We start from the raw sequence: 144,179 nt of genomic DNA, 5'->3' as shown, positions 1-144,179 counted from the left end.
TTTATAAAGTAAAAATATCGGGATTATCAACTGCGAAAATTCAAGGAAAACTGCGGATCAATCATCAATATCAAAGAATGGAATAAATCATTGTTATTATCATTAAAAACACAAGTATTGTTTGGGTAAAAGTGGAAGAAGTTCTGAATGAAAGAAATATGCAAGAGTCTTTAGTTATGAATTTAACCCTTATACCTGTGAATATAGCGAAGAACGAGCAACGAGCTCTGGTACGTGTACGAAAATGAGGCAGTTTCAATTGATAGATACCTCGCGCCCACCCGAATTATCATTTTAATATTTTCAAGTAAGGACAAAAGCACAATTTATTATATTTTATTTTGTCTCACTTGACAAGAATTTTATTAAGTTGATCATTTTTCCTAAGCCCCCCCCCCCATCTCTCTATCTCTCTCTTACTTAAAAAAAATATGCTACACTGTACGTTGCAATGCACATTCGTGCTCAAATGTCAAATTGATTTTGACAAATATTTCTGATTATTTTTACGTCTATCTTAATGAAAGACATCTACGTGGAAATAAACCTTTTATACTATTTAGAAGCGTTCAGGTGTCAACACGAGGTACATGATGTACCTTTTCTACAAGTGGTGGTTGTTCAATGCATTTATCTCGACTCCTATCGGATGTTTTTTAATTGCGTGTAATCCAAACAACCGCGCTCGTAAATTTTTAAGTCATACATGTGCATCTGTAGATTCTTGGCGCTAATTACTAGACTATCTTTATTTCACATGCATCATTTATACTCTTGTATTAAGAAATTAAATGCTATGCGTCTTGAGTCAAAATACATCTAATTACATGTAGCACACCGAGATGACTTTTAAGATATCTTTAGAATACAAATCATTATAGACCATGAGCCAGTAACACATTACCTCCCCTCTCTAGGGATTTCTCTACACTATGATTTTTTGAAAGTGTGTATAAAATAGAGGTAAATAAAGGTTGTTTGATAAATTTATGTTGGGGCGTTTTCAAGATATGGCCATTTGAATTTATAAAATTTTTGGTAAATTCAACATGGCTGTTACGGTGTTCCTTACCGCATTAAAGACGACACATTGTAAACACAAACAACGGGATAGGGACTTCCCAGAGAAGACATTTGTGAGAAATACCGTTAAATACGTATAAAAAATAGAAGACAGTGTATCATAGAAAGTGGTACATATTTTTAAATGTCTACAAATTCATGTCATACGAAATTATACAGTGTATATTGCATTCCCAAAATAACATATACCTATTAGCATGTTCAATACTAAATAAACAGTATGAAAAAATGGTTCATTCCTAGATACTATAATCCATAGACCTTATCTTTATATGATATATATGCAATCTTGAGTTAATAAACATAACTTTCAACATAAAAATCCACATTTCCATGTCTTCGCACGATATATCTAATGTATGGAAGCCCATAAATGTATATAATCAATAAAAAGGAAGCACATGGATTATTTTTTAGTATAGAATGCAAAAATGGGGCAAACCCTGATAAATAATGGTTCGACTATTGAGAATCGGACATATTACAAACAATAAACTAATTTATCAATAATTTAGATTAATGAATTATATTAATCTACAATTGTAAAATAGATAAATGTATTGTCATACGTAATATTGAACACCTTTTCAATATTCAGCTTACTTACAAAGATGTCACATAAGACAGAGTCCCAAGAATAATAAAGGCATAGATTGTTTACTAGCTTAAATGGTGCCTTACATGGTTTATATCGCTGGTGTTATAATATTTTACAAATATTAGTTATAGAAGGAAAACTTGAGCATTGACGAAGTTGCACCGAGTCAAGTGAACTGTAAGACTAAGAGACGTTTACTCAACCTGTATTCACTATCGACACTTTTCCCCGCCCATAAATGTCTGTTCTGTAACAAAGGAACTCAAGTGCAAGGGAAAAAACACAAACTGGTAAAATGTGTGACAAAAACAGTAAAAGCCATTTTAAAACTCTGAATAGAATAAAAGTGACTACAACACAATAAATTAGTTGGTTGATTGTATATTGTTTAACATACCACTTGCGAATTTTCACTCATATGGAAGAGTCACCATTGCCGGTGAGGGGCTGCAAAATTTAGGCCTATACTCGGCGCTTACGGCCATTGAGCAAGGAGGGATCTTCATCATACCACACCTGCTGTGGAACGAGACCTCGGTTTCTGCGATCTCATCCAAAGGACCGCCCCATTTAGTCGCCTATTATGATAAGCAAAGGGGTACTGAGGACCTATTCTAACCTGGATTCCCACTGGACAATTGTTTTCTTGCCCCATTATTCGCCTCTTACGACCAGCAAAAGGCACCGAGGACCTATCCCTTTTAACCCAGATACCCACGGGACAACTACAAGTAAAGTTCAGTATATTGATTTGGTTGCTAAAAGGGGAATGCTTTATCCAACCTGTAGAAAAACGTACACTAAGTCCGATGATCAAAACAGGTCGGAACCTAAAATTGATATAATTCTTGAGCAACATGGAAAGGCATTTGACTTTATCCGATTATATAGAGATAATCATCGTGTAGAATTATGTGGTTGAGAGTATGACAATACTTAGAGAGAGATACGTGTCATTTATCCCGATTCATATAACAGTGATTACAAAACTTGAAACCTAAATCAAAAAGACAAAGAAAATTTGGTAGTAAAATTGAATTTCGGAAAACTCCAAAGGCGAACTAATATAATCTGCATGTGTTGCTACTGCAATTGCGTTAGCCCTTTCTGCTATGATAATCAAAAGGCAGATTTCTGACTGTCACAAAATTGCCATGCAATAACTTAACATGGCCACCTCTCCATCATCTCTGAATACATGTGTATATAATATATCATTGCATCTCTCTCAAGTCGTATCAGACAACCCATCTTATTTTCAATAGAAAAAAGGTTTCCCAAATCGTTCTCTCAGGACATATGTGTTTCAGATGTGGATGACAAATGCATATTACCCAAGCACCTCACGTTTAAAATGACTGCGCCATCTGACGAGAAGTACTAAGTTAATTACACTATCAAACATGTTATGTCACTGTAGATTGATTGATTGTATCTAGCTTAACGTCCCTCTCAAGAATTTTTCACTCATATGGAGACGTCACCAATACCGGTGAAGGGCTTCAAGTTTAGACCTTTACTCGGCGCTTACGGCCATTTAGCAGTGAGGGTTCTTTAGCGTGCCACAGCTACTGCGACACGGTACATCCATTTTTAAGGTCATCTCCGAGGACTTGTAACATTCACACCTGATGTCGAGCGTTTGGCAATGGAACTGTCACTACCTGATTTAACCACTTAGGTTTGTCGCGACCGGTTGTAGAAGTTCCTCATAGACTCAAGAGTTTGAAACTACTATTTGCAATGCGATTACAAATTCTGGATTAATATTGCATGCAAGAATATCTCTTCCAAATGAATCAGTAATTCATATACCTCGCCTTAATGTCAAACAACTTGATATATAAATAAGGGTTTAAGTTTTTCAATGCAAAATAACATTTTTGCAAATGTCCATATTGTGTTTCTAAGATTCTCGAACTTTTTCCAATTTTAAACAATACTTTAATTACAGATTTCATGAGTTTGCCCCAAAACTTGAAAAGGTCCCCTTGATTAATGTCAAACAATCTTATTCACAATTAAAGGGTTACATACTTTCAAAAAATAACTGTTTTCAAATGTCCATATATGATCTGAAGAACTTTTCCATTTTTCGGCGATTTTTAGAGAGAAAAAATCATGTTTTAGCCCCAGAAGTCGTAAACATCCCCAATTATTCATGTCAAACATCTTGTCAATCAAAGGGGTACATAAGTTCACACAATACTTGCTTATAAATGTCAATGACATCTGTATCGGATGTGAAGAGTTTTTCTCCAGTTTTCGGTTATTATTTTTACAAATTTTTGGTTTTTGCCCCCAAAATCGAAAAGGTCTCAATGTTAACAATCTGATTTAAAGCTAAAGGGTTACAGGCTTTCAGAAAATAATTGTTTTCAAATGTCCATGTCATTTAAATAGGATCTGAAGGAATTTTCCTATTTTTCGTCGATTTTTAAAGAAAAATTGATATTTTAGCCCCAAAACTCGTAATTGCCTTCACATATTTATGTCAAACAACTTTAAAAATAAACAAAAGGTTTCATTCGTACACAAAATACTTGTTTGCAAATATCAATTACATCTATATCGAATCTGAAGAATTTTTCCAGTTTTTGGCTACCATTTTTACAAATTTCATGTTTTTTGCCCCAAAACTCGTAAACGCCCACACGTAGAAATGTCAAACAACTTAATTTATAATCTAGGGACTATGTACTTTCAAAAACTACTTGTTTGCAAAAATACCTAGGGGGTCCCCCATTACCTTTATTAGCCCATGGTCTATTAGAATTCCGAAAACTTGAATACGTTTTTTGTACTATATAGATATCGACGAGTGTCAGAATGCATCATCGTGTGAACACAACTGTACTAATACGGATGGGGGGTTCTACTGTACCTGTAGGACAGGGTTTGATCTACATAATACCAGTGTTTGTGTAGATATAGACGAATGCACCACAGCTTCATGTCACAATTGCAGTAACTTCCCTGGAGGGTTTAATTGTTCGTGTGACGAAGGATACTCTCTAAATCTGACTATTATTGCTGAATGCAACAGTATGTATAGAACTGATTTCACTCATTTGTATAGCGTTTTTGAAATGAATGATTGGTTATTTACTGTAACTGTTTTCTATCCAACAGAATATGGAGATACAATGAAATAACACCGAATAAAACTTACTGATATTAATTTCGCTCATTCCAGATATCGATGAATGTCTAGACGGTAGTAACAACTGTTCTGAGAATGCTACTTGCACAGATACCGAGGGAAGTTATGCTTGTAACTGCCTCAAAGGATTCAAAGGTGATGGATACACATGCATAGGTATGATCTTACATTTTTATGCGACTGATTATAACATCATATATAGTCCATGATTTATGTTACACGGTTAAAGTAAAATATTTTGTATGATTTTCTTCAACTTTGGATTTGATGTAAATTTCTTGGGATTTGATGTAACATTTTGTTGTTTTTGTTGAGTTTACACTTAAAGTGTAAACAATTCCCGGTATTGTTTTCTGACTATATAATGGGTTGGTTTGTTGTATAATGTAAATTGTATATATACTGTAGTATATTGTTTAACGTCCCATTCGAGAATATTTCACTCCTATTGAAACGGCACCATTGCCGGTGACATGAAGTCTATGTTCTTATGGTCTCCTCATAAAGGCCGCCCCATTTAGTCGCTTCTAACAAGCAAGGGGCAATGTAGATCTATTCTATCCCGAATTTCCATGGAACTTGTATAATTAGTTCTGGCATTTAAATTTAAATCGGATTTTTTATATTTTTTTTAATTTCTCAAAGATCATGAATTAATGCATTAAGGTAATTCCACTCTTCTAGAATCATAGGCTCAATCTTATATTTGATTGTTGATTCTTCAAATAATATATCTTAATAACAAATAACAATGATAAAATAAGTATGTTGCGGTATTGATAACGATTTTATCAAATAGTACACATTCATCCACCATCAAGGTCAGAAAATTGCAATTTTCCTTAAAAAGCATTATCAAAATTTCATAAAAACTGGTAATAACGATATAATGGTATTCAGAACAATTTCATGAAATTATTTCTTTAAAACATATACAAAATATTTGTGAAGAATATAGGAAATATATCGCATAATGGACTTGATAAATGATTTAATAAAAACAGAGTTATTGTCCTTGGATTAAATATTTTGAAACATATAGCTGATTATTCATATATAACTAAGACTTTTGAAATATTTTATGGTTAACAATATTGTTAAAGATTCCAACAACATTTTTCTTCCTGTCATGCATAAATCTTATTAAATCATTGGCTTTGCAAAAAATTATGACATCACAGTTATACGAGATGTATATCATTTACACCTCCATTTATGGGATGGTTTCTGAAGTAATCGAATACCGTTTAGATACAACCCTTTATTATTGGGCTGATTACAAGTGAGCCCGACTTCTATGTTTCAAACCCCACAGTATCATCGTACCACATTGTAGTACTAGCCTGTTATTGTGTCGCTCTCAAGTCCTTGTATTGTATTTTTGATGGGTGACATAATTTTCAGGCAATCAAATCGTGGATCACCTTTTAAGGTTTCACAATCATCAATGATTGTTAAATGATATTCTTTAGAGACCTGAAACAAGATATTTCATTGTGTGTTGGTTTTGTGTCCTTTTGAGAGAGATTTGTCACTCATGCGAAAACTTGACCAATTGTAAGAACAGCACCGCAAATTTATACCTATGCTTAGCGCTCACCACCGTAGCAAAGAGGGTTCTTTACCGTACCGACGCCTGCCGAGACACAGGACCTTAATTTTCAGGGCCATAACCAAGTGACCATCGATTGTCTCTTCCAACCTGTACCCTGTATAGCTTGTGAATTGGACTCGACACAAACACCCCAAATACAGCATGTAATATCTGTGTTTTGAAAGTCAAGGTTGCTAACGAGAACTTGCATGCTTTTCTGAGGAAAAGTTGTTGAATCAATGTTTTCAGGTGCAAGTACTACGAATTATGTTGAACTTTTTATAATGCGTATTAAACTTCCCATACTTGTTTTGTGATCAGACTCATCAACAGATGGTTGTAGAAAATAATACATACGAGTGTAACAAGAAGGGAGACAATGCAACGGACCACAGGTGTCAACACGAGGTACATGATGTACCTGTTTTACCTCTGTTGGTTGTTCAATGCATTTATCTCGACCCTTTTCGGAGATGTTTTTTAATTGTGTGTAATCCAAACGACTGCGCTCGTAAATTTTGAAGTCATGCACGTGCATCTGTAAATTCTTGGCGCTAATTACTAGACTAAATGTATCTTTATTTCACATGCATGATTTATACTCTGGTTTAAAGAAATTAAATACTATGCATCTTGAGTCAATATATATATATATATATATATATATATATATATATATATATAAAGCACAGAAATAGCAATGAACTCTTAAATGAACATAACTGCCCTAAGGGAATAAATAATTAATATAAAGCACATAAAATTTCACTTTATATGGATATCCACTTCCGCCCCTACCCGGGGTTGAACTCACGACCTGCGGAACCAAATCTCCTAGCAGCATGTAACCAGCGCGCTAGACCGCTCGACTATCAATAGACCGCGCGCTGGTTACATGCTGCTAGGAAATTTGGTTCCGCAGGTCGTAAGTTCAACCCCAGGTAGGGGCGGAAGTGGGTATCCATATAAAGTGAAATTTTATGTGCTTTATATTAATTATTTATTCACTTAGGGCAGTTATGTTCATTTAAGAGTTCATTGCTATTTCTGTGCTTTATATAGAATATTTCGAATGCAGTGTGTATCATGTATGATCCTCTTAAATTTACGTTAAATAACTGTATCCCATTTCCATTATCAATGACCGCGTAGCGTGTGACAGCGTGGCGAGAATTCCATCGTCATCGAAAGCAAGTTTTTAGACTTGCCTTGATGGTCGAGCGGTCTAGCGCGCTGGTTACATGCTGCTAGGAGATTTGGTTCCGGGTAGGGGCGGAAGTGGGTATCCATATAAAGTGAAATTTTCTGTGCTTTATATATATATATATATATATATATATATATATATATATATATATAATTACATGTAGCATAACGAGATGACGCACCGATATTGATAATAAATGAAAACGTCAAGAATTATAAATATTATGAAATATATGTTTCTAGTTTTGATGTATACATGTATATGTAGATGCAATACTGTAAACAGTGTACATATGAGCTTTTCTTTTGTTTGTCCATCATTGTTACGTGCATTGGTGTGAAATTTACGATCATTTTCGTGAGAAGTATACATCTATTACTTGCACAAAAATGAACATGTGCATTCATATATATATTCTCTAGCTGATTATAAAGTAAGTACAATCCAAGGGAAAAATCCGAAATATATCGAATGAATAGACCAGTTTGGGTTCACCGTGCGCTCACTGTTCACTTTGCGTTCACGGTGCGTTCACCGTTCACCAAATCGCGTTCACCGTTCGCTCTGTTTGTTCACCGTTCCCTTACCGTGCCTTTACCGTTCGTTCACCGTTCGCTCTGCGTGCGTTCACCGTTCGCTCACCGCGCGCTCACTGTTCAAGTGGAAAAGTAGAACGTTCAGGGACTGAAACATCATCAAGAATGTAGTAAAATAACACAAAAAGTAAAAATTTGTTATCTTTTAATTAATTTATGTTAGTTTATTAACACTACTAACAAACAAAAACACATATCAGTATTGTACTGTGTGCATACAAAATAAAACCCACGCATTCCCATCTTTACGACTTTAAAAAGTATGAAGACCCAATCGCGGTTACCACGAGAGTATATCCCTAAGTGCAAACTATTTTCGGGTACGCTGTTTCTGGCTGTCTGATCAGATTTGCATCGAAGTTCAAATGAGGATTTTGATAATTTTGAATTTCCTCAAAGTACCTGAATTTATGCACTAATTGGAATGTATAATTTGAGAAATATTATTAAATTTATTATCCTGATGTGGGATACGGAAACTGAGCCTCTGGAACAAAGTCTCGTCCTGGATTACGAATCTTGTTCCCTCGGTAGAATTTCTCTATTCCTCACCTGTTTTAATGAAGGATTATATTACTCTTGAATAGGTCACTTTATGATATCATTATGACAGGTTTCCTGAAATCATTTTTTATACCTTCAGCATGTGAACACATGACATATGGCACCCAGTGTTCTGAAGAATGCTTATGTGTAGAGGAAAACACTAGTGGTTGTGATGACGTCACTGGAATATGCACTTGTAAACAGAATTGGAAAGGAAGTGCATGTGAAATACACAAGGATGACTGTATGAATGGAACTGCTATGTGTAACTCGAGTGTAGAGGATTGCGTAAGGGAAGACGGAACTAACAGCTATTTTTGTTCTTGTCTGTATGGAAGGAACGTAACTGCTGATGGAACGTGTTTGTGTAAGTACTTGCCCTATATATTATATATATGTTTTATATAGTTCTTGCATTTATATGTGTATTGTCTGCTATAAACGAATTCTTTGTTTTAATTTTAGCCCCAGTACCACCATACGTCACCAGTAAGTTGGAATCAGTGTAAATCCACATTTCCCAACTAAAGTATTTACTTTACATAGAACATGCTATGCATAGTTTTCTCTTATTAGCAATGCAAAAATCAGACCAGGTTGTTTTGAATTTGTATATTGATGAATTCTTAAATAATAGCAAATCATAAAACAAGTAAGTTATTTTCACTTTCTCAAATAACATCGTACTGTGCGTGCATGGTTTTGTCTCTGATTAGTTTTGAAATCAAAGTCATATCACTATTCAAGTCAAATTTTATTGAATTTGTACTTTAAAAACTTCTACAACACTGTAAAATTACGTATACTATTCAATATATTTTTAAGACGCTGGAGAGACAAAGTTTAAAGCTGAAACTACTTTGGTGATTGACGTAACAAAAGAGGAGTTTGAAAGTAAAGCTGAAAATATAACAGAAAATGTACTGAAGTTGGTAGGTAGTTTAAGATTAAATTGAAAACAATTGAAATCAAGTTTATGTTAAATAATCATAAGATCAAGCTAAATTTCCATTGGTTTTTGAAATTTGTCAATGGCCAATGCAAAAGTACTAACTGGTGACATATGTGGCTAAAGAAACTGGAACATAATAGTCCATCCTGTGGTCACGAACGTCTTATAAATGCTTCCACGATTTTTTCCCCAGCTGACAGATCATTTTGAGAGCAAAATACGAGGATTTAAAACACTGCTGATTTTATTTATACGGTAAGAAAACCATTATTCTTTAATTAAGGTGCAATATTTAGTTTTCAATGGTCATTACAGTCATGTTTAGGAAATTAATTTACATCAGATTCAAACGTGAACTACATTATTTCAGTTTATGTAAACTGTTGTTGAAAATAAAGTTTTAGGCAGTGCTTGTGGTATATACCGGAATGACATTTCTGTTTGATTTGGTATATGGTGTGGCGTTTGGTATTGTGTTTACCTTAACATTTCTTTAGAGTGTTGTATAACATATGATGTGTCGTTTTCTTTAAAATCTGGTGTAACGTTTGGTATGATGTTTGTTACATAACATTTGGTATGATTTATTGATTGTATGGGGTGTAACGCTGCTTTGGCAATATTTCAGCCATTGTACGGCGGTTACATAAATGAAATATGATCGATTTTGAAGAGTTTTCATTTTCCCTTACGGCTCGCAGTGAGCCTGCTCTTTATAACTGCAAAAATGTAGCCCTATCCGAATTTTTTATTCTGACGTTTTTTGGGATAGGGCTACAACTCCATAGGATCTCCGTAATGGTGCAAAATAATTTTATGAATAATCGATAATAAACTCGTGTATTAGTCCCAATTGTTCTTTACACCAAAAGAAGTACCAACTTTGTGCTCGGGCATGTCTAATAAAGGTCTTTTTCATTAAATATCATGTACAGCATGCAAAATTCTTCGTCTGATCCGCCATGATTGTTGTCGCGCGATCTCGTAGGTGGATCTACATGTACTGAAAAATCTAAACATTGACGATCAGCGCGAAAATGTAGTTAATCGAGCCATTTCGACAAATAAAGGAAAATCATATGGTTGCAGAAAGAATTTACACTCTGCTGTTCGGTTTTTAACTTGATATTGAATTCAAACCTTTATAATACCGACGAAATAGCTTTCTCCTCCGTACTCGTCCATTGGAGGTAAATACTACTGTATATGACATATGCAACTGTCCTGACAATCGGAAGTTGAAACTTCAGTACATCAAACATGGCACACAAACATGAATCAAGAAATTGGAATTTATCGAAATTGTTGAAAACGGTAGAATAGGGCCTCACAAATCGTAAGTTGCAGGGTGTAAATTCATATATTCACAAAGAAACATAGAATATCATCTTATTTACGTAAAGAAAGTCAGCAAATGTTTAGAATGATTGAAAATGTTGCGGGAGTGAATCACACCTGCCTTTGCACCATTACGGAGATCCTAATGAGTTGTAGCCCTCCCCCCCCAAAAAAAATCGGAGAGGGCAGCTAGCTCTTCATCGAATCTTTTACGTGCCAAGGGGGTTTGCGATCTTTGACACTGGGCAGACTTTTAACGTTGCATCAGACGAAGATATATTTATACCCCCCGAACGAAGTTCTGGGGGGTATATAGGAATCACTCTGTCTGTCTGTCTGTCCTTCTGTCTGTATGTGCAGATTCGTGTCCGGGCCATAATTTCTTTGTTCTTTGACATAGACATACCATATTTGGCACACAGGTGGATCACCATGAGACGATGTGTCGAGTACCTTCATAACCTCTATATGACCTTAACCCTTGACTTCAAGGTCAAAATTAAAGGGTTTTTTTTTACAATGGATCCGTGTCCGGGCAATAACTTCTTTGTTCTTTGACATAGGCATACCATATTTGACACATGAGTGTATCACCATGACACGATGTGTCGGGTACCTTCATCATCTATATGATCTTGAACTTTGACCTCAAGGTGAAAATTTATTATAGGGTTTTGACATAGTCATACCATAAGACATGGGTGTATCGCCATGAGACTATGTGTCATGTACATTCATGACCTCTTTATGACCTTGACCTTTGATCACACAAATTATAGGTTTATACCATGGATTTGTGTTCGGACTATATCTTCCATATTCTTCTACAAAGGCATATCATATTTTTACACTCAGGAAAGAGGTAATTTATACCTATTAACAACACCCTTTAAGAGATTGGTGTAAGCGGGGGTATTCTTAGTGAGCATTGCTCAGAGTACATCTTGTTACGTTAGACATAAGTTAACAGGAAAGGATATAACAGTTAATGTACGTTAGCTGTTATATCATAATGTAAGCAATTATATCATAATAATATTAAATTTTTGTGTGAAAATCGCATCAAAAAATACATAATAATGTAAATACTGATGTTTGTAGAAATTTCTTTCATTGATTAGACATTACGGAAGTGTCTATTTCGCATCGGCGAAAAATCAACACATTCTACATTCTTCTGTGTTGTACAGTTAATGATGGACAGTGAAACGATATAGTGAAAAATTGATAACTAAGAACCCGACCTCTTAAGCAACTTTAACTAATGAAAGGTGAAGATAACGAAAGGTGAAAATAACGAACAGTGATCAATCTCATAATTCCTATGAGCAATAAAAATTACCGAGTTGGACAAACAGAGACCCTATGATATACCAGAGGTGGGATCAGGTGCCTAGGAGGAGTAATTATCCCCTGTCGACCGGTCACACCTGTGGTGAGCCCTATATCTTGATAAGGAAGCGGAGTTATCCATAGTCAAAATCAGTATGCCAAGAAAGGCCTAGCAATCGGTATGAAACACGTCAGACAGCATTTGACCCAATGATAGGTTGTATTGGCAAACTAGATCGTTATAACGACCACAAAATTTGCGAAATACTGACTTTAAACGAGACTGTTGAAACCCTGTATTATCACCTTGTTTGTCAGTAGCTTACCTCGATTTAAAACTGATCATACGCAGATTAAGAGGAGTGTTACTGACAAATTAATCGTTTTTACAGGTGTTTCAACAGTTTCGCCGAAAATCAGCATTCCATAAACTACATGAACGTTATAATGATTTAACAAATGTAAGCCATCACTTGGTAAAATGCACTCTGACATGAATCGTACCAATTGTTTGGCCATTCTTTACATTCTGATTTTGACTATACAGAATGATCCGTTTACGTGATAAAGATAGAGGTTTATGGCAGATATGACTGGTCAACAGGGGATATTTACTCTTCCTAGATACCTGATGTGTCCAGAAGGCGGTGTTTTTGCCAAAAGTTGTATTCTTTAAAGGAATTATCAGATTGATCACTGTTTCTTATCTCCACTTGTTAATGGCAGTCTATTATGGCAAGTTTTGCCATTATACCTTTTTGATGTAGACTCGGAAGCCTGAGAGTTGAATACGAAATAGTCCTTCATAAAAACATTTCTATGGAGGAGCAGACCGCTGAATACATAAAGGCAACAAGAGAGTTGTTCGATACATCATTCCAGATAAAAGCATTGGGGGGAAATGCTACAGTTTCCTCTATAACCATTAAAAAAGAAAACCAAGGTGGTGGGTATAGCAATTTCCCTGTTGTAATTTGCAAGCTTTGTAAATTGAAATGCTAAGGTAATGAAGAAATATACTTTCTGCACAATAAATATACAGTAATGAAAGGAATGTTTCGAAATATTTTATAGAAAGTATATTCATCAATACTCAAAGTATTAAACTGTACGTACATGTAAGGTGTATGCTATGTATATAAACATATACATATATGTATGGTATGTTCTAATTCGAAAGATTTCTTCTCCATATGGAATAAATTATTTGTGAAATGTGGTGTGTGTTATTTGCAAAATAATGTTTTCTATAAATAACACTAGGTAAGGTAAGACTGATTAATTGTTATTTTGCGTGCATATACGAGGGTTGTCCCAAAAGTCCGTTATCTAACGTCACGGAGAAATAAAACTTTGACAACATGAGCAAACAATTTCCAATCAAAAGATGTAAAAAGACTCAATATCAATTGACATAAAATAGGGGGAAAGTTAGGTTTTTCATCATGAAGAAGCATAAAGCGGCGCAATGTATAAACAAGCAAATCTAAATAATTGAAAAGGACATGTACCTTTCAAATTACTAAAAGTTAGATCGTCGTGAAAAATACCAGATATATTGTAAAATAATTACTAGCTTTCATTGATCAGATACATTGTGTTGTAGATCTTGTATTAAACACATCAAGCAGTTGGTGCGAGTTTGCAGATCATCTGTCTCTATGTTATGAAGGAACGCAATGTGATGAAACTTCGGCTTCTTGTGTGTAAGTTTTTAACACTAAATACATTTATAGTAAAAAATGCAAAGACGTTACTTTATATCCATTCAATATTAATAAAATTTAATAAGTATGATGGATCTCAGTTATATTCTTATCTTTTCGAATCAGGGCAATGGCGGTAAAAGGTACGATGAGGACACTTCATTCAATATTCTCTCTCTCTCTCTCTCTCTCTCTCTCTCTCTCTCTCTCTCTCTCTATATATATATATATATATATATATATACAGTACGCGCAAAATGGTCGCCGTAGACAACAGAAATTACCCTAGGTTGTTTCCTTTCTCAATTTGTCGGTATCTAATATCAACACCAAAACATATGTCAAACAAGATGGCTGCAAGATGAAAAGACCTGTCAACAGAGCAAACGCAGACGATAATCAAATTGACCGAGAGTGGTTTTAGTAACTGGTGATTTTCATAAATTATTGGGAGTAAGTCCAAACCCCGTCCAGAAGGTCGTCAATCGAAATGCTGAAAGTGATTCTGTGGAAAACTAAGACAGACCGGAAATGTCGCCCGCTTCGGTCTATGGTCTGGAAGTGTCTGTCTTTAATGGTGTTGGAACATTGACGGGTGTCGAAGGAAATATAATTTCTGATAAATATTTCGGTCTTAAGTGATAATCTGTTGCCCCTTGTCGCCAAGGAGTTTCCTGCATGTTCCTGGAAACTACATGAGGATAATTGTCCGTTCCATCAATTTAGACAAAAAGTGGAAACCACCGACCAATATCCCCACACTAACATACCTGGTCCAGTTAATCATATAGCATTGATATTATAGAAAACGCAAGGAGAAAATCATAATTTAACTGGAGCACCGAAGAGACGGAATCAAAACTTGACAATACTTTATTCGTGATGTGAATGGAATATGAACCTCTATCGATTCGGAGACGATGCAAAATTATACAGATCGATATTCACACGACTGCTAAGAATTTACGATCAAAACTTTAGTTTTGCTTGTGGAATTTATTTACAGCAGTCATTTTGCCGTGCGTACTGTTATGGACTACTATCTATCTATTTATATATATATATATATATATATATATATATATATATATATATAATATGATATTTGAAATTCTCGAAATATTTTATTACTGGAAACTGTTTAGTTCGGGAGGAGATGTATGTCTTAGATTTAATACTTCAAATTCTGTGATTTAAAATGTGATGGAGTTTGCCAATTCTGCTTTAATCATACATTTGATGTGTATTGTGCACACTTCCAGATTCTTTCGCTCTCATCATTGGATTAGGCATTGGTATACCCTTATCACTGGCGGTAATACTAGTACTCATCATAGTGTGTGTTTACGGCAAAAGAAAGTCAGAAAACAGAGATTGGAATGATTTAAATGAAAATGATGGGTAAACTATTACTTTAATTCTCAGCTTCCCTTACGTTAACATATAACAATTTTTTTTCTCTCCTGACCTCTTTTCCGGTATATTTCTGTGAACAAGCACATGTATCGTACTTCAAAGTAAATATCAATAAGCACTATTTTCAGACGAACTGTAATTGATGATATTAGATTTTAAGCTTGTTAAACAGGTTCGCACCTGACATTTGAAATAATGTCAAATTTTTGGAAAGTGTACTGTTAATTTCTACGTTGAAGGAGAATTATGAAACTGAAAAGAGACACTGGGGTTCTAATCTTGTTATTGAACTACAGTGTTCTAAACATGGCTTTTTTGCACTTAAAATTTATTTAATTAAACTTCATTGTCTGTTGATGTCGACACAGTATAAGCAACAGAAATCAATCATTACATAAAACAGATACATAATCATGTCGTCTAACAATATAGATTAAAAAAAGTTTAATACAAGTAATGAAAATAAATAATGACCTTTTTGCACTTGATATACGAAAATATCATGACATCAAATTTGAGAGTTTAAAAATACATATTAGGAGTTAATGTCAATTTCTAAAATCAAGAACCCTAAAACTCCATAACATTGTTATTTCCAGATCTCTCAATGCTAGCGACTTTTTTCGATCAAGGATACCTGTGCGTTATGGTAACTGGGGTCAACAAAATACTTACTTTACCTGGGGTGCGGAATCTGGTCGCCGTAATGGTTGGTATCAGCAGAATGTACCTTCAAATGCAGGTATAAGTAACAACACAATGCTAAGTAAATGACAGTATTCACCACAAATAGTCAGTGTACTTCGGTTTGAAGAAAATAACACTTTGTATTAACGTTTGAAGTTTTCCTTTTATTAAATGCCTTTGTCATGTTCCTGTACTTCAAACAGATCCACATAAAGGGGATTTCCTGCGTTCATTTGTACTATTGAATAAGTCGGTGAGTGTTTTACTTTTAAGTCTAATTCATATTTTCAAATACATTTGGCATATGATGAATACATGCTTGTCTAACCCATAAATGTTCCATTGTCACAGTTTGAAATAAAGCGACCCGTTGCAGAAATGAGACCAAATCCTTTGTTCGTAAGTTTCATAACAATGCAATTTTCTGTTTCGATACAGATGGTATATATATATATATATATATATATATATATATATATATATAATTTACTTCTTATTGTATCCTTGTCTCTGATTGGTCAATTTTCAATTGAGGAACGCAAGTTATTTTGTGTAACCTGGTTTGGTACGGAACACACACCCTTGACAACGAGATGCCGCAACTATTTTTTCTCCCTCTACATTTACATCGCAGTGCTTGTTTTCAGCCTTCTATGGAATAAAAAGTCAACGTGTACAATAAGATACTTCAGTTGGATACACATACTGTTTTCTCATTCTCAATTAGCATCTACTTGTACGCAAATCACTGTTTTAAATCATCTTTCTCTGTATGATAGTCAATCAATAGATGAAAACAAAGATATTTTATTCGACTTAATGATTTTAAATTGTCCTGTTGATTTTGAAATAAATTTCTCACTGGGGGAAGGGGGGGGGGTTGTTTCATTGCTTGATCCGCCTTTCAACAAAGCAAACCAAAAAAATCATACGTCACATTTTATCACATGACGGCAGTCACATTGACATATGGATTGTGATTTGTCACTTCCATATCCATAGTTTCTTGTGTTGGATTTACTATTTGCAACACCGTTACATGCACGGGTTAGTTTTCAGGTAGTAGAAATTTTCACAGAGTTAAAGGCCGCGTATTATTGCATTTTCTGCTATTTGAAAACTTACTTTGGGTAAACCTAAACAATGCAATTTTCCGTATTTTCTCAATCTGTCGAAGATGAGCGACTTCAAAGTCGATCTCTAAAGGGCAGCGAAATACACATCTACACATATTTTCTACCGTGACAAACTTCACCTTAGGTATAATATTTCAATAAATAGGCTAGGCTCTCTAGAACTAAGATTAAAGATGGCGACCTACACAGCTAAATGCTTCGTCGTTGTTGCTAAGTAATCATTGCTCGGCTCAGTTGATTTGTATTTTTCCGAGTTTATGTACATTTTGATAAACGAAGGTTAGTATCTTTGTTTTTCCTGCAATAAATTATAAGGAATTACTTTAACTCTGGGGCAAATTATACGATTATAACCTGGTTTGGGTCAGTTTACGCTCTTTTATAATCCACTCTTATAATTTCCACCAAAATTAGTCATTCTATATATCAATCAGTTGTGACGTAATTGAATCAGTGACGAAAATTAAATATTTGAATTAATGATTCTTTACAGTCTGAGAATGATCAATGCACAGCTTGAATAACCAAGGAATGCAAGCAAGAAAATTGACACGTGTGCGATCAAATTGTATATTTTAACTTTTATATATAAGAAGTATCTCATTATCTGTATATCAATAAACGGAATAAACGTTTGATGAATAATTATATGGTTATTATTTGTACCTTTTACTGGACGCACGTAGAGAGATTGGGAAAACATCACTTTCCTAGCATTTCTGGGTGTCAATGTCCTACCTCAGAGAAATACCAGTAGAGAACCCACTTTTTGATAGCAAAGTGTCCAGAAACCATACCTTTGAATAACTATAACAAAACTGTACAACAGTGGTCCATATATATTGGTCCTCTCGCTTCAAAGTGCATCTGTCATATTCATTGCACATGGAAACCTTCTAGTTGAAAATGGAGTTCATATCCAGTTCTCGAAATCTTTAATAAACTGAATGAATATGGTGAAAAGCAAAGGAACCATGGTGAAAAAATACAGTAAATTTTGAAAACCAACGGTTAAAATGTTCAAGAAGACCAAAATTCACCAACATAATACTCCAACTGAGCTGATAATCAATTGGTACCAGACAAGCATTCACATTCTACCTACACAATGGTTAATAAGGGGACCAACGCGTGGAAATACATGCAAAGGGCACCGGCGACAAAAGCCAAATAACAGGTAATTGAATAAATCAAAGGTGAAGATAACGAACAGTGATTAATCTCATAAATCCCATAAGCAATACAAAATAAAGAGTTGGGCAAACAGGGACACCTAGATATACCAGGTGGGATCAGGTGCCTAGGAGGGGTAAGCATCCCCTTTCGACCGGTCACACCCACCGTGAGCCCTCTATCATGGTCAGGTAAACGGAGTTATCCGTACTAAAAATCAGTGTACCATGAACGGTCTAACAATCGGTATGAAACACGTCAGACAGCATTTGAGCCATTGGTAGGTTGTATTGGCAAACTAGATCGTTATGATATCCAAAGAATTTCCAAAATGCTGACTTTAAACGGGCCTTTTAAAGTTGAAATCCCTGTACTATCAACTTGTTTGTCAGTAGCTTGCCTCGATTTAAAAAAAATGAACATACGCAGAACAAACCCTTGCGTATCAAATTAGTTGAGAGATAAAAACACCATATGCAGGTGACATTCCTACATAAGTGTGTAAAGTTGACGATGGAGAACCTGAAATAACCCCGTTTGTCATAAAGTTGAGTTGTTAGTTTGTCGTTAATATCTACTTTAAATAAAATCTCTAAGTATGAAGCAGAAATGGACGACTCTGTGGTGTCTTTTATTTCAAGTTCACAGGGATATATCGAATTGACATATTAATGAAAGTTAATGTTAATAGACAAAAGGTCGTCAATATATCTAAATGTCGAATTGAAGACCACATCAAGAGAGTTTTCTTCTCTCGTACATTTTTAATAAAATCTGCTTCATGTGAATGTAAAAACAGGTCAGCTAACAAAGGAGCACAATTCGTGCCCATGGGAATACCAACAGACTGTTGGAGGACCTGATCATCAAAGAAGACCTGATCACGAAAGACCACGAATATATTTCAACTTCAGAGCACCTGTAAGTCGAATCAGAGTGGTGTTTAGCAAAATAATAGTTTGGATGACTGATCACTAGATATGAATATTTCTGTTTTCCATGTTTGTTGAAGAAGCAACCGTCTATGATGTCAAAAATCTAGTCTTTAATTTATCGTGAGGAATGGTCGTGTAAAGTGTTAGTACACGATAAAAGAAGCGATAATTTTTTCCCACTCTCAAAGAAATAGATTCATTGTTATGTTTATTGGGAAAAGTACAAAAGCCGATCTGTTGTGATAGTGCAAAACAAGGGCATAATAACGTGAATGTATAGGATAGCTTCACTTCGATTCACAATGCCTTTAAAATGTGCTAATTAAATACGCCGTTTGAATCGCGTTAATACGCATTACACTAGTTTTGAATAGCATTTTAAGATTTAACTTTGAATTATTGGGCCTTTCATTCGCGTTATAACGACCTTCTTGTGCATTATTACGCATTTCAAATACGCGTTGGTATGCCTTTGTTTTGCATTATTACGCCTTTCATTTACGTTATTACGCCTTTGCTTGGCGTTATCATACCCTTTTTAGTTATATCCAGCGGCGTCGTCTAAGGGGAGGTAATTTTGCAATAATTTTACCCCCAAAAAATGAAATAAAAACAAATAAATGAGAATAAAAAAATAATAACAAAATACAAAATTATAAGATTTGTAACGGTGATATCTACTCATTGGAGCATAACGGAAAACTGTGGTTAATGAAGCGACAAGTGTGAAAGCTACTGTTTACACAGACGCAAAATGGGATGTACATGTAAATCAGCATACCTGTACCTGGCCGCTGGCGGGTGTAAACAATAATAGTGGCGTCATTGCTGTAAATGCGGTTTTGCTACAAATTGTTCGTTGTCTAATTAGTTGGTCAACCGATGTTTGAAAGTTATAATGATTCTAGACTGTAAGTCATTAAAATTATCGAAAAATAATAGATTTGATGAGCATATAAATTAAAAGAAAATACCGAAAATTAGTTAAAATTCAACGTCTAAAACAACTTGTTTTTCTTTACATTTATTGCATTTTTTGTTTTGCCTTTTAAGTGGCTTTCATGAAGGAGTTATATTGCATAAGAAAAAAACCCTTTAAAACTAGTATCATTTTTAACCTTCTTTGAAATGACAGAAAAAAGTAAAAATAACTTCTGTAAAGTGATATATTTCAACCCCCATAAAATAAATGTCGATTGAAGTTCCGAAGGGGTTTGGAAAGGATTATATTTTTATGGAAGTATGGTACTGTGTACTTAGTGGATTCCCACTTTACGTTAGAAGGAAATTGAGAATTTTTCAATTTTGGTTAAAAATTATAACCCTGAATAACTGTATTTTGAAACAATGTTATGAAAATGTGATTGTAAACAATGACCGCAGGATTGTTAAAGTAAAACATGACCTCTCAAACATTGGTTTAGAATATTTGTTTGAAAAGTCGTGTGTAGATCTACTTAAAGAATATAAAATAATAAGAATTATTGAAATGAGTATGAGATAATCTCTTTTGATTGGGTTACAAACATACCTTACTACACAAAGAACAGTGGAATACTACTGGGTACAAGTTAACAATAACATTATCTATTAGCGGTATGATTTGACCAATTACAACTTCTTCCTTTTCCTGTTTAAATCTGATTTCAGATTGAAGCAGACACCCCAGCAGATTAATTCAAATCCAGATAAACCCAAGCTCTTAGTGGAAGATGCCACCAGCAAAGAGAGATCCTAAAAGGGAAATTATCTTCCAAACTAGAGACAGAAGAATCAAAATACTGCGGAACTACTCCACCAGGCAATTCATGCCAAGGCTTTCCAGCCTATTGGAAAATTATTAACTAAGGACTCCGCCTGCTATATGTTAATAGTCCTTCCGCAGTTCAAGGTCAAATCCATCCCCCAACTATGGAGACATGCAATAACAACCCCAATTCTCAAGCAGATTTCAAGGTAGAGGGCTATAGGGGTAGCCAGGGATCCACTTCATTTTAATAATAATAATAATAATTGGTTTTATATAGCGCCTTTTCCAGCGTATGCTGCTCATTGAGCTTTACAATAATCAATGTACATTATTACCCCGCAGACCTTATATCAATCTAGAACTTTCTCAGCCTCCTAGGAAGCATACCGCGCAAGCTGCCATTACAAGCGCTAGAGCACTAACATTCTAACAATACCTTTCACTGTCTATAGCCAGGTACCTCTTTTACGCTTGGGTGGAGTGAGGAAATTCATGTAAAGTGCCTTTCCAAAGGACACTACGTCAGCCAGGACTCGAACCCACGACCTTTCGGTCGAGAGTCTAACGGCCTAACCACTCGGCCACCGACGCCACAATTTTAAAGGGAAAGGGCAAAATCTTTCCTCCTCAATTCGCATAACACTATACATGTAATTGTGTATACCACTAGCAAGCTAGGCATTAAGACCCGAAATATTAACAAAATGTGGTGGGAGATCAGCACGATATCAGTGGCAGGGTCTAGGGAGACAATTGGTCTCATGCTTAACCCGGTTGTCCTTCCCCATCTTCATCAAGGGATAATCGGTACTCATGGCTAGGCGATATATCATTGAGTATTAGTTTTAGTTAATACTTGGGGTCTGATGTGGTTCAGAGCTAGGAGTTCCCTCTACCACTATGAAAAGTTGGAATTAACTGGAACGGTGATTTATGCTTATAGCAATCTAGAGACCTTGCATTTGACCACCATGCATGGTTTGAAATACAATACGTGGAATATTTCATGTTATGCTTGGGACCTTCCTGCTACTCGCATCAAAGCGGGACCACTATTTTTGCCAATAGTCCATTGGTATACTTATTGTCTCCCGAGCTCCCTACAACAATTTTACGGCCATTCTTATCCACTACATGCGCCAGTGTAATATCGTTCCTAATTTGAGTTATTAAATGATTAAATTTTATTTGGTGTTGTCAGTGAGGTTCAGTGGTTTAGTGGGATTATAGTGTCATTATAGTAATATGAGGCCAAAACATATATCTCACATTAGTCATCCTCAAGTAATAGAATTCAGAATATTGGATATTTACGCGGAAAAAAACAATTTCGTCTCTTTCAATTTACCAAAGAGTGTTCTTTATCGACATTGAATAGATAAGGTGTTAACAATCTTATTTCAAAACACCAATATACATGTAACAATGTTTTAAGGACTGCTAGCTTTGAAATTATATGATTAAAATGATATATAGAAGATGAATTTGATATTATTCTGAAATGTCCATTTTACATCGATTTGAGAAAGAAATATATTTAGGGTTTCTATTACACAAAACCAACTGTCTTTAAATCAGTTAAGCTCCTTAGTATAGACAATACTAACGACCTCAATAACTTGAAAATTCTTTGTACAAGCCGTGAAATTACGAAGTTAAGCGTTGTAAGTCAATTTTGTAAGTATAGTTGGGGGTTTTCTAATAACACGTGCATTTCATAATGTGATTTATATTACATTTGTAATTTCTTCTCCTATCTTTTCCTCCACTAACTCGTTGTTACTTTATAAAATTAGATATATTGTGTACATATATGTACATGTACTAGATGTATACCAATGAGTTGTATAACTGAGGACAATAAAGAATTGAAATTGAAGTAAGAAAATTTTTGTATTTAAAGTCGGCACCATTATAAACACATTCAATTGCTGGGATAAAATTTAGAAATTCATTTCAAGATTAAGGATTATCTCCCTTATGCATAGGTCTATCCTTGGACAAATTTTGATCCTTTTTTTTTTTTTTTTTTTTTTTTTGGCACTCTGAAGAGACATTATTTATCCAAATACGCATATCGTGCATTAAAATTTGTACAATATAAGTTTTACATTACAACCCCTGGGTTGAGGTCCCTGCTGGTGAACTGTTAGTCCCCGGGGGCCTCTACAGCCCAGTAGGTAAGTACGCGTTTACTAGCTTGAAAATACGGAGGTATATTTAATTGATGGAATAAAATTTAAAAACTCATTTCAAAATTAAGGATTATCTCCCTCATGCATAGCTCAATCCTTGGACGAATTTGGCTCCATTTTTGGCACTCTAGTTTTTAGCTCTTACAAGTTTATTGTTATTTCGAATTTCCAAAATTTCGGCTTGAGCATCATTGAAGAAACATTATTTGTTGAAATGCGTTTCTGATGTATCAAAATTGGTACCGTATAAGTTTTACATTACATCCCCTGGGTTGAGGTCCCTGCTGATGGACTGTTAGTCGGCGGAGGTCACTACAGCCCAGTAGCTAATTACCCCTATTCTTGGACGAATATGGCTCTATTTGTTTGGCTCTCTATTTTTCCTTTTAGCTCTTACAAGTTTATTGTTATTCCGAATTTCCAAATTTTCGACTTGAGGATCACTGAAGAGACATCATTTGTCGAAATGCGTATCTGGTGCATCAAAATTGGTACCATATCAGTTTTACATGTCTTCAGTTCGTGCTTAAGCTAGAGACATACATGTGTAGCTATGCAGTTTTAATATACACTCCTTAAATACATGTAGGTCGAAAATGCCATACGTGGCTCCATGACAACGCCCAGGTGGAGGGTGGGGAGGTTAGGAAATTAAGCTCTTTGAGACATTAATTTGCTACAATAATTTCCAATATCTAAACTAGAGTTACGCATAATAAAATACTATTGCATTTACTTTACAGTATCATTTTTATTCTGGATATTGAACATTAGAAGGAGGAATCAACTCTCCATTAGGATATCGTGTTTGCTTCGTACAGTGGGATCACGAAATCTTGGCTAATGGAGACTTCAAGGATAGGGAACTTCATAACTTTTTGTTTTAAAACGTATTAATGCAAGGTGAAGATAACGAACAGTGATCAATCTCATAATATATAAGATCAATATATGTTATCCAACTTTGAGAAGAAATATAGATATGGTATCATCATACTTTTATAGCGGTAATAAATTAAAATATCAATGATATCAAATTCGTCCAAGGATAGAGCTATGCATAAGGGGAAAAAATCCTTAATTTTGAAATGAATTTCTAAATTTCTAAATTTTATCCCAGCAATTCAATATACATCCGTAATTTTAAGCAGGTAACGAAGTACTTAGCTACTCGGCTATAAAGACTTTCAGGGACTAACAGTCCACCAGCAGAGGCTTCGACCCAGGGGTCGTAATGTAAAACTTATGCGGTACCAATTTTGATGTACCAGATACGCATTTCGACAACTAATGTCTCTTCAGTGATGCTCAGACTGAAATTTTGGAATTTTGAAATAACAATAAACTTGTGAGAGCTAAAAGGAAAACTAGAGTGCCAAAAAATGGAGCTCAATTTGTCCAAGGATAGAGCTATGCATGGAGCATATAATCCTTAATCTTAAAATGAATTTCTAAATATTATCCCAGCAATTGAATGTGTTTATAACGGTGCCGACTTTAAATACATATAAAGAACAAGGTACGGTTTTAGCCAAAATCTTCCCTGTCAAGGAAATTCACCAAAATACTAAATCTGGTATTTGAGAATGTGACATTTATGAAAATGACCATTGTTATTCTTTATCTACCATAGTAGCTGTAATATATTCAACGGAAAATTTTATATTAACCTGACGACGTCACAAAATTTGACGTTAATTTTGACGTAATATACGAGAGTTCTCCCCCAAGCGATGTTTTGAATAGGAAATTAAAAACTGTATCACACATAGAAGTATTAATTGTTAATAAATGCGAAATTATTGGTTTTTTACTAATTTGAATGGGTATTAAATGGAAATTGAAAGCACATCAGATATGTCGCACTGGGGCAAAAACTGCAGGTATTTGCGGAAAGCTTTTCTGGTGCAGAAGTATAATGGTTTGAACACCAAATTAATTAAATAAACATTTATATAATGGTAACAGTGATTTCTTATTTCTGCCTCCAACTTCCTTTAATGTGGCGAATTTTAAGATATATTTTTTTTCATATTTGTTAGAGTCTCGCGTGCATTCAGAAAAAAAAATAATAATGACATCAAAAGCAGCTCAAATTCAAATAACTGAATTTTATGCGAAGTTTGGGTTATCACCAATGTAATTCTTCACGAATCGGAACACAATAGAATTCATCGATATTTGTTTTTAATTGGCATACGCAATATTCCATATATGTATATTCTTTTACGCGTGATATTAAGTTGGAGCAAAATGTCATTTCATAGGTATACTCAGGAAAAAACGCAGTGTTTCTGAGAAACTAGAAACACAACTTCAAAGGGAAGATAATTATGAAACGGTTATCAGTGGTAGGGCATTCGCTTCGTAACCGGGAGGTATAGTGTGTCCGAACCCCGCTCATGACATGCCACGTGGAACCTGAGACGTAAACATACATGTGCTCTTCGACAAATGTTCGACAAAAGTGAGAATCACGGATCTTTCAGATGGTCACCTGATGACACCTCGACTGTGTCCAGGGGTCCGTGTTTGTCCTACTCTTTATTTTGTATTCTTTATAGAAATTACGCAATTTCGAATTCATCACTATTCGATATCTTCAGCTTTTCGTGACCTTAAAAAAGGAGGTCGTGTGTCACAACATGTGTTGACACGTTAAAAAAATCAATGCTATAGCCTTAAGTGCTAAGCATAGGTTTTATATGTGGTACTTCACATATATACAGCTGATGATTTCTCAATTTTGAGTGAAAAGTTCTCGAAAGGACGTAAAATAAACAAATAAAACATGAAAAACTTTTAAAGTCAAAATCTCTCTCTCTCTCTCTCTCTCTCTCTCTCTCTCTCTCTCTCTCTCTCATAAATATACCATGTCTCAAACAGACCGTCTCCCATACACATATTCACACAAACTCTCACTCACCACTATCAGTTTTCTCCACCAAAAAAAAAATCGTCAATGTGTTCGGTACTGTACAACTGAGCGATACAAAGCTGGTACACCTCAACACTTGGTTTGCGCAATTTAGTGTCATTGAATCCACTTTTGCCCAAAGAAACCCTCTTAAAATTTGTAAAATAAAAAAATCATTAGATAGTTTATACAAGAGAAATAAAACTTAAGACTTGCTAACCAACCCCTGCCCCGTGATAAAAGAAAACCATTCAAATATAAACTGCATTTTCTCATTATGCAAGTATATACTTACATCGCATATTTATCTCGAATGGAGAAAAACAAAATTTTGACGGAATGCTCAATACTGCGAGTCTCAATATATCCATATGTTGTGTATTCGCTTTGTGTAACCCCTCCCCCGGACTGCATCTTATAGTAGTAGAGAAAGATAGATGAAATGTAATTGTAAGTGATACATTGGATACATGTAATGAACCCACTCCAATGATACCAAAATCCCTATTTTTGTGTTTGTCAATGTTTTCGAGAAGTCCCCCCCCCCCTTTTTGTTTTTGTTTTTGAAAAACGATCTATGCGTCTATAATCTATTTTAATTTCAATGATTGTAAATTAAAATGCATATCGTAATATGAGTAACACATATGGAGCAAATTATCTTTCAGGCACCTCAATCATAGCATTTAAAAATAATTTTAATGTGTCGAGTAAAAAGTGCCTTGCAAGAAATGTATATTAATCCCTATCTTAGCTACACAAACTTTTATTGTTTTATATTGTGTTTTTCAAAAGTGAAAGTCAATGACCAATGGGGGTCCCCAAACAACGAAATAGTTTTGTAACCAATGCAGATATAGTAGAACACTGAAGAACCCCATGGCCCCAGTGCCATATTGTGACACCGGTCATACGTTTTTAAGGTCATCTCCGAGGACCCGTGACATTCACACCTGATGCCGAGCGTTTGGAGATGGAACTGTCACTACCTGTTTTAACGACTCAAGTCTGTCGCGGCCGGGATTCGAATTCCGGGCCTTCTGCATTCGGGGCAAACGCTCTAACCGCTCGGCCACCTCAACGGTGTATAATTATAGATAGTGTGCGTAAAATTTTATATTCGTGAATAACCATCGTAAACTATCTGACAAATAAATTGTTGTCTTTGAAAAATACAAAATGTTACACTCGCACTAAATACGTCACTGATGTACGTATGTACCTATATAGGTGGATATTGTCGTCTGCTGTTACATATGTAATATACCACATGCCGTTTCCCATTTATATCAAATGAATGTGAATGGTATAAAATAATGCTTGAATCTTCAAGGAATATATTATTTATTAAAATAATCGTCCATCATTATATAAACTATTTAAATGTAGTTTGCCTGGTATGTAACATGAATTCTCACGAATCGTCGGTTGGTGCTATTTATACACCGTTCTGTTTACACTTTAGTCATAACAACAAAAATGGCATCCGGGCTGTAAGATAGGCTTAAATTTATCCGGATTTTTATTATTATGATGATTTTAATAAATGTCAAAGTGTTTAAATGAATAACTATATTAGCATATATTATTTGAAAATATATTTACTACTCAAATGATTCTCGTTTCCTCTTCAACCGCCACGATCAACGCAAAGTGCGTCACGATGGCGAATTTGTTAGCATCTTTCCACTGATATTTTAACCCCTCTTCCATCGTTGCCCGGGATGAAACTAAGAAGAAATGTAAGTTTTTTAGTAAATTTTTAATCCATATAAAAATTATTCCGGGCGACGAGGGAAGAGGTGTTCAATTTCACAAGTTTATCAATACAAAAACCATGAAAATACCACAAATACCCTTACTTTATTTGATTATGTACTACGCATGCGCGTAGATGAATTGTTTTCCATGCTTTTGAGAGTTACTATAAGTTACTCTTTCAGGAATTTGACAGGAACATATCTGCAACGCAAAATAATTTTCCTCCATAAACACCTGGCAGAATTTGGCCAAAACCGTACCTACTCCTTTACTTACTTCAATTCCAATTCTTTAGCGTCCTCAGTTATACAACTCATTGGTATACATCTAGTACATGTACATGTATGTACACAATATATTTAATTTTATAAATAACAACGGGTTAGTGGAGGATAAGATAAGAGAGGAAATTACAAATGTAATATAAATAACATTATGAGATGCACGTGTTATTAGGAAAAAACAAACTATGCTTACAATATTGACTTACAACGCTTAACTTTGTAATTCCATAGCTTGTACGAAGAATTTTCAAGTTATTGAGGTCTTCAGTATTGTCTACACTCAGGAGCTTAACTGATTTAAAGACAGTTGGTTTTGTGTAATAGAAACCCTAAATATATTTCTTTCTCAAATCGATGTAAAATGGACATTTCAAGATAATATCAAATTCATGTTCTATATATCATTTTAATCATATAATTTCAAAGCTTTGTAGTCCTTAAAACATTGTTACATGCATATCTACCTTTTTGAAAATTCAAAGAATGTGAAGATGTTCTGAATTAAGTGCTATTTTTCCGTTTAGGTTTATTAGTCTTTTGAGATAAGATTGTAGACACCTTATCTATCAAATGTAGATAAAGAACACTCTTTGGTGAATTGAAAGAGACGACATAAGGGTTTTTTCGTAAATATCCAATATTCTGAATTCTATTACTTGAAGACCACTAATGTGAGATATATGTTTTGCCCTCAGATCACCATACTGACATTATAATTCCACTAAACCACTGAACCTCACTGACAACACCAAATAGAATTTAATCATTTATTAACTCAAATTAAGAACAATATTACACTGGTACATGTAGTGGATAAGAATGGCCGTAAAATTGTTGTAGGGATATCGGGAGACAACTAGTATACCAATGGACTATTGGCAAAAATAGTGGTCCCACTTTGATGCCAGAATCAGTAAGGCCCCAAGCATAACATGGAAATATTCCATGTCTTATATTTCAAACCATGCATGGTGGTCAAGACCCAGCTTTTTCACCTTGTCTCTAGATTGCTACTCGCATAAATCACTGTTCCACTTAATTCCAACTTTTCATAGATGTAGAGGGAACTCCTAGCTCTGAACCACATCAGACCCCAAGCATTAACTAAAACCAAAACTCAATGATGTATCGCTTAGCCATGAGTACCCCTCATCCCTCGGTGAAGATGGGGAAAAAACGACCCCCCCCCCCCCACAATTTTTTATTAATATTTCGGGTCTTAATGCCTAGCTTGCTAGTGGTATACACAATTATACGAATTGAAGAGGGAAGATTTTGCCCTTTCCCATTAAAATGAAGTGGATCCCTGGCTAGCCCCATAGCCCTCTACCCTGAAATCTGCTTGAGAATTGGGGTTCATAGCTTCTTATTGCATGTCCCCATTGTTGGGGGATGTATTTGACCTTGAGCTGCGGAAGGACTATCAACATATAAAAGCCGCAGATTTTGGTTAATAATTCTACAACAGGCTGGAAGGCCTCGGCTTTGACTGCCTGGTGGAGTAGTTCCGCAGTATTTTGATTCCTCTGTCTCTGGTTTGGAAGATCATTTCCCTTTTGGGAGCTTTCTTTGCTGGTGGCATCTTCCACTAAGAGCTTGGGTTTATCTGGATTTGAATTAATCTGCTGGAGTGTCTGCTTCAATCTGACATCAGGTTTAAACACGACGAGGAAGTGATTATGATCGGTCAAATCATACAGCTAATAGATAATGTTATTGTTAACTTGTACCCAGTAGTATTCCACTGTTTTTTGTGTAGTAAGGTATCTTTGTAACCCAATGAAAAGAGATTATATCATACTCATTTCAATAATCCTTCTTATTTTATATTCTTTAGGTAGATCTACACACGACTTTTCAAACCTATATTTGACAGGTCATGTTTAACATTAACAATCCTGCGGTCATTGTTTACAATCACATTTTCATAACATTGTTTCAAAATACATGTGCAGTTATTCAGGATTTTAATTTTTAACCGAAATTGAAAAATTCTCAATTTCCTTCTAACGTAAAGTGGGAATCCACTAAGTACACAGTACACCATACTCCCATAAAAATATAATCCTTTCCAAACCCTTTCAAAACTTCAATCGACATTTACTTTATAGGAGTTGAAATATACCACTTTACAGAAGTTATTTTTACTTTTTTCTGTCATTTCAAAGAAGGTTAAAATGATACTAGTTTTAAATGTTTTTGAAATGCAATATAACTTCTTCATGAAAGTCACTTAAAAAGCAAAAAACATTCTAAAGGCGTAATAATGCGAATCAAATGCGATAAATGTAAAGAAAAAAATTTCAACAAGTTGTTTCAGACGTTGAACTTTAACTAATTTTCAGTATTTTCATTTAATTTATATGCTCATTAATTCTATTATTTTTCGATAATTTTAATGACTTACAATCTAGAATACTATAGCTTTCAAACATCGGTTGACCAACTAATTAGACATCGAACAATTTGTAGCAAAACCGCATTTACAGCAATAAAGCCCCTATTATTGTTTACACCCGCCAGCGGCGAGGTACAGGTATGCTAATTTACATGTACATCCCATTTTGCGTCTGTGAAAATAATAGCTTTCACACTTGTCGCTTCATTAACCACAGTTTTCCATTATTCTCCAAAGAGTAGATATCGCCGTTACAAATCTTTTAATTTTGTATTTTGTTTTTATTTTTTTATTCTTATATATTTGTTTTATTTTCATTTAATTTCTTTTTTTTCAAAATTACCGCCTTTTTGCCGACGGCCCTGGATATAACTCAAAAAAGGGTATGATAAAGCGAAGCAAAGGCGTAATAACGTAGATGAAAGGCGTAGTAATGCAAAACAAAGGTATGCAAACGCGTGTTTGAAAGACGTAATAACGCATGATAAGGTCATCATAACGTGAGTGAAATGCGCAGTAACGCAAAGTAAAATCTTAAAATGGTTTTCAAAACTAGCGTAATGCGTAATAACGCGATTCAAAAGGAGTATTTACCGCATTTTAAAGGCATCATGAATCGAAGTGAAACTACCCTATAAATTCACGTTATTATGGCTTTCCTTTGCATTATCACACCTTTAGACTTTTTTCTTTCTTTTGCTTTTAAGGGATCCTTATCGGCTTTCGTACTTTTCCCAATAAACATAACAATGTATCCATTTCTCTGAGAATAGAAAAACTGATCGCTTCTTTTATCGTGTACCAACGCTTTACACGGCCATTTCTCACGATAAATTAAAGACTAGATTTTTTGACATCATAGACAGTTGCTTCTTCAACAAACATGGAAAACAGAAATATTCATATCTAGTGATCAGTCATCCAAGATATTATTTTGCTAAACACCACTCTGATTCGACTTACAGGTGCTCTGAAGTTGAAATAATGCTAGAGTTCCTCATTGACCATATCTTCGTGGTCTTTCGTGATCAGGTTTTCTTTGATGATTGTTGGTATTACCATGGGCACGAATTGTGCTCCTTTGTTAGCTGGCCTGTTTTACATTCATATGAAGCAGAGTTTATTCAAACACTTCTACGTGAGAAGAAAAAATATCTTCATCTGGTCTTCAATTCGACATTTAGATATATCGACCACATTTTGTCTAATAACATTAACTTTCATTCATATGTCGATTCGATAAATCCCTGTGAAATCGAAATAAAAGACACAACAGAGTCGTCCATTTCTGCTTCATACTTAGAGATTTTATTTAAAGTAGATATTAACGACAAACGGGAATATTTCAGGTTCTCCATCGTCAACTTCTCACAGTTATGTAGCAATATCACCCGCATATAGTGTTTACATTTCTCAACTGATTCGATACGCAAGAGCTTGTTCTGCGTATGTTCAGTTTTTAAATCGAGGCAAGTTACTGACAAACAAATTGATGGTACAGGGGATTCAACTTTAACAGCCCGTTTAAAGTCAGTATTTTGGAAATTCTATGGACGTTAGTTTGCCAATACAATCTGTCATTGACTCAAATCCTGTCTGACGTGTTTCATACCGATTGTTAGACCGTTCGTGGTACACTGATTTTGACTACGGATCACTCCGTTTACCTGACCAAGATACAGGGCTCAAGGCGGTGTGGTGGGTGGAAAGGGGATGCTTACCCGTCCTGGGCACCTGATCCTACCTGAGATATCCAGGGGTCCCTGTTTGTCCAACTCGTTATTTTGTATTGCTCATGGGATTCATAAAATTAATCAATGTTCGTTATCCTCACATTTAATTTATTTAATTACCTGTTATTTGGCTTTTGTCGACGATTCCTTTTTCATGTATTTCCACACGTTGGTCCCCTTATTAACCATTGTGTAGGTAGAATGTGAATGCTTGTCTGGTACCAATTGATTATCAGCTCAGTTGGAGTATTATGATGGTGAATTTTAGTCTTACTTCTTGAACATTTTCACCGTTGGTTTTCAATATTTACTGAATTTCTTCACAATGGTCCCTCTCCTTTTCACCATATTCATTCTGCTTATTAAAGTTTTCGAGAATTGGATATGAATTCCATTTTCAACTAGAAGGTTTCCATGTGCAATAAATATGATAAATGCACTTTAAACCGAGAGGACCAATACATGTATCTATGGACCACTGTTGTACAGTTTTGTTATAGTTATTCAAAGGTATGGTTTCTGGACACTGCTATCAAAAGGTGTGTTCTCGACCGGTATTTCACTGAGATAGGACATTGATACCAAGAAATGTTAGGAAAGTGATCATTTCCCAATATCTCTAAGTGCGTCCAGTAAAAGGTACAAATAATAACCATATAATTATCCATCAAACTTTTATTCCGTTTATTGATATACAGATAATGAGATACTTTTTATGTATAAAAGTTAAAGTAAACAATTTCACCGCACACATGTCAATTTTCTTGCTTGCATTCCTTGGTTATTCAAGCTGTGGATTGACCATTCTCAGACTGTAAAGATTCATTAATTCAAATATCAAATTTTCGTCACTAATTCAATTAAGTCATATCTTTTATATATATATATATATATATATATATATATATATATATATATATATATATATATACTGTTTACAAAAATATAAGAAATCATACATTGTCATAGTTCTGAGAGTATGCCCATAATGTGTAGTTAAACTGATTTTCAATAGCCTCCGATTACCATTTGTATCGAATCAGAAAATTGCATTGTTATGAAACTTACGAACAAAGGATTTGGTCTCATCTCTGCAACGGGTCGCTTTATTTCAAACTGTGACAATGGAACATTCATGGGTTAGAAGTACATGTATTCATCATATGCCAAATGTATTTGGAAATATGAATTAGGGTTAAAAGGAAAACACTCACCGACTTATTCAATGGTACAAATGAACGCAGGAAATCCCCTTTATGTGGATCTGTTTAAAGTATAGAAACATGATAAAGGCATTTGATAAAAGGAAAACCTCAAACGTTAATACAAAGTGTTAATTTCTTCAAAACCGAAGTACATTGACTATTTGTGGTGAATACTGTCATTTACTTAGCATTGTGTTGTTACTTATACCTGGATTTGAAGGTACATTCTGTTGATACCAACCATTACGGCGAGACTGACTAGTCAGTATGTTATTCTTCCTTATACTCTGATCAGATTCCACACCCCAGGGAAAGTAAGTATTTTGTTGACCCCAGTTACCATAACGCACAGGTATCCTTGATCGAAAAAAGTCGCTAGCATTGAGAGATCTGCAAATTACAATGTTATGGAGTTTAAGTGTTCTTGATTTGAGAAATTGACATTACTCCTAATATGTCTTTTTAAACTCTAAAATTTATATCATTATATTTTAGTATATCAAGTGCAAAAAGGTCATTATTTATTTCCATTACTTGTATTAAACTTTTTTATTTATATTGTTAGAAGACATGATTATGTATTTGTTTTATGTAATGATTGATTTCTGTTCCTTATACTGTGTCGACACCAACAGACAATCCAGTTTAATTAAATAAATTTTAAGTGCAAAAAGGTCATGTTTAGAACACTGTAGCTCAATGACAAGATTACAACCCCAGTTTTTCTTTTCAGTTTCATAATTCTCCTTCAACGGTGAAATTAAAAATACACTTCTCAAAAATTTGACATTACTCCAAATGTCAGATGCGAACCTCTTTAACAAGCTTGAAATCTAATATTATCGATTACAGTTCGTCTGAACACAGTGCTTATTGTTATTTACATCGAAATATAGTTAACCAATCCTACGAATATCAAAGAAACAAAGCATTACTTCCAAGGTGGTCCATCGAATAGCGACAGTTACTCTACACTCTTGACAGTACCTTTAAACGAGTTTAGTTACTGTAATTTATACATATACTTTACTTCTTAAAATTATTATGAAATGAGATAAAAACAATTGTTCCCAATCTAAATCTAAATATCATTATGTTAAAACATTTTACTATTTAAATTTCAATTATTTACATGTCCTTATAATTCCATTGATGATTTATCCTTATTCAGTATTCAATGCATTCGTTAACTTAACCTTCTGTTTTACGTATTATTGATATAATAGGTCACCGTACCGTGATTTCAGCGGGTGAAACGTCACAATATCACAAATTACGTTGCATGAGCGTTTTCAGTGGATGAAACGTCACAATATCACAAATTACGTCACATATTACGTTGTATGATCGTCTTCACAGCGGCTGCCACGTAACTAATCTATTCATTCGCCATCTTCAATTTGCACGATTTGTAGCTTCCAATATCATTCGTAACTTTCCTTTCGGTTGTAGTAATTATTACTAATTATTACCTTCTATTATAATCCAAATAAATAAAAAATAGTTTAAATATTCAATTTTAATTTACTTTTTTAAATTTTAATTTACTTATTTGATAAAATAAATAAAAACTATTATTAAAAAGTATTATACAAATAAAAAATATAATTTATTTTATCAAAACAATTACTTTTTATTTAGTTTTAATAAATATAAGTTACTTCTTTATTTCATTATGGTTTATGACACACGACCACATGTATGTGTCTGGCCATCAAAAGACAGTACCACAGTCATCAGACGTGTTGGTACACGATGGTCCTTATTTATTTATATTTATTTATTTTTAAACCATGGGACAACCCATACGTCCCATACGGATCATATGTATGTTACTACAACACACTTCAACTTCACTATGTTGGTGCATTTGGGAGGTGTTGGAGGTTGAGGCTGGATCGCAATGAGATGGATAGTATTATGGCAGATAATACAGTCACCAATCGGTTAACGATATATAGTTAACCAATTCTACGAATATCAAACAAACTGAGAATTAAAGTAATAGTTTACCCATCATTTTCATTTAAATCATTCCAATCTCTGTTCTCTGACTTTCTTTTGCCGTAAACACACACTATGATGAGTAATATTATCACCGCCAGTGATAAGGGTATACCAATGCATAATCCAATGATGAGATCGAAAGAATCTGGAAGTATGCACAATTCACATCAAATGTATGATTAAACCAGAATTAGCAAACTCCATCACTTTTTAAATCACATAATTGGAAGTATTAAATTATATACATGTACAACACCTCCCGAACTAAACAGTTTCCAGAAATAAAATAATTCGAGAATTTCAAGTATCATATTATTAGTATATATACAGATAGATAGATAGTTAGATAAATAGATAGATAGATAGATAGATAGATAAATAAATAGATAGTTAGATAGATAGATAGATAGATAGATAGATAGATAGATTGATTGATTGATTGATAGATAGATATTAGTCCATAACAGTACGCACAGCAAAATGTCTGCTGTAAATAAATTCCACAAGCAAACCTGACGTTTTGATCGTAAATTGTTTTGTTTTTACTTAGATTAATGAAATAGAATGCACACTACCTTGCTATCTTACTAGTACATGATTATGCAATCCTTTGCCTTTATTATAATGCGCAATCGTTTGGATATCGATCTGTATAATTTTGCATCGTCTCCGAATCGATAGAGGTCCATATTCCATTCACATCACGAATAAAGTATTGGCAAGTTTTGATTCTGTCTCCTCGGTGCTCGAGTTGAATTATAATATGTCTGCTTATGTTTTCTATGATATCAATGCTAAAGTATTCAATGGACTAGTAAGTGTGGGAATATTGGTCGGTGGTTTCTACTCTTTGTCTAAATTGATGCAAAGGACAAGTATCCTCCCATAGTTTCCAGGAACATGCAGGAAACTCCTTGGCGACAAGGGGCCACGAATTATCTCCAATAGACCGAAATATTTATCAGAAATTATATTTCCTTCGACATCCGTCAATGTTCCTACACCATTAAAGAGAGACACTTCCAGACCATAGACCGAAGCGGCCGATATTTCCGGTCTGTCTTTGTTTTCCACAGAACCCTTTCAGCATTTCGATTGACGACCTTCTCGACGGGGTTGGGACTTACTCCCAATAATTTATGAAATTCACCAGTTACTAAAACCATTCTCGGTCAATTTGATTATCGTCTTCGTTTGCTCTGTTGTCAGGTCTTTTCATCTTGGAGTCATCTTGTTTGACGTATGATTTGGTGTTGATATTAGTTAGATACCGACAAAATTGAGAAAGAAAACAACCTAGGGTAATTTCTGTTGTCTACGGCGACCATTTGGCGCGTACTACTGTACAAATATGTACATATAAATATCTGTGCGTATGTGGAGAGAGAGAGAGAGAGAGAGAGAGAGAATACATATTGAAGTGTCCTCATCGTACCTTTTACCGCCATTGCCCTGATTCGAAAAGATAAAAAATGTAACTGAGATCCATCATACTTTTTAAATTTTATTAATATTGAATGGATATAAAATAACGTTTTTTTGCATTTTGTACTATAAATGTATTTACTGTTAAAAACTTACACACAAGAAGCGGAAGTTTCATCACATTGCGTTCCTTCATAACATAGAGACAGATGATCTGCAAACTCGCACCAACTGCTTGATGTGTTTAATACAAGATCTACAACACATTGGATCTGATCAATGAAGCTAGTATTTAGTTTACAATATATCTTGTATTTTTCACAATCTAACTTTTAGTAATTTGAATGGTATATGTTTCAATCATTTTGATTGGCTAGTTTATACATTGCGCCGCTTTATGCTTCTCCATGATGAAAAACCTAACTTTTTCTTATTCTATGTCAATTGATATTGAATCTTTTTAAATCTTTTGATTGGAAATTGTTTGCTCTTCGTGTTGTCAAAGTTTAATTTCTCAATGACGTTCGATAACTGAGAAACTGAGATAAATGAGTCCACGGAATTTTGGGACAACCCTCGTATATGCACGCAAAATAACATTTAATCCGTTTTACCTTACCTAGTGTTATTTAAACAAAACATTATTTTGCAAGTAACACATACCACATACCACAAGTAATTTATTGCATATGAAGAAGAAATCTTTCGAAGTAGAACATACCATACATATATGTATATGTTTATATACATAGCATACACCTTACATGTACGTACAGTTTAATACTTTGAGTATTGATGAATATACTTTCTATAAAAAAAATTGAAAACATTCCTTTCATTACTGTATATAGTGTGCAGAAAGTAGATTTATTCGCAACCTTAGCATTTCAATTTACAAAGCTTGCAAATTACAAACAGGGAAATTGCTATACCCACCACTTTGGTTTTCATTTTCAATGGTTATAGAGGAAACTGTAACATTTTTTCCCAATGCCTTTATCTGGAATGATGTATCGAGCAACCCTCTTGTGGCCTTTATGTATTCAGCGGTATGCTCCTCCATAGAAATGTTGTTATGAAGGACAATTTCGTATTTAACTTTCAGGCTTCCGAGTCTACATCAAAAGGTATATTTGCAAAACGTGCCATAATAGACTGTCATGAACAAGTGGAGATAAGAAACAGTGATCAATCTCGTAATCCCTTTAAAGAATACAACTTTTGGCCAAAAAAAAACCCAAAACAAAACACCGACTTCTGTACACACCAGGTATCTAGGAAGAGTATCCCCTGTTGACCAGTCACATCGGTCGTAAACTTTTATCTTCATCACCTAAACGGATCATTCTGTACAGTAAAAATCAGAATGTAGAGAACGGCCTAACAATTGGTACGATGCACGTCCGAGTGCATTTTACTATGTAATGGTATACATTTGCTAAACCATCATAACGTTCATGTAGTTTATGAAATGCTGATTTTCAGCGAAACTGTTGAAGTATCTGTAAAAACGATTAACTTGTCAGTAACCTTCCTCTATTTAAACTTTAATCATCCGCAGAACATACTCTCGCGGATTGAATCAGTTGTGAGAAATACACACCTTATGCAGATGTTGATGAGATATTGTTACAAAAATATGGTAAGTTGGCGATGAAAAAACTGAAGATATCTCTTTTTTCATAAAGTCGTATTTTTGTTTTGCCATTAACGTCTATGCTGTTTAAATGAAATGTCCATTATGAAGCAGACATGCAAGACGCAATGGTATCTTTTATTTTGAGTTCATCTTTTTGATTGGAAATTAGAATTTTTAATAGAAAAAATCTTGCTATACCCCTGGTATCTGAATGTAGAAGAAAAGGGGCATGAACATGATTTGAGCTGAATATTTTCAATTTCTGTCTTTTTTTACTATTGATGTTTAGAATGCTTAACTAAGATATTTCTAATGGTTAGCAAAACTTTGAATGTCATTTGTCGAAGTGTATGGGAGATACAGAGCTCACAATTCTTTGTTATGTAAACAAGGTTTGGACCATGTGTTTCTTTACTTACGTTAAATATACTTGTAAAAGTTTCGTTTAAAGCAGATTTTTCAAGATGCAAGTTAATTCTTAAAACAATTTAAATAGTTTTTTGTGTCTGACACATTTCATTTTGTTTTAAAAATGCCATTTTCCATTAAGCGGTCTAAATGTAAACAAAACCATAGCACGAGCTTTGTTTACATAACAAAGAACTGCGAGTGCTGTATCTCACATTTCACTTCCTAGGCACCTGATCCCACCTCTGGTGTGTCCAGGGGTCCGTGATTACCCAACTATCTATTTTGTATTGCTTATAGGAGTTATGAGATTGGTCATTGTTCGTTATCTTCACCTTGTAACTCAACAACTGATATAAGCATTGTAAACAATAAGAATAAAAAAAAAATTGCAAATTTCCGGCTCAAATCATGTCCATTCCCCTTTAAAGGTCATAATAAAGTACTCTTTCGTCTGGTGTTTAAAGTCAGCATTTCGCAAATTCTATGGTCGTTACCAGTGCAGCCTGTCATTGGGTCGAGCGCTGTCTTCACGGTTTTGGACCGTTTTTTCTACGCTGGATTTAACTATGAACTGCTCCGTTTGACTGATCAAGATACAATGTATAAAGTTCCCGGCGTGTATGACTGGTCGAAAGGGATGCTTACTCTTCCTAGGCACCTGATGACAACTTTGATCAAAAGTATGTCTCGGGAATACAACAACAGCACTGCAAACGGTACAACATACCACCGTCGGACAGTGAAAATCAATCCGGAAACATATTGTGCCTTATGAATTGATATAACACACATTCTGCATTGAAACGCTATTTCTCTGAGAGTGAGGTTGTGACAAAATGTCGGTGCAATAATTATATATAATGATAAAAAGTCTAGGAAACCATTTGATCTACTTTTAGACATAAAGTAGGTGATGGTGCACCAATTAACTATAAATGTGAAGTGATTGTGTATTTCTCTGAGGGAGGTTGTGACTAAATTTGAGAGCAATACCTGTTATCATACCCAAACATCTCCCCCTACAATACTGTAGGTCATAGGGCGCCAATCCGGCAGAACTGCTAACTGCGCTTGTCTTCCTTCTAGAGAAAGCCTTTCACTAAATATCAGGAAAACATGCATCCATAATGAAAAAAGCCCGGAAAACTGTTTGACCTATTTCTAGCTCAACAGTAGGTCAAAAATGGACCAATCCAGCTGAAATGCAAACTGATATTGTATTCCTTTAAGAGGAGACCTGTGACAAAATGCCAGGGCAATATGTGTATCCATAATGAAAAAATCCTGGAAAACTGTTTGACCGATTCGAAATATGGTACAGGAGTTTCAACAGTCTCGATTAAAGTCAGAATTTCCAAAATTCAATGGTCGTTTAATAACGATTGTTAGATGTTTCGTTGTACACTGATTTTGACTACGGATAACTCAGTTTACCTGATCAAGATAATAATCTCACGGCGGGTGTGACCGGTCAACAGGGGATGCTTACTCCTCCTAGGCACCTAATACCACCTCTGCTGTGTCCAGGGGTTCGTGATAGTCCAACTATATATTTTGTATCATTTCTGTTCATTATCGTCACCTTTCATCTGTATTCATAATGAAAAAAAGCCCGAAGAAGTTTGGTCTATTTTTTCCAAAAAGTAAGTAAAGGATTGACCAATCCAGCAGAAATGCAAACTGAACTTGTATTCCTCTAAGAGGAAGCCTTTAACTAAATATCAGCGCAATATCTGTATTCATAATGCAAAAAGCCCGGAAAACTTTGACCTATCTTTAGCTCAAAAGTAGGTCAAGGATGTACCAATCCAGCTAAAATACAAAATAAACTGGTATTTCTCCAAGAGGAATTCTCTGACTAAATTTCAGGGCAATATCTTTATTCGTAAAAAAAAAATGCATGAAAACCTCCTTGACCTATTTTTAGCCCACATATAGGTCAAGGACGGACCAATCCAGCTGAAAGGCAATATGAACTTGTAATCCTCCAAAAGGAAGCCCGTGACTAAATTGAGAGGCAATATTTGTATCTATAATAAAAAAAAACACCCGGAAAACAGGTTGACCTACTTCTAGTCCTAATATAAGTCACGGGAGGACAAACCAATCCAGCTCAATGCAAACTGAGCTTGTATACTTCTGAAAGGAACCTTATATGTAAATTTCAGGGCTGTATCTGTAACGAAAAAAAGGTCCGGAAAACTGCTTGACCTTCTGATAGCCCTAAAGTCGGTCAACCGTCTAGGATGGACTAATCCAGCTGAAATGCAAACTCACTCTTACAATTCTTGAGGATGTAATTGTGACCAAATTTCAAAGTTGTATATGCCTTCGTTACGAAAAAGGTCCGGAAAACATGGCCCCGCGCGGACGGACAGCCAGCGAACCGGACAGATGCACGGACAGAACCATAACATAACACGTTCCTTCTACCGATTCAACACGCAAGAGCTGGTTCTGCGTATGGTTAGTTTTTAAACTGACAAACAAGTTGGTGGTACAGGGGTTTCAATAGTCTCGTTTAAAGTCAGTATTTCCCACATTTTAAGGGCGTTATAATGAACTACTTTGCCATCTAGTTTACCAATACAACCTATTATCAGTATTCACATTATTATGCATTTTTGGATGCGATTTTCACAGCAAAATTGAATATTATTATAATATATGTCCTTACATTACGATATAACAGCTAACATACATGAACTGTTATATCTTAACCTGTTAACATATATTTTAACATAAATTTACCTTCGTCTTATGGAACGTTAAAAGTCTGCCCAGTGTCAAAGATCGCAACCCCCCCCCCCCCCCCCGGCGCGTAAAAGATTCCACAACGAGCATGCTCGCTGCGAGCCGTAAAGGAAAATCAAAACTCCGCAAAATCGAACATATTTCATTTACATAACCACCGTACAATAGCTGAAATATTGCCAAAGCAGCGTTACACCCCATACATAAGTTTTACATACAATCAATACATCATACCAAATGTTATATAACAAACGTCATACCAAACGTTACACAAGCTTTTAAAGAAAACGACACACCATATCCTATACAACACTCTAACAAAGTTAGGTAAATGCAATACCAAACACCACACCATATACCAAATCAAACAGCAAATGTAATTCCGGTATGTACCAGAAGCTCTGCCTAAAACTTTATTTTTAACAACAGTTTACATAAACTGAAATAATGTAACTCAATTTTGAATCTGGTGTAAATTAATTTCCTAAACATGACTATAATGACCATTGAAAACTAAATATTGCACCACAATTAAAGACTAATGGTTCTCTTACCGTATAGATAAAATCAGCAGTGCTTTAAAGCCTCGTATTTTGCTCTCAAAATGATCAGTCAGCTGGGGAAAAATTGTGGAAGCATTTATAAGACGTTCGTGACCACAGGATGGAATATTATTTTCCAGTTTCTTTAGCCACATATGCTACCAATTAGTACCTTTGCATTGGCCATTTACAAATTTGAAAAGCAATAGAAAATTTAGCTTTATCTTATAATGATTATTCAACATAAACTTGATTTCAGTTGTTTTCAGTTTAATGTTAAAGTACCTACCACATTGAGTACATTCTCTGTTATATTTTCAGTTTTATTTTCAAACTCCTCTTTTGTTATGTCAATCACCAAAGTAGTTTCAGCTTTAAACTTTGTCTCTCCTTCGTCTTAAAATATATTGAATAATATACGTAATTTGGCAGTGTTGTTGAAGTGTTTAAAGTACAAATTCAATATAATTTGATTTAAATAGTGATATGCCTTGGATTTCAAAACTAATCAGAGACAAAACCATGCACACACAGTACTATGTTTATTGAGAAAGTGAAAGTAACTTACTCGTTTTATGATTTGCTATTATTTCAGAATTCATCAATATACAAATTCAAAACAATCTGGTCTAATTTTTGCATTGCTACATGTAATCAGAGAAAGCTATGCATGGCATGTTCTATGTAAAGTATATACTTTAGGTAGGAAATATGTATTTACACTGATTCTAACTTACTGGTGACGTATGGTGGTACTTGGGCTAAAATTAAAACAAAGAATTCGTTTATAGCAGACAATACACCTATGCATTCAAGAACTATATAAAAACATACATATAATATACAGGGCAAGTACTTACACAAACATTTTCCACCAGCAGTTACGTTCCTTCCATACCGACAAGAACAAAAATAACTGTTAGTTCCGTCTTCCCTTACGCAATCCTCTACACTCGAGTTACACTTAGCAGTTCCATTCATACAGTCATCCTTGTGTATTTCACATGCGCTTCCATTCCAATTCTGTTTACAAGTGCATATTCCAGTGACGTCATCACAACCACTAGTGTTTTCGTCTACACATAAGCATTCTTGAGAACACTGGGTGCCATATGTCATGTGTTCACATGCTGAAGGTATAAAAAAATGATTTCAGGAAACCTGACATCATGAAGTGACTTATTTAAGAGTATCGAATCCTTCATTAATACGGGTATGGGATAGGGAAATTCTACCGACGGAACAAGATTCGTAATCTAGGACGAGACTTTGTTCCAGAGGTGGAGTTTCCCTATTCCACACGAGGATAATAAATTTAATAATTTTTCTCACATTGTACCTACTAATTAGTGCATAAATTCAAGCGCTTTGAGGAAATTAGAAATTATTAAACTCCTCATTTGGACTTCGATGCAAATCTGATCAGATAGCCATAAACAGCGTACCCGAAATTACTTTGCACTTAAGTGTAAACTAGAAAGCCAAGGTTGTCCACCAGAAAACTATATCAAATTAAAAAAAAAATCCAAAATATTTTACTTTTCTGTGGATTGTAATCTTAGGAAATATATGACGTCACAATCAAATGACATCGCAGCAGAGTAAGACAGAAAAAAATATCATGGCTGTGTCAAATGGGTAAAAATGATCTCACACTGGTGATAATGTGATAAATAAATTCCATTTTCCAAAGTATGTGTGTTTGTCGTATCAATTCAAGTTTTATTTCTTCAACTTACACATGCATATCAATTGGAATACATTAATTTTTTAACTAACACATAGCTTGATGCTAATTCGTGGTCAAAAATGGACAGAAGCCGGGAGTTTTTACTAGAGGTTAAACGAATGTGTTAAATCGCTATTATTGAAATGAAAATTTAGCATTCCAATATTCAGTAACGTGTACAATATCTGTATGCAAGTTCATAAAACAATATAAACTGTGCGATATTCCGACATTTCGTTGTGATGGAAAAGAGAAAGACAGCGCTATTTACAAAGTATATTCAATTGGTACAATATATAGAAGCAACAAAAAATATGATCAACCATTCCAAAAATTTCACGTCATATTGTATTGCTTATAGGAGTTATGAGATTGATCACTGTTCGTTATCTTCACCTTTTATGTATTTGTTTATAGACAGTAAAATAGTTTTAGATGTGCCAATTCCGTACTGAAGTTCAGTCAACTTTACGATACCGAAATTACAGAATATCATATATCTAATTATTGATATATTGGGTGTAAAAAAGGGTAGAGCGCCTGACTAGAGATTCAGTGGGCCGTGTTCCAATCCCGGTCTGGTCCGTTGCATTCTCTCCCTTCCTGTTACATTTGGTGCTGTAGATCAGCCCCTGGAACTGACAGGTGAAAATGCCATCCAGAGAGGATCCCGAGTTCATGTCTTCAGGTGTGAAGACATTTAAGGAGGGAGAAGTGTAGCGGTTAGCCGGGTTCGATCGCCGGTGGCCAGATACATGTAGCTCAGTTGGAAGAACACCTGATTAGATATTCAGGGGGTACGGTTTCGAATCCCGTTCTGGTCCGTTGCATTTTCGCCCTTCTTGTTACTTTCGTATGTACTATTTTCTACAACTATCTGTATATGACTCTGATAACAAAACAAATATGGGAAGTTTAATACGCATTGATAAAGTTCAACATAATTAGAAGTACATGCACCTGAAAACATCGATTCACCCTAGCAACTCGCTACTGGAATACATATCATCTTATCCACTCAAACTGTTTGACGGTTATTGACCTTGTTTGGTCATAAAGTGTTTCTTTCAAAGCTTTGCAAAGTTCCGAAGAGTGTTTCGTAAAAGACATGATGCCTTTGTCAACAACTTTTACTTAGAAAAAAAACATACAAGTTCTCGTATGAAACTTGGCTATTATTAAAACAAAGGTATTGCATGCTGTATTCGGCGTGTTTGTTTCGAGTACTATTCACAAACTAAACAGGGTCCAGGTTGGAAACTTAGTTCAATCTCTGCAAATTGTAATAAACAGAAATTTTACATGAAACATTTATAAAAACTGGAAGTGTGTTTCAATTAAGAAAAAATCTAGATGGAAAACGTAACATGAAAGAAAAATGCTGTGTTCGTGAGGGATGCGAACCCAGTCGTTTAAAAAAGGAGACATCTTCACATTATAAAAACCTTACTCACTGAACCACACAGTAAATCATTCATTACAAAGGAAAATCAACACACAGATGAAGTTGAAAATAATGAGTGAAGTCGTTTCGATTTTTTGAAATTTACAAAAAAATACCCTCATGAAACAAACTTTCAAAGCAACAGTCTCTTAGTAGAAAACCCAAAGAACATATTCTTACTAAATTCATTTTGTTTCATGAAGGCAGTTTTGTTTTCTAAAAATAAAGGGTACCCTTTCATTTTAACGCTAAAAATCGTACATGTATAAGTTGCTTATTGCTTGATTTAAACTCGAAATACTTTGGCTATTTTTTGTCAATACCCGTCTTTCAAACTTATTTTCAAAAATGTTTGAATCAAGACAGAAGTTCCAATTGGTTTTACCATATATTTAGGGAAATTAACACGAGACTTGTAACACCCTCTTTTTCAAGGAATATCTGATCACTTCCAAAAAGAGACATGTACATCTTCAAAGCTTCCAAAACAGATGTACAAGGTCTGAAGGATATCTGATAAAGGGATTGATTACAAAAATAGATACGGTCTATATAAGACATACTTCAAAAATGGCAAAGTTTAACTACACGTAATTTTTTTGTACAATGTCAGATCACTTTTACAAACATACAGGTAAATTTTCCATGTGTCCACAACAACTGTACAAAGTTTGAGGAATTTCAAGTTAATGGTATCAGAGGAGTTGATTACACAAAATAGGTACTGTCTATTCAAGACATGCTTAAAAAATGCCAAAGTTCAAATACACGTACATTTTTTTCGACAAATGTTTGATCACTTTCAGAAACACACATACACAATGTATATCTTCAATATGTCCATACAAACTGTACAAGGTGTGAGGAATGCCAAGTTAGAGGTGTGAGAGGAGTTGATTACACAATGTAGGTACTCTATTACAGGGACGTCCCATCGTTAGCCAACCCGCCCGCCCCCGCTATTCACCATTCTATAAGCCGGATGCATTTTTTGCAACCCGTCCAACATTATTCAGATTGTTTACGGGAAAATGACATGATAGTTTATGATTAATACGTATTACAATAATCATTATTATTTACAGGAAAATGACATAATGCTGTTTCATTATTACAATAATCATTATTATTTACAGGAAAATGACCTGATACTGTTTATGATTAATACTTATTACGATAATCACTATTTTTTACGGTAAAATGACCTGGTATTGTGTATGATTAATACTTATTACAATAATCACTATTTACAGGAAAATGACCTGGTATTGTGTATGATTAATACTTATTACAATAATCATTATCATTTACTGGAAAATGACCTGGTACTGTTTATGATTAATACTTATTACAATAATCATTATTATTTACAGGAAAATGACCTGGTATTGTGTATGATTAATACTTATTACAATAATCATTATTATTTATAGGAAAATGACCTGGTATTGTGTATGATTAATACTTATTACGGTAATCATTAATATTTACAGGAAAATGACCTGGTATTGTGTATGATTAATACTTATTACGGTAATCATTAATATTTACAGGAAAATGACCTGGTACTGTTTATGATTAATACTTATTACAATAATCATTATTATTTACAGGAAATTGACCTGGTATTGTGTATGATTAATACTTATTACAATAATCATTATTATTTACAGGAAAATGACCTGGTACTGCTTATGATTAATACTTATTACAATAATCATTATTATTTACAGGAAAATGACCTGATACTGTTTATGATTAATATTTTTACAATAATCATTATTATTTACAGGAAAATGACCTGCTACTGTTTATGATTAATACTTATTACGATAATCATTATTATTTACGGGAAAATGACCTGGTACTGTTTATGATTAATACTTATTACAATAATCATTGTTATTTACAGGAAAATGACCTGATACTGTTTTATTATTACAATAATCATTATTATTTACAGGAAAATGACCTGGTATTGTTGATGATTAATACTTATTACGATAATCATTAATATTTACAGGAAAATGACCTGGTATTGTGTATGATTAATACGTATTACGATAATCATTATTATTTACAGGAAAATGACCTAATATTGTTTTAAATTCTGATCATGTAAAATAGCGACTCACTGGGCGGTAAGTTTCTCAGATCGAAAGGGCTCAAAAATCAACAAATTTGTGTGTAAAAGTTCAGCTTTTTATCTTATATTTTCCAGTCATTTACGTTTGAAATACGTGTAAGAATAACAATGAACAGTTAAACGTCACCTAACATACCTAAATCAACATAGTTAAACAAGCTGACATGATAACAAAACTATATTTTTATTCGAAAGAATGTACTTAATATACATGACATCTACGAATATTCGATTAGTAGTCCCGAATATTTGGATATTGATTTATGATGTTTGTTTCAGTTTTAGTTTCTAAGGCACTTTTTTTTTAATATCGGAGATCAGCAATACAAATGTTCGTTGTAAAATGGTTTTGTTAAATATCAAATTGAAGGATTCAGTCTAATTATGCATAAAAAAGAAGAAGCATTTTTTTCCACACATGGACACCGATACAACCTGTCACTGGGTCAAATACTATCTGACGTCATTTATACCTGATTAAAGATATAGGGCTCATGGCGGGTGTGACCGGTCAACAGGGGATGCTTACTCCTCTTAGACACCCGATGCACCTCTGGCATATACAGGAGTTCCTGTTCACTCAACTCTTAATTTTGTATTCTTAAAAGGAGCTATGAGATTGATCACTTCGTTATCATCCCCATTTCACTTGGCACCAACTCCATGGGGAACATATGAAGTTTGATGATCATAACCTTTCCTTCATGGCTACCCAAGAGAGTATGACAATATTGACCTTTGACCGCAGAAATACATCCCGCATGATGGTTGAATATGTGTAATAGTGTTATCATCCTAGCTTTATTGACACTGTTCTTATCTTGTGTACACTCACATCACTTTGACCTTGAACTAACGTTTTCACAAATTATTATATAGTATTCTTTCATGTATCCTTGAAAATATGTCTAAAACTTTTATAGATCATAGCTTTATAGATACCGTTTTAAACTATTCTACAAAGCACTGATCAGTCAATCTAATTAAAATTAGATCCTTTGATCCGCTCATCTACTATCGCTACACAAGGATCTAACAACTCTCCATAAGAGGTCATCTCAGATTGAACTTTGTTGAGAAAATAGCACCCAATCAAATTCTAATCTCTTGACCAATCAGAATATCGCATCTAAACTACTGTTCGGGAGTGTGAAAAAATGGCGGCGCCTACAATCGACAACATTGTTGAAGAACTATTACCGGATTTTGGCGTGAACGCTCTGAAACCGGAACAGAAGGAAATAATTAGCAATATTACAAAGAAGAAAGATTGCATTGCTGTCTTGCCAACTGGGTTTGGAAAGTCGTTGCCATTCCAGGTTTACGCTGCAGCTCAGAAACGAACTAGTCGTGAGGCTGGACATGTACTCGTATGTTCGCCATTGATAGGCCTGATGAAGGACCAGACCAAAAAGCTGTCTCGTATCAGTTACTTAAGCGTTGGCTACAAAGGTAATACTCATGATACGACTAAATGTATAGTTTCAGCTTCGAAAGCTTCTTCCATGTCGCAGTACCGTTTCGATCAACTTCTTTTATTAGAAATGAAAACCCGCACAGACAACAAATATTACATAAACTATATATCCTGCGTGGTGTGGACGGCGAGGCTGGTATGGCCGCAGCCATTTTACTTGTTTATATATACGTTCGGAAGACGTCGTTTCCGAGAATATACAATCGCACCGACGATTCTCAAGCCGATCGCTGATTGGTCAATGCAAAAGTTCAATCTGAGATGACCTCTTATGGAGAGTTGTTAGATCCTTGTGTAGCGATAGTAGATGAGCGGATCAAAGAATCTAATTTTAATTAGATTGACTGATCAGTGGACCGACGTGCACACAAAATGGGTATGCGCATATCAGTGATGTTTGATTATGCGAGTCAGGCTTAATCAACGCATGCTTTGTTCCTTTATGATTACTAATGTATGTTTGGCCATAATCTCTCTCTCTCTCACTCTCTCTCTCTCTCTCTCTCTCTCTCTCTCTCTCTCTCTCTCTCTCTCTCCGTTTTGAAATTTACTAATGTTTATGCATTATAAGTTTTATTCTAAATACAGCAATGTATACTTTCTGTTGTCAAAATAAAAGCGATACGGGATTCATTACCTGTGCAGCTATAACCATCTCCTTTAAATCCAGGTCTGCATGAGCACGTAAAGCTTCCGTCAGTGTCCGTACAACTCGCATTTTCGTGACAGTCATGTGTCCCTCTTTCACATTCATTGATATCTGTATAGAATTTAGATTTAAAAATAAAAGATTAGTGGATATATTTAAATATCTAATTACTGCCTCAAGAATTTGTAAATGCAATGGATATTACATCATATTCTTTGGGTATTCATCCATAGAAGTAAATTTTATTTCGCGAACAGTAAATAGATATTGATTACAAGGATTCGCTTAGCAACATACCGACAAAGTGTCAACTGCAGAGGAAGCCATCTTGGTTTTTAGCCTATCGGATCATATACTTTATTTATCAAATTGGAAACATACTTGTATATCCTAGTGAAGTTTGTAACGAATTTTGATAACAGAAGTTACGCGGGTATGTTAAGGCAGGTCATGTTCCATTTATGCACGTAAACTGCATATTTTTTTTTAAATCTGCCCTACACAGAGAGAGGGAGCTACTAACCCTTAAAAACTATTTTGATTGTTTACATGAGAGCATTTTGTATCATATCAACATGAGAAAAATACGCTTCCGTATGACGTCATTACATGACTGTTATAAATAGATTACGGATGTACCTTAATAAAAAATGGAAAAGTAGCACACTACCCCAGGATTTAAATATTGGTGACTGGGATAAACTTCTACCAAATTATTGTGAAGAATGGTGTAGATGGAAGTAGTATCTTTATGCCTTAAGATATCTGCGCAATCCAATGATGTATACGCCTTTGTCGTTAAGCTGTGCAACCTCTTGCAAAATTCATGTTTACTCTTATGTCTCCCAAAAAGCATTTTCTGCTTTTGTTTACTTTCAAACAGTTGACCAGTTAGGTCAGGTCAATGTTGGATTTGTCATTGGGAAGTCAAGGATGGATAACACCTAAACAAGGAAATACCATTCCACGCATCACGCTATGTGTCGCTCTTCTGGCAACAGAACTAGCTCAGACTGGTACGGAGATGACATCAATTATTTGCAAAAGAAGAAACCACTTTCTCCAAGAAGAAAATCATTGCTCCTCATCCCTTTATCCATATATGTATATAATAAAGGAATTTTGCGCATTGGCGGACTTCTAAACAAAGCCAATTTCTCTGTAGATGAAATAAATCCTGTCATTCTTCCAGGAAAAGCCCACATCACTAGACTTCTCGTTACTCATCTGCATCTGCATGAGAAGATGTATCACCAGGGTAGGATGATCAAGGAAGGTTCAGTAAGATCCAAGGGCAATTTGGAGAGTCGGTTGTAAGCGCCTTGTAAATTCTGCACAGCTGTGCAGTGTGTAGGAAATTCAGAGGGAAATTAGAATTTCAACAGATGGCCTATTTGTCATCTGGCCGATTTACATTTGGACCTCCATTTAGTTTGGAAGGGGTTATATATTTGGGCCTTGTCCGGTTGTGGCTAGACAGACAAGAGGTGGCCTTTCCTAAAGCAAGAGATGGACTGTGATTTTTACATGTATGAGAACAAGAGCAATATACATGTATATTGAGGTTAATGAGGAGATGAGTATTTCATCTTTTATAAATGTATTGCATGTTGTTTCTCAATTCGTGGCCATGTAAAGGAAATTCGTTCAGATAGGGGAACTAACTTTCTTGGAACCCTTGACGACATAAGGGCTGAATCCGTCCACACAGAAAAAGGTCCTATTCACATCTATCTGCTTGAGAATAAGATAATGTGGATACCCCCTACATGCATCACACAGGAGTGGATCCTGGGAAAGGATGATTGGTGTTTCACGTAAAAATACTGAACTCAATGTTGCTCAATGCAAACATGAAGCAATTCACGCATGAAGTTTGTGCCATTGTAAATTCAAGACCCATTAATCCAATAGCATCTGATCCAGAAAATCCACGCGATGATACTCAATTAGAAGAAATTTCCAGATGTTCACCCTGTTAACTCACCCGACAAAAAGGAAATATACAGGAAACAGTGGAAACATGTACAGTGTCTGTCAGATATATTTTGGAAACATTGGAGGAATGATTACCTACAACAACTCCAGGTACAACGTAATTGGCAGACTGCTTTTTTGCGTTACAGAGAAACTCAACTTGGGCTGTGGCCACTTGGGCTAATCTTGTATGTTTATTAAAAGTGACAGTGATCAAAGTTCGTGTTATCAAGGGTAACAGACCGACAGCATATATCCGATCTATTACAGAATTTGTTATCTTGATTGACTAAGAAAAATATTTAAACACATGGCTTAAAAATTTGTATGTAGTAATATCTTTCAGAAATTAGACAGAGAGTGTAATGTCTTCAAATCATCTATGTATAAGTTAGCTTTTTTGTTTGTTTGTCTGAAGAGTTACTTCGCTTTATTGTTGCAAGCGCCATTTACTGTATTTACAAATGTGTAACTGTTACATTGGAGACTTTGTAGCCCTACAGTGTAAGTAACCTTATCATAAACTGTAGGATCGTTAGCTACATGTGTTATGATGCATACTTTGTACCAATATCTACGCATGGTGAACATGACATGAATTTTGTCCCAGCACGTGGTTTGCCTTTAAAGCATTTTCTGAGATTACAATATAGTCATGATTATTTGTTATACTTGTATATGTGGATCTGTAAGGATAATTTGGTTTCGTGCTGAGTCATAATGATTATCGTATTCTTGTCTTTATTATAAACTGATTGCTATCGAAAGAAAAAAGTATGGAAAGCCGGTTAAGCCATAGCTGAAGCATAATAAAGTTTGTTTTTCTTTGAACATTTTGTATGTATTGTCAATTATTTTTTTGTCATATGTTTTCATTTTGTACTTTACAGCCTTTTACTACATCCATACTGAATAAAGACATGAAGCATTCTCAAGATTGAGTTTCAGTACACGTATACCGGTCAGTGTCCTACGTCATCAAGTTAACTATTCTGCCACGTCATCACTATGTGTGTTGTTTCCTTAAATAAATTTTGTATTTTATTCATACCTTTGGTTGTGTTTATTTTTGGTAGCAATGAAAAAATCAAAAGAATACACTTTTATAATGCTTGTGTGGAAATTCCCGGCCTATAGTGCTAATTTTAGAACAGGAAAGACGCATTCTAGAGAAAGGTAGTCCAGCGTGCTTAGAGTGCAAATGAACTCCGGACGATTTTTTTGACTACGAAAACAAACGATTTTTTTCATCCAATCAGCATCGTTGTTAAGTCTTCAGTTTAACACTCATTAAATGATACATTGATGAAAATAATTTACATTACTTAAGACTTAATTCAACAGATTCCCATTTACCATAACACGTGACATTATCAGAATCCAAGTAGAATCCGTTGGAGCAAAAGCAGTATTCTGAGCCGTCCGTACGTACGGCGCAGAACTGGGTGCAATTTGAGTTTAGGCTGGTGCACTCCTCTTTCGCTACAATTACACAACAAGGAATATCGGTTAACCCACATCACCAGTGAAAGCTACCCCCTTAGGTATAAATTTTAGAAAATATATATTGCGTTAAAAACTTCAAGATAATACCGTTCTGCACTTTAAAAGCCGTCTTCATACTCTCACCATTTATCTGATATATCAATGTTTACTTTCTTTCCTTATACAACATACCAAAACAGCTAGATTTAGTTGTCGTATTCAAAAGGAATCCTTCCCTGCACGAACATACGTAACCTCCAAGAGTGTTCGAACACAACTGGTCACAAGGTGGTGGTCTTGTTAAACATTCGTCAATGTCCTCACATTTTGATTGTTGGGTAAGCTTAAATCCAAGTTTACAAGAACACATGAATCCTCCCTCTGTATTGTTGCATATTTGGTCACATGGTTTGTTGACACATTCATCTATATCTGAAGAAGAAATTGCTTACACTGTGTAGCTATGCTTTTATTATCGACATTTTCCGCGAATACCTTATATTAAATATTTGTACCGCAAGTGATATTCAGGTGTGAACGACTGTTTACACGAAACTCCAAACACACAAGTAACCGATGATTGTTAATAAAACCATCATAATTGACCCTCGCGGTTATAATTTTGAAAGGAGTGCACATACCTGTGCAGTTCCCAGTTGATGTTTTACTATAACCCATGTCACAAATACACCGGTATGAACCGTGGGTGTTCTGACACACTTGATTGGTTTCTATACAAAGGCTATCATTGTCACATTCGTTAATATCCACATCACATTTGGAGCCTGTCCATCCAGTAGTACACCGACAGCCCAAAACCTTGTCACAGCGTTCTGCACCAACTCCACAATCACACAGTTCTTTACAATCAGCGCCATAATGATAATCATCACATTCTTAAAAAAGAAAATGATTTGACGAATTATATACTCAACTCCTTATTTTACATACAAACGTTGAGTTTCAAGAGGTCGGAAATTTACCCGAACATGTTCTTCCATCGTTTTGCAGGAAATGGCCGATCGGACAGGAACAACTGTATGAACCATTGGTATTTACGCACAAGTCATTGTATGTACAAAGGTTTGAAGTATTTTCACTGCACTCATTAATATCTGTCAAAGAAAGAAAAGAAGATTTTAAATACTCTTTTGCGGAATTCAAAGTATGACGTTAAATTTAGATAACATTTCTCTAGAAAGAAGCCGAACATTTCATCCTTGCGTCACAATTGCTACAAGATGATTTTTTGTATATATTAGAAGTATTAGAACTTTAAAACAATCTTTGCTGAAACTTTGATAAATGATATTTCATTCATTGTTTGGACTCATTGATGGTATGCTAAACTCTGCTGTGACTTACGAACCTCGGATAGTTTTTAAAATTATTTTTCTCATCGAAATTTGTCCGTTGTCTGTCGTCAACGTCGTAAACTTTTCACATTTTCATCTTCTCCAGAACAACCGGGTCAATTTCAACTAAACTTAGCACAACGCATCCTGTGGTGAAGGGCTTTCAAGTTTGACATGAAGGGCCATTCCCCCTTCAAAGGGGAAATAATCACAAAAATCCAAAATTAGGGTAGGGCCATTTAAAAATTTTCTTCTCAAGAACCACTTGGCCAGATGAGTTGAAATTTACATGAAAGCTTTTTGACATAGTGCACATTCAAGTTTGTTCAAATCATGGCCCCGAATGTAGGTTGGGGCCACAATAAGATATCAAAGTTTTACATCGAAATATATAGGGTTATGTTTAAAAATCTTCTCAAGAATCAATGAGGGAGCCAGAAGATCTGAGATTTACATAACAGCCTCCTGGCTAAGTGCAGATTCAAATGAGTTCACAACATGGCCCCGGGAGTAGGTTGGGGCCACAATAGGGGATCAAAGTTTTATATAGAAATATATTGGGAAAATATTTAAAAACCTTCTCATGAACCACTGGACCAGAAGAGCTATGCTTTCCAAGAAAGCTTCCTGACATAGTGCAGATTCAAGTTTGTTCAAATCATCCCCCCCCCCCCCCCCCCCCCCGGTGTAGGTTGGGGCCACAAAGCCCACATTAGGGGATCAAAGATTTACATGGGAATAAATAGAATTAACCTTTAAAAATATTCTGAAGAACCAATGAGCCAGAAGAGCTGATAGTTACATGAAAACTTCCTGACATAGTGCAGTATCAAATGTGATCAAATCATAACCGCCTCCGGGGGTGGGTTGGGGCCACAATATGAGATCAAATTTATACAAAGAAATATAATGGGGAATTTCTTAAAAATATTATTCTCAAGAACCAATGAACCAGGAGAGTTGAGATTTACATGACAGCTTCCTGACATCGCGCAGATTCAAGTTTGTTCAAATCATGCCCCCGGCGGGGGCGGGGGGGGGGGGGGGAGGGGGTCGAGGCCACTATATATGGGATCAAATTTTACATAGAAATGTATAGCGACGATCTTTAAAAATCTTCTGTGCAAAAACCACAGGGACAGAAAGGCTAAGATTTACATGAAAGCTTCCTGACATAGTGCAGATTTAAATTTGTTCAAATCATGGCCCCTGGGATAGCTTGGGGCCACTATAGGGGATCAAATTTTTACAAAGAAATATATAGGGGAAATTTTTAAAAATATTATTATCAAGAACCAATGAGCCAGGAGAGATGAGATTTACATGACAGCTTTCTGATGTAGTAGATTCAAGTTTGTTAAAATTATGCCCCCCCCCTCCCGTGGGGGGGACCACAAGAGAGGGTCAAGTTTTTCATGCAAATATATATGGAAAATCTTTTTCTGAAGAACCACTGGGACAGGGATGTTACATGAAAGCGTCCTGGCATTGTGCAGATTCAGGATTGTTCAACTCATGGCCCCCAGGGGTAGGATGGGGCCACAATAGGGTATCGAAGTTTTACATACAAATATATAGGGAAAGTCTGCAGCTGAGTTAAGGCTTTCCCCATAAATATCAGTGCTGTACATAAATGCACTTTACCGCACTGGCACATTACATGACGTCACAATGAAAAATACGTCATGACAAAGGTCATGACTTAAATATCTATAGTCCTTTTGTGGTTGGAAATGTCAAAATGTTTTTTCGTTATTTACCATCGCTGCCAAATGATAAACCGAAATCGTGTAAACGTTTCTGTCAAATGGGTTAGATTAATTCTCTTTGATATTGAAATAGTTTCAATTTCTTCTTTATATAACATACATGCTAAAGTAATATCCATCTTATATTGTGATCTTGATATCGCCCCTAATCTACACGTATAGGGACTTTCACAATGGACTCGTTTGCATAAACAGGGTTTCCGTACATAAAAAAATTCATCATCGGCACGACACTTCGAGGCTTTTGAGTGAAAGATGTTTGATTTATGTGACATGTGAACTTCAGTGCAAAAGGAAAATTAGGGGAGCAAGTTGTAGCTTCAACAGAACACATGTTTTTCAGGCTAGATTCAACTTCCAATATGCAAAAAATCGCTGAAGCTTGCATATTCAATGCAAAATATTAGACATGTTACAAGTCACGATAAACTTCCTCCCAACACTTTTCAAATTAAGAAATAAATATGCTTTGAAGTTATATTAACTTCCACTTGCATTTTTGAAGAGACATTATTTGTCGAAATGCGCATCTGGTGCATCAAAATTTGTACCGTATAAGTTTTACATCTATACATGCTGGTGCACAAAACATGCTCTGAGCAGGTGCCCCTTTCTCGCTTTGATTTTCTCTCATTTGAGGTAATCTGCACCTCTCACACGTCATCACAGTTTCCGTGCGAGGGATTTAGACAGTGCGCAATCAAGAACCCTGTCTGTCTTTCCTAAAGATCTACTTTTCGTATGGGTCCATCCACCTTTCCTCTCAGCTACATACCTTTTGCTGGACCAAGCATGTTTTCACTTGAATTTCTTCAGCAACTTACCACGTGTCTTAGGTTCGTAATTGCACACATCTATATGCTAGGAATCATGGTGACACCTACATGTTGCATATCAACTTTATCATTAAGCACTCAGCTACATTTTACATGTACATTCTATCCTAACATTAATGCATACATTTTTACACACGTAACATCACTTCAAATATAGGATATTTCCATTTTTGAAGAACGTTGACCGGGTCTATAGTGCAATACTGTCCCCTGCTACCTAAAACAAGTCGATGTGTTCGATAGTAATCACAGGGTCTGGAAATAGTCGATGAGCCACCCAAAACTGCGCGCGAATTCCGAAGGTAACCTTGACTCAAACCTACTCATTTAATATTGTAAACCATTTCGTATTCAGTGGAAACTTTTAGAACAAGAGGTGATACTCCTTAACAATAACTAAGTTACTGTAACAAGAAAGAGTGAAAACCCATTGAAAAAATCGGAAATCGAACACAGGACCGTTGCATTACTAGTTACATGTAGGTGATCTGACCACCGCGCAAACCAGGTCGATATACAAAATGTAGTAATATTACTAGAATATAGGATTTGAACTTATTTCGGAAATGAAAACAACAGTTTTAAAGGGACTGGTTCACGTTTTTCGAAAGAACTATTTTTCATTTCTGATGTTAAATATATACCTCATTTAATGTTAACCACCAAACTTTGGACCGTCTGAATGCTAGGATAATAGCAATATATTTTAACTTTGATTCTGTGTTAAGTAAACAAAGACTTGAATCTATTTATGTAAACAAACAAACCAGTGAAATGTTTATTTCGTAATTTAAAGCATTTTCATTTGGTACAATCACAAATTTTAACTTTTAAATGACATTTTAACTAAAGTATACTTGAGATGTGATATCTATAATAAACTTGAATCAATATCCATTTATTTTGAAAACTTCGTAAACAATAACACACCTCAGTGTTTGTTTTCAAAACAAATAATAAACTCTTTATAGTGAGGTTCTGTCAAGATTAATAGCCTTAATTTTTTGTGAAACTTTCTAAACATATCAGACCGTAGATTTTCATCATTTAAAGTGAAAAACAAACTTTGGGGGGAAATCGTGAATCAGTCCCTTTAAGAGGAGTGGATGACGCGTTTAACCTTAATGCAACCTCCATTTCTAGAAGCATGTCTTTATATTTCGACTTTCTATCTAATATTTGGACATATATGTTATTCCCAAAAATTACAATGCTAGAATTTAAAAAAAAACCAGCATCTTTCTGAAGAGTCTTATTTGTTTTACGAAAATGCTATCTTTTTGGCAAACTGATTCTGACTACGGATTTACCTAATCATGACATTTGGCACACGGTAGGTGTGACTGGTCAACAATGAAGGGTGTTTACATATAAATGTGTAGTTCATATCACATTATTTACATTTTGATTGCATAAGTATACGTCTTTGGGAAGTAAGGTTGTATTAAGTATGTTATATGGGGTGTACACTTCCCCTTTTTCTGACAAAGAACATATCCTTTAAGTAGCATTTGAAATGGGGAAAATATACAATGTAAATACCAGACTATTTACTGATATGAACCTTTAAAGTTATATTAGCTCTAATTCTGAAAATTTTATTTTGTTGTAAAAATGTGTCATTGCGATATTTTGTATGTACCTGGTAACTTTAACCACAGTCATTGATAAAATAAAGATTTCGGATTTATTGAATATATACAGTTGTATAGCATTTTACAGAAATCATTTTTGTTTGGGAAGACAATAATGTAATTTTGCTTCATTCAGAGCATTTTACTAAGTTTTATAACAAAAGTTTATAAACCTTATTTTCTTTTTTCATTGAATATTTATACTAAATAATAATTTTGGAACAAAAAGTTTCGACACCAAAATGACAGCTAGTAAAGCCTAAGTTTAGAAGAAAAATCTATTAAAATTGTTAAAATCTTGAATAGAACGATTCCACGCTTTAAGAAAACCGGCTTGGCAAAGTAAACTTTTTGTACTTTAACCCATCTACCACCATTTTTGTGAAATCAGTGGTATAAGCTAGGTTAACACTTTTTATTTTTCAAAGTTGGATACATACTTTACAGGTCTTTGTATCTTAATAATGTGCAAGAAGTTTTAACACTTGACTTTACGGAATCTGCTGAGAACAGAATTGTTTCCACAATACGGAAAAGAATGAATGAAATCATAGAAGTTATTTTTAGTTGGGGCTAAGTATATCGATTGATCGGATAAACGGGCATTACGCTGTTCTATCATGAAAATATTTTTAGTCGAGGTTTTATATCAATCAATCAAGCAAACCGGGCAAACCTCGTATAGCCTGCTGTTGACCTTTGTTTTGCGAATCAGTTAAAATCTTAAGACTTACTGCATTATTCCCGACAGCGCTAGAATAAACAATTTAATTAACTTAGTTCTTCATCTTCACATTTGATCCTCTAAATTTTACCAACCTTTGCGTTGTAATTTTCGCGCACTTTTAAAGAAACAAATTCTTTGTAACATACCTTTCTTTTGTTTCTTTTCCCGAGAAGTTACTTTAGTTGACACGCGCAAATAAAATATTTAGTTCCCCCAATCTTTCCTGCCCATACAAATGTAACTCGGTGCTTGCACCAATGTTTCTTGTTTTATATATCTGCATGAGAGACACGATGTTTTATGAAATACGCTTGATCTTTTTATGTGATTTGTGTAAATTTTTGGGAGGATTATTTCCCAATCTTTGATCCTTCTGAGGCTACACTGGCAGTCTTCTGTTGCTTTGTAAGCGTCTCAAGGTTAACGGAAAGTTTGCAAATAATCTAGCTTAATAATTGAATTTCTCTTGAAAAACCTCGATTATTTTTTTTAGTTCGTATATGAAAGTGAGATTAATTTACGAGTCAAGCGTAAAAAGTAATGTCTACTGAAATCATGATGCTGATTTTCTGACAAAGTTTATCTTATATCTTGGGAATACACACTAAGTATTATAACTTTTAAAATCGGGGAATTCCTGATTGAGCGAGTCATTCTCGTTCAGTGATACCCCTTTTTCCCTATTACGGTAGTTTGAGGTTTTCAGTGTATGAAGGCGAGTAATTCTCATTTACACTACAGGTATTTATATGTATTGTTATGCTCAAAGGTAAAACGTTGAATTGAATTAATATTTGTTGCAAAATAATTACATTTTGTAAATTCAAATTACCTTATTTTTTATATTACAACACCGAGTTAAATACAGTATACGTAACTCCTGTAGCAAAATGGGGCAGGTGAATCCTGTTATTCCACATACATGGGAGGTGAATTTCTGCCAAATACAACCATTCGGCGACGTTGCAATATCCTGATATATTTTTAGAAATGGTGTGTCCAGGGGTCTGTGTTTGCCCAACTATTTATTTTGTATTGCTTATTGGAGTTATTAGATTGATCACTGCTCGTTATCGTCACTTTTCATGTGCTTATTAGACATGAAATACACATCCCTGTTAATTATTCACTGTGTATAAAGTTGAAAGAATGGTAGAGAAAAGTTTATAAACGCTTAATCATTTTTAAAAAATGAAATTCCTACCATCATGCTCCTTTGTCCTCATAATAGATTAGATACGGATCCGAAGTAGAATATGTTAATTATATATATGCAACTGCATTATTATTCCTTGCGTGAATATATTAGAGAAATGAGGTTCCTACCAACACAGGATTCCTTGTCCAAACTATTGAGTTGGTAACCTGCGCCACAAAAGCAATGTCCATTGCTTTTATTCTCCGAATCCTGTCTGCATCCAAATGAACAATTCAGATGTGGAAAATGCGAACAAATGTCTATCACTGGAAAGTACATTACTCCTCCATTAATCTTTGTAAATGCAAACTCTGGAGACAATTATGAAACTTAATTAAAGCTCATCTGATGGTGTTTCAGAATCGCATAATCTCTCACCTACTGCACATGTTTTCCTGTCGTCTTCAAGAGTGTATCCGAACTCACACTCGCAATTAAATCCTCCCTCCACGTTAACACACTTTTGAGAACAGTCTGCCACACCAGAGATGCACTCATCTATATCTATTTAGAAGGTATAAAGCAAATGTTAAAACCACGATTGGTTTTGCAAGAATATACTATTACCCATTAAAACAAAATGAATGTTACTAACCTTTAATTGATAACAATTCTACTGAATAGTAATGTTTCTATATATCGTGCCGGTCTATACAATTGTAAGGAGATTTTTTTTTTTATCTACATCGTGTCTACATTTTCAGAGCATCTCTATGTCATAATCAATAAATACGTCCATCACTGTATGTAAATATGTTAACCTGCACGGTATGTTGTTTTTTTTTTTTATTCCTCCCATAAGGTACAATGTACCTCAAGATTTTCAAATTATGTAGGTTTTGGTAAAAACAAAAATAGACCCAACCCATTTTGGTATAATTGCTATAAACAGTCTTTTATTTTTTGGTTAGACTGCAACAATATGTATAGTTAGATTTACGATAACAAATCTACACTGGAGGTTGGGGGGGGGGGGAGTAAAAAATTATACATTTTTCTGCTAGATTCAAATTTAAAATAACTTAAACAAGAGATGTTTGAAAATACATATGCCCCCATGGTGCAAAATTGAACAGGGTTATACAAATGCTTCATTTAATTAATAGTAGTATCACCAATTCAAAATATTGAGCAGACAATATCTTTCTATGTCAGGAGTGGATTGACCATGTGACCTAAAATCAACAGAAGTCATCTACTCCTTATGCTGTACCAGTGTACCAAGTTTGGCGTCACTAAAGCAAATAATTCTTAAAATATGGAAGACAATATATTACTATGTCCAGTTTAACCCTTGACCTTTGACCATGTGACATTAAAATCAATAGGGGTCATTTTCTCCTGAAGATGTACCAGTGTACTAAGTTTGATGTCTGTCAAGCAAAGGGTTCTCAACATATTGAGCGGACAGTGTCCTCCTTTGTCCAGAGTAGATTGCCTATTGACCTTTTGACCTGAAAAATAATAGGGGTCCTCTTCTACTCATAACCAACCCACATATGGAATATCATTACGATCAAATAAATGGTTCTCAAGATATTTGAGCGGACATGTGGTCTACCGACCGACCGACAGGTGCAAAGCAATATGCCCCTCTTTGAAGGTGGGGGGAGGGGGGCATAAAAATCGTTGCTCGATAATATTTTGGGTTACTGTCATGGTGTATTCTTTTATAGTTAGTCTCGACTGTATTCTTTAACTTCACTTCCTTATATTGCCACATTCAATTTTATTCTGTAGTTTGTCGTCGGAATGGTATTTTTTTTTTGGTCAATTATTTATTGACTTTTGTATCGTGTGTTATTTGCACGTTTTTATGTTGCGCAGTGAGAACTATATTTCAATTGTAATACTAGCCCATTTCTATGGTGTGTAGTTGACGTTGTATACTACTCAAAATTTGATAAGGATCATAGATATTTTTATGTTTAGAAAATTAATAACTGCATAACTGACAATATTGTGTCCAAGTGAAATCAAAAACGTCTTCAACAAACTTGCACGTATATTTCATGCCATGGGAAATGCGTTTAATTTCTCATCACAGTTTATGCCTTTGCTACCATTGCACGATTTTCACTCAGGCATCGGTGTCTGATTCTTTCTAAAATTTCAAACTCACTTGAGTGTTTACACTACGTTTATCAACACAATGCCCTCTCAACGTGTAAGGCATCGCCTGACGACAGAACAACTGGGCATATGTATTGGAATGCTTGACGCTGGCTATTCACAACGTGACGTTGCAAATGCACTAAACGTCAGCCAGAGCGTTGTAAACAGGGCCTGGAACCGACAGCAAACTTTTGGTACAGCAGCACACCGACATGGGGGTGGTTGTCAGAGGTCGACAACCCAACGCCAAGACCATTTTGTGGCTCTTCAGGCACGACGCCATCCCTTCTGGACAGCAAACTCGAGAAGGGCATGTGTTCGAGTCCCTCTGACTGTTCGACACCGGTGGGAGCGATTGGACTGAGCTGAAGATCATGTCACTTGGACACAGAACGATTGGGTTCAAGTTCTGTTCACCGATGAGTCCAGGTATTGTTTGGACTTTACAGATAGGAGGCACAGAGTGTGGTGACGACAACGTGAACTTTTCCATGATGCCAACATCAGTGAACATGACCGTTATGGTGGTGGTTCCATTATGGTCTGGGGTGGAATCAGGAGGGATGGAAGAACAGATCTTCATGTCCTGGAGAGAGGAACAATGACGGGGATGCGGTACCGGATGATATCCTCGATGTTTACGTCAGACCCTACGCTGGTGCTGTTGGCCCTGAGTTCATCCTAGTGGATGATAACGCCCGTCCTCATCGCGCCAGGGTGGTGAAGCAGTACCTTCAGCAGGAGACAATTGTCCGTATGGACTGGCCAGCGCGCTCGCCGGACTTGAACCCGATTGATCATGTATGGAACATGCTGCAGGTTACCCTATCACGCCGTAGAGCACAACCCACGACCTTGGCAGAGCTCGGAAACGCCCTCGTGGAAGAGTGGAACAACCTTCCCATTGGAAACATCCGGGTGCTTATTGACAGCATGGCTCGACGTTGTCAAGCCGTCATTGATGCAAGGGGAGGCCATACCCGGTATTGACACTTCATCGACTAAGTGTAATGATGGACTATCCCCAAAAACTGTGTAATTCTTTCTCTGGTTTGCTGTTAACTTTTTGTAATGAAATGCCTTTTGGTGTTGTTATCAGATTTCAAGCATTCCGTATTGATAAAAGTTCATGGCGTTCATGAATTTTCATTCATAACCTGAGTAAACACGTTTCTGAGTCAAATTTATGTATTTTGTTATGTTAGTGGTAAATTACACACATATAACCTAGTGATCCTTATCAAATTTTGAGTAGTATATTTCATAAGAGCAAAATGTGACATAATGCTGCCCGTTGGTATCTGTTGATGAAAGGTGTTTCCGCCGCTGCTCGAGACTCCTGCGATCGGTGTATAAAGCGTATAAAACGCATAATAACCGCAAGATTACTGTATATGTACCGGGCAATTAACGGACAAGTACCGGGTTAAACGTGGGACGCATGAGAAACTGATATAACGTTCTTTCAACGTTAGATGAACAGACTTGTAACGGCCACGTGTCTGACACTACCGACGTAGTCGGAAGTGGATATATCTCAGATGTATCATCCTCGCGGATATATCTCCATGATTCCTCCAAAGGGAAGGTTAGACTGGTCCGCTGTCATTAATTACAAGTGCGAGCGCCCTATCTAATCAACGACAGGTAACCACTAGCCATGATAACGCGTCATAGGAAATAACAGTGACGACAAAATCTATATTTAGACCCGCACATTATCGTCACACACTTGCAATGGAATGCCGTCGAGGAAATGCTGCAGATAGTATATCTAGTTTTATTTCAAAAGTAAAAAGGATTCAATAGATATAAACATAGAAAAGGAAACGGGTACAAAGTGTTGCCCTACAAAAATGTCTGGAAGGCGACTGTTTGGAGGTGAGCTTTTAAATTTTTTAAGTTCTTTTAAATTTTCTCGGATTTTCGCTTATTCAACTTTTCTCATCTCCTTTGAAAAATTTCCGTAAACTACACAATTTCTGGTAGTACTTAATTTACGTGGAGTACATGTTTCCATTCCTTATCATTTCTTATTTCTAAAGCATGTAATGGGTATACTCTCTGCACGATAAAGTGTGCAGCCAATTCAAATAAATCATTGAATTCCAGAACTATTTGTTTATTCTTATCAGGATTACACGATAAATGGAACAAAATCTGACCTTTTATATCCTAAGCAGCCCCATAAATCAAGCTATGATAGGCCTGACATGGATTGGAATGCTGCCAACAGTCTGTCGTCCCAATTATAACTTATAGCTTCGTATAAAATATGTAAACACAGAATTTCCGATGACAAGACTTAAGACAGTAAAGTGCATTTTATTTTCTTTCACGATACGTATCGTCTATGGTGTCAAAATATTAATTTGTTCAAATATATATGACCTATTTTCTTTCGCCTTCTTCCTTTGATCCGCCTGTTCCTTTTTTTTTTTCGATTTATTTTTAGTGTGCGCGTTTGCTATTCCCGGGGCAGCAGTGAGTTTCCCCAATGTCATGGCGGTGGTAGTTACCTGTCCTTCGATTTCCTAGCGACAGTGTATGGAATCAGGGGCAGGCTATCCAGTCTAAAAGAAAGGTTTATAAATGTTCGGAAGGGTAAAAAGCAGGACACGATGAAAGGCTACAAGACCCTCATCTCCTCCCTTTGACAATGCTGGGTAAAAGCAGACTGTCCAAGATTCGTGGGTATAAATCCTGTCTGAAACTGGAGAGATTCCCGAAGGCATTACCGTCTGAATAATAAACAATTACTGGGTTAAACGAACATGGAACGCATGAGAAACTGATATAACTTTCTTTCAACGTTAGACGAACGGACTTGTACCGGTCCTGTGGACCTCCGTATGACAACCGTTATTCGCCAGTTTCATGCGTTTCTTGTCCGTAACATGTCCGGTATTGGTCCGGTCATGACTAATGTCCACCGGACATTAACGAATATGTACTGGAAAAAAAAAAACCGGACGAGTTCCGATTAAAACGAATAACAATGCATACACGTAGGTACCGTACACTAAGCGGACTCCATAGTCCGGTGGTATCCGATTCGAATTTTGAACATGCCCAAAACTTTGCTGGCCGAAAGAAAAACGCAAAGCAATGGAGACGAACGGATTGACAATTTTGTTATCCGTTGTATCCGGTAAAGTATGACTGCTGCTTTACATCCGGACCACCCACCCATGACCACAGTCAATATGAGTGACAATTTCTGAAAGGGCCATAAAAGTAATAAACAAACAATATACCGAACCTACCTTTATAATCGTATGTGGATTCCCAAGTGTCTCAAAATTGAACCAACCATAACAATCGTATGGTAATTTCAGGGCCTCTCTTGTGTCTACTTTAACAGTTGTATGGGTATTTCTGGATGCCTCTATATTGTGCCTACTTTCAAACTCCTTTCGGATATCTCTGGATATTTCTAAATCCTACCTACATTTGCAGTTGTAGAAATATTTCTGGCGATCTCTGTGGTGTACATACCTTTACAATCGTATGGCGATCTTTGTGTGTATCCCTCCTTGCACTGACATGTATAATTCCCTTGGTTATTCACACACGAGGAAGAAAGAGGACAGGAGTTTAACCCATCATTGATGCACTCATCGATATCTATAAAAGCGTCGAGTACATGATAGCAAAACCTGACATCTATGCACTATTTGAGTTCTTAATTTGTCATCGTCAAGGTTCAGTAAAGCATTCAAATAGAGTTCAATACAGTTAATTCAAAAAAAAAATATTTGATCTTTGTGCCGAGTTGTAAGCTAAACATTTTTTTTATCTGCCATGATTTGGGGTTTCTTTGGTCATTGTCATTGATGTTTCCTTGCCTACAGCACGCAGGGCTTTCCTCAACTCCTTTCTGTACAGTCATACTGTCTTGTCACAGTTGTTTTACTCTGTCCACAATGTAAGTATTCCATATTTTGTCATTATATACCTTGTATAATACTGCTCCTAAATTCCTGCTGTGAAACTATCTAGTATCTTCCGAAATGAGTGCATAGTATTACAATTAATATTATGGGAATTTCGGGTTGTTGGTTTTTTTTTAATTATTTTTCTCTGTTGCATATGTTTGCTAATTAGTTGCGAGGCCTGTCTATCTATATGCAATTAAGTTATACATGTACTTACTCTTAAGTATCATGTCAAATTTATTGCGAATGAATTACGTTTTCTTGCCCTCATAACTTTACTATTTCTGTCCATTGTACATCATATTGCCTATTTCTTGATCTATTAATTGTAGTTTTTTTCACAATATACATATTCAATATCTAACTAAATATGATAAAACGCGTTAGCTAGATGTTATGAAGACTAACAGAATCGTTTAGAACGAACGTGGGATTGGGATTGGGAAATTCCACGGATGGGACAAGATTCGTAAAATGTCTTATTACAAATCAGGTTTGCCAATCTCACACGAGTAAATAATGATAAATTATTTCTGTCACAGTTTAGTGTATTAGTTCAGGAATAATGAGAATATTTTAAATTATCAAAATCCTCATTTGAGCTTAAATGCAAACCTAAGTAGACAGTCAGAAAGAGCACATCTGAAAATGGTTTACACTTTAAGTGTACACTTAAGAAAACCACGGCTGTCCGCAAGAAAGGTATATCAAATAAAAATATGTAAAACTTATACGGTACCAATTTTGATGCACCAGATGCGCATTTCGACAAATAATGTCTCTTCAGTGATACTCAACCGAAATGTTTGAAATCCGAAATAACTATGAAGTTTTAGAGCTAAATATAGCTAAAAACAGCGTGCCTAAAAAGTGGAGCCAAATTCGTCCAAGGTTAAGAGCTATGCATGAGGGAGATAATCCTTAATTTTGAAATGAATTTCTAAATTTTATAAAAGCAATTAAATATACATCCGTATTTTCAAGCTAGTAACGAAGTACTTAGCTACTGGGCTGTAGAGACCCTCGGGGACTAACAGTCCACCAGCAGAGGCCTCGACCCAGGGGTCTAATACAAAGGATTATAAATCATAGAAAATACATCACGTTACAGTCATGCGTAGCAGTGTAAGACAGAAAAATATCGCTTGGGTAATGTCGGTCGCACACTGGTGAAAATGTGAGAAACCATTATCTTGTTAAAATGATGCTTTTCAGAACTTACCACTGCACGTTCCTTCGATCTTCTGAAAGCCTTCTCTACAGTTACAAGTGTACGATCCCTGTAGGTTTTGACATTTCTCGTCTGTGTCACAGATTGTTGGATATACTTCACACTCATTCACATCTTGGTCGCAGTGTACCCCCGTCCATTCTGACAGACATAAACACCCACGAACTGGGTCACACGTATCCCCACCTGGACCACACTCGCATATCTGTTTGCAGTTGTCCCCATAGTGCGGAGCGACACATGCTATTATGTATATCAGGATTAGTTTTATATTTCAAAGATAATCATTAACTAAAATAATTTAGCGCAGATGTATTTTGTAAATCGTTAAACCATTCATAGAGCATTAGTGATTCATCAACTTTAATGTCAATAAACAAATCATTTATCAAGTATTCTTTCATTGACTGGGCATATAATTGCCCAGAATTTAATACTTTTTCACAGAACATGAAGCGTTAAATATTATTCGTATTATTTCTTACCAGAACACGTTGTTAGGTCTTCGTTCAAGGTGTACCCAGTAAAACACGTACAGTTGTATGAACCAATCGTGTTGGTGCAATTCTGAGCACAAATCCCAAGTTGGCATTCGTCAACATCTTTATAGGAAAGGAATCATTTAGTTTTATTTTTCATGTTGTATTTGATCTCCAATTATCGAGTATGTATTGTGAATAGAAATGGACCGAACCTGTACAGTTTATTCCATTTGCAGACAGTTCGAATCCACTGTTGCAGATGCACACAAAGCTCCCAGAGGAATTTTCACACGCGTATTCACAGGTAACATTCACCCCACTGCATTCACCAGTGTCTGCAAATAAAGGCATTTTTAAAGCAAGGGACGTATTCAAAAAAGCAATGATATACAATGTACATGTATGTGTGATAGGAATACGTGTAAAAAAAAATTACAATACACCTTAGCATCCTTTTAGAAAGTAATGTAAAAGACATTGTGTAATGATTAACAAATGTTGAATAAAGGAAGTAAATGTTGAATAAAGGAAGTAAATGAGTTGTTAACTGATAACATTTCGTGAGTATCAGATGGTTACATTCATTCATCTCAATAAAATCCATTGTTGTAAAAACATTAGGAAATGGATTGGTCACTAATTAAATTCTGTGAAGTTCAAACGATATATTGCTAGTTAGATTCATTAATCATCTCTTCGAGATGACATTATATCTCTGATATAATGCTTTGCTTCCATCAAAATACAGGCAAACCCACAAAAGCCCAAGCTATCTCTATTTGCAATAAAACGGAAAATAAAATGTTTTTCCGATCTAGATGGAATTTAAATCCCATGTGATGATGAGTTACTATTACTGGGCTTTATGCCAAATGCGTTTCATATTATTCTTCGCATACTAATATTGACTACAAATTACTCCCTTTACCTAATAAAAATGTATAGCATATAGTCACCGGTCAGCATGAGATGTTTACTGATGTGCGCAGGGATTCCTGTTAAAAATTTTATTCTTTGTAGGAATTATGGTATTGATCACTGTTCGTTATTTTCACTTCCAAATTTACACAACACAAAACTTGAATCTGAATGTATATCTTATGCCTGCCCATTAAGTATTCGTGAAATCCTTCTAAACTGATTATTCGCCCATACAAAATAGACATTTTAATGATGCACAACTAATGCGAGCAAGTTTTACAAATATCAGTAATCATATTATATTTATTTACCAGAAAGTCTGAAGACTCGTAAATGGCTGAAATATTGCCAATACGCGTGTTATACAAGACAACCAATCATAATTCCGTAATATATACCTTTTAGTCTGCTCATGTTTCTTGTTTATTGCATATTACCCCAATGCATGTGACATTTTTGTCAAAAGAATTATTTACTGCAGCGGCGGCCGAGGGGTTAGAACGTTCGCCCCCGCATGCGATAGGCCGGGGTTCGAATCCCGGCCGCGACAGACCTAAGTCGTTAAAATAGGTAGTGACAGTTCCACCGCCAAACGCTCCGCATCAGATGTGAATGTCATGGGTCCTCGGAGATGACCTTAAAAACGGATGTCCCATGTCACAGTAAGTGTGGCACGCTAAAGAACCCTCACTGCTCAATGGCCGTAAGCGCCGAACATAGGCCTAAATTTGAAGCCCTTCACCGGTCTTTGTGACGCCTTCATATGAGTGAAAAATTCTCGAGCGAGACGTTAAGCAAGATACAATCAATCAATCAATATAATTATGGTTCCAAAGCTTCACAGCTGATGTTTCTACTGTTTTATAATCCGACTGTGTAAAAACTTACTTACCAACCTCATTAAGAATATACTTTTTTCGCTAAACATATACTTATATTTGCATTAAATCAAGGTGAAACGTATTCTGAGCACCAACACATCTATCTAGACGGGTTTGACCTTATGAAAAATGTAGTCGTCTCTTACGGCTAGAAAGTCAATATACTTCTTGGTTTTCTTTATGATAAAGCAACACAATAAATATACGGATGTATATTTAATTGCTGTTATAAAATATAGAAATTCATTTCAAAATTAAGGATTATCTCCCTCGTGCATAGCTCTTAGCCTTGTACGAATTTGGCTCCACCTTTTTTTTTTTTTTTTTTTTTTTTTTTTTGGCACACTGTTTTTGGCTATATTTAGCTCTAAGACTTCATAGTTATTTCGGATTTCAAACATTTCGGTTGAGCATCACTGAAGAGACATTATTTGTCGAAAAGCGCATCTGGTGCATCAAAATTGGCACCGTAGAAGTTTTACATTCAAACATACACATATATCTGACTAATCATTAGACGGCAACATGAAGAGAGTTATCGCACTGAATAACGGGTTGTTTGCCTATCTAGACAAAATCTGTTAGTTTATAAAGGACTGACAGAAACAATGATCATATATATTTATACAGTTCTATATGATACATGTATGTGATTTACTACTGTATGTTTAAAGATCGAGTGTAAGTTCAAGTTTTTCATGCACAGTTGAATGATTTTTACGGGATTTAATCAACTTTTTGTTGCAGTTGAGTGATTTGTTTTTAGGTTTACGGGATTTTATACCGAATACAGTTTTCGAACTTTTCACTATGCATTAACCTTGGAATATGAAATTCTATTACTTTGTTACATAATGTTTAGATTCATGTATAGATAAAATTTTACGGTTGACTTTTGTAACAAAAGATGTATATAAGACTCTAGTGTTGTGGTCTAATGGGTTTCTTCAAGGTTTGTTTTCCAGAGTATTTTTTCCACCGTGCTGAAATTTCGCAGATGATATACTAATGTATGTTTACAGATAATGTTGAAGTTTTGTTATAGTGAACTGACCTTTTCGAGATTTACTGAACTTTGTGCCGATATATTTTCCCGTAATTTATAATGCCTCATGTCAGAATCTCATTTTTTTAATGTGGCTGTTGAATATGTAGATACTTATTAAGATTTACTTCCTTTACAGTTGAAATATTCAAACCAAACTTGTAAAAGTTAGTTATGGTTGACTGAATTCTTTTACACTGTTGATAGTTTTCTGTGTTTGTATCATGTGATGTCTATATACTCACGTACCTATCGTACATGTCTTATTGTCTTCGTCAATAATCCCAGCTAAACAGGAACACATATACGACCCTTGAGTATTGTCACACAACTGTGTACATCCAGCAGTCCTCTCCGAACACTCATCAATATCTGGACAAAAAGAAAGTCAGAACTCATAAGTTGTTAACAGTTCTGCATGCTTCATTCGATTATTTAAAATAAAGATAATTAAACATGCTTTGTGTGTATTCATTTGCTTGAGATGGGGTACTTCATGAAGAGGGATACAAGTTCGAGGACATATTTATTTAGGAAAATGAAGTGCAAATGAATTAATTTTAGGTGTCATTCAAGACTATGTAAATAATACCATGGTATGATTTCGTAAGACAGCAGTTCTTGGACGTACCTATGCAGTCAAACCCGGCTGTTCGGTATCCTGGTAAACAGTTACAGATGAAGCTACCTTCTGTGTTCATACAGCTCTCTGTCAAGTCGTTACACGTTGCTCTTCCACTAGTACTATTACACTCATCGATATCTATTATGATTAAGTCGATAATATATTATTAAATATATATTACAATATATCACTGTTACTGTAAAGTATAATATTGATAACACGCATTCAAACCCTTAGGCTATAACTTCACTCCGACAGGAACGAAGACAAATGAGGGAAGCTGCTGATAGAATAAATTGATGTTACTGTAGTGTGAGGTTTTTGTATTTTTATACATGTATGTACTTCCCCATGAAGTATTTTCTTACTTTTGTTGAAGCGAGCACACAATGTAATGTACATAGATTTAAAGTATTAAAAACAGCTCTGTAGATTATAACCTATAGAATTATCTAGCATTATATTCACGAGATATTTCTAGTGATATATTGAGCATATTCATAATAATGCGTTTTTGTGTGTACATATCCACATCATGCAGTTTGAAGGATCGTATGTTAGAATTAACGTGTGTCCATTATAGAAATTACTGCAAATTAGCGAAGATACGCTCGCTTCTACGGGAATTCCATATTACACGTATTATTACAAATGAATGACCTTGCTTTATTCATGTATACCATTGTGAAATAGTGTATTGGGCTGCAGATCTCATTTTTCGCGTCATGTGTATCTACTTTCTCTTTTGCTTGACGTTGTACCGCGCACGTTACATATGTCATTTCCGGTGGCGTTTTACCTATCTGTTTAAGGATCCGCCAACGAAATATTCTTGCTCCAGTAAATTTTGGCATTAATACCAGAACTATTGCTTTGGAGGTAATTAATTAATTACTTAGATTAGATTGAATTAGACTAGTGTTATTTTCCAGTTTATTAATAGTTCAATATTAATTCTAGTTATATATGAACTATTTTCCAGTCACAATTTTGGTTGGATTTCCAACGGAATCCGTTCCCGTTGGAACGAAATCGTTGGACGAGGGTATAAGAGAGGGAGCGCGCGTCCCCACGGGGACTCCAACTTTTTCTACTTTATTAGATAGATGTAGGTATTATTTTAAGTTAGAAATGATTAGGTTTTAGTAAGAGGGTGGATGAAGTAAATTTTATTGCTATTTTATGTGACTTTCAGTGAGTTGTAATATTCATTGATAGGGATACAGTGTTTTATTTCTATTAGGATTATAGACGACTGCAGCCTTGCGCTATATTTTTTAGATTGTGTTCAGTGCCATAATTTATTAACTCTATTTGTTATTTCGTTGAATAAACCTTGTAAACTTTAATTCATCTCTTTATTACTTGCTAGTAAATTATTTGGAGTCCATCGCGAACGATCATCCGACATATTCTGATATACTCAACATTAAACAATTGTTTCAGTTGAGTCTGTTAAATTATATTTACAACAACAGTAATCGCATAAAATAAATTCACGGTCCAGTGATCGAACCACTAGACCGTTACATTAGTTTCAACAGCCACGTTTAAAGTAAGCATTTCGCAAATTCGTTACAATGATCTTATTTGCAAATATAAGCTATGACGCATTAGAATGCAGTCTGCCAGTTTTCGTACATTTGTTAGGTCGTTTCTTGACATACTGAGTTTAACTACACAGCACTCTGTTTACCTAAAATATAAGGATCACGGTGAGTGTGATCGGTCAACAGGAGATGCTTACTCCTCCTAAGCATCTGATGACGGGAGTACGTGTTTGTCCTTCTTGTAATTTGTGTTATTGTATTTATGGTAATGACAGATAACGACCAATATTCAATTTCATAACTGCTATAAAGAGGGTTGAGCAAACACGGAGTCCCTCGGACATACCAGAAGGGGGATCGGGTGTCTAGGATGATCATCATTTGTTATTTTCATAAGAACTAGTTAAAGGACAATCAGTAGAAATAACAATTATAAACTGCGACTGAAAAGACAAATAGAATTAAGTAGCTCGTCATATTTTCTTATGTTTTGTACAGTCTATGGCTTTAACGCCTATATCACTATATTACCTTCACATTTATTATCTATGTCTATAAATCCAGCAGGGCAATCCGAACAGTTGTAGCCTCGACCAAGACTGTATTCCTCCTCAGCACTAAGGTCTGTACAATTTCTTCCCAGGGGACATGGATCGTCGAGGCAGGCATCAATATCGGTATCACAGTCAGCGCCTTAACGAAACGGGATTTTTTAATTCTAACACCTTGGGAAATGTTCTAACTAAAGACTTCAAAAAGGAAATGAAAACTATAATACTTCATTTTTATTGCAAAATCCCCGTATACTCAGTATGTAGAGAACAAATTTGAAGAATCAAAAACAAGTAATTGTACACATATCTTTGAACAGTATTTTCTTGACACTGACATTTACACTCTTTCATCAATTAACTTTGCAGGCTGCGTTTGATCTACAATTAATGGTTTCTATACATTTTAGTATAATAAAAAGCCGTACCTGTGTATCCTGTATGACAATCACAAGTTGCTCGCTTGAAAAGTTCGTATTCAGAATTATATGTAATATCGTAATTACATTCACCATTTCCATTACAACCACTACACAGGATAATAAGGACATCTAGTGGTGCCGCTTCAACTCCGTGGTTATCTATAGCCGTCAAACTGTGAAAGAAAACAACAGGATCATTTGCTGAAACATAGCATATCAGCTATAATTTTAATGCAGATTGATAAGTTTTACAAAGGTATACATTTTTTATTTTAAAAATGTGGGAGCAAACTATTTTGAGTCGTTTGTGTTTTTATGTTTATTCTTCTGAATCAGTTATGCATTACTTACAGTTGACTATGTTCTTCCAAAAGTTCGGGGTTTTGTTGTTTGTTTTGTTGTTGTTTGTTTTTCTATTTACATGTACCTGATGTGTACCCCAATAGAAAATTCTAAAAGTATTCGTCATTTTGGGGCTATTGTTTTTTGTATCATATGTTCATGTATATTTAATTGCTGGGATAAAATTTAGAAATTCATTTCAAAATTAAGGATTATCTCCCTCATGCATAGCTCCATCCTTGGACAAATTTGGCTCCAGTTTTTGGCACTCTAGTTTTCCTTTTAGCTCTTACAAATTTATTATTATTTCGAATTTCCAAAATTTCGGATTGATAACCGAAGAGACATTATTTGTCGAAATGCGCATCTGGTACATCAAAATTGGTATCGTATAAGTTTTACATAACATGCCGCATTGCAGATCTGGCAATGCTGGTCACATTTTAATGATGTTGAGACGTAGTTAATTCTTGGGTATTATTTTCTCCTACATAGATAAGTTGATATTTTTTTAACTTGATGGATTTTTATGTCTCCCCTCTTTCAGGGGGGGGGGGCATATTGTTTTTGTACTTTTTCTTCGTCCGTATAACTGTCACAAAATCTTCTGAATGCTTCTTCTCCTGTATGGCTTATTGAATAGACTTGGAACTTTGTCCAATGCTTCATCGAAATTTGTAGATGTGCATATTAGTGGTGCAGGAGGATCCAGTTATTTCCCTTAAAGTTATAGTGGATCTAAGAGGGTTGGATGGTGTAAAATAGCTTGTGAACACTTCTGCTATATAGCCTATCTGATAGATTTGAAACTTTGTACAATGGTTCATTGTAGTTTTAGATGTGTACTTTCTTCGGGACAGTAGGATCCAATTACTGTTCTAAAAGTTATAGTGGATCTAAGAGGGTTGGAGGATGTTCAAATAGCTTGTGAACGCTTTTCCTCCTACACGTATATGGCTTATCAGATAAACTTAAAATTTTATACGATATTTCAATGTAAAACTTATACGGTACCAATTTTGATGCACCAGATGCGCATGTCGACAAATAATGTCTCTTCAGTGATGCTCAACCGAAATCTTTGAAATCCGAAATAACTATGAAGTAATGCGATTTGCAGATGAGCTTATTATAGGGACAGAAGGATCAAATTGTTATGCTTAAAGTTATAGTGGATCTGAGTTTTGGAGGGTGTAAAACAGTTTGTGAACACTTCTGCTATATGACTTATCGTAGTTCATAATATCTGTGTTCCTGCTCATGCTTTCTCCTCCATATCATGTAGTACATTAAGGGGAGGCGGTGTCATTTGGAGCACTTCCAACTTGGGGATCTGGGGAAACATTTGTTTTTCATAAAGACAATCTCTAGTTGAGTACATTTTAATCAGTTACTATGTGTCCTCATGTATTGTTACGTTTGCGTAATACGAGGTAGTCTTCTTCAAACGTGCTTAATTGTATACGCACTTTTGTATTGTGCTATATTCAGAAGTCAGTTGACGAAAGTCCCTTATAAAAGGGGCATAATCAAAGTCATTGATACAGCCGCCATAGACAAAGTGGGACGTGATGTCAATTCATTTGGGTTTTTTTTATTATTATTATTTTTATTTTTTTGGTAAAACATTGTATATATTGTTCATATTGTTTATCTTAGATAAAATTGAAATAGAAAAAAAAAATCTTGTAATTGACCGAACAATCACGACAGCTGTGGTAATATGATTAAATATCAAGATAACCAAACCTATAAAACTCTGCGAATATGTCTCATTTTTTTAGGCAGGATATGAAAATAACAAACCAAGGGAGTAGTATTTTGACGCTCGTGCACCATGTTACATTGTCACGTCCTCTGATACCTGCTATGAGAGAACGTTAACTGGTTGGAAAATACCAAACCCAAAGCATGCATTGCAGGCACCTTAATGTTAAATGCCAAAATCTCAAACCAAAGAAGGTCGAAACATCCTGCATAGGTACGTGGTTATCAGCAACTGGAGCAAAACTCGATCTTGGACCAAACCAGCAAACATAAGTAGCTATTCTGAACTTATCGCTAGAAAAAGTCATATCTCTAGGAAGTGGGTGGCTGTTCCAGATACAACTATACCATAAAATCTGAATCTCAGATCATCTTTTGACATTGCAGTGTTATGCAACTGTCGGCGACTTATATTACCAGACATAATAGGTGGCTAGTATAGCCGACCACAAACAATTTCTTCCTACAACTGACTAATTACCTTGCTAAAACCCTGGCTATAATGAGCATCTTTATCACAAACTTTAACACGTACAACTAAACCCAAGTTTTGGAAGAAGTAAAACACCGAAAGAACCAAATTGTATTTCTCGAATAATCTCCCAAGCTTTTCTGTGAGACATTCTTCTTTGCTATTTATACTATGTGGCTACACATTAAGCGAATAGTACGGTGATTCATTGGTAAGCATTTCCCTACCAGGGGGATATTTGCTAGTCAGAAATACTCCTGAATGAATACATATCTCATGAATTGAAGAACAGAAACATTTATTTCTTAAAGAAAGAAAAACGTTTCATTTGCAGAGGATAAAATGGGAACATGTAGTACATGCATACAAAAAATACGTTTACCTCAAGAAAAAAATCAAACATTGTTTTATATGAAATAAAAAACCAGTACTTAAACCAGATACTGGAATTGAAGTCAAATACTAGACTTTTAAATAGCTACACAGCTAAGAAAACTATATACATGTCCATGATGAACAGTTTCAGTCAGCATTTAAATCATAGATTTAACAGCGTCACCTGAAATGGGACTAAACCCCACTTAGGTCATGAACGAGGGGTGGGGAAACTACTTAGATATATGATGTCCGTATGACAATGAGTCTGAGAACGGGACCCAATGAAGTGAAAACTACAGCAGGTTCAAGTATCCCTACCTAACGTTTCATTGGATGCAATATCTATATGTTTCTTGATCATATACACCAGAGCTTGTTCGGCGTATGATCAGTTTGTAAATCGAGGCAGCTACTGACAAACAAGGTGGTGTTACAGGGATTTCAAGGTGTTTCATACCACTTGTTAGGCCGTTCATTGCATTCTTAATTTTACATACCTTATAGGAGTTATGAAATTGATCACTGTTCGTTCCAATATACACAACGCGGTAAACGTGAAGCTTACAAGTTATCGATGAGTGTATTTTACGTTTAAGATGACTTGGAAACATCCACAGTACCATTATGTACCATTTAACAGGTTTTGTGACAAGTAAACACAGATCCAAAGAGAAGGATCACAATACAGGTGAGCAGCAACAACAACTACACCCCCAGACTGTAATAACAATAATTGACAGTGTCAAGAAAGAAGTCTGCAGTTGCATGAAGCTAGGATAGGAAGCATCACGTGCAACAAAATAAAAAGTCATTCCATTGACCAATTTTGCATTTCTGGAAACAATGGAACCACGGATACATCTAGCTGCCGTCAACAGATGGCTTACTATTACTCTTTTGATCTGCATGCAAAGTAAAGAGGACCTCACTACCGTAATCTCACAGACCGGCTGAGTTGTATTAGACTCCAAGTTATGCACATTTAGGACTAGATAAACAACAGTACCGCTAACGGCTCATAAACCGCTATGAAAAGCTAATTAATATAGGATGTTTTTCCTACACCATGAATTGTAGAACTTGGTTTCAAGTAGTGTCAGCAATAATCAGGGTAGGACATACTTTCTTGGTGTCGTAAAAACAGATAAAGCATCCACAAGGTTTTCCAACTAGGTTTTCGTACTAAATGTTACTACAGACGGACAGACGAATGACACCATACCATAATACGTCCCGTCTTCGACACGAGTGTGATTAACACTTAACCTTTTCATGTATGAAAGTTGAGGATAACGAACAATGATCAATCTCATAACTTTTATAAGCAATACAAAATAGAGAGTTGGGCAAACACGGACCCCTAGATATACCAGAGGTGGGTCCATGTGCCTAGGAGGGGTAAGAATCCTCTCTCGACCGGTCACACCTGCCGTGAGCCCTATATCTCGATCAGGTAAACGGAGTTATCCATAGTAAAAATCAGTGTACCAACAACGTCCTAACAATCGGTATGAAACAAATCGGACAGCATTTGATCCAATGACAGGTTTAATGGACAAACCAGAATCTTAAAACGACCGTGGAAATTGCGAAAACCTGACTTTAAAGGAGATTGTTGAAACCCCTGTACCATCAACTTGTTTGTCATTGGCCAACCTCGATTTAAAAACCGAGAATACGCAGATAAAGCTCTTACGTATCGAATCAGTTGAGGGATATACATACAATATGCAGGTGATGATGCAATATTGCTACATAAATATGAGAAGTTCCGTTTATCCTGAAGTTGATTTGTTAGTTTGCCGTAAAAAAATATTTTCAATAAAATATATGAGTATCAAACAGAAGTGGACGACTTTTATTTATGTCTTTTATTTCGAGTTCATGGGAATATATCGAATGGACATATGATTGAAAATTATTATTGTTAATAGATAAAACGTAGATATATCTAAATGTTGCATTGAAGGCCACAGAAAGAAAAATTATGTTTTCTTCTCACGTAGAATCTTTTCATAAATTCTGCTTTATACGAATATGAAAATAGGTCAGCTAACAAAGCATCTCAATTCGTGCCCATGGGAATTCCAACAGACTGTTGGAAGACCTGATCACCAAAGACTACGAAGATATTGTCAATAAAGAATTCAAGCATTTTTTTTATTATTTCAACTTCAAAGTACTTGTGCGTGGAATCATCATTTGATTTACACCACTTCTGGCAAATATACTGACACAGTATATTTGAAGTTTCTCCTTCAATCTGTTGATATTTTCGTGAGAGGAGAAGACAGAGTCTTGGTAGAACATTTACTGGATCCAGGAATGTATCTTTATAAGAGTTTATATGAAGTTTAGGAATCCAGTATATCCAAAATAACTCATATACATCCGACCCATTGACTGGGATATTAAATGTGCCTAAAATGGAAGCATGGTTTTATAAGAATTTCATCTTTTGAAAGGGCACTTGGGGTATTAAGTACGATTACTATAAGTAGAATTAATGCCAAGTTCGTTTAAAATACAGTTGTATTCATGAGCCATACAAACAAAGACAATGTTGTTACAAGCATGTGTATAAGCATGTATATAATGTGATGCTATTTTATGGAAAACCACCAGCTTTAAATGGGAATGGGCAAAGTTCAATAAACACGAGACAATATCATGCGTGTAGGAAAAATATATACGATATACATATTGATTAGTTCACGTTTGAACTTGTGATTTTGGAATTGGGAACACTAATTTTGTAGACACATGCATGTATACTATTAATTTAACCTACATTGAATATATGCGCCAAAACAGATGCATTTTGGTACCAATTCCATCTTCCAATCTGTGCAGGACATCACAATTGACAATCAATAGATATAAGTACCTGATGTTTGTTATATTTGTATCATATGGTGTCCATGTTGCATTGCCTGTCATATTATCGAAGTGAAAGTTTTTGTTTGGTTGCTTCAAAATTTTGTACTCAGCAGTACCATCATCAGAAATGTTGAATTGCATATTGATGGTGACATTCACCTTCGCCTTCATAACACCTTGCCCATCAATGCTCGGTGTCTCGTTTTCTGAAAGAAAATGTGGAATCACATTCCTTATCACTACATCATTTTACTTAGCATATGTGTATATACCTACATGTATATCAATAAGTGTATTTCAAATTCCAAGTCATAAGGAATCACACCGAATGAGAAAATATATTGTTGTTTGAGTAAAGAGAACATACGCTTTGTAATTGAATACTGTAGAAACAAATATCATTACTTTTTTATTACGTTTGCTCCTCGGGTTTTGAACTGCGCAAGATGTTCTATGTAGATAAAGCAATACAGTACTGGTTAATACTCTTTTTATCGACGCGTGTGCATTATATATTTTTTTTCTAAAATCTATACCGTTCATTGCGAGTAAAATTAACGTTAGAAAGAGATTTAAAAGACTATATTTTGTACAGGACCTTTTTAAAATAAATACAAGTTACAAACTTGCTTGATTTTATAAAATTATATTCTAAATTTGCATCCCTAGATATATATGCTCACAGCTTGAATGCCGTTTTTAATTTTAAAAGCTCAGTACAACTTCACAAATAATGCTCATTTTAAGATACATATATAATGATTCCTTTGCTGAGCGTTGCAGAGGTGAATATGTTGGGATGTAACTATGCACAAGTGAGTAGGTTAGACCCCATACTATTAATCGTTTGTCATTAACAATACTAATAAACCATAAAGAACTTTTAAAATCCTCATGACAATTCTGTATGAAACATTGCTGATTTCGATCAATTTGTGCATGTGCAAGTTACCTCCACCCCGCGTATGGTTACGTGCTGACTTCTTAGGTTTCAATAAAAAAGTAAATGTCACGTCATAAAGCTCCAGGTGCAATCATCTTAAAAAATGCAAGTTTGAGAGAAAACATTGCAACCTTGACGTAACTTTTAAAATCTGACAATATTCTTAAACTATATTCTTTAAATCTCTGATTTTCCGTATAACGATTTATGAATGTATTCGACGTGCAAAAGTTAAAAGTTCATAATTTGTTTTTAATATACAGGTACTAGTGTTAAACTTTTTGTATCTATATAGAGTGTGTGATTGTGTATCACATAAATGCAATGATTGATTTGAGTTGCTTGTATTGTTTTGGTAAAACAATGTATGCAAAAAATTAAAAACAATGTATTTACAATGTACCTAACTTCCCCTGATGTCTATAACTTCTTTTCAATGTACAAATTAAAGTTTCGCTTATAAAACAATTGACAATGCTCAACATTAACTTAAAACCAATTTAGCACTCCGATCCGCAGCTAGAAATCGATAAACACTTTTAGATGGAAATCAGTTTAACAGGAGTGGGGTGGTTTTAATATAATATGGAGATGGTCTTTTCAGTTTCGTTACCTATGGTACTTGTCTCGGACTCCGAAGTACTTTCTTCCCTTCCGGAAGAAATAGCCAATGATTTGTCACCTGTTGCCAAAAAATCAAAAATACAGGCCTGTGTGGCGGATGCCCCACCACATGCTATCTTTGATTGATTCTGTTTTTCTTCAGAAAATTCGTCAATGAAAAATGGTAGAAAATCCGGATGATCGTAATCTGCATGAGACAGACCAGTGTCGTAATGGAAAATGGAGGTACTCTCATTTACAGACCCTGGTAAAATGTAAACAAATTAGCTGAATTAGAAAAATTGAGGGAAATAAGATCGTCTTAAATTAAATATTCTTAAACATTTCTTACTATTATACATCTACTAAATACACACATTAGCAAAACAAACAAATGAAGGCATTGGTCATGAACTTACATGCTTGACCAAAGTTGAAGTAAATGTTTCTTTCACTATCGACAACACTTCCTGTCAACGTTGTACCATTAGGGAGCAGAAAATCATTGGCACTATTCCCATCAAAATTTCCCATCAGCCCCGAAACATTTCCTTTGTGCGCAGCATCCACTATGGCCTCACAAGTTAAAAATCGAACTCCCAGACTTATTTTGATGGTTATAGCTAAGCCGAAATAAAAAAAAATGATATCATCCGTGAAATAATTTTCTAAAATATTAGTACATGCACAATACTATGGCATGCCTGAGCTGTATGAAGAACAAGCTATTTGATTATTATTTTTGCAACGTTGACCGATTTATTCAAACGCTTAGTGACAGTAGTACGGATGTTTATAATTTAGTATTTACGTGATAATCACTGTATGAAATAGTCGTATGAATGAAAAGTGAAGATAACAGTGATCAATCTCATAACTCCCATAAGCAATACAAAATAGAGAGTTGGGCAAACACGGATCACTCAACACACCAGAGGTGGAATAGGTACCTAGGAGGAGTAAGCACCCCCTGTCGACCGGTCATGTTGTCTTTAATGAACTACACTCTTTTAACGCAACTGATCAAACACGTCTAACGAGACAAACTATTTCAATAGATCCGTGTTTGCCCAACTATCTATTTTGTATTGCTTATAGGAGGTATGAGATTGTTCACTGTTCGTTATCTTCACATTACACATGTACAATCGTACATGTATATGCTGTGCAAAATTGGGAAGAGCTACAGAGGGTTTCAAATTGTTTGCAGAACTACAAATATATATGGATTTGCTTTACCTGGTGGCTTTAATATCATTATTATGTTTAAATTATTTACAGAATTTTCATTATTGAATCCATCTTAAAATAATTGCTCAAATTCCAAATTAATGTCCACCTTTCCCAGATCGACCTGCACAACATGGGTTGAACGGTTTATTTTTTTTCTATAAACATGGCTTGATCTTGCATGGAACGTTTCTTGCACGATAGAACAGATGTATTTATAGTCTCATGCACACAACTCTTTGGTGTAGAGCTTAGAGGGAATAAATCTACATTCATTTTTGTTGTGTGTTTTTTTCATGATAATGTTAACAATTCAAACCTGCGGTTATTTTCCCATTTACTTTCACTTTTGCACAGGGATTTTTAAAATATTAGCAACTAGGATTCCACCATCAAAATGCGATGTTTTCAGTGTGTTTGATTATGACGTCACAATAAAAAATAAACAATGAAAAGCTATGTTGTTTTTCTAACGCTAAATAACAAATCAGAGTGTAGTCAACATAACGACATACATATGTAACATTGTCTGTAACACGGTAAATACAATAGAAAATGTAAATAGAAGAAATGCCTTTCAGTTTTATAGATTACACATGATATACCTTAAGCCTCTTCACACCAAAAGAGGACCGCTAGCATGCTATATTCAATATGTCGGTTTGAAGAGGTATATAACTCATATACATACTTTAAAAATCTGAAAGACATTTCTTACCTATCACCATATCAGGTAATGTAATTGTCAAAACATAAAATATCGCGACCACATCAAATACTGATATCAGTTCTTTGCGTACTGATTACTCCGTTAACCTGATCAAGATATAGGACTCACGGCGGGTATGACCGGTCAGGGGATGCTTACTCCTTCTAGGAACCTATCTCACCTTTGGTATATCTAGGATTACGTGTTTATCCTTCTCGTTATTTTGTATCTTTTATAGGTTTTATGAAATTGACCATTATTCGCTTTATTCACTTGTTCATTACAAATATCATGGTATTACTACTTCATGCAATACGGATGTCACAACATATACTGAAAGTGACAAATCACGTAATGACTGTTCCATATCACGTAATTAAACTACCGCATTATGCAGTGATATTACTACGAAACGTGACAACCCAGCCACAATATATAATCATCAAATGTACCTAAAGGCAGGTAACAATGTTTGAATATGATATGCGTTTCAAAAGCATAGGGTAAATGATTCAATGGATTTAGACAATACAAGTAAATGTAACTTATCAAACAAATATTTGACGTACAGGAATTAAGAAATGCTGCTATATAGGTATGGTTTTCCAGTTGCACTGACAAGAACTGAGTTGTGTAAGTGAAGTTCTGATTTTCGAAGTCTCTCGTCAAATCCCTTTGATCTGCCCGAATGTACATTTCTATGAAGAAAATCAATTCAATCATTTGAAGACAAATATCAATCATTGCATATGTATGTTTAGAAGATGTGGCTGGTCAACAGTGGATGATTACTCCTCGTAAGTACTTTATTTGCCACATCTTAGATTATGCATCTTGCAGGATTTAAGAGATTATCCACTGTTCAATACTTTGACTTCAATTTTGCACTAAAACAGTAAACCACCCAAAATTAGTATAGATAATGTGTATTTCCTTACAATTCATAGAGGGAAAATGATAAAATTTGCGATGGATATTAACTTACTATCTTTCTTTCTGGACATTTCAACTTGAACAATTGCACCTGTTTGATCTTGAATTGCAAAAGCACTGAAAATCGTGGCGTTAATTGACGTTCCATTCTCATTGGTTGCTAGATCAGTCCGCGCCTGGAGTTGAAACTTGGTATTTTCGTTTTCTATTTTCATCATTATGTATTCCCCATACCCATTAAATGTGTATTGATGTCCATCCAATGTACCAATATGAGGGTCACCAAAAAACCAAGCTGTCGGGTAAAGATTAAACATTATAACACTAATATATCAATTTATACATCATTATATAGAGAATATTACATGTTAAAATCCATATCATATGTCATATCAGCCCGAGGGCTTAGGGTTGATATGGGGCCTGAGGGCTGATATGACATATGATATGGATTTTGGCATGTAATATTCTATTTATCATATACTGCACTTTTTTATGCTTAAATATTTCATACGAACAGGATAGTATTTTTGATGGTGTTTTTTAAAAATTTGATACGGAGTTCGAAAGCTGATTTTATAAAATAATATTTTCGTTATCACATGTGAGTTACGTTTTTGCATAAAGGCAGACCAAGGAATATTTGATACACTACTTTTCTATGGTAAAAACCTTGATACAATGATTTAAGCCTACTTTAGTAAAAAAAAAAAAAAAAAAAAAAAAAAAAAAAAAAAAAAAAAAAAAAAAAAAAAACAACTTTGGTACATTGAATCACTCTGATACATTGATCAACTATGGTACTAAAAACTTTGATATATCAATTATAATACACTATGGTAAAACTCTTATACATTGACTACAGTAAAACATTGATTTACCATGGTAAAAACATTGACACGTTGATTGTTACGAGCGAATACGTAATTTCCGGCTTGATATGCATTTTGCACGCCGGTCTGATATGTAATATGGATTTTCGGATCGATCCTTGATATCGCCTATTGTGACGTCACCCACATCACGCAGTGCAGAGTCTGCATAATCATTACCTAGTATATGATAAAGACTAGAACACCACGCATAAAACAACAACATTAGTTTGTAAAACACTGGTGCTTCCGCATGGTAGCAAAGTAATTCTGGTACCACAAGAAAGGTCTTATTACAAGGAATACACATGTGACATCTGAAAGCCGTATCACTTAGCGTTCAGAAGGTATGGCCAACGTTAAGATTTTTTGTGGACAAACACACAGTGGGACAGAAGAAAAAATACATATCCCACATATACGATTACTGGAGTATAAATACCTACTACATGTAAATATGAGGCACTCACCTGCTCCGAATGGCAATCTGCGATAACACTTAGTAATTGGACGAACCTCATAGTACCAGTCACAATGACCTGATCTACAGCACACATCCTTAGGTCTGACGTCCTGATTATAGTAGTTAAAGCGTTCAAAAAATGGATTGTACTGCAGTATCGTCCCAGCGTTCGGAGGAGACCGAATGCAGGAGGTGAGGATGGGGTTCCACCAAAACCACCAAGACGAGGGTGACCATCCCGACAAGAATGAATAGCAACATTCCTAAAAGTATTAATTTTGATTTTACATTAATCTATTAACGTAAATAAAACATTCATCGTAATAACTATTCAATAACATTTGTCATGTGAACAAGATTTCATGTTCTTAGGATTTATTTCTTACTGTATTCAGTGATCTGACAAGTTAATCTACAGAAGCCAGCATGACTTGGCTTGATATGGGAACATGAGGAACTACAGTAAAACACGCTTATATCAAATGTCTGGGGATGAAAAAAGGCAATTCGTTATATCCAATAAGGAAAGTCATAATATGTTTTAAAACCATTAAAATCATTTCGCTGTGAACGTGAATTCATTATAACCGTACTCGTTGTAACTGTGGTTTACTATATTTCCTAAATCCAAATGTAGTATGCATAATACATTCAATATTCATGACAAAATTGCAATGACGGAAAATTAATTTTGAAAATGAAAAAATACACCCATCTTACATGATCGCTTTATTCAATGAGTCCCGAGGGTCACTACAACAGGCAAGCACTACAGTTAATTCAAATTCCATTTCTACATCAATCTATGAATATTAAATGTAAAATGTAAAAAGTTTTTTTTATGAGTTTTTGCTGGGTTTTTTTTTGTTTTGTTTTGTTTTTGTTTTTGTTTTTTTTTTTTTTTTTTTGTATAAATGAATTGAGATTATAAATAAATGTTTTAATGTCAAGTTAATCGATATAATGTGGTCTGAAACAGTTTCCCGTTTTCCCTCAAAACGTTTCGTGATTTATAAAGCGCCACCTTAATCCAAAATAAAGCTTGTTCGACCCTCCCACGTAGTTCACTACACAAAGATCTAACGTCATATTCGGAGACCCGTCAGGACGACCAGAATTCTAAGTGCTTGTTCGGAAAGTTCGAAACTTTGTGTTACGAGGTTTTTTTTTCATGGTGTGGTAATTACGAAATGGACTGTTTATCGGTTTGCTACTTGCTACACTGTTCACTCGTTATACTAACAAGAAATAATTTTGTTGACTCGCTACAAAATGCGTCAACACTTTTAAATACGCAGACATGAAACACACTGCACACGTATAAGGCTTCCGGAGCAAAAATAGACATTGCTTTTAGCATTGTCAATAAGATTTATGTCCAAATCTGTTGCATCAATGTTTCTCTGAAAGGTCACATTTAAGCTGTGTCACCGTCTGCAACGTATTATCAATAGCATATACTAGAAACTATACTACTCCAATTGCAAATTTGTGAACATATGCAAACAAATATCAAACACATGGATTTTAAACTCTTCAACTTTTGAAGTTAGAGATCATCTATTGCAATGTCATTGTGACGAGTATGCAAAGGAACTAACATCTAATTTTAATCAAATTGATGAAGCGCAAAGATCTTGGCCCACAATATACCATTTTTGGCCTACCAATTTTTATCGTTAAGGTAAATAAGAAAATATCCAATTTTCGATGACTTGGTTTGAGAAAATCATGAAAAATATTTTTTAATATTCTGAACCATGGATAACATTGATATATATATATATATATATATATATATATATATATATATATATATATATATATATATATAAACCATTTATTTGCAAGACTATGCCATATTTGGTAATTTTGTGGGTTCAATCCTTTCTCTAAACCAACTGTTTTCGGATAACTTGCTACAAATTTGGAATTAAGGCTTAATGAGTAATTAATAAGTCGAATCGTACCGCATTTCTGCCAAAGGTCAGGGTGCTGTAGCACATAATCTTGTTGAGGTAATCAATCCTGTTGAATGTAAAGCGCCGGTCAAACCTCAGCAGACGACTATCACAGGGACATCGAAGCCATCGTGCCATATTGAACAGGCGGTCAGCTACACCATTTCTTTTGTTTCGAAGATACCAACTATAGCACTCCCTCTCCTCCTTACTTACGCGGACTTGTGTAGTCATTTTGTATATCCAAAAGCCTTCCCTACCTTCAAATGTGACGAGAAACATAAACTCTCTCAAACAGTTTATCTCCTTTTGCAACGACATAATTATAAACATGTATATAGAATTTCCGATTATCATTTAAACAAGAAATGTGAACGATTCCTTATAGTAAAATATTCTAAAAGATTTGAATTGACAAGCTTTCGTGTATACACACAAGTTTGATATGAATATCATTAAAATTGAGATAAACCTTGGTTTCCAGGTACAGAACTCATACTAAAAGCAGCTTTTTGGTTGGAGTAGGGATTTCTGATGAAGAATTTCTTAAATCTGTACCCCATAGAAATTTTCAGGTTTCCGATTGGTCTGAGATTGACATCAATGTAGTTGAAAACCACAAAAGTGTTTTCGCCATCCGTTATCAATAGACACTGCACCGTTATCCTCTGTAAATCAAGAGAATATATACACTGTATGTATATATATATATATATATATATATATATATATATATATATATATATATAAGCACAAAAACCCAACAACACCCTACTTTCTTAAAGTGTCGGATCTGAGAAGATACAAGGCCAGTAAAGAAATTTATAAAAGCACTGAAAAGGCCACGACACTGTTGGTTATTTATAACTCGAATTTTCGACACAACCCGCGTCTTTATCAAGATCCTATGGTGAAAACTTTGATGAATTGATTTATAATAATGGTGAAAACTTTAATCACAACACTAAAAACTTAATTTGATTCATACATTGGTTATCTGAATATATATTTTTCAAAATTCATATATTTCACGTGGCACCGAGATCAAATATGGGCATACCGGTTTCGACATGACCGCCCTTACCACTGGTGCAAAATATTAAGGAATTCACCTGTGTCCTGTCAGCATACAACGTCACATCTTTCCACGTGACCTTCACAAGCCAGCTCGTCTCGAAATTTGGAAAATCCTTGGAGTAAAATTCCCTTATGATTTCATTGGCTCTCATAATTGCATTACCTTGGCTACTGACCCTGCTATGTAAATTAATTTAATCATTTATTGGTAATTTCATTGAGCATAATTTCAAAAAAATAGTTATCTATAGTAAGATATAGCTATTTTTACTATAATACCGGAATATCTTTGTTAGTGTACACATATATTACAACGTAATATTCCGAATGTATTTGTAATGACTTGAATGTCCTGCAGTAATGAACAGTGCGTGTATGATTCTTCGTAAGTTGTTTGGTTGGTTTTACGTCCCGTTAAAAAAAAATTCACTTACAGTACACGACACGAGTTTTATACACCCCACCGTGGAAATACACCGTGTCCTCCGTGTTCCAAGATGTGTGTTATTTGCGAATACACACAGCTTCTAGGAGATTTGTTCTGACCACGGGCGCCTTGCGGGAGATGTGAAAATGTGCAGCAGGCCAAATACTCATGATAAGGGTGGAATTTTAAGAAAAGGGAAAATGTCAATATTTTCCCTCCTGATACTTATATTGTTTTTCAGCGTTTTGAGCCAATTCCAACGATACCAAACACTATATGTTATATTTTTGAGAAAACCTGGTTTTAAAATTGTTTCTTTTAGTCTTCTTTCTTCATTAAAATATTCTCAAATTCTATGTTTAAATAATGCGTACTTGCAGGCAATTCCTATTTTGAATGCGAATTAGTATGTTCAGTAAATGAAAAGCATACGTGTACAACATGTAATAGGGATATTTAATAATTACCAATGTGCTCTCTCTCTCTCTCTCTCTCTCTCTCTCTCTCTCTCTCTCTCTCTCTGACAAATAATTACTTCCATCATATTGAGTCAATATGCCTCTTGAGTCTTGACAAATATAACCTGATCCAATATAGAAAATAGAGCATTGTCGATAATTAACAAATTGGAATTAATTTATTACATACTTAATAGAAGCAAAAATACAAACCATCGAATGATTTATTTTTAAAATCCCGAGTTGATTACATTTGACGGAGATTTATGTTCAATGTACTTTGATAGAGGTTTTCATTAAAAAAAATAGTTCATCGGGAGTGTCTGGATAATGCAATGATTTTTGTATAATAAGTATATACCATGCAAATTCCTAGGGCCTTTAATTTGTCACAGTGTAGCTAAATTACGGTTAGCTAGTTTGGATTTTGACTTCTTATGTATTTATTGGGTCGGCGAGATATCAGATTTAGTCTAAGATCACGGTATCTTGCGCCGACCCAATATATTTCACACTTTCCGCAGGAAACCAAGCACTTCAGTTGATTTCAAATACTCGGATTAGCTGACCCCCAATTGTTCTACTGAGGCGAAAACTCCTTCGAATTTACATGGAATGTACAAGTTATACACAGGTCATTGTTATAGTCATACATCATAGTACCGCTAACCCGACAAACATTTTTAGCCGAGTTGCAACGAAGTTGAACTCGGCTATTGGTTTGGTGATGCGGAAAGTGGGCGGGTGGGTGGGCGGTTGGGCGTCAACAATTGATTTCTCAAAAAGTTTACAATCTAATCAAATCAAACTTTGATATATTGTTGGGTACCATGTAAGGAAGACCCCTATTGATTTTGGAGAAAATAGGTCAAAGGTCAAGATCACAGTGACCGAAAATAGATTTAAAATTCCCCCAAAAAATTGGTTTACGGAGGATAATTCGAAATTTTTTAATTTGAATCAAATGAAACTTGGATATATTGTTGGATACCAGCAAAGCAAGGCCCCTATTGATTTTGGAGAATAAAGGTCAAAGGTCAAGGTCACAGTGACCGAAAATAGTTTTTAAAGTACACCCTCTCCGATTAGAACGTAGGACAGAAAGTCACATAACAAAAAGTCACAGACAAAATGACCATGGACAAAAAATCACAATAAGAAATTTTATGAAAGTAGAACAAAATGTCACAGGACAAAACGTCACAGGACAAAGTTACAGTTTTATAAGAAAATAAGACAAAAAGTCACAATTAGAAATTTTATGAAAGTAGAACAAAATGTCACAGTTTATAAGAAAATAAAAAGTATTGATTTTTTATATATATTTTAAAACATATCTGTTCTTTTTGTAAAGTGTAAAAAAAATATCTATGAAAATTTATATTTTCTATGAGATTTTGATAATAATTATAAAATTGTTATTCCTTTTATCATATTCATTGTAAAATATTATTTTGATTTTTAAAAAGAGGGTTTTTTTTTATTGAGATAAAATAAAAATAAGCTTTAGTATACTACACATTAATGATTGTCAAAACAAAATCTGATGGCAGAATTACATGTATGGTTGGCTTCCTTTCAATCCAGATTATTGTCAAAACAAGAGTAAGTGAACTGTCATCATAATAATTGCTATATAAACAACTTAATGATTTTTCCTTTCTTATTATCTAATAATGAACATCTAATACTGTGCTAAATGTGGCAAAACAAACACCAATAACAATGATGACATGTATTCCCTTCTACCTCCCATCCACTGTAAGAAATGTCTGATGTCTGAACAACAGCTTTTGTGAGCATTTTAAATTTGTGACTTTTTGTCCAGTGGCTTTTTGTCCCGTGATTTTTTATCCTATCTAATCAAAAGTCATCATTGTGACTTTTTGTCCTGTGACTTTTTGTCCTACGGATTTTGTGACTTTTTGTCCTGTGTCTTTTTGTCCTGTGACTTTCTGTCCGTATACCTCCGATTCTACGTGCTTGTAATCAATATTGAAAGTACAATTTCTTTCTGATTAATTATCCATCCACTTTCATTCTGATATTTTTTTTATTTCCCATATTGTTTTGATTCAACCAATTTTCAAAACTTTTCTTCTTTACAACCGCATATGTGTTAATGTGTAAAACAATTAAATTAAGTCTTCTTTAGTATTAATAATGATTATAATAATAATGATTGGTTTTATATAGCGCCTTTTCCAGCGTATGTTGCTCAAAGCGCTTTACAATAATCAATGTACATTATTACCCCGGCAGACCTTATATCAATCTAGAACTTTCTCAGCCTCCTAGGAAGCATACAGTGCAAGCTGCCATTACAAGCGCTAGAGCACTAACATTCTAACAATATCTTTCACTGTCTTTAGCCTGGTACCCCTTTTACATTTGGGTGGAGTGAGGAAATTCATGTAAAGTGCCTTTCCCAAGGACACAACGTCAGCCCTGCCGCGGTCAGGACTCGAACCGACGACCTTTCGGTCGAGAGTCTGACAGCCTAATCACTCGGCCACCGACGCCACTTATTAATGATGCTAGATGAATATTTACAAAGAACAGGTAGTCCTTTACCAAAATTGTAATTTTAATGATCCCAGGGTAGAGGTTTTGGTATCAGAGTGAGGCCAAAATGGTCAGTTATTAAATGTTTGAAAAATAGAACTGTTTTAACTTCTTGATAACTACCATTCCAATCCCTTTCAAATTTGGTATGAAGCATCTCTGGGACGAGTAGGATATAGATTGTAAATTTCAGGACTCCTGCACCCCTTGGGTCTTAGGGGCAGAGTAAGAACTGCCCATAATTGACGAATGTTCAAAAACTTTCTTTACAACCGCACGTCTAAGAAAAATTAAATGCATAGTGATGTAGAGCAGGGAGGTTTCTACCCAATCTGACTAAAGTACAGACCTATATTATTAGTATATATATAATAATATAGGTCTGTACTTTAGTCAGATTGGTTTCTACCAAAATTGTAAATTTCATGACCCCAAGGTAGGGGTTCTGACCCCAGGGTGGAGACAATCTTGATATAGGGTGTTAATGTGTAAAACACTTAAATAACGTCTTCTTCAGCGTTATTGATACTAAATGAGTATTTACAAAGAACAGGTAGTCCTTTACCAAAATTGTAATTTTGATTATCCTAGAGTTAGAGGTGTTGGTATCAGGGTGGGGCCAAAATGATCAGTTACTAAATGTGTGAAAAATATAACTGTTTTAAATTCTTGATAACTACCATTCCAATTCTTTTCAAATTTGGTATGAAGCATCTTTGGGACAAGGAGGACATTAATTTTAAATTACAGGACTCCTACACCCCTTGGGTCCTTAGGGATTGGGCAAAAACTACTAACACACCTTGTTTTCTATTCTTGCTAAATATTACAATTCAACTTGGATATTTTTAGAACAGGAATTTTTTTCTAGAATTTTAGCCCTTGGGTCTAGTGATACTTTCAACTAGTACTCAGGTGACCGATAAGGCCTTTGGGCCTCTTATTAAATCAAAAACGAGGCCCACAGGCCTTATCGGTCAACTGAGTACTACTAGTAGTTAAAAGTATCGCTAGATCTTCGTGTCGAAGGTTCATTAGCTGTTTTTAAAAATAAATTTAAAACATCTCTTTTTAAATTTGCATTTAATCTGTAATTCGGTATTTATGAACAATTTTTGTTTTAAAAAATTACTATGTTGATCTCAGTTTTAGTATTATTTTATGCCTTTTTCTATGTATTTATTGTTGTTTGTTTTAGTTTATTTTTATTGATTTACATGTAAAGCGCTTTAGTGCGATTGTCTAAATAAGATAAAGCGCTATATAAATGTACAATAATAATGATAAAAATCTAGATAAAATTTCCTCTTCTTAAAATATCCAAGCTGAATTCTAATACTTAGCAACATTATAAAACAAGATGTGTTCTTAAAACTTCAATGACCTCAAAAGTGCATATACTGATGACAGGCTTCAAATGATATTATATATGTACATGTTTTATCATTAAACGATATCACTAATTTCGATCCACTAAAGTCAAAACCCTGGGGTTGCGAAATTCACAATTTTTGTGCATTATTTTCTGCTTTTCCTAAATATGCATTTAATAGATTTTATACTGTATCAGTAAAATTAAAGTGGTCCTTCAAATGATATAGACAATAATCGCTAGGATAATTTTGGCTCCACCCTGAAACCTTACCCTCTATGATCATGAAATTTACAATTTTCGTATAGGATTACGTACTCCTAATTATCCATTTAGTTTCAATTTAGTATCAATAGCATTAAAGCAGATTTAAAATTTTGGTAGAGGCTTTCCTGCTTTAAATCACTATGCATTTAGGTTTTCGTTTACATGTGCAGTTGTAAGGAAAACTATTTTTGAAAAATGGTAATGTTTTTGGCAGTTTTTGTCCCGCACCTAAGGCCCCAAGGATGCAGGAGTTCTGAGAGTTAAATTTATGTCCCCATTGTCCCAAATATACTTCATGCTAAATTTGAAAAGAATTGATATGGTAGTTATCAAGAAGTACTTAAAATGTTCAATTGTTAACGTCCGACATACGACGCCGGACGCAGACCAATTGCAATAGATGTAGGTCACTTGAGTTTACTCAGATGACTTAAAAATATGTATATAATTTGAAACATTAGTTGTTAATACTGTTTAAATTTATGGATACAATCTTCACAAAAACCTGTCAATTAGAAAAAAAAAGATACATCGGATAGAGATAATTCAAAAAGAAAGTGAAATGAAATTGTCAAAATTCAGAAACATTGCAATGTTTCAAATTTGAACCAAGCCCATTCGGAATTATAGAAACGGTGTCATAAAGAGCATTATAATCAGAAAAGTAGACTACCTTGAAGTAGAATGGTTTACAAATGAATTGAAGTTATAACGGAAACTAATTTTTTGATGACACTTACATGCAAGGTGAAGATAACGAACAGTGATCAATCTCATAACTCCTACAAGCAATACAAAATAGATAGTTGGGTAAACACGGACCCCTGGACACATCAGAGGTGGGATCAGGTGCCTAGGAGGAGTAAGCATCCCCTGTTTACATGTAATTAACAACAATGGAATCATTTTAGTGATTTTTACCAATTTTGGTCGGGATCGGCACTATTCTCTCTCGTGTTTGATTAAAATCTTGAATATAGTGAGATATCTGAAATTTGATCATTTCATTTCAATTTTTTAAAGAATATATTTGTCTTAACATATCTTTTTTATAATTCGTATATTTCGTAAAATATTTTATCCGTAGTTTCTAGAAAATATTAGTAAATACTGCTTTCAATTTTCTTAAATTTACTTCCCCCTAAAACATCCATCTGAGTCTTTTCAGCATAATTGATTTTAAAATAATCATATCATGTACAAAATAACAGCGAAATTTCGACTCTAGAGTCTTTCATTTGCAAACAGACACCCTTCTCATCACATCCGGAACTAAGCATATAAAACAAACGAGAGTTTGCATTACTTTTTCAATGGTAAAATCATGTTTCACACAGGGTGCTTCAACGAGCCATTAAATAACATTTTGGTGTAATGAGCAAACTTAATGGTAGTTTCCGACATAAACAAGAGTAGAGTATAAATATAAGGAATACATATCATTTTTGAAAATACTTGACGATATGAAGTTCAGCGCGTCACGCTATTTTATACTTTCATAAAGCGTTTATTGAAGTATGCCGACATGACGCATTGCATACCCCTATTGTAGAATGGTTACTTGAGTATTAGTTTTAAGTATCAGTAGCTCCATATACGGGTAGAATTTAGCAGCATAATAAATCAAGATATGATCGTAAAACACAGATACCCCCGAAAGTATCCATACTGATGAAAGATTTCACGTCATGTAAAACTTATACGGTACCAATTTTGATGCACCAGATGCGTCATATGAAAGGCGAAGATAACGAACAGTGATCAATCTCATAACTCCTATAAGCAAAAATACAAAATATATAGTTGGGCAAACACGGACCCCTGGACACACCAGAGGTGGGATCAGGTACCCATCTCAATTCCCCATGGTCAACTTCCCATATTTATGTAAGTATATAACTACTGGTAACATTCGTGCAATTGGGTCCTGACTATGATAGTTTTTTGTTTTCAACTGAGACAGGCTACTATCAAATAAGTTGGTGTTACAGGAGTTTCAACAGTCTCGTTTAAAGTCAGTATTTCGCAAATTCCAACACAATTTGCCATTAGATCGAATGCTGTCTGACGTGTTTCATACCAATTGTTAGGCCGTTCTTAGGGTATTTCCTTCTCTACTAGCGCATATTTTGAATAAGAACGTAAGGGCTTCTACCAAGGTTGTAAATTTCGAGATCCCTGGGTTAAGAGATCTGGCTTTAGGGGTCGGTCCAAAATACAGACGATAATAGTCAACTTAATAATGAAAAAGTGAAGACAACGAACAACAATTTTTTTGTTTTGATGTTTTCCGCCACACTCAACAATTTTTCAGTTATATGGTGGCGCCCAATTTTTATTGGTGGAAGAGAGAACCCAGATACAATGTACCTGGGAAGAGACCACCGACCTTCCGAAAGTAAACTGGGAAACTTTCTCACTTACCGGCGCAAGCGGGATTCGAACCCGCGCCGACAGAGGTGAGAGGCCGTGTGATTTTGAGCGCAATGCTCTAACCACTCGGCCACGGAGGCCACACGAACAATAATTAATCTCATCATTCTTATAAAGAATTCAAAATGAAGAGTAGGGCAAACACGGACCCCCAGACACATAAGACGTGGGATCACGTGCCTAGGAAGAGAAAGTACCCCCTGTCTACCGGTCATACTCGCCGTGAGCCCTATATCTCGATCAGGTTCAATGTGTAAAAACTAGAACATTACAACAGACATATAATTTGCGAAATGCTGACTTTAAACGAAACTGTTGAACAGCAGAGTAATTTGATTTAGAAACAGCTATTTTTGTCATATTGACTGAACATGAACAAATATTTATCTTATCATCATATTGACTGAACATGAACAAGTATTTATCGTATCATCATATTGACTGAACATGAACAAACATTTATCTTATCATCATGTTGATGAATAGCTATATATTATTATGCTCTAGAAAAATCGTACCTTTATTGATATTACTAAAACTTTTATGAAACTAAAGCCATCATGAAAAGGTGGTCAAGAATGTCTTTATGAATGACTTTATGTGAAAATAATTTAAATGATGTTGCATTAAAATACTACCTATGCTATTATTTCTCCCACCTGATGTGAATGCGAGGATGAGAATGGTGTTGTCTCTTTATGTTTTAAAATGCTATAAAAATAATGGAATTAAAAATATCCAAACACGCCATTTGGTTGCGGTCAATAATTTGGCAAATGGGAAGCATACCTTGAATAAACTTGGTAAAAAACAACACCGCTACCGGGATTGTTGTAGGAGATCAAATCCGTCCAAAACGGGCATATGATCTGACGTGTGGAAATATCTTCTGAATTCATTTCGCTAATAGAAATGCTGTTGTATTTTTCACCCAGTCCTACAATGCCGTTTGTCCCAATCTAAAATTTTCAGAAATTAAGGTACTGATCTTATTAGGCTGAAAACCATATACGGTCTTTCCAAATACATAATAGACAGCATATTTATCATTCTAAATATCTTGCATTGTTTAATTTAAAATGAAAATATACTCACGTATACTTGCGTGAATCCACCATCTGATCCATCTCCAATGAAAATCTGTGTTTCTAAACGTTGTCCTTTACTTGTTACATCATCGCCATATAATGATGAATCCCCAACACTAGACCCAAATTCCATAACAACATTGACAGAGGTGTTGGGGGCATGTGTGGATGGAGCCGTTGTTAACTCTGAAATATCAGTGTTTGCTGTTGATCCAATATTCCCTGTGGTGGATACCTGTGGTGTGGTTGTGATTACTGGGATAGATGCAGCCGTGGTCATCACAGATCCCGATGTGGTTGCTGTTACATCAGTAGAAAGTATCATCTCTGTACTCTTTCCTTCTTCAGTAGCCGTCGTGGTTGTTATTACTTCAGGTGAAATCGTTGTTATCAAACTTACAATGCTGATGTTACTCGTTACAGCTTCAGTTTGAGAACTTGTTGTTTTGTCAGCTGTATTATGAGTGCTACTTCCTGTACTAATTGATATATTATCAGCTGTTATAAATGCTGATCCAGATGTAGTGATAGTTTCATCACTGCTTTGTTGAGCAGTGCTTTTTATTGTCTCAGATGTAATCATCCTCGTCGACTCTGTAGCAGTATCGGTCGTCATAGTTTGATGATATGTTATTTGTGTACTTGGTACCGCTTGTGTTGAATCTTTGGTTGATATTGATTCCGATGTAACTAATGTCACTAAAGGTTTTGAACTGGTAATAGAAGTTTCTGTAGAAATAGTCTCCGTTGCAGCATCATTTGTGCTTTCCATGCTATCTGTTTTTATCGTTGTGTCGACAGTTCCATTTCCTAGCTGAGATATAGTCATAGTTGGCGTAGCTTCAGTAATATTTGTGGTTAACTGAATAGAAGTAGCGGGTTTAGTCATTTCGTAAGAAGTATTTTGCGTGCTACTTTCCGTTGTTGTAATTGATTCATTATCTGTGTTTGTTATCAAGATTTCAGTAATATCTGCAGTTGATGGAGTAGAAGTAGCAGGTCCTGTTGATGCATCAGGAGTATGTTGTAGATTACCTTCCGTGGTTGCTATAGATTCAACAGTATAAGTAGTATTTACCGGTGCATGTGAAGCATATGATGTACCCTCAGTAGTAGGCACTCCAGGTTCAGTAGATATACTATCAATACCGGTTGTTTTTGTTTTGTCGACGATACTTATTTCCGTGCTTCTGTATTCAGTAGATAGTTGTGTAACCAAGGATGAGGCAATCGATGTTGTAGATCCTATAGTTCTTGTTTCGTCAAGATAACCCGTTGTACCTTCTGAACTTGTTGTCGCTTCAGAATTTGTTATTGTTTCTACAGGAGTAGTTATTGAGCTATCCAATGTGTCTGATGTAGATTTTTCTTGGGGCGTGGTCGGATGTTCAGCTATTGTCGTAGTAATATTTTCGGTACTAACCGTGATTGATTCAGTAGACATAGCAGGTGTTGTTGATTCGTCAGGAGTATTTTGGGGACTACTATTCGTAGTTGTTACAGACTCAACACTATAGGTAATCGATACGGGTTCATAAGAAGTCGTTACTGTTGTAAATTCAGTAGTAGCCATCTCATCTTTAGTTGGAGTATATGTTGTTTGATCAGCATTACTTGAGCCGATTTCTGTACTTTTGTGTTCCGTTGATGTTTGTGTTGCCAGTGATGAAGTGATAGACGTTACGTTTTCACTACGGGTGATTGATACTTCTGGGGAAGATATGGTTGTTACTTCTTTGTCAGGACTACTTGTTGTGCCACTGTGTGTGCTTGCTGTTTCATCATTGGTTGGTTTTACTGATTCAGACGTAGTTGAGTTCGGTTCAGTTTCAATACTTTCCGTAGCGGCTTCAATAGAAGTTAAAGTTGCTATTTCGTTTAAGGAAGCAGTAGTACTTTCAGGGATTGAACTACTTTCGGAAGATGCTGTAGATTTCTCAATGGTATTGCTCACGCCTGTGTGAGTAGTCCTTATTGTTGTTGTTTCGTCAAGATAACTTAAGGTACTTTCTGAGTTTGTCGTATCAGATGTTGTTGTCTTGATAGGAGTAATTATTGAACTATCCATTGTATTATTTGATTCTACATGGGATGTGGTTGGTTCTGTAGCTGTAACGGTAGTTGTGGAACTATCGGTATCATTGATGGTTGATTCAGTAGAAGTAGTAGCTGTTGTTTCGTCAGTAGTAGTTTGGGTTCTACTATCCGTAGTTATGATATATTCAGTGGTAGAAGTTGTAGTGACAGTATCGTTATCATACAATGGGGTTACTGTTGAACCATCTGCAGTAACCGTCCCATGTTCAGTGATAATACCTGTTGTTGTTGATGTTTCATCAGCATTACTTGAATAGATCTCTGTAGTTCTGTGTTCAGTAGATATTTGTGTTGCTACAGATGAAGTTATAGACGTTTTGTTTGCAGTATGAATGCTGGTCGCTTCCGAAGAAGTTAGGGAAGTTGCTTCTTTGTCAGGACTACTTGTACTACTGTGTGTGCTTGTTTCATCATTCGTTGGTTTTATTGATTCAGACGTAGTTGAGGTCGGTGCAGTTTCAGTACTTTCCGTAGTTGTTTCGATAGAAGTATAAGTTGCGATTGCGTCTGGAGAAGATGTACTAATTCCTATGCTTGAATGTTCGGAAGATGCTGTTGATTTATCAAATGTAGAGCTCAAGATTGTGTTAGTAGATCCCACAGTTGTTGTTTCGTCAAGATAACTCGTTCTAGCTTCTGAGCTGGTTGTCGTTTCAGATTTTGTTATTGTTTCTACAGGAATAGTTATTGAGCTATCCAATGTGTCTGATGTAGATTCGTCATGGAGCGTTGTTGGATGTTCAGCTATTGACGTAGTAATATTTTCGGTACTAATCGTGATTGATTCAGTAGACATAGCAGGTGTTGTTGATTCGTCAGGAGTATTTTGGGGACTACTATTCGTAGTTGTCACAGACTCAACACTATAGGTAATCGATACGGGTTCATTAGAAGTCGTTACTGTTGTAAATTCAGTAATAGCCATCTCATCTTTAGTTGGAGTATATGTTGTTTGATCAGCATTACTTGAGCCGATTTCTGTACTTTTGTGTTCCGTTGATGTTTGTGTTGCCAGTGATGAAGTGATAGACGTTACGTTTTCACTACGGGTGATTGATACTTCTGGGGAAGATATGGTTGTTACTTCTTTGTCAGGACTACTTGTTGTGCCACTGTGTGTGCTTGCTGTTTCATCATTGGTTGGTTTTACTGATTCAGACGTAGTTGAGTTCGGTTCAGTTTCAATACTTTCCGTAGCGGCTTCAATAGAAGTTAAAGTTGCTATTTCGTTTAAGGAAGCAGTAGTACTTTCAGGGATTGAACTACTTTCGGAAGATGCTGTAGATTTCTCAATGGTATTGCTCACGCCTGTGTGAGTAGTCCTTATTGTTGTTGTTTCGTCAAGATAACTTAAGGTACTTTCTGAGTTTGTCGTATCAGATGTTGTTGTCTTGATAGGAGTAATTATTGAACTATCCATTGTATTATTTGATTCTACATGGGATGTGGTTGGTTCTGTAGCTGTAACGGTAGTTGTGGAACTATCGGTATCACTGATGGTTGATTCAGTAGAAGTAGTAGCTGTTGTTTCGTCAGCAGTAGTTTGGGTTCTACTATCCGTAGTTATGATATATTCAGTGGTAGAGGTTGTAGTAACAGTATCGTTATCATACAATGGGGTTACTGTTGAACCATCTGCAGTAGCCGTCCCATGTTCAGTGATAATACCTGTTGTTGTTGATGTTTCGTCAGCATTACTTGAATTGATCTTTGTAGTTCTCTGTTCAGTAGATATTTGTGTTGCTACAGATGAAGTTATAGACGTTTTGTTTGCAGTATGAATGCTGGTCGCTTCCGAAGAAGTTAGGGAAGTTGCTTCTTTATCAGGACTACTTGTACTACTGTGTGTGCTTGTTTCATCATTCGTTGGTTTTATTGATTCAGACGTAGTTGAGGTCGGTGCAGTTTCAGTACTTTCCGTAGTTGTTTCGATAGAAGTATAAGTTGCCATTGCATCTGGAGAAGATGTACTAATTCCTATGCTTGAAGTATGTTCGGAAGATGCTGTTGATTTATCAAATGTAGAGCTCAAGATTGTGTTAGTAGATCCCACAGTTGTTGTTTCGTCAAGATAGCTCGTTCTGGCTTCTGAGCTTGTTGTCGTTTCAGATTTTGTTATTGTTTCTACCGGAGTAGTTATTGAGCTATTCAATGTGTCTGATGTAGATTCGTCATGGAGCGTGGTCGGATGTTCAGCTATTGACGTAGTAATAGTTTCGGTACTAATCGTGACTGATTCAGTAGACATAGCAAGTGTTGTTGATTCGTCAGGAGTATTTTGGGGACTACTATTCGTAGTTGTCACAGACTCAACACTATAGGTAATCGATACGGGTTCATAAGAAGTCGTTACTGTTGTAAATTCAGTAGTAGCCATCTCATCTTTAGTTGGATTGTATGTTGTATGATCAGCATTACTTGAGCCGATTTCTGTACTTTTGTGTTCCGTTGATGTTTGTGTTGCCAGTGATGAAGTGATAGACGTTACGTTTTCACTACGGGTGATTGATACTTCTGGGGAAGATATGGTTGTTGCTTCTTTGTCAGGTCTACCTGTTGTACTACTGTGTGTGCTTGCTGTTTCATCATTGGTTGGTTTTACTGACTCAGACGTAGTTGAGTTCGGTTCAGTTTCAATACTTTCCGTAGCGGCTTCAATAGAAGTTAAAGTTGCTATTTCGTTTAAGGAAGCAGTAGTACTTTCAGGGATTGAACTACTTTCGGAAGATGCTGTAGATTTCTCAATGGTATTGCTCACGCCTGTGTGAGTAGTCCTTATTGTTGTTGTTTCGTCAAGATAACTTAAGGTACTTTCTGAGTTTGTCGTATCAGATGTTGTTGTCTTGATAGGAGTAATTATTGAACTATCCATTGTATTATTTGATTCTACATGGGATGTGGTTGGTTCTGTAGCTGTAACGGTAGTTGTGGAACTATCGGTATCACTGATGGTTGATTCAGTAGAAGTAGTAGCTGTTGTTTCGTCAGCAGTAGTTTGGGTTCTACTATCCGTAGTTATGATATATTCAGTGGTAGAGGTTGTAGTAACAGTATCGTTATCATACAATGGGGTTACTGTTGAACCATCTGCAGTAGCCGTCCCATGTTCAGTGATAATACCTGTTGTTGTTGATGTTTCGTCAGCATTACTTGAATTGATCTTTGTAGTTCTCTGTTCAGTAGATATTTGTGTTGCTACAGATGAAGTTATAGACGTTTTGTTTGCAGTATGAATGCTGGTCGCTTCCGAAGAAGTTAGGGAAGTTGCTTCTTTATCAGGACTACTTGTACTACTGTGTGTGCTTGTTTCATCATTCGTTGGTTTTATTGATTCAGACGTAGTTGAGGTCGGTGCAGTTTCAGTACTTTCCGTAGTTGTTTCGATAGAAGTATAAGTTGCCATTGCATCTGGAGAAGATGTACTAATTCCTATGCTTGAAGTATGTTCGGAAGATGCTGTTGATTTATCAAATGTAGAGCTCAAGATTGTGTTAGTAGATCCCACAGTTGTTGTTTCGTCAAGATAGCTCGTTCTGGCTTCTGAGCTTGTTGTCGTTTCAGATTTTGTTATTGTTTCTACCGGAGTAGTTATTGAGCTATTCAATGTGTCTGATGTAGATTCGTCATGGAGCGTGGTCGGATGTTCAGCTATTGACGTAGTAATAGTTTCGGTACTAATCGTGACTGATTCAGTAGACATAGCAAGTGTTGTTGATTCGTCAGGAGTATTTTGGGGACTACTATTCGTAGTTGTCACAGACTCAACACTATAGGTAATCGATACGGGTTCATAAGAAGTCGTTACTGTTGTAAATTCAGTAGTAGCCATCTCATCTTTAGTTGGATTGTATGTTGTATGATCAGCATTACTTGAGCCGATTTCTGTACTTTTGTGTTCCGTTGATGTTTGTGTTGCCAGTGATGAAGTGATAGACGTTACGTTTTCACTACGGGTGATTGATACTTCTGGGGAAGATATGGTTGTTGCTTCTTTGTCAGGTCTACCTGTTGTACTACTGTGTGTGCTTGCTGTTTCATCATTGGTTGGTTTTACTGACTCAGACGTAGTTGAGTTCGGTTCAGTTTCAATACTTTCCGTAGCGGCTTCAATAGAAGTTAAAGTTGCTATTTCGTCTGTGGAAGCTGTAGCACCTACCAAGATTGAACTACTTTCGTAAGATGCTGTAGATTTCTCAATGGTATTGCTCACGCCTGTGTGAGTAGTCCTTATTGTTTCGTCAAGATAACTTAAGGTACTTTCTGAGTTTGTCGTTTCAGATGTTGTTGTCTTAATAGGAGTAATTATTGAACTATCCATTGTATTATTTGATTCTACATGGGATGTGGTTAGTTCTGTAGCTGTAACGGTAGTTGTGGAACTATCGGTATCATTGATGGTTGATTCAGTAGAAGTAGTAGCTGTTGTTTCGTCAGCAGTATTTTGGGTTCTACTATCCGTAGTTATGATATATTCAGTGGTAGAGGTTGTAGTAACAGTATCGTTATCATACAATAGGGTTACTGTTGAACCATCTGCAGTAGCCGTCCTATGTTCAGTGATAATACCTGTTGTTGTTGATGGTTCGTCAGCATTACTTGAATTGATCTTTGTAGTTCTGTGTTCAGTAGATATTTGTGTTGCTACAGATGAAGTTAATGACGTTTTGTTTGCAGTATGAATGTTGGTCGCTTCCGAGGAAGTTAGGGAAGTTGCTTCTTTGTCAGGACTACTTGTACTACTGTGTGTGCTTGTTTCATCATTAGTTGGTTTTACTGATTCAGACGTAGTTGAGGTCGGTGCAGTTTCAGTACTTTCCGTAGTTGTTTCGACAGAAGTATAAGTTGCCATTGCGTCTGGAGAAGATGTACTAATTCCTATGTTTGAAGTATGTTCGGAAGATGCTGTTGATTTATCAAATGTAGAGCTCAAGATTGTGTTAGTAGATCCCACAGTTGTTGTTTCGTCAAGATAACTCGTTCTGGCTTCTGAGCTTGTTGTCGTTTCAGATTTTGTTATTGTTTCTACCGGAGTAGTTATTGAGCTATCCAATGTGTCTGATGTAGATTCGTCATGGAGCGTGGTTGGATGTTCAGCTATTGACGTAGTAATAGTTTCGGTACTAATCGTGACTGATTCAGTAGACATAGCAGGTGTTGTTGATTCGTCAGGAGTATTTTGGGGACTACTATTCGTAGTTGTCACAGACTCAACACTATAGGTAATCGATACAGGTTCATAAGAAGTCGTTACTGTTGTAAATTCAGTAATAGCCATATCATCTTTAGTTGGAGTATATATTGTTTGATCAGCATTACTTGAGCCGATTTCTGTACTTTTGTGTTCCGTTGATGTTTGTGTTGCCGCTGATGAAGTGTTTTCACTACGGGTGATTGATACTTCTGAAGAAGATATGGTCGTTGCTTCTTTGTCAGGACTACTTGTTGTGCCACTTTGTGTTCTTGTTGATTCATCAACGGTTGTTGTTTTCGACTCAGACGTGACATTAACCGCATCAGTGGTTTCCATTCCGATTGATATCTTGACATTGGATTGGTTTGCTGTATTTGCACTCAACACAAACTGTCCATTTGAATCTCTCACATGCATCAAAAGGATACATGAATGAAATAAATAAACGGCATACATGAGGGAGATTGATGGAAATGCCTCCCGCATCTGTTAATGCATTGAATTTACCAATTAAAATCTCTGAAATATAACCTGTGTATTACTTTAAATGCATTATTACTATTATATCAGTCACTTTTTTTTTTCAATTGATGAAATATTTTATAGAATGTAATAAGTCTGAATAGATTTACATTTAGAAGAATTTTGATATACTCCTGAAATAATGAAATGAATTATAAGAAATTGGAATGTATACGATAATTCATTGCAAAATAAAATAAAATCTTAGTTACGCATCAGGTTGATATCCTACCTTGATTTATTTCTATGATACCTTTGTTGCAAGATTTTGCTTCTAAATGGTTATATATACAGGCTTGGCACGTAATACACCAGAAGTGTTAAGATTTATTTTCCTTCTATTTATTTATTGCGTACGTAAACGTTTATTACACGTCTCATGGTAGGAGAACTTGAATGCAATATGTGAAATGAAAAACCTAAGGTTTAAACTTCCTCCTGCCTGCTAAAGATTTATGATCAAATTGAGTCACTTGTGTCCACTTAGTATCTATAATAAAACAGCTATTGCTTTGTAAGTTGTCAACTTTATGTTTAACCACTTCATGATTAGTGGAGGTACAATTTATAGTTGCATCTGTAAAAGCAAGCAATATTGAAAAGCCACCTATATTCCCCAGGATTTGTTTCACATTCAAACGTTTTTCACTTTCTAGTTATCAATAGGAACATTTCTACGTCTTCCGAATTTGTCTGATTCAAACTAAACAATTTAGAATTTATTAATGTTTTAAAGGTGGACCAAAGTGAAAACTAGCTGCATGCTAATTTGAGTTATCCTAGATAAATAAATGCTATTATTATACCTCAGTATGAGAATGCCATGCAACGCGTAATCTGGTTGGTCTAGACGGTCACGTGCCAGGGAGGACAAAACTTCATATCTCCCTCTCAGACATCATATTTCCCTATCATATTTACCCCTTGGGCAGCCTCGTGCATTTTCCATAAATTTAACGTCAAGGTAGATGAAGTGTATTGTGACGTCACAATAAGTCTGAGTCATTCTACTTTCATAGTTCGTAAGACACAAAATATGCGGGTCTCTGATACACAGTTGAATCGCATGGTTTTTGTTTTTGTTGATACAAAAACAAGCAAGTAAATCAGCACTCAAGGAGAATGGAAATACAAAAACTGGTTATCATATCACTGTATTTCGTTGTTTGTACCTTCTACCGTAATACGTTGACGGCGCGGTGTTACCGTTAGGACGATCCCAGCTACATACAATGTAGATGAGCGGACTCCAATTTCAAGCGTACTTTTGTAGTCTTGCTTTGTTTCGGTATAATAAACAATTTATTGCATGAATGTTCGGGAGATATGAAGATTTATTAACCCTTTGTGTAAAAGCTTTCGATTTCTGTTCCAATACCATGTCTTTCAAAACTTCTTGTAATGGACCGATCCTGAGTTGTTAAAGGGACTGATTGATGACACCCCCCCTCCCATTTTGTTTCTCGCTTTTAATTATCAAAATCTACCATGTCATATGTATAAAATGTTTTACAAAAAAAAAAAAACCCATCAAGGTTATATATTATCACAAACGCTCATTTTAGAGAGTTTATTATTTGTTTTATAAACAGAGATTGTGGTATGTTATTGTTGACGAAGTTTTGAAAAGAAATGGATATCGATCTAAGTTTATTAATAGCTATCACACTTCGAGTATTCTCAAGTTAAATGTGTCATCTAAAAGTTAAATTTGTGATTATGTAAAATTAAGATGCTTTATATTACAAAATAAACATTTCACTGGTTTGTTTGTAAACATAAGAAGACTCGAGTCTTTGTTTATACATTTATTCTTGCATTCAGAAGTTAGAAATTTTGGAAGTCAACATTAAGTAAGTTAGATTTTTATTGTTTAACGTCAAAAATGAAAATATTTTCACAAATTTTCTATAATTATAGCATTGGAGCTAGTCTAATATTTAGCACCTATGAACATAGTGTCAATGTTCGATCTGTGGATTATAATTGGTGCCCTTATTGCCGTCACACGTCTCAAAGTGTTTATGAAGCTGGGGCTGGTCATTTGTTAAGTCCATTGAATGTGTAGCGCACGAATCGTTATACGGGTAAAAATAATTGCCTAGCGTTTACTTTGAGATGTCCGATTTTGTATTCCAAGTACCAAAAATATCCACGTCATTTGCTGTAGCAAACGTTCCTTAGGTATATCGGACATTTTCTGTTCCGACAGTTTTCCTCTTAGTTTAAGACACACATCTCATATGTCAATTTTAACATAATGTGACCTTCTTTATTCATATGTTCAAAAAACACTTCAACGTACGTCCCCATGCAGTAAATTCCTGGCCCCCTTTCGTGAAAATGCTTAAAAGTAATGAGCATTGGGACAAACCCTTTTGAAATGATGATTAAATTGGTAGATCCACTGCACAGACTATATCTAAGGTGGTTCAATCGGCCACCAAACCTCAGCAAATTATCTACATCCAAGTATGGTGTCGACCCTTCCCTGCTCAATTGCTATAAGCGACGAGTATAGGCCTAAATTTTGCAGTCCTTCACCGGCATTGGTGACGTTCCCATGTGAGTGAAAGATTCCCCGAGATGGACGTTAAACAATATACATTCAATCTTATATTAAGACAGTCAGCAGCAATCGCATGAATTCAATCGCTGTTATATACAACTCGGGGTATCCTTTCCATTCCAGCTGTGGTTATATCATGTAATATGTTTTTCCTCACTTTTCACTACTGGTAACACTAGTGAACTTTATTACATATTGTTTGTATGCATTTGTAATCATATCAATGTAAATGGATCAAGTTTATAGTCTCCTTTGGAAGGAAATACAGTATGAATGAATGAAAAAACTCTGCATTTACAAAGTATGTAATAAAAAGGAATAAACCCGGTAATTGCAATATCCCTGTTACAGTGATAGTTAATTACATTGTTATCTAATGTCAAAATATCGTTCTTTGAACCTCCTTGATTAATTTTACATTATAATGTCACAATGACTGAACTATTATTGAATACCAAAGTACACAATGTGAGAAGTTCCATGTTTTTATTGATAAGGGTGGATCTTACGCGAATGGGTGGAAATGTACCTGCAACAAAGTTCTTTAAAAGTAGTGCAGTATTGATTGAAATCCTCGAAGTATCCACCGCTCTCCTTTTTCATTTGACAATTATTTTCTTTTCATGTCACGTGTGTATGAAAGTAAACTATAGTTGAAGATATTCGTTTCCTTATGTTTTAAGAGAATAAGATTTCCTAGTTTCCACTTAAGGTGGTTAGTAACTACGATGTACGTGTACCAATAAAGTTAACAAAGGGGATTCCAAACCTAAAACTGTCAATGTTGAAATACCTCTTTACGCACTTTTTGGGTTACTGAAGTGTTCATATCATGTCACTTGAAATGTCATTCTAAACCTTGACTATAGGGAAACTTCCCTACAGGTAAACAAGAGGCCCACAGGCCTTATCGGTCACCTGAATACTAGTGAAAAAGTATCACTACTTCCATGGGCTATGAAATCTAGAAAAAAATTCCTGTTCTAAATATCTAAGCTAAATTCTAATGTTCAGCAACAGTATAAAGCAAATTGTGTTCTTAAAACTTCACTGCCCTCAAAAGTGCATACACTGATGAAAGGCTTTAAATAATAGGTTTATTAACATTAAAACATCAAAAGATATGACTAATTTGGAATCATCTTAAAGTCATAACCCCGGGTTATGAAATTCACCATTTTTTGTACATCCTTTTCTGCTATTCCTAAGTATGCATGTAGATTTTATACAGTATCAGCAAACTTACACATAAATACTATATACTAAGTTTGACCCCACCCTGGTGTCAAAACCCTTACTCTGGGGGAAATTAAATTTACAATTTTGGTAAAAGACTACTTGCTCTATCCATTTAGTATCAAAAGCACTAAAAAAATGTTATTTAAGTGTTTTACACATACACACTATATAACAAGTTAGGCCCTGCCCTGGGGTCATAAACTCTACCCCGGGGATCATGACATTTACAATTTTGGTAGGTCTTCCTGCTCTACATCACTATGCATTTAGTTTTTCTTACATGTGTGTGGTTCTTGAGAAGATGATTTTTGAAAATTGATCATTTTGGGGCAGTTTTTGCCCTGCCCCTAAGGCCCCAGAGCAGCAACTTTTCATACCAAATTTGAAAAGAATTGGAATGATACTTATCAAGAAGAAGTTAAAAATGTCTATTGTTCACACACTAAATAACTGACCATTTTGGCCCAACCCTGATACCAAAACCCCTATCCATGGGATAATCAAATTTACAATTTTGGTACAGGACTATCTGTTCTTTCTGAATATCTATTTACTTTAAATTTAGTATCAATAGAACTAAAGAAAATGTTATTTAAGTGTTTTATACATAAACACTATATACCAAGTTTGGTCCCACCCTGGGGTCAGAACCCCTACCCCGGGGATCATGAAATTTACAATTTTGGTAGAGGCTTTCCTTCTCTACATCACTATGCATTTAGTTTTTCTTACATGTGTGTGGTTCTTGAAAAGAAGAGTTTTGAAAATTTGTCATTTTGGGGCAGTTTTTGCCCTGCCCCTAAGGTCCCAGGGGTGCAGGAATCCTGAAATTTACAATTTATGTTCCCCTTGTTCCAAAGATGTTTCATACCAAATTTGAAAAGAATTGGAATGATAGTTATCAAGACGTTAAAAATGTCTATTATTCACACACTAAATAACTGACCAATTTGGCCCAACCCTGATACCAAAACCCCTACCCCTGGAATAATCAAATTTACAATTTTGGTAAAGGATTACCCGTATCTATTTACTTTCAATTTAGTATCAATAGCATTAAAGAAGATGTAATTTAAGTGTTTTACACATAAACACTATATAACAAGATTTGTCCCGCCCTGGGGTCAGAACCTCTACCCCGGGGATCATGAAATTTACAATTTTGGTAGAGGCCTTCCTGCTCTACATCACTATGCATTTAGTTTTTCTTACATGTGTGTGGTTCTTGAGAAGAAGATTTTTGAAAATTTGTCATTTTGGGGCAGTTTTTGCCCCACACCTAGGGCCCAGGGGTGCAGGAATCCTGAAATTTACAATTTTTGTCCCCCTTGTCCCAATGATGCTTCATACTAAATTTGAAAAGAATTGGACTGGTAGTTATTAAGAAGTAAAAAATGTTCAATTGTTAACGCACGACGGACGAAAACCAATTGCAATAGGTCATCTGAGTTTACCCAGGTGACCTAAAAAGGTGATTCGATGTTATTAGTAGTTTGGGTTTCATTAGCAAATATTAGTTTCTAAAAGTTGATTAAGCTGACAAAATTATACATGCATTTGACAATAATTACCACGATGAACCAATTCTTAAATACCTATAAATTGGCAATGACCTATTTATCATGGGGTGACCTTTCTATGACACTGTAATCATTCTAATGTGTTTTCGTTAATAGATAAACATTGACTGGATATTATTGTGTGGAAGTATTTGATTGTGAAGAAAATATCATGAAATCATTCAAATATAGGCTGTGGTTCATTTCTTCGTTTTTATGTTGAGTTTTTATTATACACTTCTCGTGGATCTTTCCACATATGTCCATTACGCAAAGGATAATAGAGATTAGAATTTGTGAAAACGTATTGATTTTAAGAAGCAAAATGCATTTGTATGTTATTAGTTAACACAATTTATTATTTCCAAACATGTCAATATTTAGATTTATGCAAAATTATCAATCTTTACAAAAATAGCCATACCTCACTCATTCAAGTCTTTACCAATGATTTCATCCAATCTATTATTATTGATTACTTGCTATTATGTATCTGTTCCTTTATGCAGTTATGAATATTTATACTTTTATCCAGCGGGAACCGAGTGGCTGTTCCATGTGTAATCGACAGTATAGAGCTCGAAATCAAACGTGATAAGCGATATCTTGAAATACTTTTATTGTTTATCAGCTTCTATTACCCAAAAACTCTGCCCACCGTAGCTCGTTTTTGCTGTCATAAAAAATCTAAACAAAAGAATGATTGAGATTGAAAATTTTTCATTTATTACAATACCAAATGACGAAAGAAATCTTCAACACAAGATTTTAGGGGAAATCAGATAATACATTCTACATCAAAGTACCTGCAAAGCTAAATTACTCAAAGTCTGATTTCCCCCAAAGAAGACAAATTAACTTAAATAATGCTACGCTATAAGATGACAAATACAAATTCATCAAAACAAACCCGGAGCAAAAAGATGGCGAACAAATAAGGCCACAAGATATGAAACACAGTATCATATCGGCGCCATCCGAGGTGTATAAATTACAATTTGCCTTTAATAGCTTTCACAACCTTAGCATATTTTTGTCCTGAATATTTTTGTACACTTCTGTATAAAAATTTTAATTTACTTTTTATGTGATTACGTATATTTTGAGGTTTTTCGTCTTTGTTATCTAATCTACAGTACATTTTATACTTGTATATTTTACAGGCAATAAGAGATATTATGCTATTCAAAAAAGTGTCTTTTGATTGTTTTCATAGAAAAATCCTATCACAATTGTTTTCCATAATATATCAAATTTTGAAACTTGTTTAACAATGCCCATTATATAAGAAACATTTTAAGAGAAGATGTTCATTTTTTTCTTTAACATCTCGGCAAAAGACACAAAAATCATTTTCTACTATTTTCCATTTCTTCTGCAACTCTCTGTTACATAATAGGTTATTTAACAATTTATAATTAAAATGTGATATATTTCTGTCCCTAATGGATAATAATTTTTTGTTCATAAATAGATTTCCAAACCGAGTTTGGTATTTCAAAAGTGTTTCCGTAATATGTTTGGTGTATTGGAGGTATACATTTTTCATGACAAAGAATTTCGCAAATCGACTTTGAATTTATATCACACACTTTAACATGTACTTTACATAATAAATCGTATGATGTGCATGTATTCCCATGAAAAATGTTTTCGTATCGTATATTTGAAAATTCATAACTTTTGAAGGGTTGGATTTTTTTTTTTGGCACGCTGTTTTTGGGTATATTTAGCTCTAAAACTTCATAGTTATTTCGGATTTCAAAGGTTTCGGTTGAGCATCACTGAAGAGACATTATTTATCGAAAAGCGCATCTGGTGCATCAAAATTGGTACAGTATAAGTTTTACATTATAAATGTTTTTATAATCATATATTCACAAATCCAGTTTTTTTTTTTACATATAAGTTTGTTATCAAACCATTCCATAGGTTTTATGCCATTTTCATTTACAATATCATTCAAATATTTAAAACCACTCTTTAGCGAATTATGAGAAAATCTTGGCTTGTTTTTGTACATAAATGTTTTTATTACACCATATCGGTTCCTTTGATAATGATTCAGACAAAATTATTTCTTTTACATTCGTTAAAAATACAAGCATTTCCTTGTAGAATAGAGGAAAATGTTCCATTATTTGATAATCATTTGATTTGGTAATATTTGTTTTGCATAGATATTCAAAATCAAAATCTCTTTAAATTTTATTGCACAAACTATCTGCAAAAAAGAATAGAGAGCTTCTCTCGCTTGAAATCCTGTTTATCCAAGATACTTTTACGGATTTTAATTTCAAAGATGCATTAACAATTCCTATGTCTCTTTAGGACACTTCCCATCTCTGTATTTCTTTTAATTCTATCTCTTGTGGTCCATAGAAAGTTATATAACAGACTTTGAAATTTCTTAACTTCTTCATTTGGGAAACTCGGAATTGATCCAACATATATAATCTTTGATATTGCTAGGCTCTTGATGACACATACTTTACCAAAGATGGTTAGTTTTCTTTTTTACATGATTGGAACAGTTTTTCTAAGTCATCTACAATTTTTGTCCAATTGTTAATTATAACACATTTCTTTTTTGTGTCCTATATAAATTACAAGAGTTTTTATGCTATCATTGTTTACATTAACATTTCTAATTTGTTTGTAATGATATTTGAGGACCCGTTCAGATGCATTCTGTTTTCGACATATTCAAATATATATCCGGAACATTGCTGGATTTTGTTATAACTTTTAAGGAATGTTCTAAAGAGGTTTCATCTTTAAGATGAAGAGTACAATCATCTGCATGTTGTATAATCTTAATATTATTAGTCATTCATGTTTTTTTGAAATCCAATAACTAGTAGCTACCGCTAATATTTCTATAACAAAAAGAAATAATATTGCAGAGATGTGACATCCTTGTCTTATACTTCTTTGTATATTGCATGTTTTGGACATCCACCTATTATTTTTTATCCTAAATATAGGTTTATTGTATAGTATGTTGACCCATTTGAGAAAGGTTTCGCCAAAGTTATATTTGTTAAGAACTTTCGTCAACAGAGTCGAAAGGTTTTTGGAAATCAAGAAATAACATTATTGATTCTATATAATTTTCTTCACAATATCACACAAGAGGCCCAAGGGCCACATCGCTCACCTGAGTTACCTTGGCCCATATCTGAAGACTTCCCATATATATTTGAATCTAAAACCTTAGTCCGTATTGTGACCCCAACTTACCCCTGGAGGCCATGATTTTTACAAACTTGAATCTGCACTATGTCAGGAAGCTTCAATGTAAATTTTAGCTCCTCTGGCCCATTGGTTCTTGAGAGGATAAGTTTTAAAGGTTTCTTCTATTTATTCAAAATTTCCCATGTAAAAATTTGATCCCCTATTGTGACCCCAAACTACCCCCGGGGGCCATGATTTGAACAAACTTGAATCTGCACGATGTCAGGAAGCTTTCATGCAAATCTTAGCTCTTTTAGCTCATTGGTTCTTGAGAAGATGATTTGTAAATATTTTCCCTAGATATTTCTATGTAAAACCTTGATCCCCTATTGTGACCCCATGATTTGAACAGACTTGAATCTGCACTATGTCAGGAAGCTTTCATGTAAACCTCAGCTCTTCTGGCTCTTGCGAAGAAGATTATTAAAGATTTTCCATGTATATTTCTATGTAAAACTTTGATCCCCCTATTGTGGCCCTAATCCAACCCCGGTGGCAATGATTTGAACAAACTTGAATCTGAACTATGCCAGGATGTTTTCATGTAAATATCGGTTCTTCTCGATCATTGGTTCTTGAGAAGAAGATTTTCCCTATATATTTCTATGTAAAACTTTGATCCCCTATTATGGCCCCAATCTACACCTGGGGGCCATGATTTGAACAAACTTAAATCTGCACTATATCAGGAAGCTTTCATATAAATATCAGCTCTTCTCACTCATTGGTTCTTGGGAAGCTGATTTTTAAAGATTTTCCCTATATATTTCTATGTAAAACTTTGATCCCCTATTGTGACCCCAGTCTACACCTGGGGGCCATGATTTGAACAAACTTAAATCTGCACTATGTCAGGAAGCTTTCATGTAAATATCAGCTCTTCTGACTCATTGGTTCTTGGGAAGCTGATTTTTAAAGATTTTCCCATTATATTTCTATGTAAAACTTTGATCCCCTATTGTGGTCCCAATCTACCCCCGTGGGCCATGATATGAACAAACTTTAATCTGCACTATCTCAGGAAGCTTTCATGTAAATCTCAGCTCTTCTGTCTCATTGGCTCTTGAGAAGAGTATTTTTAAAAATTTACACTATATAGTTCTATGCAAAACTTTGATCCCCTATTGTGGCCCCAATCTACTCCGGGAGCCATGATTTGATAAACTTGAATCTGCACTATGTCACAAAGCTGTCATATAAATTTCAGCTCTTCTGGCTCATAGGTTCGTGAGAAACAGATTCTTAAAGATTTTCCCTATATATTGCTATGTAAAACTTTATCCCCTATTGTGGCCCTAATCTACCCCAGGGTACCATGATTTGAACAAACTTCAATCTGCACTATGCCAGGAAGCTTTCATGTAAATCTCAGTTCTTCTGGCTCATTGGTTCTTGAGAAGATTTTTAAAGATTTTCCCTATATATTTCAATGTAAAACTTTGATCTCCTATTGTGGCCCCAACCTACCGCCGGTGGCCATGATTTGAACAAACTTTGATTTGCACTATGTCAGGTAGCTTTCATGAAAATTGCAGTTCCTCTGGCCCAGTGGTTCCTTAGAAGAATATTTTTAAATGACCCCAACCTATTTTTGTATTTTTGTGATTATCTCCCCGTTGAAGGGGACATGGCCCTTCATTTGAACAAACGTGAAAGCCCCTTATACAAAGATGCTGTTGGCCAAGTTTGGTTATAATTGGCCCAGTGGTTCTTGGAAAGAAGATGAAAATGTGAAAAGTTTACAACGACGACGACAGAGAACGGACAAATTTTGATCAGAAAAGCTCACTTGAGCCTTCGGCTCAGGTGAGCTAAAAATATCAATAATTAACCTTGCATTCAGAGCTATATTTCTTTTATTTTTATTTTTTATATAAGCTGATTGATTAACATGTATTGCTTTATCCAACACTTTTTGTAGTCTATTAGCTAAAATGAAAGCTATTATTTTATAATCATTATTTGTAAAACTAATAGGCCTATAATTGTTAAGACTCTGGGGGTCTCCTTTTTTAGAGATGAGAGTAATTAATGATTGTCTTTATGTATATGACATTGTATTTGTTTGAAAGGTCTCTTGAAAAGTTTAATAATAGATTTTTTTTATGTTTTCCCAGAAAGTTTGATAGAATTCACAGGGTAATCCATCAGATCCGAGTGATTTATTTTTTCTTCTTTTCATATTGAATACTGTTTCCGTATATTCTGATAGTGAGGGAAAGGTGTCTAATTCATTCTTTTTCTTCATCATTTAGACTATATTCTAATTGTATATTACTTAAATATTCATTCACTTTATTTTCATGTTTTGATGCATACAATTTTTCATAAAAATTGCACGTAGAATATAATATTTCATCTTCGTCAAAAACTGTACCTTTTCCAAAGATTTTTTCACATTTGACGTCTCTTTTCCAAATTTTAAAAGAAATAAGTATTTTTTTCTCCCTCTTCAATCCAAGTTTATTGTCGTTCAATTTGGCTATATGTACTTTTAAAATTGTGCAGAGATTCTGTTCGACGTGTTGCGACTCCGTCTTTCATTTCTATTTTGAGTCTATTTTGAAAAGAATACACAGGTCTAGAAATATATAATAACATGCGATACCGTGACATCTGTCAAACTCTGTCTGTTGTTAACGTAAACAACGTAAACATGGCGTCAAAAATCACACGCTTATATAGTTACCTTATATTTGCTAAAAACACGTCATAACGGCATTCATACAAAATTATTCAATGAAAATAAGGCCCCAACTGTTACGATTTATGGTTTTGTATATCGAAAATATGACTTTAGTCAAAGTCATAATCAATGTACATGTATGTCACGACAATCATGACCTACAATGTAAGTACGTTAGTTCGAGTTGCGCAGTGACTTCAAAAGCGTAGCACTCATATCCCCTTAAAAATACATGAAAAAAAAATTAACAAAAATTATATCAATTGAGAAACTATGATAATCTTAAATTTATTCTTCCTCAAGTTAGGACCTCATCATATATGAATAGCTTTGTACCTTCAACAATTAAACTATGGAATGACCTACCTGCCCATATTAGAAACCTTCCTACGTTAACATCATTTAAAACTGCTATAAAAATAAACCAAATAAACTGTTTAATCATGATAAACGCAATGCAAACATCTGGCATTGCCAATTGAGGAATAATGCTAGTAATCTAAATTTTGACTTACATAGTCAATTTCTACGAAATGATGCTACTTGTGATTTGTGTGGTCACCCTGCTGAAAATGCTTATCATTTTTTCTTTGAATGTGTTCAATACTCAGTACAAAGAATTGCTCTTTTAGAGTCAATAAATGCAATGCAACTACAAGTTCCCATATCATTAAAGGTATTGCTGTGTGGTGATGAGACTCTTGGGGTCAAAGATAACATAAAGGTTTTTGAATGTGTTCAGAAATATATTATAGAAAGCAAAAGATTTTAAAAATGCATTTAATACATGTGTATTTGTGTATTTGTTATGTATGTCTATTCTTATCATGTTTGAGTCGGTACTTTCAATCTTTTTTTTCTCCTGTTGTACTTATTCGTTTTTCTTCCACTATTTTTATTTGATTTCATTTTTTTCTCTTTTGTATGTCATTTAGATCCCATTAACCACCCCACATTTCTATTTTCTTAGCCTATTATTAATATCATGAAATCATAATACTTATATATAATCATTATATTTGGAATGACTTATTATCCTTTTACTTCATACCTATATTGTAATTTCTTGTGTGTATAATTATGTGGACTTTACCTTGTACCTTAAAGGAGAAGGCTTACAATCCCTGAAACGTTCTACTTTTACCATTTTCCGTTCGCTCACCGTGCGTTCACCGTTCGTTCACCGTGCGCTCTCCGTTCACAGTTTTGCGTTCAGCGTGCGCTCACCGTTCACAAAGCGTTCCGCATGCGCTCACCGTTCGTTCATCGTTCAGTCTTTTCATTGTCATTCGGAACACCAAAGTGAAAGGACCAATCTTGATAGCAAGGCGAAAATGAAAATTGAACGTGTGCGTAAGAGTGGAAGGAAACTTTCTTACTATATCAGAAAATTTAATTTTGAAATACAAAATGTCAGGTTATCCACTGTGAATGCCGAAAGGTTCATTTGAGCTTCTGTTAAAAAAAATTCTAAATGAGAGACGAATATAAGAGTTTGTTGTTATGAATTTAACCCAAGTACAAAAAATAAGGCAGTTTTAGGTAATGAAAACCTCTTCCCCTATGTTGACGATTTAGCATTTACAAGTTCGGGCAAAAGCACAAATTATTATAATTATTTTGCATTGCTTGACACGAGTTTTAAACAAGTCCCCCCCCCCCCACTTTGAAAAATAAAAACAAACGATGCTGCATAATGGATATTGTACCGTATGTGCGTGTCAGAATGTCAAATTGATATAGCTATTTTTACGCCTATATTTATGAAAGACAATGTCAATAAACTGATATTTACTACTCTTGCCAAATTTGAAACCTTTGTAACATTTGTCTTTAATGCAAAGATGTAATTGTTTATCTTGTACGTTTCTGCATTAGCCTTTAAACATTATACAAATATTGCTCGATATAACTGCAATCTATGGTCACATTAATAATAAAAATAGTAAGTTTTGTACTTGCATGCGCATAAATTCTAGGATTATTTCCTCGGGTCGATGTAGCTGCGACAAATGAATGACACAAGATGTAAGTAAGAATATTTAATACTGTTAGGAGTGTTGAGGTGTTGACACAGGGTATACTGTCCGTATTGTTTGTTTACTGCATCTATCTTGACTCCTTTCCAGGGTGTTTGTTAATTACAGGTATCCCAAACGATCGAGTTCGTAAAGTTTGAAGCCATACATGAACACCTGTAAATTCTGGATGTCACTACACATGTAGACTATAGTGTTTTCCTTTTCACATGCATTGTATATATTATACCCATGCATAAAAAGACACATCTCATGTTTTGAAAGTATACAACATTACATACATTTCGTCTTCTTTATGCTTATAGTAATTAATTCTAATAGTTCGTTCGCCGAAATTTTGCGATAATTAACCACAATACAGACTTAAATCTAAGCCCCGATTTCAAAAACTCTAGTTAATTAGGTAGGTAGTCACGTGATAGTGACGTCACATGCGCCCTTCGGATTGTGAAAGTACTGCGAGATATTATTAAAAACTCAACTTTTAGGGGCCTAATTTATTTACCATGGGCAACATTTAAATTGATGTTGACAAATTTTCCGAGTTTTATATGTTTTCGCCACCAGTGCACACATATAACGATGTAAATACCCAAATATAGCGAGTAAAGTCTGTATGAAATCGGCAATATTGTGAGTAAATAATGTTTATATGGGTCGCTGTCTACAAACTGTTTGGTGATGTTATTCCTATATACATCTGTAATTGGCGCTGTTTTTCTAAAATAAACAGTGCACTCATTATTTATTTTTGAATTAGACAAATTATGATACGTTAATTTGTTGACAACTAGGCCCTATGCCAAGCTATTATCACGAGTGCATTTCGGAAAGAAAGAAAAAGACAACACACATCCAAATCAATAAAAATAATCAAATTCAAAGTGGTAATCACATTATTTTATTTTGATAAAGCAATCTCATTACTATTTTTGAATTGTGATCTGCATGTCTTTAGGAATATACAAAGTGGGAGCACGGCGTTATACTGACGCACTCAAGATGCTACGAGTTCAATACGGAAATAATTTTATAATTCAATTTAAAGTTAGGGAATACAATATTCTATTATTTGTATAATTAAAAGTTCAATTATTTTGTATCTTTAATTTTGTTTTGTTTTGTAAATCTACCAATTGGTAGAGGTTACATTGTGTCGTCGATATATGTTGTTACAAGGTGAAGGTCAGTTGATTCGAGTGTGTATTGAATTTGAAGAGCAAAATAGAATGTATGCTATAGACCTACCAGTGCTTATAGATTCGATATATCCATTTTCTCGCAGTTTATCTGGGTCTCTGTCCAAGCGGTTTTTGAAAAGGTGACTTGGTGTGTTTTTTAAGGTAAAGTTCTTGCTCCAACAAAAAAATTATCCACGTCTTTTTTCTCGTACCTTTCTTCGAAAATACTCAGTCTAAATCCTTTCTACCGACAACTAGTACACCCGAGCACGGCACAAAACATCTTAGTACATTATCATGTACAATCTGTTAACGTGATAATTGGTTTTTTGTCGATTAAATCTAATCTGTTTATGAAATGGCTAATAGATGTTTTCAAACCTGAGGGCGCATATGACGTCACACATAATGGCGCGCAAACTAGCGAAAGAAAATATGCATATCGCAAGATTTGAATTTCATCGCTTTCAAACTAAAAAACTACGCAAAATATTTCATTTAAAACACATTTAAAGTAGTTTTAGGCATAAAAAGAATTAATTTTGCTGAAAAAAAGTTTAGAAACATGCGTTGTGTCTTGTATCTGTATATGTAATGGTACACACAATGTACATACGAAATGTATGACTATTGCGTGTATTAATGTACAATTTGCGAGAATTTCATGAAATATATACATGTATACTCGGAGTAGTAGAATAATGCTGATTTTAAAACACTTGACGCCACTCCCCCATTTGCTATATAATTCTACCAATTATGTAAATGAGATAAAAGGCTCAGACTAAAAACACTTGAAGCCACTCCCCCATTTGCTATATAATTCTACCAATAATGTAAATGAGGTAAAAGGCTCAGAAGGCTATTTCTATCAACTATGCAAATGAGGTAAAAGGCTCATGTAATTATGTAAAAGGTATTGTGTGTTTAAGCAAACAATTTATATTCGACTAATGTAAGGTTTTAATTTTACCCTCGATTTATGAATATACAATCTTAATTACATTTGGACAGTTCTAGTACTTTATCATTTCCACATCGATGACTACAGAATTCCTTTATTATTATAATCAAGATATATATAAGCACACATTTTGATACATTTTCCTATTTGCTTAAACTTGCATCATGGGGAACTACTACCTTTCAGTTTGGTAAAAGAATGGACGCTGTTTCAGCCGTTAGTAATTTAGTTGAGGCTGGTTGTGAGGATGAATGTAAAAAACGATTTTGGAATGGAAAACGGATATCCATTTCGATGTATTTTATTCTAACTTTATCTTTGATACTTCTGAGCGTCAACACATTTTTATTGGAAGAAAACAAAAATGGAAACATCATGACAGCGCATGACTGTATTCAATGGAGGGGAGAAAACTTAACATCAGCCCCAACATGTTCATATGTGGACAGATATCCACTTGGAGATGAGGTCTATGTGCGGATATGTCACTCAGAAGGAAACATAACTTTAGATATTCGCCGCTTTAAGCAGGACGAAGGCACCACAAACGGTATTCCAATCAACAAAATGCAATGGCAATATCTTAAGAGATCTATTGATCATATAGATTCTTCATTGATGAATATTTCTGTTTAAGAAAAACATGACACGATTTCTAAAGGTGTTTCTAGTTGTATGAAATTTGAGTTCATGAATACATTATAATAAAACAATTATCCATTGTTGGCTTATTTCTTGCAACTTAATCAAGTTTGACTTAAATATATTCATGTAATAAAATATGAATAGCACGTCTACAAGTTATGACGCGAGAATATAAACCACACCCAAGCATTATGAATATATAATACAGGTTAATCATTAAAACTCACATAATTAAGCACGTTTTGTGCGATGGAAGTTCAACACAGATATCTCGATTTGTTAATATCTCTATCCATTGAAAGATTGTGGGACACAATTTATGAAATGGTCAAAGACAGATGTAATGGTTGTGAAACAGGACATCCATCTCAATCGGAACATTCGTGATTAATGGATTCAATGCACATGAAATTAATAATGAACTTTGAGCTTGTCTATATGAAACTAAACATTCGAGAAATATTTCGCAGTATGCTACGAGACCACAACTGTGATCGCATAGAGATACAATCTTTGTGGAAAATTATGAAAACATATTGTTACACTGATTTTTGGAAAAGTAAACTATACACATCAATGGAGAAGACTGCCATGTCATCCGAACACTGAAACATGAGTGAAAAGGAGAAGACTGAATTTTTGGAAAATTACTATTACAACATTGGTAATTCCGCAGCATATACTACAGTAGGAAAACTATACCAGACATTAAAATCAAATACGAACTTTAAATTCAACAAATATTTCATTTCAAAATGGCTTAAAAAGCAAGACGCATATACATTGCAGAGGCAAGTTCGTCGACCCCAGAAAATTCCAAATATTCGTGTCAGCGGTCTAAATGTTCAGTGGAGTATGGACCTCATGGATGTTCAGAATCTGTCAAAGGAAAATGATGGTGTCAGATTTGTGTCGATATTAATAGACACACTTTCGAAATATTTAAGAATTGTGGCATTGAGGCAAAAGTCAGCCAAAGATGTGACGAATGCATTGAAACAAGTATTTGAATCTGGTATCAAGTGTCAAATACTTAGAAGCGATCGTGGCGGGGAATTTAAAAATAGACTGCTGCAGAATTATCTTAAAAGTATTGGAGTTCGACTCATCTTTGCAAATCAAAATTCAAAAGCGTCTATAGCGGAAAGAGTTATTCGTACGATTCGCGCTAGACTTTATCGTTATTTTCAAAAGAATAGAACTCATAGATATGTAGATATTTTGACAGATATTGTGCAAAATTACAATTCTACGCCACACAGAAGCTTAAATGATCTACCCCCTAGGGATGTTAATAAGGATAATGAAGCCGATGTTTGGGCTTACTTGTACCTGAAAAATGTTAAGTCAGAAAAGGGGAAAAAAAACCCAACTACATGCCACTAAAAAACAGAGATCAATTAAATACCGATATAAAGTAAACGATTTGGTGAGACTTTCTCATTTAAAACACATATTTCCACGTGGATATAATCAACAACTTACGGGGGAAGTGTTTAAGATAGATAGGCGATTTCATTTGCAAGGTATATCAATGTACAAAGTAAAGGACTTCAACCATGATATAATAGAAGGTGACTTCTACGAGAACGATTTACAATTAGTAAATAAAGACGAAGATTCCTTGTGGATGGTGGAGAAAGTAATCAAAAAGGGGCGGAAAAACGGAGTTATTTGTGAAATTTTAATCATGGCCCGAAAAGTTTAACCAGTGGGTATTAAGGAATCAGACATTGTTGATTTCAAAGCAAAATAATGGAGAAATACATATTTGTGAGATCAAGTGACTCCGTGAGTTATTATCCTGACAATAAACCATATGATTTTAGAGTGCACCTCGATAATTCTCTGGATTCACACGGTTATTGGAAAATTGGTATATCTGAATTTTTTACAATGGCATTACCAAAGAAGACAGTCATTGATAAAGCAACATTAAAATCTGTTACGACATCGGTTAATTTTAAACCAATATTCGTTTTTCAAATGTCTGCGAGTTTTCGAGTGTCAACGAGAGCAGCCTATATTGCGCATAATTCAACCCGACCTACCTTATGGCTGGAATGAGAAATTCTACCCCATCTACTAATTCCGATCAAAATCACGGATCTCACAGATTTACATTTGTATTAAAAGATGAATCTGGTTTAGCTGTCACATTCATTGATTCTGACGTGTGGGTGACACTTCATTTAATTCGCTATCCGTTTTAGTCATGGATTATTATAGAAAGCTATATGTGCCTGATGCCAAGAAGTGGATGAGATTTTACACGCAGATCAATGAAGGAAATGTTAATCCATATGCTGACCATACAATGAAGGGATATCAACGGGGTGGAGGCCTGCGAAATAAAACTTCACCATTTATGGTATCCATTGATAAATATGTTAATGACATGGATAATGCTGGTAAAAAGCCGGTAATAAACATGACGTCACCAGCAGAACAGATAGTTGAGCAAGCAAAAAGTGAAATGAAAAGAGATAAAATCACTAAAAGTAACCAACACAGCTCTAAACGTCATAGTCAGAAAGCGAGCGCCTCGAAAGGCATGGCATGGACTACATTGATCTCAAAAGAAGTAGAATCTACGCTAAACTAAACTAAAAGTAATGAATGGTGATAAAGCATTAGCGAGTGATGACATTGTGGGTCCTGTGAATTTACTTTTATCCTCGTTATTTAGCCAAGTAGATGTCTCCATGCAGAACAAGCCCACCAACAGCTCGGGAGCGCATTACCCCTATGTCAGTATGTTGAATACCCTCATTAGCTATGGCAGCGATGCAAAGTCGGCACAATTGACTTCTCAGCTATGGGAGAGTGATCTCCCCGGAGAATTCGATGATGTCAATGCCAAAAGCGGAAGAAATGCTGGACTGTTAAAAAGAGCCCTACTCATTAAGGGAAGCAAGACAATCGATCTTGAAGGACCAATAATGCATGAACTGTTCCAAATCGATCGATATATTCTCAATCAAGTTGGTATTTCCCTTAAATTTTATCGAACACGAGCAGATTTTGTCTTCTTTCCACCACCGCGCAAGGGAAAAATTACAATATAAAGCTAGAAGAAGTCATTTTACGTGTTTGTAGATGCAAAATTAATCCGGCCGTCATACTAAGTCACGCCAAGATGCTGGAAAGCAACACAGTCAAATACCCATACAAAAAAAGTATAGTGAAAATGTACAGCCTAGCAAAGGGCTTACTCAATATTTCGTTTGAAAATATGTTTTCGGGAACTAGACCAGATCGACTATACATCGCTTTTGTTTCTTCACAGGCAGTAGCGGGTGATTTTAGCAAAAATCCTTACAATTTTCAGCATTACGGCATAAATCAAATTGCATTGTACAGCGATGGAACTCCTGTGGGCAACACACCCATAAAGCTTACCTTCGATGCCGCCAGTGGAGACAGCGTCGTCTCAAAATTTGTGAATTTATTCGACAATGCGGGCAAATGGCTCTTTGATGGGGGTAATGGAATCACCAGAAAACAATTTGCAGAAGGGGGCAATGTCATATTCTGTTTTGATTTAGAGCCAACCTTTGAGCAGGGTGAATATTTAACTTTACTTAAGCAGGGCAATGTACGTGTGGAGGTACAGTTTGGTGTAGCTCTGCCAGAGACCGTAACCGCCATTGTTTTTTTTTGGGGGGGGGGGGGGCAATATTCTGCTCTTTTCGAGATTAATCAAGCTAGAGATATAATTACCGCATGAAAGGATGACAGCACTCAGTATTGTACAACTGAAATGTATGATTGCATGTGATTCATTGATGAGAGATAAAGTAATTGGTGTCTTCCCGGCAGATTAAATAAGAAAGTTAGAGACGAATGAGGGACTCATAATCAATACGAAACCGTCTGGTGATGAAGGTGAGCACTGGCTTTCCGTTTACAATACTGGGGATCGCATGGATGTGTTTGACAGTCTTGCCTTTACAACCAACAAAAATATGATTGACTTTCGTAAATTAGCGATGATGTGCATATAAATCAAATATCTATTCAGTGTAATGATTCATATATGTGTGGTTATCATTCTGTATTTTATCTATTCTTAAGAGTGTGAAACATTTCATTTCAAGATTTTCTGGACTTATTTTCACCCATATGTGAAATCAATGATGAATATGTATTAAGATTTATCAGACGAACATTTCCATTATGTTTAATAAATCACATGAGTTAATTATAGCATTAATGATAAAGGTGTATATGGGTTATTCAAACTTTTCTTGTTCATTTCTTTTTTCGACTCATGAAATGATGATGACTGATAGCGAAAGTGAGAAGATTGCTAAATTTAAATCTAGCAGTAACATAATTGTGACAGGGCAATCACACGCTGGGAAAACTACTTTTGTATTATCCCTGCTGAAACACATGAATTTCTTCGAATCGAACATAGGGCATATACTTTATGCGTTTGGAATGTGGCAACCATTATTTGAACGAATAGAGAGGGAAATTAGTTCTATTACCTTTGTGCAGGGAATACCAGACAAGGACACATTAGAAAGATTCACCGGTGAATATGGAAACATTTTACTTGTGCTTGATGATGTCATGGGGATGGGTGCAAATAACATAGAAGTAATGAACTTGTTTACAACGTATTCTCACCATATGGGTATAACTGTTTTATTTTTGCTCCAGAACGTTTTTCCGCCTGGAAAGTACATGCGAACTATATCTTTAAATGCGCATTACATAATACTCTTTAAGAATTCAAGAGATGAACAACAAGTTAAAACTTTGGCTAGGCAAATCTTCCCCAACCAATCAAAGTATTTCATGGATGCCTATAAGAAAGCGACTGATATCCCATATTCTTATTTGTGCGTGACACTCTATCCGGGTACTGCAGAAAGAAACCGACTTTCTTCCAACATTTTCCCCGAGGAAGATACAATACTGTACTTACCAATGTAAAGTTATGACTTCATCTTTAAAAAGACATTTGGATTTTATAAAATTGCTGGCTTCAACACACAAGACGCAGAGAGTGCAGCTACTTCAAACTATTGACAAACAACAGTTAGACATCCTACTAGAAATCGTCTTCAACATTTTGAATGGTGTATGTCCGCTTACTAAAAAGGAAGAAATAAATCTGAGAAGGAATAAAGCATCGTTACGGAAACTAGTAGACAAATAAAAAAAACCAGCCAAACGTATCAAAAAGCAAATTGTGTTGAACATCCAAGGACTTTTACCGCTATTATTATCAGCAGTGATTAGATATTTCTCTTATGATGGCGAGGGAGATTATGTTAGTTCCGAAAGAAAAATATCAAAAACTGCTGGAAAGTCACAAAAAGAGTTTGAATAATCGAAGCGATACAGATATTTCAAATATCGAGGACGATATAGTAAAGCAAAGAAAAGTAAACCATCTACAAGACATTAATGGGGATATCGAGAACAATCAGGAGATGTCCCTCGACATCACTCAAAAAGATTCGCAAAATAACAGGAATATATTTTTGGATGATGTTAACAGCACGAGGCAAAAACGAAACAGCGAACTAAAAGGTGATAATGGTGAAGTAGAAAACAAATATGAAAGCGGGAAAGATGAGAGTCATAACGATGGAATGTTAACCAATGTAAAAGATAAGGAGCACACTGACACTAATTATGTAAATTTGCATCATAATAATCAGAGCATAACAGAAAAATGCGTACATTCTGATACTTCTGCAGAGGGCACTACAAAATTGGCTGTATATAAGACGAGTGCGGACATTATTAAACGCAAGAGGAAATCATCTTCGAAGAGAAAAGCTATTATCAGAAAACGCTGTTTGAAATATAATTGAAGAGAGGATGGATGACAATGATAAGATATTCCAATGCACAGATTGCAAGAAAAGTTACAAGCGAAAATCGGATTTAAAAAGACACATTAGGTCAAAACGAGAAAAAGTTGTTTGCCCCGTGTGTGATCATCATTTTAACAGAAAGGATAACTTCAATACTCACTTTAGACGCTTTCATGGACTAGATGCTAATCCTCAAACGGGAGGTAATTATCAGCCCGATTTACCCCCAAAGACATCAACAGCGCGGCAGACAGCATCTCCATTAGAATCAAGAAAAAAGGAAGCTACAACATCCCAGGAGACATCAGAAGATGCCGATCATGAAATAGCACAAGCAATTAATGGATTAGTTACAACGATAAAAATAAAACCACAAGACAGCGAAAAATTTGATTTGCTTATGTTTTATTCTAACATTAAGGAAAAAATCAGAGATTTCATTGTGTCTCATTCACCTGACAGAAAGGGTTTGAAATGGTATCTAGTGACAAGACTAGAATTCAAAAGGGAAAGGGAAGGTCAGCTTGAAAAAGCAATACCACACTTTCGCAGTCTTACTTATCGCCATTTTACCTTAGATGTATTTAGCAACCATTTTCTGAACGAAGCATTTCAAAAAATGTTTGAATCGGAAGAAGAATTCATAATGAAAGGATCTGACTGGATTTTTGTGAAGGTTATTCATCTCGAATTATGCTATGCTATATATTCCCCACTTAAAGGCGGGAATTACATCCAAGAACCAAAGGAATTGCGAGCAAGCAAATCCTTGGTGAATGTGCGAAATAAAGACAACAAATGTTTTCTTTATTCGGTTATTGCAAAACTCTATCCGGCTAAGCACAATCCTTCTAGAGTGTGTCATTACATGCATCATATTCATAAAATAAACATGAATGGAATTCAGTATCCGGTTCGTCTGCCACAAATATCCAAATTTGAAAATCAAAATGATATTTCAATCAATGTCTTTGGACATGAAGATAAAGAAATTTTCCCATTGCGTATTATAAAATCAAAAAGAAAGTCTCATGTTGATTTGCTATATTTAAAAAATAACAGAGATACTTTTCACTATTGTCTAATTAAGAATCTGAATAGATTTCTCTACCGCACGGAGGGTGGGAAAGGAGGGCATGCACACTATTACTGTCCGTATTGCCTGCACAGATTTATAGAGAAAAGAAACTTGAATAAACACATTGACTTTTGTATGTCTCTCGGGGAACAAAAAATAGAAATGCCAATACCCGGAGAAAATGATGTTCTAAAGTTTAATGAAGTATCAAAACAACTGCGTGTGCCATTCATAATTTATGCCGATTTCGAAACATTTGTCACAACTATTCACACGTGTGATCTAGATCCAAATTCATCGCACACAACTAATTTATCTTCCTTTGAACCATGTGGGTATGCATATCATATTGTATCAACGGACAAAAGATATTCTAAACCATCAGTTGTTTATCGCGGTGATAACATTGTTGAAACATTTTTGAGCAGTTTACTTGAAGAAGAAGAAAGGATTTTGGATATTCTACATAGGATAGAACCAATGAATATTGAGAATGAAGAGGAAAAATTATTCGATGCAGCCACACATTGTCATCTTTGTGATTCAAAATTTGAAAATAAGTTTGACAAAGTAAGAAACCATGACCATATAACCGGTGAATTTTTCGGTGCTGCACATAACAATTGTAATTTGCTTTTTAAACAAGTTGAATTTATACCCGTAGTATTGCACAATTGATTATGCAAAGAATAGGACGGTATAAGAATAAACGTCTTAATGTTATCGCCAACACCAATGAACGCTATATCTCGTTTTCAATCTCAAAGTTAAAGACCCAGCTTTAAGTTAACGCCCCCAAATTTTACCTGTGTCGTGATCAATGATAAGCCGCCGATCAATCAAACTTTTAACAATAGAGCTTAGATTGATTGACGTTTGCAGAGTCCGTGGTCTACAGCTACATGTTTTGATAACAATCACGGCTAATGATGACCGGCAGTCTTTAGATCTCGAGGAAAGCCCCGGTATACCTGAGTTTTGATAGCATTGACTCGCACCTAGGAAATTGATCACTGCCGTCTTCCACATCGAACGAGAATGACCTCCAAAATTTCAGCAAATCTCTCTGAGGAAAAATTATCGGCAATCCGTGCATTATTTGCGTATAACGGATGGGACTGGGATACAGACTGGGAAGTAGAAAGGGGAGAAGAAACTCCAGACATGCCTCCGTCGATCGAGGTGATTATTCCCCCCCCCCCCCCCCCTGAACATACCGAATGCCCGGAATATTTTTGTCAACCCTGCGTGGTAGATGACAGGCACAGACAATTGTGGTGGCCACAAAATCCTAAGCCGGCTTCGTCCAAAAACGGAAAAAACCGAAAACTCCTATACAAGAAGTTTTGGACTATGCTGTGCCATCGTGGAGTATGGCAGGACAGCCGCTACGTAGAGCGAAAATCATGTGCCATCAGTTTGGATGTCCGACGAAGACGATTTATTTGGCAGTCAAGTGGAATGAAGAGGGAAATAATGCCAAACTGCGTCGTCCGTCAAGTCCGAGAATGGTTACCAAATCCCGCAAACCTTCCATACATGGGACATATGTAGCAGTGATTACATATTAAAAAAAAAAATAATGTAAAACAAAATTTCAATAAAATTTCAACCCCCCCCCCACACACACACACACACAATAAGGCTCTACAAAGGGGAGACCTCCACGTGGCTAGAGCTGGAAACATTGAATTATTGAGTAGTAAAAATTTTAATTAATAAAGATAAATTACTTAATATTTTAATGGCTAACGTCCCCTACACAATGCAATTTGTCATGGTATTTTCTCTCTACATGTATTATAGATTACACAATCAGAAATCAAACAGTAGTAAAAAAAAAAAAAAAAAAAAAGATCATAAATAAGTTACTGAGATATTTCTATTTATAATTTATTACGGCTTTATATTTATAAAGGGAGAGAGAGAGAGAGTTATTGAGATATTTCTATTTATAATTTATCACGGCTTTATATTTATAAAGAGAGAAAGAGAGTTATCGAGATATTTATATTTATAATCTATCACGGTTTTATATTTATAAAGAGAAAGAGAGAGAGAGTTATTGAGATATTTATATTTATAATCTATCACGGTTTTATATTTATAATGAGAGAGAGAGAGTTATTGAGATATTTATATTTATAATCTATCACGGTTTTATATTTATAAAGAGAGAGAGAGAGAGAGAAATGTGTAAAACTGTAGCAATAATAAAGGTAGATGAAATAATATGGCATGGCAATAGTGTTGCATACGTATGACAATAATTACTCATTTAGTCAATGATTGAGAGTAAGGTATGTGTCAACTTCTGTTTGGGATACCATCGTTACACAAACACCACGTCCACAGAAACCCTAAAGAGAGAGAAAAAGAGAGGAGGGGGTGTAGACTTCGTGTCAGTTTCTGTTTGGGATACCACCATTACACAAACACTACAGCCACAGAAACCCTACAGACGACCCATATTGAGGGGTATCTTGATCATTCTTCATTTGGTTGTACATGTACACAGATCTACTTGGATTTATTCATTCTCTCGAAACATGGATATTTTACCTACTACACCCACGACACCGCGAACTCCCAGGACACCAGGGAGTGTCCGGAAACGTGCTAGTTCGTTCAAGTTGGAACTACACGGTGATGAGTCGGTAAATGCCAGGATTCGTGAGAAGATTTCCCTTATCAAGGAACGATTCCGTGCAAGACAGCAGCGACTGAACAACACGGAAGTGGTTGAGCGACTCTTTTCAATTTCTGTCTACATCTTTAGACACTTTGGTGCAGAATTTGAAATCTAGCGGAGAACAATATTACCACCAGTTCAACAAGCATTTTAGCTCCCAGCGAGAAAGAAAACTTTTATTGCAGAAGGGAATTTATCCCTACTCATTTTGTACTGATGCATCGAAGTTTTTAACGACAGAGCTACCTTCCAAACACCACTTTTACAACACAATTAGCAAAAGTCACATTTCCGATGAAGACTATCAGCATACTGATGAGGTGTGGAAAGAAATGAATATTCAAACAATGGGAGAATACCATGATTTGTATGTTCTATGTGATGTGCTGCTTTTGTCGGATGTATTTGAGCGATTTAGAGATGTGTCAATAAAAAGTTTTGGTTTAGATCCTGCACAATACTACACTTTAGTCGGCATGTGTTGGGGTGCATGTTTGAAGATGACCGGTGTGGAGTTGGAGTTACTGAGCGATTTTGAGCAGTATCAAATGATTGAGCGTGGTGTACGCGGAGGTGTAGCAATCATGACTCTGCGACATACAGCGGCTAATAACGTTTACATTCCAGAAAGTTACAATTCGAGTAAGCCAAGTGTATACCTGCGGTATTTCGACATGAATAACTTGTATGGGGGTGCAATGGTTGAACCCCTTCCTGTGGGTAATTTTTGTTGGCTAAGTGAAAAGGAAATATCAGAACTTGAAATTCTGAATGTGGAGAAAGATGCCAAGACGGGTTACATAATAGAGGTCACACTTGATTATCCGGCTCATTTACATGATTATCATAACGATCTACTATTAGCACCAGAAAAGCTATCAATTAAAGTGGAAGATTTATCGCCTTACTGTCGTAATCTATTTGGGAGACTTCATAAGCAGAAAACTAGCGGAGAAATTTCGAAGAAGTTAGTTCCAACTCTCAGGAAAAAGGAAAAATATGTTGTTCATTATAGGAACCTCCAGTTTTACCTTAATCAGGGAATGGTGTTGGATAAAATACATCGAGTAATAAGCTTTGATCAAAGAGCTTGGCTCAGACCTTACATTGCATACAACACTATGATGAGGCAGAGGGCAAAGAATGATTTTGAGGTTTCGCTTCATAAATCAAACAACAATATTGTGTTTGGGTGAGTTAGAAAATAAATAAATAAAATGCTCATAAATGAAGTCTGAATATATAATACTGATTTTAGCATTATTTTGAAACATGTATACATCTTCTTTTTTTTTAGAAAAACTATGGAAAACATTCGAAATAGAGTAGATTTTAATCTGGTGCACACGAAAAAGCGACTCCAAAAGCTCGCCAGCAAGCCAAGTTTTGATACCTCCACCATCTTCAATAAACATCTTGTAGGAGTTAAAAACAAAAAAGTTAAACTTTTGTTCGACAAGCCCATCTATACAGGAATGGTAATATTGGACCTTTCAAAGTTCTTTATGTATGAGTTCCATTATGGTTTCGTAAAAAAAGAGTATGGGGAGAATGCAAAGTTGTTAATGACCGATACAGACTCGCTATTTTTCAGGTATGATAAAAACATAACTTATATCACAACTTTATTAGAAAATTGCATTTCATATGTTTTACAACTTATCAACTTTTTTATAGGTTTGAAATGGATGACTTTTACCCAGAAATGGATAAGCATATAGATTTGTTCGATACTTCCAATTATCCAAGAGAACACTTCCTATTTAGTGAAAAACACAAGAAGGTGGTTGGTAAAATGAAAGATGAAACAGCAGGGATTTCCGCCCAATATAATTTTACTATAATTAATTTAGGAATTTTGACATATTTCAATTGTTCTCAACAGGATATCCGATTAAAGGATTCGCTGGTTTGCGAGCAAAAATGTATTCTTTTATCATTCACGATGGAAGGGGGAGTGAAGTGAAGAAAGCCAAGGGTGTTTCCAAATCTGTGATTAGCAAAGAACTCTCATTTGAACAGTATCAGCGCTGTCTTTTCGGTGACGAAACAGAGAGACATCAAATGCGTTCAATTCGAAGTGAACTTCACATTCTTTATCTTAAAGCAATCAACAAAATTTCCCTTTCTCCATTTGATGATAAGCGATATTAGTTGACACCTCACGGTGTTGAAAGCTATTCTTATGGACATTATAAAATCACTGATTAATGAATAAGAAATAAAATCTTGCATTTTCACACATTTATTTTGTCAATTGAAAAACATGCCATAAACATCAAAATAGAGAATTTGCTAGTTGCTTTGTTTTTGTTTTCTTCTTCTAAATATAATTCACTGACAAAAATTTGACCGAAACTCTGCAGCGTGTCAATGCTTCTTTTGTTAGATCAAAATGTCATCATCACTGTCAATTAGAATCGCCCTTTTTTTTTTTATCGGTTTTCCTTTTCTTTGGTGGAGCAATCGGAATCTGAAAAGTGATATTTATTTTTTTTATTATTATTATTATCTGCAGTGGATTGTATATTTCTTTTTAAATCATAAAATGAGGCAGGGGTATTACAAAATGTGAATATTTACATACCAGTGGTGGACTTGGCGGCCCCGAAATATTTTTCAACAGATCAGTCCCCGCCTTTATATCCTCCCTTATATTCCACATGGCGTCAAAGACGTCCTCGGGAATTGACACCTGTTTCCCCTTATTATTATCTGTTGAAATACACACATATACATTGCTGGATCCAGTAAGTGCTCTACCAAGCCCCTATCTTTGCTCCTCACGAAAATGTTAACAGCTGTGAAGGAGAAACTTCAAACTTACTGTGCGACTACATATGCCAGAAGTGGTGTTAATCAAATGTGAATTCTAAAAAATTCTAAAGAACTTTTAGTAAACTTGAAATCACAGAATTTTTCCCAAATCAATAGCATTAAAACCTATGACTTTTCAACACTATACACGACCATTCCTCACGATAAATTAAAGACTAGACGTTTTGACATCATAGACAGTTGCTTCGTCAACAAAAACGGAAATACTCATATCTAGTGATCAGTCATTCAAAAACTTACTTTGTTAAACACCACTCTGATTCCACGCACAAGTACTCTGAAATTGAAATAAAAAATATACTAGAGTTCCTCATTGACAATATCTTCGTGGTCTTTGGTGATCAGGTCTTCCAACAGTCTGTTGGAATTCCCATAGGCACGAATTGTGCTCCTTTGTTAGCTGACCTGTTTTTATATTCATATGAAGCAGAATTTATTCAAAAACTTCTACGTGAGAAGAAAAAATCTCTCGCTGTGACCTTCAATTCGACTTTTAGATATATCTATGACATTTTGTCTATTAACAATGATAGATTTCATTCATATGTCGATTTGATATATCCCTGTGAGCTCGAAATAAAGGACACCACAGTGTCGTCCACTTCTGCTTCATACTTACATATTTTATTGAAAGTAGACATTAACAGCAAACTGACAACTCAACTGTATGACAAACGGGATGATTTTAGCTTCTCCATCGTCAACTTCCCACATTTATGTAGCAATATTCCATTATCACCTGCATGTGGTGTTTATATATCTCAACTAATTCGATATGCAAGAGCTTGTTCTGGGTATAGTCAGTTTTTAAATCGAGGAAAGCTACTGACAAACAAGTTGGTGGTACAGGGATTTCAACAGTCTCGATTGAAGTCAGAATTTCGCAAATTCTATGGTCGTTATAACGATCTAGTTCGTCAATACGACCTCGCATTGGGTCAAATGCTGTCTGACGTGTTTCATATTGGAATTGTCAAATTTTCGGGACAACCTGTCCCTTCATCAGGACGTGAAAGGATTACATTATGGAGAAAACACAAATATAATTAACAATAAGCACTAAAGCTACACTACAAAACTAGCTAAACACTTTTCCAGCGGATTACATGTTGCAGGCTTTGTTATTAACTCAAAAAAGAATAACAATATGCATCTGGTCACCGTGGTATCAGTCGGTAAAGTGTGAAATTAATTAATGGACGAACTAACTTGGCCGATCAAAAGGTGAAACAATTAATTCGTACATCATGGTATTCTCCCCTAGATCAAACTATTGAAAATCTAAATTTCAGATAATAGTAAATGAAATTGGCGTAATGTCTAAGCTATTGGTTACTTGTAAAAAACTAAAAATGGAACTTGTTTATGATGAGTGCAAACGACGTTGGGAGTGCTGGTACTTCTATGCATCCAGTTATATATATGCATGTTTTGAATATTTTAAAATTATTTTTAACTATTTCATGTAAATGAAAACATTAGTCGTCCAGTATTTTCTTATACTGTCTTACTGCGTGCTAGGATCTGGTTCTTCACACCGATCAAATGTGTAAAGTTTAAGCGAATAAATGGGCCAAGTAAGACAATTAAGTTTGCACTTTCTCGTCATCACTACACATTTTTTTTTTACGGAGAAATCAATATTTTTCCTTAAAATACATCGGGTTTGAGATTCAATATATGTAGCATGATAACACATTCCTTGACAAGATGGCGCGTCAGATTCAGTACTTCTCAATCATCGCTGTGTTCTTTGTCGGCTGTCTCGCTATTAATTTCGAGAGTGTTTGCAACCCAACAGGATTTTGTAAGTGGAGGGGGATGGGGGTGTATAGGGGTTGCACTGATCAAATTTATTTATCTTTTGATTATTTCCGTGTGGGGGTGGGTTTGATTTACGTTATAGTGTAGTGCGAGTCATCGCAATAGATGACAGCACCCTGAGATGTGGGGACATATTTCTAGTTGGTGGAGACGAAGTTACCATCTATTTGGGAGATGAAGAATGCGTAAGTAACAATTAAACATGACGTTTTACTGAGACATACATTAGCACAGAACACACAAAGAAAATAATGCAATCCTAGTAATTTTTATTACAATTTGATATCTATATTTATATGTGTTAAAAATATAATGGCAGAATTTATATCCTATTAGATCATAACACCGCCCCACATAACCATTACAAGCACGGAAAAGGTACAGTATTTGTTGAAATACAAAATTGGTTTGTTTTGATTGAGGCAAAATAATATTTAGAAATATTGCAAACAATTAATTATAGGTTTCTTTCATTGAAATGTATTAAATTACGGTTTGTTTACTATTAGAATTTGCGTAACAAAACACATATCAACTATGTATTTACCAGCTTCAGTATGCATTAGAATTTATTTTTATCAGATTATCTCAGAGCCTAGAACTCCCATGACCACATCCATAAAAGTTCCCCAGGTTAGTTCACACAAACAGATTCATCATATTTATTATGTGCATTTTTCCACACAACTTTATTAGTAGTCTTCATGCAGATAAATTCATTGTAACAAGTCATTGAAATTCCTTATTAGTTATTTTTATCATAGTATGGTATTCATTGAAATGATTTGATGTCTATTTAAGAAGATAAAATATATTTGAAAGCAAGAAAAAGTATGTATAATTTATAGATCAGCGATGTCCCCCCCCCCCCCCCCCCCCCCCCCCCCCCCCCCCCCCCCCCCCCACACACACACACACACAGAGACACAGAAACAGCATCTACTGGTGGCACTCTGGAGGTATTTGGTTTCTTGATTTATTATTATTGTATGATATTCAAATGAATTAACATGATGTATTCACTATTCTTAGCTATAGAAAAATAGATTTTAACACAAGATGACTCCTGGCATAAATGTTTTGATTTTTTAAAATCATTGTATGGTATTCAAAATGAAATTAACATGGTGTCTTTTAACAATATATTTCAAAGTAATACAAAGTCTGTATAATTAATAGATTAGTGATGACACCCCCCCCCCCACCCACTGGAGCAGGCAGCCGCACAGCTAGTGGTGGCACTCTAAAGGTATTTTTGTGTTCCTCAAGTAAACTTGGGATAAGAATATTAATTTTTGTAAATAATTAATTAGGAAAACTGCAATATTCAGTTGATATTTTCCTATCGCAATTAATGGTCATCTATTGATTGTCAACAAAAGAATCTTTATAAATCTTATAAGATGATGTCATCCCCAACTGAAAGGTATACGACCTCTGCAACCATGGAGTCAGCCACAACAAAATCAGATATTGCGGAGGTAAATATGATCTCTGTGTAGATATTTGTTTAAATGTGTATATCTTCTCACTATACATTTTTATTGTCATGTTAGGCTAGCACTGCATGAAAACTTAATAACTACGACCTTAAATGCTGCTATTCATGATTTGAGAATTAAATTTTAAAAAAAGTATATCACCAATGAATTACAATTATCCTTCTGTATGAATATCTCTTTCTTTTTTTTTATATAGAATGCAGGTGGTGTTCTTGAGGTCGGTACAAATACGCTGATGACGGTTTTACTAAGTAAGTATTATCTAATAAAACTCTCTATATAACTAATATAAAATAAAAAGATAATAAAAATTACTTCATTTTGCGAGAGAAAAAGGGAATACTGTGATATGATTGCTTAGTTATAAAATGTATTGCATTTTTGAGATGTAAAAATATGGTAATGAAAAATATATTTCTGTATTTCACATGCTTGACATCCCCGATTCATAGAGTGAAAAGGTTCAGCTTCACGTAATTACAAATGTAATTGCCTGCCACAAATTATTTATCTTGCATGCATGAATTGTAGTGCTAGAATGCATGAATTATAATGCTAGAAAGTTCTATAATATGCCATTATTTCAATTCAGTTGGATCATTAGCCTCATCATCCTTAACAATTATTTACATCACATACAAATTTTTCCACTATCTTTATACAAGGAAACAAAACTCTAGGCGATTTGTGCAAGAAAGGCAAAATTTCGAAACCTATCAATTTAGAAATCAACTTTTTGGCTTTCAGGACGAAATTGACACATCACATGACTTTTCTAAAAAAAAAAAAAAAAAATTAAATGTAATTATGATTTTCTCTCTTTGTAGGCATATCAGGACTTCTTATTTACATGTATAAACAAGTTAACATTATTTTCAGAAATATTCGAGAAATTTATGACATTTTCGTAAAATTATACAGAAAAATTCTTCGTTGTTATAAAGAAATATCCGCAAAATTATTTTCAAAAAATTGTAAGAAAATTGATTCTAAAACTATAATCCCGCCGCGAATATTGCCAAAAAGAAATAGAAGACCACCACAAAGGTATAGATTTGACCAATAGGAGGCGCTGAATACAAAATTGAAAATAGGACCCTTTTTTATATTTTAAATGTTGAGTTTCTTTATATTGCCTTTGATTATAGCATGTAGCGCATGATGCTTTTTTCTTTCTTTGTTATATTCAGGAATTCTGTAGTTTTTAGTGCACCAAAATAATCTGCTGAATTTCACAAGTATTCCTTTGTTTTCGCAGAATTTTATTGGATTCTTTATAAAACACTTGCAATTTTAACATCTTGAAATTTATTTCTGTTTTTCGTGGACATTTTCTTTATTACAGTTTATATATCCACACCTAATTTATTCACTCATTAGATAATCATTGTGCTTCGATCTATAAGAAAGTTCAAATTGCTTGTATTTTTTTATATACAGTTTTGTGGCTGCTGGAATCTTTAGGAGTTGATGGTTGATCCTAAGAACCTTTTATGTCTGCAAGCTCAAATAATTTTCTATTCCAATCAATAATCATTGTATGTAAATATTTTCATTTTCCTTATCTGCGCTAATAAATGCTTGTAGGCCTATTCGAATTCTTGATTATTTTAATTTGTGCTGATTTGTGCCAAATTTAAGACTTGAATCAGTTACCATTCCAATCAATAATCATTGTATGTAAATATACTGATTTTATTAATCTATGCTAGTCATTATTTTTTAAGCCTATTCCAATTCATAATTATTGTAATTTGTACTTTTTAATTTGTACTGGTTTGCATTAAATTTATTACTTGAATAATTTCCCCATTCCAATCAATAATCTTTGTATGTAAATATTTTGATTTTTACAAATGTGTGCTAGTCATTATTTGGGGGTGGGTGGGTGGGGGGATTCCATTTCATAAACATTTTATCTAAATATTCTAATATGTGTAGATTTGTGCCAAGTTTATCATATTTCCATTTCTTTCATTGCGTTTTATTATCATTATATGTTTATATTTTGCTTTTGTGAGTTTTTATACTCCATTTTGACACTATTTTATGTCATTATCCATGTCAAAACTGTCATATTTTATTCTAATTACTAATCATTGCATGTAATATCATGATTTTGTTGATTTGTATCTACATTTTTCCCCCCTTCATTTCCAGAATAAAAGTTCAATTAAAGTTTTTGTGGCTTTTAGTTCTTCATTGAATAATGTAGATGTGCTAGTAATCTGTTAATGTTATGAAAGTTGTTTGCTTTTAAATGGCATTCTATATATAGCCTCTCAGAACTAGCCTAATTACATGGAGGAAATGTGGGGAATCTTAAGAGTGCATAGTGTATTAATTCATTAAACCATTGGGGCGGCTACCAATTATTGTCTAGTAGTGGCAGAAAAGACTTGAATGAATGTATTTCCTTGTGGTGAAAAGAGGTGTTTTACAATAATTAATTGTGTGTGGAGGGGGATGGGGAACTTGTGACTCTTGATGTATATTTATAAATCAAAAACTCATTAGCCCATCATGTCGTGACATACAAGTTTAGAAGGGTTTAGAGATTGCTCTTAATCATATTTAAATATTCCAATGTAGAACTATATAATATGCGCCTTCCAAATCGATCTCTTATTTTCTAAATGTACAAAATGGCGCAATACCAATGTAACGAGTTGACACAGGCATATCTAAGCAGTGAATATGCTGTTTGTCCATACAACAAATCACATGTTGTAAGAAGAAGAATGGCTATTCATTTAGTCAAATGCACCAAATCGAGTCCCATGGCTAGAAATTTCATCGCCTGTGACTACAATCATAGTCATAGATTTCGACGGGGTCATGGTTCGAATCATTACGGATGCTGTGTAGATTGAGAGATAGAGGAAATGTGGCAGCAGAAGGGGATAGAGGTTATTAAAAAAGGTAACACTTCTGTCCCCCAATACAGCGATCCATTGATTGTGGGAGAGGACTGGGATGAAGAAATCAGAGAGCCATGGCTTAAATCCTTCTTTAAGAAGGTAACGCGGCGAGCCATAGGTGGTGATACGTCTCTCCCACATTACAGTGAGCTGGTGATTGAGGGGGGAGGGACTAGGATGAGGAAATCCGGTGCATGGAGAGCCATAGTTCATCTCCTCATAAGATTGAACTGGTGATTGGGTGGAGGTAGAAACGCAGCGATCCATAGGCGGTGATACGTCTCTCCCCCCTTACAGTGAGCTAGTGATTGAGGGGGAGGACTGGGACGAGGAAATCCAATGCATGGAGGTAGATGACACTATTTCAAATTAATTGTAATGTCGATCTATGTATAAAGTTTGTTATTTTCCTTTTGTAATAAAATATGTTAATATGTGTTGAATTTTGAGTGCTTATTAAATTTTAGCGTCTAATATTATATTACTTCTTTTACTGATATAGAATACTAATAGGCTTTGTAATCATTGGGTTTACAAATTGCTACACAAGATCTGACATTTTTCACATAGCTTCTGCGTGCATGCATGTCATTTGATTCCATATCAACATATCAATTAATAAGCAAGATTCAAAATGTGAAATTACTTTGAAAACAAAAACAAAAACAAAAAAACACAACAAAAAACTTGATGACTGATAATCTATAATATGCATGATAGTTCAAATTTTCTTATGAATATATATGTATATCAAATGATATGTCAGAACAATCAATTTGCTATTATTGTACGTACATGTATATGCTTTCATAATTTTGCTGTTGTGTGATAATGAAATGTTGTCAAATTAAAAAAAATGTGAAATTACAATTTAGTGTCCTTAAGTTTGTAATCAAGAATGAAGGAGTAAATGATAACCCAGTGGTGGATCCAGAGGGGGTGCTGGTTCAGGAAATTTTGCTAAAATAAAGTAAAAATAACACATTTTGAGGGTGGACCCCCTCCCTTGATAACCAAAATTAATGGTAAATTTCCCCTCTCTCAAAAATTCCTGGATCCATCCCTGTAAGCATTAGACAATCATTAATTTGTCATTCCATTATTCATAATTTCTTCATTGGACACATGGAGGCCAACTCTCACATGTGTGTATATAGACATAATTCCAATTATTTTGAAAATAAAGAGGTCAAAGTACCAAATTGAATTCAATATAAAATATATAAAGAATATCTTATCATTGATATAAAGATTAAAACATTTCAATCATGTTAATTAATAGATTTTTAGGTCAATTGATTCTCTCATGTGACCTATTGCTAGTGGTCAGCTTCTGTTGTGAGAGTAAACAAAACATCAAGCTTGTAAATATCATGATTCCTAGGGTAGAAATTCTGACTCCAGGAGGAACCAAACTCGATATATAGTGTTTATGTGTAAAACATTTAAATTTAGATAACATCTTCCTTAATGCTATTGATGCTTTTAGGTAAAGAAGGAACAGGTAATTGTAAATTTCATGACCTCGATCAGTGATAATAATAATAAAATTTATATACATGCAGCCTTATATAAAACAGTTTATTACTCTAAGGTGCTTTACACAATCTGATTAAAATAAGATCTTTGATCCGCTCCGTTATTGTTATGTCGTTTCAATAAGATCTTTGATCCGCTCCGTTATTGTTATGGAGCGGATCAAAGATCTTATTTATAACAATAACGGAGCGGATCAAAGATCTTATTTTAATCAGATTGTGCTTTACAAGGGCAAGAAGAGGAATGCAACAATAAAATAGAATTAAATGACATTATGACAACTTATAGATGTATCTGTAAATTAAATTATCAAAATAAAACACTATGATTAAGATCAATAGCTAAAAGTTGGTTGGTTTTTTGGGGTTTTTCTTTTTTGGTATTTGATAATTAAAAACACAGTTTATATCTACATGTTAGAATCTAAAGGTTTTGATACTAGCTTTAAAATAGATGGAACCAAAATGGTCATAGTAATCACATGTCTTTATGATTTAAAAGAATCCTTCTTTAATTTTGTTGACACTAGAATATTATAAATAATGGATGCATTGTCAAGAAAAACAGAAAGAGATGTACAAAAATTGTGACGCTTGCAACTCCAGGGTTCTGATTCAATGTCAGATCCAAATAGTGTTAAAAGTGTATATCAAGTTTATAATTGTAAAATGTTTCATCAGTATAGACGCTTTTGGGGGAATGAATTACACCTTATATTATACTTCTACTGAATATTAGAATTTAGCATATAAATGCATGCCTAGAGCAAGAAAAGTTACTGTATTATATAGATTTCATTCATATTGAGGTTAGTAATACTTTTAACTAAATAACTCAGGTGACTGGTAAGGTCAGTGTCTTGTTGATATTTTTGATGTGTGTATGCATGTACGTGTATGTGTGCGTGTGTGTGTGAAATACAAAAAAAATCCATAAAGATTTGTTTCAGAGTTTTGAGTAGTGATCAGTTTTAGCAATCATCAACAGCTAGGGTATGAATCTGTACACTCATCTTTGTTAATTTCTAAAAAGACTTAAATTGCATTTCAAAAGTAGTCAAGTGTTATGTGAAGGAGATATGAGGAATATATGTTCCTGCTAAATGTGTGTGATCATACATTTGGGGTGTCAATGGATGGAAAATCATCTGAAGATCGAAGTTTTGAAGAAATTGAAATACTTTTTTGAATATTAATCAATCTTATTTTCATTCTAAAATCATGTACTCAAAGGAATTTTCTTTCAATTACATATGTAAGTGCATTGAATTGAATTATTTTTCTATTTCTGACTTACATTTAAAACAGTTATGTTTGTCATTTTGTTTCTCAAAGTAGAAAATATTTTCATGTAGATTTTTCTTCCAAGATTATTATTCCTTAGGTTTCAATTTAGAACATTCAAGTAAAAGAAAATAAGACTCTAAAAAAGGAGGTCTCCATGTGAATTGAGAGAAAGAAATGGAAATTATAAATTCTGTGGTGACATTAAATTTCATTTCATAATTTTGCCAGCTATAATAAGGTATGATATGAGATTCAGGGTGGTACATTTATGTGCATACATGTACCTTGTTTCTCCAATTGAAAATTGATTGCTTTAAATCAATTTCAACATTATGAATATCCTACAAAAGTAAAACATAATGATTTAAAGTTAAAAAAACACATTGTTTCACTCCTGAAACCTTGACCTCACATGGATATATATTGGTATTTAGTGTTGGTAGGTTTTGGTTCTTTTTGGGTGGATTTTGGATAATGTAGTGAATTTCAGTTAGTTGTAGCACAGTAACATGGAGTGAGCTTGCTTGCTTCCTGATATCTAGTCAATCACTTTTTAAGACATACATATTTTTCAAACTCGCATTGCACATATTTGTTTACATTTTTGGTAGGAGTGTTTTATATGCTCACTATATATGTCATCTTCATATATAGATGTGTAATTGTTTGCAAAAAGAGGAGACATCTAAATTCCTAATAAAAATGATAATTACATTTAAATCATAATTGTGCACTTCATGTACTTTTTACATGCAAAATCATTTCATATAATTATATGGTTTTTGTACTTTCTGTCCATATCTGTAAGTCTGTCTGTCAC

The 144,179-nt window shown here is 34.9% G+C and overlaps 4 protein-coding genes and 2 long non-coding RNA genes across 12 annotated transcripts in view; 3 read left to right on the top strand and 3 right to left on the bottom strand.

Moving 5' to 3' along the window:
- LOC125645868 (uncharacterized) overlaps positions 1 to 18,000 on the top strand; it is a 78,143-nt gene extending 60,143 nt beyond the window's left edge. For 3 of the 5 annotated variants that reach the window (XM_056141780.1, XM_056141778.1, XM_056141779.1), the window contains 14 exons: positions 4,493 to 4,726; positions 4,878 to 5,000; positions 8,885 to 9,154; positions 9,253 to 9,276; positions 9,613 to 9,719; positions 9,933 to 9,994; positions 13,177 to 13,355; positions 14,016 to 14,115; positions 14,242 to 14,258; positions 15,378 to 15,516; positions 16,131 to 16,273; positions 16,422 to 16,471; positions 16,570 to 16,617; positions 17,848 to 18,000. In XM_056141780.1, the coding sequence (XP_055997755.1) occupies positions 4,493 to 4,726; positions 4,878 to 5,000; positions 8,885 to 9,154; positions 9,253 to 9,276; positions 9,613 to 9,719; positions 9,933 to 9,994; positions 13,177 to 13,355; positions 14,016 to 14,115; positions 14,242 to 14,258; positions 15,378 to 15,516; positions 16,131 to 16,273; positions 16,422 to 16,471; positions 16,570 to 16,617; positions 17,848 to 17,874 (1,523 nt within the window). In that variant the 3' untranslated portion in view covers positions 17,875 to 18,000. Of the gene's footprint in view, positions 1 to 4,492; positions 4,727 to 4,877; positions 5,001 to 8,884; positions 9,155 to 9,252; positions 9,277 to 9,612; positions 9,720 to 9,932; positions 9,995 to 13,176; positions 13,356 to 14,015; positions 14,116 to 14,241; positions 14,259 to 15,377; positions 15,517 to 16,130; positions 16,274 to 16,421; positions 16,472 to 16,569; positions 16,618 to 17,847 lie in introns of those variants that run through there. The other 2 variants (XM_056141781.1, XR_008796236.1) reach the window with 2 other exon arrangements.
- A 15,171-nt stretch (positions 18,001 to 33,171) lies between these two features.
- Positions 33,172 to 85,633, bottom strand: LOC125645878 (fibrillin-1-like). Its single transcript, XM_048871820.2, has 32 exons — positions 84,980 to 85,633; positions 84,564 to 84,692; positions 82,475 to 82,678; positions 82,066 to 82,320; positions 80,517 to 80,715; positions 74,677 to 74,843; positions 74,229 to 74,390; positions 72,154 to 72,285; positions 71,772 to 71,894; positions 68,888 to 69,010; positions 68,679 to 68,795; positions 68,185 to 68,436; positions 66,523 to 66,651; positions 61,288 to 61,413; positions 61,038 to 61,175; positions 54,374 to 54,505; positions 54,032 to 54,286; positions 53,583 to 53,822; positions 53,262 to 53,387; positions 49,917 to 50,039; positions 43,344 to 43,613; positions 43,221 to 43,244; positions 42,773 to 42,879; positions 42,496 to 42,557; positions 38,074 to 38,252; positions 37,294 to 37,393; positions 37,148 to 37,164; positions 35,719 to 35,857; positions 33,914 to 34,095; positions 33,715 to 33,764; positions 33,569 to 33,616; positions 33,172 to 33,312 (listed from the first exon to the last, which is right to left on the bottom strand). Exons 1-32 carry the CDS (start codon positions 85,242 to 85,244, stop codon positions 33,286 to 33,288), a joined length of 4,602 nt encoding a protein of 1,533 aa, XP_048727777.1. The 5' UTR covers positions 85,245 to 85,633; the 3' UTR covers positions 33,172 to 33,285.
- A 12,263-nt stretch (positions 85,634 to 97,896) lies between these two features.
- On the bottom strand, positions 97,897 to 105,534 carry LOC125647042 (mucin-22-like). Its single transcript, XM_056141817.1, has one exon. The coding sequence runs from the start codon at positions 105,532 to 105,534 to the stop codon at positions 97,897 to 97,899; it is 7,638 nt and encodes a 2,545-aa protein (XP_055997792.1).
- A 27,212-nt stretch (positions 105,535 to 132,746) lies between these two features.
- On the top strand, positions 132,747 to 133,603 carry LOC125683146 (uncharacterized). Its single transcript, XM_048923980.2, has 3 exons — positions 132,747 to 133,043; positions 133,127 to 133,260; positions 133,332 to 133,603. The coding sequence occupies exons 1-3, from the start codon at positions 132,754 to 132,756 to the stop codon at positions 133,601 to 133,603; spliced, it is 696 nt and encodes a 231-aa protein (XP_048779937.2). The 5' UTR covers positions 132,747 to 132,753.
- A 94-nt stretch (positions 133,604 to 133,697) lies between these two features.
- LOC130047184 (uncharacterized) lies at positions 133,698 to 134,245 on the bottom strand. Its single transcript, XR_008796235.1, has 2 exons — positions 134,037 to 134,245; positions 133,698 to 133,922 (listed from the first exon to the last, which is right to left on the bottom strand). It is a non-coding gene; the product is annotated as an uncharacterized LOC130047184 (long non-coding RNA).
- Positions 134,246 to 135,998: 1,753 nt separating this feature from the next.
- Positions 135,999 to 136,975, top strand: LOC125646926 (uncharacterized). 3 transcript variants are annotated; one of them, XR_008796234.1, is made up of 4 exons: positions 135,999 to 136,094; positions 136,194 to 136,296; positions 136,448 to 136,489; positions 136,694 to 136,949. It is a non-coding gene; the product is annotated as an uncharacterized LOC125646926 (long non-coding RNA). The 3 variants fall into 3 exon arrangements; XR_007359928.2 differs by lacking the exon at positions 135,999 to 136,094 and adding an exon at positions 136,960 to 136,975 and having other exon boundaries at positions 136,110 to 136,296; positions 136,694 to 136,744; XR_008796233.1 differs by lacking the exon at positions 135,999 to 136,094 and having other exon boundaries at positions 136,110 to 136,296.
- Positions 136,976 to 144,179: the final 7,204 nt, after the last annotated feature.

Source organism: Ostrea edulis, chromosome 6, assembly GCF_947568905.1.
Source record: "Ostrea edulis chromosome 6, xbOstEdul1.1, whole genome shotgun sequence".
NCBI lineage: Eukaryota > Metazoa > Mollusca > Bivalvia > Ostreida > Ostreidae > Ostrea > Ostrea edulis.
Note: the sequence above shows the minus strand (reverse complement) of the source record. Positions and strands in the feature narration are given on the sequence as shown.

Bases quoted from the DNA above. Each gene is read 5' to 3' on its own strand.
- LOC125645878 (XM_048871820.2), bottom strand. From the start codon at position 85,244: ATGTTTAATCTTTACCCGACAGCTTGGTTTTTTGGTGACCCTCATATT. The intron at 82,679-84,563 runs GTACGTCAAATA...ATTTCGGCTTAG, and splicing joins AGCAGCATTTCTTAATTCCT to CTATAACCATCAAAATAAGT. The intron at 43,245-43,343 runs GTAAGTACTTGC...TTTTAATTTTAG, and splicing joins TGCTGGTGGAAAATGTTTGT to CCCAAGTACCACCATACGTC.
- LOC125647042 (XM_056141817.1), bottom strand. From the start codon at position 105,534: ATGGAAACCACTGATGCGGTTAATGTCACGTCTGAGTCGAAAACAACA.
- LOC125683146 (XM_048923980.2), top strand. From the start codon at position 132,754: ATGGAAAACATTCGAAATAGAGTAGATTTTAATCTGGTGCACACGAAA. The intron at 133,044-133,126 runs GTATGATAAAAA...ACTTTTTTATAG, and splicing joins ACAGACTCGCTATTTTTCAG to GTTTGAAATGGATGACTTTT. The intron at 133,261-133,331 runs CAGGGATTTCCG...AATTGTTCTCAA, and splicing joins TAAAATGAAAGATGAAACAG to CAGGATATCCGATTAAAGGA.